This window comes from Larimichthys crocea, chromosome X, assembly GCF_000972845.2.
Source record: "Larimichthys crocea isolate SSNF chromosome X, L_crocea_2.0, whole genome shotgun sequence".
In the NCBI taxonomy this organism is placed as follows: Eukaryota; Metazoa; Chordata; class Actinopteri; family Sciaenidae; genus Larimichthys; species Larimichthys crocea.
The window spans coordinates 39349478-39471373 of record NC_040020.1 but is presented as its reverse complement, the minus strand read 5'-3'; the positions used below and the strand labels follow the sequence as shown (position 1 = coordinate 39471373).

General features: G+C 39.9%; 9 protein-coding genes across 14 annotated transcripts in view; 2 read left to right on the top strand and 7 right to left on the bottom strand.

Annotated features, from left to right (window-relative positions):
• Positions 1–1161: 1161 nt before the first annotated feature.
• rgl3a (ral guanine nucleotide dissociation stimulator-like 3a) lies at positions 1162–22180 on the bottom strand. Of its 2 annotated transcripts, XM_019270556.2 has the most exons (19): positions 21970–22180; positions 21472–21531; positions 20658–20911; positions 15290–15579; positions 13418–13462; positions 12374–12543; positions 11726–11886; positions 11318–11629; positions 11121–11224; positions 10867–10951; positions 9126–9176; positions 7484–7570; positions 7341–7373; positions 7084–7205; positions 6802–6897; positions 6163–6298; positions 4448–4717; positions 2194–2308; positions 1162–1625 (listed from the first exon to the last, which is right to left on the bottom strand). In XM_019270556.2, the coding sequence occupies exons 3-19, from the start codon at positions 20841–20843 to the stop codon at positions 1471–1473; spliced, it is 2418 nt and encodes an 805-aa protein (XP_019126101.2). In that variant the 5' UTR covers positions 20844–20911; positions 21472–21531; positions 21970–22180; the 3' UTR covers positions 1162–1470. The 2 variants fall into 2 exon arrangements, with proteins under 2 accessions (XP_019126101.2, XP_010732947.3); XM_010734645.3 differs by lacking the exons at positions 20658–20911; positions 21472–21531; positions 21970–22180 and adding an exon at positions 16585–16817.
• Positions 22181–23519: 1339 nt separating this feature from the next.
• odad3 (outer dynein arm docking complex subunit 3) lies at positions 23520–30714 on the bottom strand. The gene is made up of 13 exons (XM_010734616.3): positions 30299–30714; positions 29958–30079; positions 29753–29830; positions 29300–29491; positions 29057–29158; positions 28640–28765; positions 27751–27873; positions 27498–27647; positions 27241–27401; positions 26980–27136; positions 26645–26794; positions 24522–24609; positions 23520–24436 (listed from the first exon to the last, which is right to left on the bottom strand). Exons 1-13 carry the CDS (start codon positions 30375–30377, stop codon positions 24312–24314), a joined length of 1653 nt encoding a protein of 550 aa, XP_010732918.2. The 5' UTR covers positions 30378–30714; the 3' UTR covers positions 23520–24311.
• On the bottom strand, positions 27718–49629 carry slc44a2 (solute carrier family 44 member 2 (CTL2 blood group)). Of its 4 annotated transcripts, XM_027283189.1 has the most exons (23): positions 49382–49615; positions 43353–43401; positions 43158–43231; positions 42576–42660; positions 42370–42454; positions 42141–42263; positions 41993–42053; positions 41737–41866; positions 40602–40685; positions 40191–40303; positions 39974–40105; positions 39793–39892; positions 38985–39077; positions 37831–37918; positions 37468–37730; positions 37177–37271; positions 36114–36217; positions 35956–36029; positions 35745–35815; positions 35559–35647; positions 35389–35473; positions 32639–32785; positions 27718–27741 (listed from the first exon to the last, which is right to left on the bottom strand). In XM_027283189.1, exons 1-22 carry the CDS (start codon positions 49416–49418, stop codon positions 32676–32678), a joined length of 2145 nt encoding a protein of 714 aa, XP_027138990.1. In that variant the 5' UTR covers positions 49419–49615; the 3' UTR covers positions 27718–27741; positions 32639–32675. The 4 variants fall into 4 exon arrangements, with proteins under 4 accessions (XP_027138990.1, XP_019133728.2, XP_019133726.2 ...); XM_019278183.2 differs by lacking the exon at positions 27718–27741 and having other exon boundaries at positions 31961–32785; positions 49382–49614; XM_019278181.2 differs by lacking the exons at positions 27718–27741; positions 32639–32785 and adding an exon at positions 33654–35135 and having other exon boundaries at positions 49382–49629.
• A 1623-nt stretch (positions 49630–51252) lies between these two features.
• LOC104921957 (glutaryl-CoA dehydrogenase, mitochondrial-like) lies at positions 51253–55459 on the top strand. Its single transcript, XM_027282339.1, is given in 13 exon segments — positions 51253–51376; positions 51844–51952; positions 52075–52107; positions 52256–52384; positions 52607–52669; positions 52861–52893; positions 52989–53118; positions 53551–53749; positions 53855–53958; positions 54131–54218; positions 54221–54258; positions 54339–54461; positions 54717–55459. Coding segments are annotated over 12 exon segments (1053 nt in total). The 5' UTR covers positions 51253–51376; positions 51844–51849; the 3' UTR covers positions 54727–55459.
• An 8045-nt stretch (positions 55460–63504) lies between these two features.
• On the bottom strand, positions 63505–65296 carry acp5a (acid phosphatase 5a, tartrate resistant). The gene is made up of 6 exons (XM_010734620.3): positions 65236–65296; positions 64995–65085; positions 64690–64889; positions 64459–64583; positions 64014–64359; positions 63505–63929 (listed from the first exon to the last, which is right to left on the bottom strand). Exons 1-6 carry the CDS (start codon positions 65236–65238, stop codon positions 63690–63692), a joined length of 1005 nt encoding a protein of 334 aa, XP_010732922.1. The 5' UTR covers positions 65239–65296; the 3' UTR covers positions 63505–63689.
• A 1805-nt stretch (positions 65297–67101) lies between these two features.
• On the bottom strand, positions 67102–78173 carry ilf3a (interleukin enhancer binding factor 3a). The gene is made up of 20 exons (XM_010734623.3): positions 78045–78173; positions 77493–77638; positions 77201–77312; positions 76679–76872; positions 76197–76371; positions 75912–76077; positions 73163–73254; positions 72594–72689; positions 72397–72508; positions 72209–72306; positions 72021–72129; positions 71793–71933; positions 70321–70511; positions 69905–70024; positions 69611–69742; positions 69125–69286; positions 68834–68960; positions 68700–68738; positions 67804–68133; positions 67102–67680 (listed from the first exon to the last, which is right to left on the bottom strand). Exons 2-20 carry the CDS (start codon positions 77603–77605, stop codon positions 67571–67573), a joined length of 2619 nt encoding a protein of 872 aa, XP_010732925.3. The 5' UTR covers positions 77606–77638; positions 78045–78173; the 3' UTR covers positions 67102–67570.
• Positions 78174–80445: 2272 nt separating this feature from the next.
• Positions 80446–84699, bottom strand: ptger1a (prostaglandin E receptor 1a (subtype EP1)). The gene is made up of 3 exons (XM_010734649.3): positions 84344–84699; positions 82366–83276; positions 80446–81484 (listed from the first exon to the last, which is right to left on the bottom strand). Exons 2-3 carry the CDS (start codon positions 83233–83235, stop codon positions 81215–81217), a joined length of 1140 nt encoding a protein of 379 aa, XP_010732951.3. The 5' UTR covers positions 83236–83276; positions 84344–84699; the 3' UTR covers positions 80446–81214.
• A 27874-nt stretch (positions 84700–112573) lies between these two features.
• Positions 112574–118635, bottom strand: wiza (WIZ zinc finger a). Of its 2 annotated transcripts, none has more exons than XM_027283626.1 (9): positions 118532–118635; positions 117927–118006; positions 116667–117143; positions 115681–116508; positions 115212–115574; positions 114860–115074; positions 114612–114768; positions 114370–114517; positions 112574–113433 (listed from the first exon to the last, which is right to left on the bottom strand). In XM_027283626.1, the coding sequence occupies exons 2-9, from the start codon at positions 117937–117939 to the stop codon at positions 113277–113279; spliced, it is 2358 nt and encodes a 785-aa protein (XP_027139427.1). In that variant the 5' UTR covers positions 117940–118006; positions 118532–118635; the 3' UTR covers positions 112574–113276. The 2 variants fall into 2 exon arrangements, with proteins under 2 accessions (XP_027139427.1, XP_027139428.1); XM_027283627.1 differs by having other exon boundaries at positions 116667–117140.
• A 2045-nt stretch (positions 118636–120680) lies between these two features.
• The window catches only part of prdx2 (peroxiredoxin 2), a 4223-nt gene continuing 3007 nt past the window's right edge, over positions 120681–121896 (top strand). Inside the window, exons 1-2 of the mRNA XM_010734625.3 lie at positions 120681–120814; positions 121710–121830. Of these exons, the coding sequence (XP_010732927.1) occupies positions 121728–121830 (103 nt within the window). The 5' untranslated portion in view covers positions 120681–120814; positions 121710–121727. The remainder of the gene's footprint in view (positions 120815–121709; positions 121831–121896) is intronic.

Sequence of the window (121896 nt, the reverse complement as noted above, 5' to 3'; positions counted from 1 at the left end):
ACACGTCAAATCAAATTCACATACTGGGACATTTCATTTTCACATACACGAAGCGTTCTTCAGATTTATCTCATTCACTGCATCAAGCAGGTGGAGCGAGCTACATAGGGACTCACTGTAGAAGACCTGTTGTTCTTTAATTGGCCTGGATTACAGACTACACAGTCTTTCTCATCATGGAGGAAAGAAACAGAGATACCTCTATATCAGCTATCCAACTCCTCTGATATTAATGCCACAGCTCAGGCAAGTCTAACATTTGTAACATACGCACATTATGCTCACATACAACATCTCCTTCATTTAACAGCAGCAGGCAGTAAAAAGTTAAAATGATTTCAGTTGAGCTTATTAAATACCTTAAAAGTTATTTAAGTATTTATGTCTGAAAATAGTGTAGCATCACAGGCTTAAGAGAGAACTAAAACAAAACACAAGCGAACACACACATATACATATATATAAATATATAAAACATATTCATCATACCACTTTTGCACCGAAAGCTGAATACTGAACTGCATTTAATAATTTAAGTTGATAAAATGACTTTAGGTTACATAAAAACATGTAAATCCTCATCTAGAAGACAACTGAATACTTATTAGCAACTCTCAGACGCGTCACAGGCCTGGATCCACACAGTGTTTCAAGCACCACTTGATATAATGGGGAGTCTCACTGTTCCTCAATGTGCTCGGCAGGACTGTGACTTCACACTCAACCCAGATCTGTTGAGGAATGCTTACTCATCAACTTACAGTTAGCATCCCAACATAGTCACTTAGCTTTGTGTAGGTTAGTGTCAGTTATTCAACCAAGCAGGCTGAAGGAAACGTCCCACGTCTGCTGGTCCAGTCCCAAACAGACAAACAAACCGCAGATGAGTCTGCAGCCACATTTTCTCCTGTAAAACGATACGACGTGAAAACTCATAACCAGCTGCTCCTCGTGTTTCTATTGTAAGTGCTGTTGAGTTAATGGTGTGCAATCATCCACAATGAGATGTGCATTTGTTCATAATGATACAAGTGTTTATATCTGGGGAAAAAAGGTCCTGGGGATATTGTGGTTCATTTATCCAGAAGAAGTCGATGTTTACAATGACGGAGAACAACATGAGAAGACAAAAAAATACTTATTTCTTTACCAAAGGCTTGATTTGTTTCTCTGTTTCTTCTTGGAGTCCCTCTTCTGTGCACTTGGACATTTCTCTCTTTTTCTGTCACTAAACAATCCAGTATAATACACATTTCAGTGTTGCTCTCTTGATGAGAGCTCTCCTTAAGGTTATTTTTATTTCTCAAGGTCTAAGCTCTCTGGTTTCTCGGGAGACCCTACATCTCATACCTTCTACACAGTGTGAGTCGACACAAACGTCCACAGATGTGTTGTTGGCCTGTTGTTGCAGACGAGCAGCTCCTCCATCTTCTAGATGTACTCCTAACATCCAGCCAGGACAGACGCTTTTCACTTGGCGTGGCGGCTCTTGGACTGAGCTCCAGGACTAGAAGAGGAGCCGAGATGTCTCCCGTGGGTCTTCCAGCGCTGACGCAGCACAAAGTCGTAGTTGGCGGAGGTGCTCATGGCATAAAATACGTTGGCTTTGTCGGGGATCTGGAGCTCTGAGGCAGAAAGAGGAATGAAGTGATGAAGTGTTGCAATTTATTTTCCGCTTGCCTATTTCATCCGCCTCCATTTCAGTCAGTGATTACAGATATTTCTCAGAATGATGTGAAGGGTAATTTTCAGAAATGTCAGCATTTCATACCTACTTAGAAAGAATGATAGCATAATTGAAGGCAATGAAAATATAATAAGAGCAAGGGTTGTTTTCTCGCTGTGTGAGTTATATGTCTTTTGGCTGACTTACATTATAGCTTAGTAATGACAGTGTCAGGGAAGGAACTGATTTTTGCTCCCTCAATAACTGTTTATCTGGCATTTACTGTTGACATGTTGCAGATGCTAAAATATTTCCAAATATTAAATTAAATATTAATGTATATTCAGTCATTTTACATTAAAATGTTCAAGGCTTTTAGTGTAAAAGAAAACCTTTACACGCTTGTAAAGTCTGGTGCTGTTTGACTGGCAGTCAGATCATAATCAGCATTGAGTATATTCATCCTGTCCTGGGCAGGTTACACCTGCACTCAGAAAACACTAGACTGCTAGAGGAGAGGCCTTTACCTTTCCCATTGTTGAGCATCTGGCAGAGGCTGAATTCATGGCAGCTGACATCGTCCATGTTGTGTTTTCCAAGAGCCCTCTGAATCACCTTAGGCGTGTGGTCCTGACTGGTGAGCTGGAGATGAAACAGACATCCATAAAATAAAAGTAGAGTCAATGCTGTAACTTCCATTCTGCCTACCTAGACATGAAACTATGACCTTAATTTGTAAGCCTGTAATTTTATATGGAACATATATTTGTAGCTATTTCTGTGTTCAATAGAGATGTCAGTGACTACAGTGAGATCTGCCATGACTGAAGGCAGACGTTAGCCAATTAAAGCAACACAAGTAACCTTTCTTCCATAAAATATAGATATGGTGCAACGTTATCACAGTTCGATTATTGTTCAGTGATTTGGTCCAACACAACAGGGAATTATCATTTGGCTTAAAAAAGTAGTGTGCATCATTCTTTAATCTGCTTTATTAAAAATATCATAAAAACTAAAACCCCAGAGATAGTTCATGAAAACCTATAATGTTTTCAGACAGGCATAATTATTTACATGTTTTAACAAGAACTTAGGAAAGTTTTAAAATGATTTGTTTTATCAATTATGCACATATTATATCATAATTATGTACAAAACAATTATCACATAGATGTGGCGGCTTGGTGTTGGCTGTTGTCTTGTCTTATGGTAGTGTTATGTATTGAGACATATTGTATGAATGTGTATTGATGTATTTTTTATTATTTAAGATCCCCAGGAAAAACAGCTACTGTTCTAACTGTCATACAGAAGTTAACGGGGAGCTAAATAAATAACAAACTGCTGCTAGCTATAACTGCTGTTAGCTAATGTTAGCTCAGTTGGTTAGCTTGTGTGCTTTTGAGATCCGAGCACCAGATATGCGTTAGTGTTTGTACCATAGGTGTTTTGGACCACCGGGAAGAGGAGGTTTTCAGGCCAGGGTAAATTCAGACTGGGAGTGATGTGGATTGGAACTAATTCATAATAATTTTTAAATTTTAAACCAAACATTTCATAAACATAAGAAATAAATACCACAATATGTAAAGTTAATGGCTTTCAGAACTACCACACACATAACCATTGGTGCTGTTCTCTGATGCAGACATTTAAGTCGTAAAAGGGATTGCCAGTTTGCTTTTGTAATTTCAGTGCATGTTTTAAAGGGAAGATAGAGAAATCTTTAGCCAGAAACTCACTCACGGAAATAGGATATTGAAGGTAAAAAAATGTAGAAAGATATCTACAAGGGAAGGAAATCATACAAACCATTTACATATTTACAAGCTATGGGAACATCTTAGAGATTTAGAAAGAAAGAGTGAGAGATAAGCGTCTCTGCTCAAACCCGACTGCCCTGCACGCCACGTGTATTCAGTGTTAATCTACAATATAACCTTTTCCCGCTAAATGTGTTGCACCTTTCTTTTAAAAAAGAAAACACAGATGCCAGGAGGGTTTGAAATGTCACCAAATCTAGCAAGAAAGTCAAAGTTGGCAACACTGCATCCAAGTAGGTTAACATTATGCCTATTCAAACCAACTATCTATCAAACAACAATGAAACGTTTTGTTCCTTCATCAAATCTTAGTACAAGATAAATTGTCTGCAATGATGGTCACTCTACTTTGTTAATGCTTTAAGCCAACAGATGACTCCATCGTTCCTTAGATCCTTTTCCATTTATTCTCTTCGCCTCAGGGGCTTCTGAGCCCGGTTACACTGCCTGCTTTCCCAGCTCCAGTTCTGGCACAAAACCATCTCCTAACTCAATCAGTGATACCCCATACCCTCAAGCCTGAAAACTGCCTCCTTCCGGTGGTACAAAATGTCTGTGGTACAAACACTAACACTCCCCCAGTGCTCTGAGCTCACAACCTTAGTTAACATTACCTAACAGCTGCTACCGAGTCAGGAAACAGCTGCTACCGAGTACAAGAAAACACACAAGTTTTATTTCAAGTTATATTGTGCAAGAACAGAGTGACCCTTCACCACCTTCAACCAATTACTACTTAGTGTAGCATCAAAATGATTTAAAAAATGTGTTATTTTGTGCTAGTTGCACAATGCTGTTCTCCTCTTCTTCGATGTATTCAATGTGCTCATATCAATAAGGTTATTCTGAACTTTCTATTTTACCTATTGATTGGTGTCAGTTTCTAGACTCCAAAGTATGTTGCAGACATACACAGAAATAATCATGCTGTCGTTTCTATCACTATTGCACTCACCAGTATGCTTTTGTAGATGTTTCCGTTGCTGACCGACTCCACACTGACCCGGATGATACATGAGTCAGCAACCTGTTTGTTGTAGACAGGCTGCGGGGTCTGAGGAGAGCAGCTGGACGATGAGGACTCAGAGTTAAGAACCAGAGAAGAAGAGCTGAGGTCTGGATGTGATGAACTACAGGAGGAGCTGGAAAGACTGCGAAAGGAGGTGGAGGACATGGAGCTGGAGGAGAAATCCTCTGCGACGTTGTGAAGAGAACCTGAGAGAGACTGAGGGAGGGGAGGAGAGGAGAGGGAAAGATGGGTGAATGAATGAATAATCTGATTTAACTCACCATTGTGAGGTAATCTGAGTGTCCAAGACACATAGTCACAGATCTGATGATAGGTCGATCATCAAATCATACATTGCACCCTAAATTAATAATCATTTATATATAGTATCTATAGACATATACTGTGAGTCATATATGTAGAGACATATATTGTTTAGCCGTAATATGATAAAGTCTTTGATCAGGCCACCATTTGTTCCTGCTTGAAAACAGTTGAGTCCATCACTGCCCAAATAACAGTATACCTGCAGCATTTGTTGTCCTAGTGCAGCCCAGTGCATGCTGGTTGTTGTAGGCTTTCTACCTTTGGAGCAAAAGTGAATACCACAGTCCCTTTTCTCTGATTTCTCTGGTCACGGGGCACCAATTTCGAAAAATGTTTGTATCTTTTTACTAGATAGGCTGTGTTATGAAATATCTCTTTGTAGGGTGCAACAAAGCCATCATGAACAATTACTTTAGAGCACCTTAGAAAGTCACAGGCACAGAATTCAATGCATGGCACACAAAAAGGAAAAAGGAACATTTATTCTATTGACTGCATTGTTTGTCCTCGATATCAAACAGCCTCTGTACACATCGCTGGTTTCATGAATCCTTCCATCAACCGTCAGCATTTCCCCACAGTGCTTCAAAGCACTCAAAGCAAATCAATGTCATCACACTTGCATCATTCTTGGCGAGGTGGACGGCATGTAGCACTATCCTGGTGTCAGTCTCTTATGGATCCTTCATCAAATTAGCTGGATGGTTTTGGTTTCTTCTGCATGCGCAAGATTATCATCTTTTCCTCTGCTTGTCTATGTGTATTTGAGCTGGTTATATAATTTCAAACAAAAGCAGAAAGCCTGGTCTTGGTGCCGCTGCTTGTCAAGTACCTAATGTAATTTGGTACTTTTGTGTGCCCTTAAATAGCAGCTTTGTCTTTGTCTCTCTTGTAGCATTGATGGAATCTGGGTGGTCATTGATTTTTCCTATCCTGATAGCAGTGCAAAGACACCAGGATAGTGTTACACGCTGTCCACGTCGCCAAGACATACACAAACCATTATCATCAAGTGTGATGACACTGATGTCCTTTTGATGCTCTTGTATTATGCACGGTGCAAAAGCTGGCTGAGTTTTGGCTGCTGCCATTCAAGCAAACTACCTCATTTTTAGAAATCCAAAGACGATTGGTAGGAAGCTCTCTGAATATCTGATGATTGACAGACTATGAAAGCAGTGATGTACGAAAAGCCAGAAGAAGTGCAAGATATAACAGATGTCAACTTTTATCTAGAGTTCTTTTACTATTGGTTGTTGTATGTTTTTAAGCTTTGTCCCTATTGACCGCCGTGCACTCTGATCATAAACACACAAAACTGTCTGAACTCCTACCTTGAGTTTGAGTCTAATGGGGGAGGGCTGAGGTGCGGACAGGTCCTCCATGTCTGAACTGCTGGAGCCGGATGATGATACACTGATCTGGTCAGCATGTGTTTTCCTCAGGGAGCTGTCACTGGCTGATCGCAACCTGCACACACAAACACAGTTTACTTGCCCAACCTTTCACGATATAGCAAATTAAATCAGAAAAGCTGAGACACTTGTGGAGTGTGTGTGATGATGTTAGTCCGCACTGTAGCCATTTCATTGTAGTGAGACTATTTATTTAAACTTGATCTCACTGCTGAGGTCGACCTATTGTGATCCCTAGCCTCATGAAACTGTACAACCACAAACTACAGACAGTGTAATGGCTTTCCTGGGTATTCTGACAATAAGGGAGTTTCTAATCAGTTTCCAGGAGTTTTTAAGTGTCATACATACATAAATAAATGTCTACATTTTGCACTAAAGCTGTGAAACAAATGACATCAAACCAAAAACTGCTGCAACGACAATCATTTGACAACTGACGCTCACAATGTGCTATGCCCTTATACGCTCTAAACTTTCAATATTTGTATAGGTACCTTATCGAAACACAATGTTTATTACAGATTTATGACTAGAAAAACGACATGCTTGACTTACGAGGGAAGTTTCTTAGTGATCAGGCGACTGCTCCATGAGTTGGGAGAAGTGGGACAGGGATCAACTGGAGGCTCCAGCTCACGAGACAGCTCATAGCTTCAAAGAGCAAAATAAAAAATAAAAAGATGGAAGAAATTGGGTTACAGTTTCTGTTATATCAGAACACAAATATTTATATAAGCATAAAAAATAATAAGAAATAGAAATTAAAAGTATATAATGTGCATTATACTACAATATAACATAATAACAATAATAGGACAAACAATGTTTGTGTCTCACCTCTCCTGGTCTGTAAGCAGTGTATGTGCCTGCAGCCAGGCCGTGATTTGAGGGTTAACTGGAAGGTTGTAGTGTGAACAGGAAGCCTGAAGCTGCCGAATCTGAGCGAGAATCTCAAACTCCTACAAGAGCAACAAAGAGAGCGAGAATAAAACAGAGCACAGATTGACTGAATAGAACAGAAAAATCTAAGACTATTGAAATTGAGATGCATTATTCATGATCCATGTGAGACACCACTAGGTGGCATCACCTACCCGTCTGCGTTTCTCAAAGTTAATGAGTCCTCCCTGAGAAAAATGATAGAACAACCAGTGTTATAAGCATGACCTCATAAATCTGCCATAAAAAAGACCAAAGAGAAACAATGGGTGGGTTTGTAGGTGTGATGTGTACTCACCTCCACAGTGTCAGTCAGTGCTGTATCCAGCATGGTCAGGACAGTCAGATACGTGCCGAGGTACGGCACCACACCGCTGCTTAAGTTCTGAGGACACAAATCAAACAACATGTTTACATTTGGCTACACAAAAAGAGAGAATCAACTTCTTAGTCATTTTTGCAAATATTTAATTTCTTCCACTTCACCCCTCCCTATAATAAACATATTTTTGTTTTGTGTCAGTCTTGTTGGTGGCTGTCAATCACTAAAAAAAACTTGTCTCACAAGTCTACAAAACTACCTCTAACCTGTAATACTATAACTCCGGCTGGAATGGCACTGACTGCTGTGATAACTGTCTTGTATGTAAGATGTGTCAGACCTTCAGTCTTTGGATCTGTTATTTTAATCTCTTTTACTCCACCCCTCCCTATAATAAACATGTATTTTTTAGGGTGACAGGAGATAGTGGATCAACCTTATATACCACACAGAAGACGGATACATCATGTGAAAGCTGGGAACCTAAAAATACATTTGAGATACTCAGCTGAGCACTGTGTCAAGTTTTTCTAGTCATAAATCTGTAATAAACATTGTTTGGTTTAGGCTTGTTTAAATATTGAATGTTTACAGTGCATAAGGGCTCAGTACATTATGATGGTCATTCCCATGCTCTATTATGTTACATAAGTTGGCTGCAGCAGTTTTGGGGTTGATTTGTTGAACAGATTTTGTGCAAGATTGAACAATTTTAACTACTCAATGAAAACAATCAAGCTGTGATCTGATATAATTTTTTTTTTTTAAAGTGACATTTCAAGATTTTGTTAGCCTGGTAAGGCATGCATTGGATCATAATAGGTCTTTGATACAGTGAGGTCAGATATTTTGAGGTGAGAGGGCAAAGGACCTCTTTCAAAAAGGCCACGCCAGTTTTTACGTCCCTAAAATTTAACCTAAATTTGGTGCATTATTTTACCCCCTTCCCAACAAGCCAGTAGCTTCACTCCAGCTTTAAACTGAACAGCCTCTTCTAGATTGTAGAAAATGATACTAGAGTGGAAAACATTAATTTAACATATTTGCATAGAGTTGGTGAACATTGGAAAATTAGCCAATGCCAGCTTCATTATCTTGGATTAAGAAACTTGAATAAAAGAGGAATAAAAGAGGGCAGAGTATTGAGTCTACTAAATATAACGTCAGTGAAACTGAAATAACATACTGTAACTGAAGCAGAAATATACAGACAACTGAAAACACAATCCCACCATTTAAACAGATTGAATATGGGGGTATAAAACATTTTACAAACAGTCGCACCCAGGCTAAGTAAACTGTTGAACTGTGGGAAACGTTACACATACGTCAGCTTTCATAGCCCTCCCTACGTAAGGGGGAAAACTAACAGTCATATGATTTGTAAGTGTGCAAACTTTTTCCATCAAATGGACAGATTTAAAAAGAAAAGGGAAGTGTTATTTTAGTAAATTAACTTTTAGGGAAGTACAATTGATGCAGGCAGACATAAAGAGACCTCTGCTTTCATTTTTACTGGCTGGTATAAGCTGACACGTTCAATTTATTTTGGTAGTCAAATCTGAAAATAAGGAACCAATAGGTTATTTCCAAACAAAACGTTGACTTCTTTTCTTACCGTCTGTCTGGATGCTGAGCAGAGCCGTGGTGATTTGGAGCCATCTGAGTCCTGCAAAAAAAAAATAAAAAAAATCTAAATGACATACATTTAGGGCATTAACTTGTGTGCTGGCATGTTATATAACTGTTCTTTACAGGGTTGAACAACTGCTGACAGGGTGCTGCTGGGTGTAGGAGGGTGTCTACAGTGTTTAAAGACAATCACAGCCTCATAGTTACCGGCTATTGTGCAGTTTGCCCTCAGGTGTGTACTGGGTCAGTATTAGACAATGTGTACTCAGTAAAATTAATAACTGCTTATTATCACTGTTGCCAAAACCACATTCAATTGTAGTTTTATTTGTGCTGGCTGCTGACAATAGACTTTTTTTTAAAGTATAGAAGCTGTGCTACTCATAACATCACTATCACTAACTAAACATTCCTATCAATTTTTTTTTCACTGGGAACAAAAGGACACAGAGTGGCAGGTGAAGTGGTGACCGAGCATTCATTCAGTCTTCAGATTTATTTCATTAGATGTTGATGATGTATGTATAACACTTTGCATGCTACACTAAAGTTGCAACTAAGGATTATTTTTATTAATGCTTATTCTGTAGATTATTTTTGCAATGAATTGTTCTATGACAAATTGTCAGAAAATAGTGTAAAATGTCTTCAGATATCTTGTTATTTTACCATGATGTAAAATGAGAGAGTTCAGTCCAATAATTAAGTCTTCTATGTTATGCAAATCTGCACACCATTCACTTTAAATGTTGATGGGTTTGTGCATAATTGTGCCTCAACTTAAACAACTTAAATGAATATTTATTATCAAAATAGTTGCCAATACATGTTCAACCAATTGTTTCAGCTAAGGGGAAGTATAGTACTGTTCTAACCAGGCACATACTTCCTGTAAACAGAAAAAAAAACCTGTATGCTAGAAACTACACAAACATCAAGAAGTCAAACAAGCCGCTGGGCTGCATACCAGGAAATAACCTGTTATTTTCTCACTGTGGTGCATTCAGAGATTCCTTTTGACGCAGCTATGATGATCACTCAAAGCGAGTCTGACATTATTTAAGCCGCCATATTGTCTGTGAAACACAATCTACACACAATCCGGACACCAGAGTTCAATTTGCTCGTCTACCTGTGCAGACACCTTGAATTGGTTTGTGGTTTGCCAAACCATAAAGGGGGACTTGTAAAACATTTTTTCATTTGGTCAAGTAATGAGTGAGAGCACTGCATCCGGAAAACAAGGTACAATGTAATTCTTATGGCCAACTGTCACTGTCAAAATGTTTGCTTTTGCCACTGACCAACTAGGATTATTATCAAAATGAAAATACTGAAGTTACTCTTTAACATGTCAAAATGTCAAGGCAGGATGGCATCCCACACACACACAAAAAAAAGTATGGCCACTCTGATTGATGGGTGACATGACAGCTGTTAGGTACAGGTACAGGATTATATAAGAATTACATTAAAAAGGGGGTCATTGCTAATCCAGCAATGTATATACATACATACAGTGCAGACAGTGCTGAGAGTATTTAGCAACAGCCCACGTGATCCCATCAGGCCCTGTGTGTGCAGTTTTATGTTCCATAATGCAAATATTCTCTTTTTTAGTCTTCGTAACGTCTCTTTCTTTCATCTATTTCGCTAGATCTTTCCCTTGTTAATTAGGCATGTCTATGTCTGCAAGTGAGTTTATGTCAAAAACTACATGTAGTTACCTCCACCAGGATCTCTCTGCTGGTTAGCACACAGTTCTCATCAGGGAAAGTCTCGCACAAGTGGTCAAAAGTGGCCATGCTTTCCCTGAAAACAAACAAATTCAATCTGTTCAAATTCAATCAAGACTTTTTGAGTCAATATTCACCACTTCTTCAGTTTTTCTTTATTCACTCTCAGCTAAAGTAAAAGTAACTCAGTGGTCCATAAGTTATGAATAAAACCTCATTCTAGTGTCCTGTAATTGTTTGCTGACCTGCTGACAGCAGCCCAGGTCTTCTTGAGGCGATAGACAGCGTTGGACTGCAGAGCTGAAAGGATGGCCCTCAAAGAGGAGAAATTCTTCAGCAGTCTGCACTCCTGCGGAGAGAAAATACAGAAAGATTGCAGTTTTGTTATGCCATTTTGACAAAAATGTTTATTTGTGTCACCTTAATGTTTTTGCACCCTGACCTGAGCAATAGCTATCCACCTCTCGATGATGCGTGCTCTGTGGGCGGGGCTGGTGTAAGCACAGCGGGGTGAGCTTGGGGCAGTGGAGGGGTACAGGAAGGTAGAGGAGGAGCTGGGTGATGAAATGGGAGAGGAGGTGGAAGGGCTGGGAGAGGATGGGCAGAGCAGTGAGGTGATGACACGGTTTGTCACAGCGTTGAACTGGGAGATGGTGGCTCTAATGGTGGGCGCCAGGTTTCGATTTTCCTTCTTGTCACGCTGGGACCAGACGCAGCCCAGGCAGTGGAAGGGTACCACTCTGACAAACAGTTCCTGAGGGAGACACGATGACAGGGAGAGACAATATGAATATGAGAGACACACTGTGAAACAGAAAGGGGCTTTGAGATATTTGTTAATGAAACCTACAGCGTCCAGTCGGGTCAGCTGCTCTGCCACTTCTCTCACAGAGAAGTCCATAAAGTTGCTTTTGTTCTCCTGCTTAGGGTACGTCACTCCTCCATCCTCCTGATCTGTGTGTTCCTGCTGCAACGACTCACTGCTGTGCTCTGACGCAGACTGACTGCAATCTGTCAAACACCGCAAATCATAAACGACAATGAAACAGGCTGCAAAAAGAATTGTATATCATTCACAGTACACCTCAACAACATCATGGTACAACAATTTCTCGCAAATGGAATGATCACTTTTTGTGCTAAATATTACTTTATCCAAACTATTTCACCATGCTTTTGTTGCAATCCCTATATTTTTTTTAAAAAAATTCTAGTTCATTCAAATTTTACAATTTCATAAACAATCAACTAAATTCTTTACCAGTATTGTTTTATCTCTGGCCGAAATATGGATTTTTTTTGCAATGAATAAAAATTATAGACCTGAAAAATGACAAAAAACTCTAGATAATCTGGAGCTGATCTACTATGAATAAAAAGAAGATCATTTACTTAATACATCCTATATCTACAGTACAGATACTGCCACGACAGCACAATGGTCTGCACTTTATGCATTATGGTGGCCGGACATTATCACACTCCCAATCCTCTGTACCTTGTTCCTGGAGCTTCTTGAGGAGGGCCTCAGCAGTATGAGCCAAGCGTCTGAAGCAGAGGCGATGCCGCAAATGGACACACAACAGCCGTAGGACCTGGTACTGAGGTGGATCACTGAAGTCTTCGCTGTATTCCTCGAGCCAGAGACGGATCACCGGGGGTAAGGTACTGTGGAGGGAATTAAATAAGTATTAATTATTGTGTAACAGAAGAACTAAATTCCTCTAGTTTTTGTGCAGGTTTATTATTTAATTTTAGCGTGCGATTGAGCTACTGACTTTGTCCAATCATCACAAAACTTGGTTTTGACATAATTTTAAAGGCAGATAATAACGATAGTTTAGAGCAGGAAAAAGCCCGTAGTTAATTAATCGCACAATTTTATAGAATAACCTGATTGTGTAACAGGTAAACTATAAAATCATGGACTCTTGTTGCCAGTAGTTGTCAGGCTAATCAATCATGATTCTCAGGACGCTCTGATCCATCCATTGAAAACAATGCCATTGACTGGGTACAGCAGTGCGAATTTTACTGTTAGTGTCACAACCTAATCTTTAAAAATTACTATATTATCATTTTGAAAGGTCAACCTAATCTTTAAAAATTACTATATTATCATTTTGAAAGGTAAATTTTTATCAACATGAACAATATGGAGACCAGTTCTTACTGATAATACGTGAGGATAACAATTCTACGTTTTCAATATGTGAACAGTATACCAAATGACTATTTCAATTCCAGTAATAATAATAGTAATACTAGATTATCCCTTAAGAGAGGTTTAAGGTTCTTTAAAACTGTTTCAGATTGGATTTCACGCCTAAACTAAACCGGAATCAGAAACGTTCAACTTCTAATGGTCTGTGTTGGCTTGAATCCCAGCCACTTGCGGCTTTATTATTTGATCGAGATAAAGGGAGGCCTGGACAACAATGGCATACTTTGTGTGAGACAAATAAAAAAAGATTTATAATTACTTTGTGGGGCAAAGTAACATGTAGTCAATGTAAAGCTTTGAATAAGTGACCACACTCACCTGCGTGGGCAGACAGTGTTATCCAGGTTAGCCATTGAGTCATCTCTGTGGAAAAATAAACACAATTACCTATCAGCTGAGAACAAAATTTCAATGATAAGCACCACACGAAAGGACAACACGGTTACCTAGTGGTGACAGAAAACATCCTGTAAATAACATAGGTCCAAGGTTTGATTGTCTATAACTGTTCATCCTACGGAAATGTCCTGCAACACTCTGAATCCCTGCAGAGACACTGTTTAGGTTTAAGGTTTAAGGCAATGTGAAAAGACTCAGAAATTTTAAATTAGAAGTAAAGTCGTTATTAAAAGTTAAACATAATATTTAGGGAGCAAATCAAGTAATGTCCCTGTGACCCTGATTGGTTGTGTGAGCAGTTACAGAAAATGGATGGATGGATTATACAACATCTATCAAGTTACACTACAGGTGGTTTACGAGTTAATGACAGCAACAAAAAGATACATCCTGTACAAAATCCTGTCAGGCTAAGCAGGGAAATGCACTTCCCAAGCTGTCCCGAGGCTGACCTTACATAAAGCTCACAGGAAACCTGTTGCCACCAGCATCGCAGATATGAGGGCGACTGTTTGACAAATAATATATTAAGTGAACAGTGCAGCGCTAATGGACAGTTTTACACAGCCAACTGCAGTACACTGAGCAAAGGTGAGCTGTAAGGATCTGAGAGATACAAAAGACCAGGCAGGAGCCGTGGACTTGATTATTTCAGCTGGTAAATTATGTTTATTAAACCAGATTAAGAAACTTGTTTTGGAAATCTCTCCTAAAAAACAAAAGATGCTTTCTGTGTCATCCCTGAAATATTAGCTGCAGAAGTACATTCCTCGTCACTTAGTCAAATTAAATCTGAACCTTCAGGTAAAGAAGCACCTCTGCTGGGTGTGGAGGGTGTAGTCATGACCACTCAGGAATGGAACAAATGTCTTGACTGCTTTGTTCGTTTCATGACAGTAATACCTGTCATAGAAACTTCCCCGGCGCCAAAAGAGATCTGCTTCTTGAATAGCTGAGGCGACGTAAACAAGGTGTTAAATAGCTGTCTTCTTTAGAAACCCGATGTGTGTATCAGGCGTGTTGTAAAGCCTGGTTGCACGTATGTTTCACTTAGATTTGTATACAGTGACGATGAACCGTTTAAAAATAGCTGCTTAAACAAAACAATCTCAATAAGTTAAGAAGAAATTATTGAAGGTAGAGTAGCTACGCAAGTTTAACTCAATAAGAAATCAAGAAATATATATATTATTTTTTACATTTATCCCATTAATTATGACACAAAGACATGATTTATCCTTTTGGAATATATTTTCCTGCCAAAAGTTAAATGAGAAGATTTATACCACTCACATATTTCTCCATTTAATATGAAGCTACAGCCAGCAGCTGGTTATTTTAGCTTAGTATAAAGACAAAGCCTGGTTCGGTCCAAAAGGTAACAAATTACAGCAAAAAAGACATGAACTAGATAATGTTTATCTCGCAGCCTGGCATAAAACCACATCTTCTAATTTTACACTTTTTGTAGGAAGTGAGTAAAAAAGATAATAGTGAGCTTTAGAAGTGCTGGTAGAGTCATTTTACTACCTTTGGACAGAGCCAGCCTAGATTTTTTCGGCCGTTATGCCAACCTAAATTAACCATTCAGACTATTTGAGGTGGGAACTGTTAACAATCTCCCAGGCTGTGCTTTTAAGTGTGTCCCTCAGGATGAATCTGAAGTGCTAAATTGAGTGGATCCATCTATGCATTGAACAGCAGCCCGTAGTCTGTAAGTCCGGATCTTGCTACTGTTCAATGCATAGATGGATTCACTATAACAGAGCCTCTGCATGGACAATTTCTCACCTTTGAAACAGCAGCTCAATGAGAGTGTTGGTTGAGGTGAAGGCCCTGTAGGTTGAGAGGAAGACACGGATGAAGTCTGGTTCCTGGTGCTCAGGGTCCAGCAGGTGGGTGACCAGGCGCTCCAGGGTCCCGGCCTTCAGTCTACGCACCTTCACCGTGTGGTACTGGGCAAAGCTGAAGGCAGTAGAGAGCTCTGGCGTGTCTGAGGCCGGCAAGACGGGCTCCCTGCGCAGAGTGATGCCAAACACAGCCCCGTCCTCCTCCTCCTCCCCCCACTCCTGCACCGGGTCCTGCAAAGAAGAACACAAGGTCATCAAGATCCAACAGATATTAAGTTGAATACAGGAGACAGCCTGCTCCTTTCTCCATGATGTGGTAGGTAATATGGATTTCAATGGACTTGAACAGAAACACATACAGTAATTTACTGAACTTTGAAAGAAACACTGCACAGCCAGAAACACTGAAAGTTTTTCTTAATCTCTAACTGTGATTGGAGCTTTTTTGACACTCCATGACAAATGCAATAGACCTTCATACTGAGTCATTTCATTAAAAAGGTGAAAACTCCACGTCAATTGATCTCATTCTTCAGATTCTACTTGTGACCCAGCCTTGAACTCTGACGCAGACAGACAGCTGGTGATGACTGGACTGATGATGAAGTAAAGAAGCATTCATTGTAAGATTTGTTATGTGCACAAACACAGGGACGACAATGTATTGAACCATGACGCATTTTGACAGTGTTTTTTTAAAAGCCTTGGTTACAGCACATGTCACATGTGCCACTAGCACTGTCAAAAAGTGAATAAATATAATGTACTGGACTCTATAATAATATATGCACAGAGAAAGTACACCAGAACCAAGACTGAGAAATACAACACTATTCACTGCTCTGAAATAAGACTATATGACTGGACTGGTAGAAAACATTGTGCCAGTTTTTCCCATACAGGTTTAAAGTTATCAGAAAGTTATTTTTCACATGTGTAACTCTGCAAGCAGCAGTGCCATGCCTGAAAACACCTGATATCACATGACAGAAACTCAGACAAAAAGCAGTGTGCTAGCTGCCAGACACAATGGGACACTGGTGGATCCACTCACACCCTGCTGCACTCAATGAAACCATTATTATCAATTTGTTGGTGCTGGTCCTGGTGACCGGAGACAAGGACAGAATGAGCTTCACATGCAGAGGACTACAAATGTTGACGAGCAAAACAAAATAAAAACAACATGACATTGCACAGGCACAAACAAGACAGACCTCTTTACATTTGACCTACCATGGATAAATGCCATTTCCCCATGTTTGTCATCCCCTACGAGAGAATAAGTATCTCCTGTGTAAACTCCTGATGCGGCGCAGACAGATATCACGGATTCAGCTCGGTCCTCCGACAGTTCTCTTCAGGCTGAATGACATGTGACACTTTCATTTTGAAGATTGATTAACGCAATAAAGCACGATACGACTAAAAAGGTGGATTGCGTCCAGACGTGAGTCAGTCAGTGGATTGACTAGTTTGAGAGCCGCAGCTGGAGGAGAGCGGCATGTCACTGGGCGGAGCTAACGAGGCAGGTGTGGGAGGGGCTAATGCTACTGACCAATAAGTATACGGGGATTAAAAGCATCATATATAATTGTGCAGATTTTATATATAAGGGTACGACTGAAAAAGATGCTTTTGATACTGATGACACAAGTAGTGTCCTCCTAAAAGATTTTTATACAGTTATTAGTATGATTCTTCTTTGAATTCAGCATCTTGTGAATGCGTGTTTAGCAAGTTGTAATTTTTTTTCTGGGACTTTTTAATCCAAGTTTGTCCCTTTTCTCCTCATTTGGAGGATTTATTTATATGATAACTGGTCACAACAACCAGTAAATATGCAATGCTTTCAGATCTTGACAAACAAAACAAGCTCATATTCATTTTTGAACCACATGGTACGAATGTTTCCATTCAGGAAGAATTCAGAAATTATTATTTGGTGAATTAACACAAAGCTTCTTAGCATCAGTCTTTCACATTGTCGGTGCGTGACTATATATAATACTATATGCCATTTCTTGTGCAAAAATTCAAATAGCTCAGCTCTGTTAGAACACACTATAAGTATATGCAACTATCATCACATCCAGAGGTTTTCAATGGGGTTCAGGTCTGGTAGCCATAAAGCATTGTCCTGCTGGTCTTTAGAGTTTGGGAACATTGTCAGCTTTCTTCTAGGTTAACTTGTATTACGCATGATTTTTGCATTGTTCAAAGACAAATCTTCACAGATTTCAGTCTTACTGATGCAGCACCAGATGATCACTGTTCCAAATTCACTGTGGCTTGTAGTCCTCTCCAGGTTTCTGACTAATCATTAGTTGACGAGGTGTTGGGCAAAAACTCAGAAGATCACCATATTGCAATCCTCTACAGTTGTGGTTCTTTCTCCATGATGAAGGGCTTTTTTCTAGCTTCGCACAACTTCAGCCCTGCAGCCCATTTTGAACCATCCTCTGTCCTTTCCTCCCAGCTGTCCATCATTATTGTAAGTTACTTGACATTGGAATGAGTTGGGGTCATCCCGGTTAGTCATTTTCTCCCTCTGCTGGTCTGTGCACGCTGTACATATTGTATTTTTAACACTTACAAGATAGCTCAACCAGGTAGTCCAATTTCCTCACTTACTTTAATCGAAGCAATCGATATGAAACTTTTTTGTCCAATCTCAGTCGCAAGCAGCAGCTCTGTTCCTATACTTCTTCCCCCTTTAGTCACTACAGCGATTCACTATCCTCTCAAGACACAAGCAATAGTACTATACAGTACAAGCTGAAGCTTGTAGTAATTTCAGTAGATATCACACACATCATAGCATCTGATGATGTTTGTTCATTTTGTGAATGTTTAAACATTCACAAAATGAACACACATTAAACAAAAGAGCTGTGGGCTCTGGTATCAGGATTAACAAATGATGTGATGGTTCATACTCTACTTCAATTAGAGTCTGACTGTATATGTGCTGGATATGAATATAGCCACACTTGTCATGAAGCAGACAAAAAGTGGAGACCTTAAAAACTCTCAAAACGTGGAAAGAGATTATAAGAGAATTATGAGGGCTAAAGTGATAGTGAATTATGTATATTTACCAAAAAGGAGAATACAAGACACCACTTCAAGTGTGGTCAGCTTTAGGCTACCATGACTGTCATAGGCTTTATCAGTATAAACGTATTGTACCTGAACTTTTTTTCTTCACAGCAATGAATCGCAAAGACAATACTGTCACATCATGTGGCCAAAGTCTAAACATTAAAAAGATCAACTTTGAATTATTTCAATTTCCTCAGGCTCTCTATCTGGATTACGAACAGGCTCACCAGCTATAAACTTGCTCCACGTTCTGATCAGGATCTGTTTGTTTTCAGTTGAACAACGTTGTGATCACTTCACAGGAAGATATGAAATGTGACACGCAAAAGGAAATGGTTTGTCTATTAAAAATGAGAAGTTGATTTCAGACCAGCATCAACACGCTGGGATCAGTGCATTTCAGTACTCATGCTTCTAAAGAATGCAGTCGGGACAGTTTTTCCACACGGACCTATTGCTTATGTTCCTGCTTATGATGTTAGGGGTGTGACATACATAATGAAACAGGTTTTTCTGCTCCTAAAACCAATCTTTAACTTTGTGTATTCAGGGAAGCACATAATCAAGAAAAAGCGTAGAAAGTGTTTGGTACTGAAAACGTGAAATTTCAGAGACAAAATGACTAGCAGGAACACACTGTGATTACAAGCTGAGCAGATGGGACATCGTGAAATCAGGCTGTCCACTCTGCTCTTTTAGCTCACAGCAAAGAATGAGCTTTTTGTCTCTCTAATGAGTTTCTGTCTCTCTGAACTGAGAATCCACCATCATTCTCCCATGTTTGCCCATGCCACCCACTCTCTTTCTACAGCAGCTGAACAAAAGAGCAGAGAAACAGCACCAAGAGAGACCTCAATTAGTACTCATTAGACTCTGTCAGTGGTGACAGGCAAGCAGCAAGAAGAAGCATGCATGCAGAATGATGCAGAAGCATGCTGGTTTTAATACTGTCTTTTAAGCTGAAAATCCACACCCACAGCAACATCATATTCTTTCTGGAAAGTCAGCTGTAGTTCCTTCTCTCTATCGATAAACATCTGAATGCTGATGACGTTCTGAGTGAAAAAATGTTGAGCTCAAACGGAACAGCAGCAAAAATTCCCAGGGAGAAACCAGACTGAATATATGACTGTGATTTCCTCCACAGATGTGTGTGATTGCACCAGTAGTCCAATTACCACCAAGTAATGTCTTCCATATCCAAGAACACTAAATACAATGACCTAAATCTCAGATGTCAAACGTTTAAAATACCATTACAATACCAAAAATGTTGATTGAAGAACAGTATCACCTGACCATAAATTAATCAAGCATTATTTTGATAACTGATTAATCATTTGAGTCAGTTCTGAAGCAAAAATACCAAATATTGTAGATTTTATATTGCTGTAGAGCCGAAACGATTAGATAATCAATCATCAAAACATCAATAAGGCGACTGCCAGAAGTTTTGTTGATAGATTTATTAATAATAAATAAAAAAAATAAGAATATAATCATTTTTAAGCAAAAATGACTGATCAATGACTGAACATGTTTTGGTTGTCTCAGTATTCCATAGTCTTTTATGATAGCAATTTAGCTATCATATTATATAATATTATTTGAGTTTTCAACTTTAATGAGAGCTCTGGGAGCTTGAGATGGATATTTTTTGTTTTTTTATGATTTCCTGACAGTTTGTAGAGCAAACATTTAACTGAGAAAATTATTGATAATAAAAAGGATCATTAGTTTCAAATAGTTGCCCTAATTTTGATGGTTCTAGTGTTCTTTGTTTTATATCACTGTAAATTCAATTCAATTTTAAACTGCTGGTCAGACAAAACAAAAAATCTAAAAGGTGTGTTGGGCTCTGAGAACAGTTAATCTAAAAAATGACAGATTAATCAACAAGGAAATGATATCTACATCAGCTCTAGGGTTGGGTGACATTGGTGTAAGTGTAACATTGGTCTCAACAGTCAAATAGTCTCAGATATTTTGCTCTAGGTGGGATACGTCAGAAATATTAATTATGAACCCTCCTACATTTATTCTGTTTGTCTTTTCTTGTCCTGGCTTTAAGAAAATATTCATCAGCTCCTGAACTTTTTTTTGTAAAAAACAGCTAAATGGATATGAGGTAAGGCTTTTAAATGAAGTCAGGTTGAATCCCTTATTAATAGTCATAGAAATCTTATATTTTTGCTCTAACTCACCTCATACTCCTCCGTGTCCAATAACTGGAAGCTTGTCAGCCACACGCCGGGCTCTGTGTCCATGTGGATGTCCCCGCAGTGATTCGGCCTGAGCCACAGCAGCTTCTTCATCCTGCCAACTCTGTTGCGGAGGCCGCGAGGCTCCCCTCCATCACCGCCTCCACGCAGAGGAATAATGATCCTCATCTCTGGTTCTGTGTCACGCTACGGGCCCACACAAACTCGTCAGATCTCCCCCACACCTGCTGCCTCATCTGTGTCAAGGAGGACAGCATGGAAACGTTAGGCATAGTCTATTGCTGGAGCATTTTCTTGTTATTTCATGTCTGAATTTGAGCACAAAAATCCTGATTGCATTTACCATGCTGGGACAGAAATTAATTAATGTTTCAGCCTAACTCAATTCAGGAGCAGCACAGCATGACAACATAAATTACCTTAGTTCAATAAATTCCCTTGATAACAAAGGGGGCATGTAAAGCCCCTAACCTGACAAATACAAAGTCATTTTGTCTTGAGGAATCTTCTTTTGAATCAACACAACTGTGTGGCTGGTAACAATCTTTGTTAAAAGAAAATAAAAAAAGGACTATCACTGTCACTATAGTATGTACAGTCTCAGATAGGTTCAAAATGAGCATGTCATAAGAACCATCAATGAAAATGTTACAGTACAAAATTGTTGACGAACACCAGCAGCTAGTGAGAAAAATGTTTCTTCCACAGCACCCCCCCCCAAAAATGGATATCTTAGCATATAAATGATAATCTGAATACAAACATTAAAAAAGAGGAAAGAAAATTGTTACTTAACCGTAATTTTGCTGCTCTTGAAGCTCCATCTCGTGGATCCCGATGAAGACCATGTTCAGAGCTGTATTTGTCCAAGGCAGAATATTGTCTATAATATTATCTCTATCTATGTGGAGACAGTGTGAATCTTGGATAGAGGAGACTCTGGCATTTATCTCTGAGGAAGGGTTGTGCGTTTGTGGGTGGATGATGCTCTGTGCGCATATTTATGTGACTGTGTGTTAGTGGGGGTGTGTGAGTGGTAAGTGTTGGTAAGGCCTCCTCCCTCCCTTGGCTGTATACTCAGATGTATAATTGTCCCATTTTGACTGGATCCCATCATTCCAGTTCGCTGGACTCCTCATTAGAATAAAGCAAAAAGTCTCTGGCCCCATTTTGAACCACAGATACACACATGGATAGTTTGATTGTACACAATAAAATCAGCTCATCTAAACTCGACTGGCTGATGACAGAAAAAGTTTGCTGATAAGGTGTGAAGGGCTGAAATGTCTCTTACCTGCGTGCACTGATGAGACAGGGGGGTTAACTTATAAAAACATGACAACGTGACAAGATTGAATCATGTTGGATGGACGCCCGGTGGTGACAGGAGACATTGAGGAAGCTCACGCACGCTTCTGGCAGCGATTCAAAATCTGTACCGGGACACGCATGCCACCTCCTCCTCCTCTCACTCATTAGTCGATCAGGTGAAAAGAAAAGCGCCAATCAGATGAGAGACACGGGTGTTTCGATCGTCGATATATCTGGCGTACTGATCTGTGTCCAACATGATGATCATGTGCTATTCAATCTATTTAGTTCATGTAGTGTTTGTAGGATGAGATTAAATCTGGATGTAAATTATGATTTATGGTAACTAGTTACTCCTAGAAATCTGAAATGTAGCAAACTGGACAGGAATACTATGGAAATAAAAGAAATTACAGTGACATGCTACAGCCACAGATTTATATAAATAAACAAATAAAACACTTTATATAAATAAAACATTTTATATTTTTCACCCTTGTTTTATGTTGGATTGAATCGGGTTGTTTTGTTTAGATTTTTCTTTTTATTATTCAGTTTTATGGAGGCTTGCTGTAAATTAATTCTTCATTATAAGGCCTAAGGTAGGAGGCATATCTGGTTCCCATTACCCAAAATAATTGTAATTTTGATTACATAGACTTAAGAATTATTCTTATTAAGTATTGAAGGCATCAACTCTTTAAACTTGCTACCAAGGTGAGTTTAAATGTCTGACAAAGGTCAAAATCACTAATCCCTAACATGGAGGTTTGGACCATCCATCCATCCATTTTCTGTAACCGCTTATCCTCATCAGGGTCATGAGGTGCTGGAGCCACATAGAAACAAACAACCATTCACACTCATATTTTAGGGCCCTCCATGGAGTCCAAAATAAAATATATATTTCTTTAATTGCTGCATTTCTCCATGTGAAGTACAAAGTCTTTGGGACCTCAAAATCATTCAAAACAATGTGAGTAGAGAAAGTGTCTTTGGTGGCTCATAACTCATATGTGTGATGTGGGATCACAAGTTACTTAAATTAAAAGAGCTCACAAGACAAAATAGTTATATTTATCTAAATAGCCTACAGTTTCAGTGACAGGTCACGTGTACATGCATACATACATGCTCTTACATATTCAGCTCACCTAAAAACGGGTCAGTAGTGTTTGCACATTGTCACTTAACCTCTGCTGCTTGACTTCAGGGAGTAAAGGTCTTTATGAAGTATCATTATCCACAGAAGAGATGCAGATATTGCAATAAATACTGGCCCACAGACAAGTGAGACAACTAATAATCGTGGATTTTATTTTTATACAGTCAAGTATTCGTTATTCCTTACTGGGCTCAATGTCATGCCCACACCATTCAGAACGCAACTGAATGATGCTCATTAGAGGGGATTTAGAAGTGGGTATAGTCAGTGCTGACTGACAACAACATGGACACAAAAGTCCCCAAAAATAAAAAATAATTAGGAAATCAATGCAACACGAATCTTGTTCACAGCAGCTCTTATCTTAACCCTGAAGCTTAGTGAACACACACACTTTCACTCCTAAGTCACTCAATTACAGCAGAATGGGTAATATTTATGAGGTGCTAAGCAGATAGTTACAAAAAACACTCTTGAGGTTACACACTACCATGTAGTGTGTACAAAACAGAGCAAGATGATCCACTTAACAACCTAAGCAGCTGGCAACATCAGCCACAAAACACTTGTGCCAAGAGACAGAAGAAATGTGTGTTATTTTTGAGACACAGAGCTTATACTGGAACAACGCGTCTGTAGCGCTGATGAGATTCACATATTTAATAAAGGCTGGATTCGTCAGAGGTTTCATTGAACTGCAGACTGCAATGAATCATGTCTGTAAGATAAAACCCTTCACATTCACAACAGGTTTCGATCAGCAGGACAATGATGGGCTGTTTCGGCCTGGTGCAGCCATGTACGGTCAAAAAATAGAAGATTAAAAAGTGAAAGCTGATAGCTTTTATTGAGTTCCCATGAGGCAGACGGTAGAATTCTGAACTGTGAAAGAGGCGGAGACACGAGTGTTGGTACAACAGTGACACCTGATTGAGAACATTCCTGTTGTCAAAACAAACCCACTGATTCAACATGTAACCAGCAACGACACAAATATATCTGTTCATGAATATCATCTAAGAATTGCATGTCTAATATTGCAAAGGAGAAACAATAAATGGTTTAAGTAGAAAGTAGTAAATATACTTGGTTGATACTTTTAGGTTTAGGTACAGATCATTTATTTTTTCTTGAGTCTTGACACACACTGTGGTGTTAAATCACATCTTGCCCTTCTTCTTCTTCCACGTTTTCTTCTTGGAATTGGCGTCGATGATCAGCTGAGACTGACGCTTCAGCACGTCCCGTGAGATGACGCTAGCCTCGTCCTCTTCACTTTCATCCTCTGAGACACAAAGAATGACCAAGAACAGATTCAGACAGAGTGCTTGTATTCGTGTGGGTGTGTGTTTGTGTGTCTCCTAACTCACCTTCATTGAAGAGGTCCAGTCTTTCGTCCTCAGGCAGCTTGACACGGGTGTTGTAAGCCGGTAGTTTCCCCTCGATCCGGACATAGAACTGCGAGAGCAACAAGAGGCATGTTGAAAATCAGCTATGACTCCCAACATTTATTTAGAATTTTCACTATTAAATATCTTTTATATTTAATATAAATCCTTAAAAAAAATCCCCATTGACTTTACGTCAGTCCCATTTCATGAGAAAACCAAATGGCCACTTTAGAAAAAAGTTTTATGTGGAAAACAGGTATTGAAATGTATCATATGTATCTATAGAATCTATAATACAAACCACTAATCATGGTTTTATCAATCGTATGTGATTAAATGTTCATTTACATTGGTCTGAATGCTGCTCCATCTCCTCCAAACTTCATGTGCTTCTTTATGGTCAAGGTGCAAATTGTTTGACTAGGACTGCCAAGCAGTTCCAGTCAAGCAAACAAGTCTGGACTGATTTTGAAATTATCACCTCAAATTTACGTCAATCACAAAGATTATGCCTTCTAAAAATGGATCTGAGAGTAAAATAGTCAATGTCATTAGTAAATTGCCGACAGACTGTTGCGTGTTTCCTACGGTACACTCTGATATCCAATCTTCTCAAACAGAGAAGGCGCTGCAGAGCGTTAATAATCATGAACAAACACTTTAGGTGGCCCTAATGCCTACCTTACCATTCAGATAAGCACAGCAGCATGCATGCATACACGCTCAGCCATGCTGTGTTCATGCGTTACACTGCACAACAGAGGCCTGTACAAGCCAAAAACTGCCAGTACAGAGGTGAATGTCAAATTTCATATTCCCAAATCTTTCCTGTGATCAGCTACAGAGATTTTATTGGCAGACTAGGCCGATCACATGAGCTCGTTAGAGACATCTATTAAGCCGTGACATTAGCACATACACACACACCTGTACTTCAAACCACTGCTCTGCTGGTATTATTGTTGTTTGTTTCCTTATATTAGCTGCCAGATCCTTTCCCTGAAGCTCTGTGTACATGTTCAGCTAGGGCTGCATGCTTATGGCAAATATAAAAAACTGTACCAAAATCTTTTACCCAAAATCAAAAGAGTGTCGCTATGACGGATGTGAGTTGATGCATCATGAGTATGATTTGTGCTTGTTCAACATCACCTGCCCTAAATCCCAAATACCTCCAAACAGTAGATGATGATCTGTTTTGAGGGACTAGCTCTTGGTACATTAGTCTTCAACTGCGGATTGTAGCTACAACATCCATGAAATTTCAGGCTGCTGGTGCAACGCCATAACACGCCCCAGAAATGAAATGAAATCGATCACCCCTGGTGGCTGGCTGTTAGTTTAGGAAGCACTTGATTTTAGTTTTCTATGAGTGGAGCACATTTTAAACATGACAGTCAATCATGCTCATTTAATTACAGGAAGCCAAAACTGTGATCACAAATCATTTTTGATTAATTGTACAGCTCTATGTTTAGTCATGCTGTGTGCATTTGTCATACTGTAGAGACTTTGCCAAAACTTTAGTTATTATTGAGTTCAAGTTCAAGCTGACACACTCACTTCCCTTCTCTAGAGGGGACTCCAGGACCATCATGTCTTCTATTCAGCATATATGTTACCATCTGACAGATGCTATAGGGTGCCATCCCTCTGAACCAACAGATGATTTGTGCCAACCAGTATTGTACTGCTGGACAAACTGTAAAACAAAAATAACTGAACCTCTGTGTTGGAGGATGCTGCACCTCATAATAGATGGAGCACTTTGATGACGTGTGGTGGATAGGCTGATTAGTTGATGGCGGGATGGAGAGGGACAGAGATGTTATTGGTGGACTATGCCAGTCACATCACTGTCACCTGGCATCTCATCAGAGACACTTTATTACTAGTAATGCTGCACTTGTGCCAACATTCTCTGGTAGGACTCCTAATTATCTGCCACTTTACCGCACCCATTACTAAAACTACACAAACCTGACGTGCCAGTTCGTGTGGACTACCTCTGAAAATCCCAGTAATTAATATCTTATGCGAAACCACAACTTGTATTTCAAACCACTGTGATGCTGGATGAGTTTTGTGGACTTTCGACTCACCTCCTCCTCCTCCATCATCTTCATGATAGCAGCCAGATCCTTTCCCTGAAGCTCCTCATGCAGCAACTGCAACTTCAGCTCACACTGAGTCATCAGCTCCAGCACAAACTCATCTGAGTCTGGAGACACCTCAGCCGTTATGTCGTCATCCTGGTGTGAGAAGAACAGAAGAATGGTGACGAGACATGAGAATCAATGACACCATGAATGTAGAAAGAAAAGGAATTTAAACCAAACACAGATGTGTTCATAGGGGGAAAGAAAATTGACACTTATTAGGAATAAGAGAAACATCTGCAATAATTTACAGGCAGTATGTCTGTGGGTGTATTTACCAGTGTGATGTGTTGAAGTTTGTCTGCAAGGTGCTCCACTCCAGCTCGGATAGTACCGAGAGTTTTAACAAGCCAATCAAGCCGCTCTTCGCCTGCATCACACCTCTGCTGCTGAGCCTGCAGCTGCTGCTCACACTCCTCCAGCATCTGTTGGTCACTAATAAAACCACAGAGAAAGAGTAGAGGCTTGTAAATAAACATTATTCTGCAGCTACATACACGATGCATTTGTTCCACTATCATTGTCTATCAGTGTCTCACCTGGAGAGTTTAGCCTCTCCAGAATATTTCATATCCAGGAACTGTTGGTTCAGGAGCTCCTTCTGCTCCTTCAGCTGCTGCAGCTCCTTCTCATTCTCATCTCTCAGCTTCTCCAGATGTTGGTGCGTGTCCTTCTGTGAGATAAAGCGCTCCGCTATCTCCTACACACAGCAGAAAAAAAATCAAATGTGTGAATGTGTTAACACTGAGAGTAACCACATAAGTATATCCATGTACAGTTGTATGTGCATCTCTACCTGAATGTCTGTCACTCTGGTGGCCTCCTTGATGCGTCTGAAGGCCTCCTCAAAAGTGGAGATGGCCTTCTCCTCTTCACCTGCCACCCTGGGGCTGCTCCGCTGAGGCTCACTGCTCAGCTCATCTGGCTGCATAGTTGTTCTCTGAGCCTAAAGGTAGCAGAGAGATTATAACTGTTGCCCATACAGTTGAAATAAAATAATATATATAATATTATACACACACACACACACACACACACACGTATCTCACCCTTTTATCAAGTTTCTCAGCCTGGGCCTTTCGCTCCTCAACCTTTCTCCTGTAGCTGGCTATAATGCGCTCTCTCTCCTTGCGCTCCTTGTGGAGTAGTTCCTCCTGGTGCTGTAGCTCAGCCTGGCACACAAACAAAGATGGAGACAGGGTGATGGGAAAAGGGAGAGAACAGGCCTCTTGGCCTCCTGTAGTAGGCCTCGTCTCTTTTACTCTACTTTTGACAAGATTACACCATTAGAACCTAGCTTGTTTTACTTATACTTATATATATTAAAAACCTTTTATTACTATTTACTTACACCATTATGGCATAGATGTCTTTTAATGTATTTAAAAAAAAACTACTTTAGAAACTCTTTAACATGATAAATCAACTTTTCACTAAAACCATGCTCATTACTTTATTAACAATATTGTGTGTTCATTTCCACATACTTCTCCCTTTGATTACTTCAAACCATATATTTTAAGAAAAGAATCAAACTTTGAAGCACCCATCGCTGGGGCTTCTGCTTAAAAGGCAGAACATTTTATAGGCTACTACATGAACCATAGTGATCTTCAACTGTGCATTTATTTTGAAGAATGAAAAAGACAGACAAGAAAGAGTAATACTGTTTTGGGGAAAAATCTCTGTTTGTGCAATGTATAGTGATGAGACTGGCTTATGTGTCTGTACTTACAAGTTGTCTGAGTAAATCAAAACGAAAAGAACATGGGTGAATAAACGCTTAAAAAGATGTTGTAGCTGTTTTAGTTGTGACTCATATAATTTGTAACCTCACTGATGACAGCAGTGAGTAAGTAGTAAGCAGTAGTAAGTCATCCTTAACTACAATCATGTACAGTATGTTGTAAATTGATGGGAGGAAAGGTTGTAGTTCACCTTGGCAGTTTCTTTAGAAAGCTGGGCGTCATTGTTCATGACTTGCATGTTGTGCAGCTCCTCTCTGTGCTTCAGGATTTCTGCTTCCAGACTGTCCAACTGGCCTTGGAAAGTCAGACTCTCCTCCTGAAGTGGTGACAGTGGTAAAGTGAGGGATAAAAAGAGAAAGAACAGGAAATATGGATGAAAAGAGTGATTGCTGCAGTGAGTGTTTTAGAAAGATCATAACAGGACTGTTGCAACGGTATGATCTGGACAACTGCGTGAATTATTACTGGTTACTATATTTGTACTACTTCACTGCACCTAAAAAAAGGCTACATACATTGCAATGTCTACAATGTGCTGCTCAGCACGATGAATGCCAACAATACTCCTGCAGTATGGCCAGCAAGTCAAGATGAGTGTTGGACTAACCTGCAGCTGACTTTTGAGTTTCTGATAGTTAGTCATGATGTTCTCAGCCTCCTTGCACTTAAATTGGGTCTTCTCCAGACTGTTCTCCAGTGCCCGCAGTTTCTGAAGACACACACACACAACATTGTTTGCAGAGGTTGTATGTGTGTGAAATACTGCGACGTATTTAATAAAGAGTAAACACTAGGAAAAAAGACACATTCATGTTTTGCACATCTCTGCATGACCTTGAGAGGTAACTACCATGGCAACTTCCTCCTTTTTCCGAGCGCGAGCATCAGCAGACTGCGCTCCACCGCTGGCTTCTGGTTTCATTCTCCGGTATTCTATCTTCAGCTCATCCAGGCGGCGCTCATGGGACTGGGTGGAGTGTTTGAGGGCATTGAGACGCTTTTTCTTGGACAGGACCCTCTGCTCTAGCGTTGTCAGGGCTGCCTGAGAAAAGGGTTAACGACAGGGGGAGTGTGTGTGAGCAGAAAGAGAGGCACACATGCACACAGAGAGAAGAAAACAAAGGGAGCTGGATAAAGCGTAATCTAAATCTATCACGTGTCATGTAAATGGTTTGACACTAGACTGAGAAGTTTGTCCATTTCAAATCTCCAAACCAGCATTAGCTAAGGTGGGAAAAGTGATGAAAATAGTCCAACAATACAGTTTCTCGAATGATCAAACCAACGCTGCTATGAACCTCACCTTCCCTGACATGTTGCGGTAGGCATCTTTCTCCATGCCTCTGTTATGAAAGGCCATCTTGATGACATTTTCATCACCCTGGGAGGACAAGACACCAAAGAGAACAAAGAAAGATATAATTTACTGTTCCTTAGACTGAAGATACGTGAGGACAAGAAAGAAGCAACACAGCTGGGATGGTTGCTTCTGCTTTATAAGGACTTACAGCATTAACTTCTGCCAGTTTCCTGTAGAGTCTCTTGTTCTCCTGCCTCAGCTGGCGGATGGACTCTGTGTTCTTCTTAATGGTGGATTGGGAACTCTCATAGTATGCAGTTCTGTCGCCCTCTGGTGGACACATTTAGTCACCACACCAATAACAACAGAGAGAGTGCATAACTATTTACTATTTAGTCAAACTGTTTCTGTCGGGTTTACTCGGGGTTTGAAGCGGTTAGTCACACGATAAACTAAACATGACAGCTAGCTGGCTAATTGTAGCAAAACACGATAGCATTAACTGTTAGCATGGACTGCACTGCTCAGACTACTTTTAAACAAACTTACCCAGGAGTTGGATTTTACGCTGCATTTCCGTTATTTGGTCATGCAGCGGGGGTTTAATAGAGCCGGCACTGAACGCCATTTCGTTTCGTGTTAATGTTGTACGCAGTTATCAAAGAAGAATATGTCCACCGTCAGTGTTAGCCCCGGTTAGCTCCTAAACGAGCTCCTGTGTTGCTTAGCAGCGTTGCCCAGCAACGTGTACACTACACGCTGAGTCTCACGGCGTCTGAACTTTAACAGCGACTTTGATTATTGTAATTAAATACACTACAGCAGTGACTTAGGGCCATGTGTTTAGTCTTAGTTTGCAAGGTGAGATGATAAACTGCTAGAGGTTAACACAAATCTTTCAGGTGGTGTCAAGTTAAACAAATTTAAAGAATGCTCGCTTTGGTTTAAATGTCTAATCAGTTCCACACAGAGTCCATAGCCTGAGATTAACAGTCACAAGTAGACACCGTTTCATTGGTTACTACATTTCCCATAATGCAACTCAATCTGGTAGCAAATGAACAACCTGCGATTAAACACGTCAACAGAGTTAGTAAATACGGAAGCGTATTGCTGCCATGCCAGACAAAAAATAAATATGATGGTATAACATTTTAACGTGATACGTTGGAAAGCCAGCTAGTTCAAATACACGTGACTTTCAACCCACGATCTCAGACATTGATTTCATGTAATCCTGAACTACTTGGCCAGTTCAGTTTAACCGTTTGTCTGTGCCTGGTGGTTTCCTAAAACACTTTATGATCCTCTTATTTCTTTCTCCTTGTCCTTTAGGTCCATATATAGTAGACGGGTGAAAACGTCATAGTAATAAAACCATTTTATGTTTTATTATTTCATGTTACATATTACTCTTGTAAAACAAGTAATAAATAGGCTTCCATTGTAGACAAATAGGAAGCACACAACCTGAAATATACCATTTGTAAACTATGTGTGATTACTAGGTCTATATATTTCCAGATTATGAGTGTCAAAATGGTAACACTTTACAATAAGTGAGTAATTACCAGGGAACAAATGAAGAACTTACTGCTAGTGAACCATAAGTTTTTGTAATTATTAATCTAATTTTATGAGAGCTTTACGCTCTATGGGCCAGAAAAAGAGTTGGTAATCATAAGATGACAATGAAGTTATGAGTTACTCCTCACTGTTATGTACCACTTGACTTGGGGTGCACAAAAACAGTAACTAATATTTAAGTAATTTGTAATGAAGGAGTTGTTACTAGTTTTGTGCTGTTCAACAGTTGGTTCAGAGTTAATCAGAAAGTGGTCAGTATGATTGATTCACAAATAGTGATCATTCTGCTAACTTTGTTTCATTATCTACTCAAATTTGATTAGGAGTTGCTCATTAACTAATGGATCACTAACAGTTAATTCCTCATTATGTACTCAGCTGTTCCTTAGTAACTATTCAAACTTTGTGTCCCTTATTCTAAAGCGTTTAGAAATTATAGTATGATTCTTTAAGATTTTTACGAGTATATCTAAAATGTTTAGTTATTTTATATGTCCAATTGTACTTTTATGCATACTGTAATGGACAAGATGATAAATAACAATGATAAAAGCAATAATTCATGCTGTTAAACTGAAACCAAAGATGCACTGGCCTTTTTTGTTTTTCATTTGAACACTGATATGGCATAAAAAAAAACCTTTATTAGTTTACAACAAAATTAAACATGTGAAACTTTTACAGATTAAAAATCTGCACATTAATCATGAATATGTTTTACGAGTATGAACAAAAAAGAAAACAACTTATCAAAAAATAAAGACTGCAAATCCAAGTTAAACCACTTGGGTCATTTGTAATCTCTTAAGGCTTTGAGTATAATACTAAGCTTTTAATCGCCTGCGGTTTAGCAACTTTGCTTTGGTGGTCTAATAACAGTGCAATATGCTTAGTTAAACCGATAAAGCACAGCTTTACTCATGTATCAACAGGCAACATCTGCCATAAAGTGGAGATCCTATAGAAAGATTATGGACCCTTCAAAGCCTCCACATAAACCGTACGACAGACCACACACAAACAAGTGACAAACAATACCAAAAGAAAACAAATGTTTTTAAGGCAACTGTTGCTTAAATTAATTATCATCTGTAACTTGAGCTCTCTTATTCCCTCTGTAATAAAACCGTGCTAGTTGAAAAAGTACAGGGAGACAATGTGCTTAAGGCTCTACAACAAAATAAAAAAAGGATCAATAATATCATACGGACAACATAAATGAATCATAAACATACTGTAAACACGATGTAGCATTGGAAATGACACTGTAATTCTTGCTTTTGCTTTTTCACACACATGCTTACACACACACACACAGACACACACACACAGCTGTGACTTAATCTACAGATTTGGGTTCTTCATTGGACTTCTTCAGGAGGGACAGCAGGTCCTGTGACATGAAATATGGCCTCTCTGTTGATCCATCGTTGCGCTCCAAATCCTCCACTGTGACACAGACAAAACAGTATGCTGTTCAACAGTATGCTAACATTGATCGATAATTGAACTGTTATAGTATTCATGCACTGACTAGAATTATCTATAATCTGTTTTGCCTTTCACGGGGTTAAAATTAAAGGAGCACTCTGACAATATAATATTGCACTTCCAGCAAGTTAGGAGAGACAGTTAATCAATAATAATAGTAACAAGGCTGAAAAGCAGTGTTTTGCTGCCTTCTCTGGTTGAAATGTGTAACTCTGTTGGGTGTGGTCAGAAGTATGCTTTGTTCTACTGGCAACCCCAGCCAACAGTGATGTCATGGGGTCCTGGAGTACACTTGAACATCACTCCAGCCAGTTGAGAAGATAAACTTGTAGATGTTAGTAAAATCAATCAGTCTTAAGTTACTCTTAAACAAATTAAAATAATGCTCTAAATCTATATTGTAATATTATCTTTCTCACTTTGGTTTAAATGTCAAATCAGGTTCACGCAAAGTGATTAAGGACAGACATTGTTTTATTTTAATGGGTCATGTGCCAAAAATGTTGGGACCCGCACCTTTAAATCAATACAGCAGAGGTGGAGATATCCTGATTTTGGTCGCTAACATGGGCCAAGTTACAAAAACCCAAGATACTACCTTTCCCATAATGCAACCCAATCTGGCAGCAAATAAACAACCTGGGGTTGAACATGTGATTTCAACAGAGTTACTAAAAGTTACTACCCAGGATACTACTTTTAACATGTAAAACTGTTGGAGTGCCCCTTTAAGATTTTGTTGGACATAAAAAAAAAACTCACCTGCATCCAAACGCCAAACCACCTTGAAACTCACGCTTGTACACCCATAACAGAACTACTATGATTAAATACAATCACCTTTAATCGAGATTTACATCCAGTAAATGTGGAATGTCATCAGTAATTTTAGTGGAAAATCAACTTACATCTTACACAAGGTGACAAACAGGAAAAAAGGGTTACAAAAGCATCCAGAGACTTAGACGTTAGTTGCGAGCATTCAGAAGGCCTTGTTAACACCATGCAGCGCTTAGACAGAGAGAGAGAGACAGAGAGAGGATAGGGACAGAGCGAGGCAAGTGGGATCAGTAAACAAGTGCCGGGGTCTGCAGAGAGGTCACGATGGCTGCATCATGGCAACACAATCACAGCGCTTGCGCCAGTCCAAAATACCAAGGCAAGTAGGTGGCAATACAATACATGGGATCCCATCTTAGCAGGGATCTCTACAAGACCGAAGCCAAAACATACATAATAGACATACACTACTGTATATATACAAGTTCCATAGGAAAAAAAAGATCCAATATTCATACAGTATATCAAATATGTTGTAACATTTTGGCGTCAGCTGGTATTATTGTAAACAGTGAGAGATTCACCATCAATTGAGATGTGTTTGTCCTGACTGTAAACACGGTACTTAGTGGTTCTGTAGTGCATAACAGGATTAAGACGATAACTATTAGTGACAGTAATCAGGCACAGGTTCAGTACTCACAATGTTCTACAGATCTTCACAATATAAAAACCAACACTGTTCTAAAACCAACACAAGGGAGCTTCTTATTTTTTTTCAAGCTACAGAGATGCACTGGGCTTTTGACCTGCTTCAACCTTCACATCGACCGCAACCTCCTCCAGCTGGACGTCACACCACACGCATAGCAAGGCGATCTGAAATTTTAGCTGGTTGTAATGCCGCACATTTAACAAGTCCATTTCACAAAGTTGTAATACGGTTCTTTCATTCTTTGAGGTTTACCAAGCCTTGTTTTTTTTTTTTTTTTTGCTTGCCCTTACATTACTGTTAACATCTACTCCTGCGGCGCAGAGGGAGGATTTTCTTCCTGAGTTTCTTCTTTTTCTTCTTTCTTTTCACCAGTCCCCTCTTTCTCAGCATCCACAGCTGGAGGAGGTGCCTCCTCTGCCTTTTCCTCCTGTTTTAACTCCTGTTTCTCTACAGCTTCTTTCACCTCTTCTTTTTCCTCTTCTTTCTTTTCAGTCTCCTCTGCCCCGCTGACTTTCTCTTCTTCATTTTTCTCCTCCTGTGGCTCTTCAGCATCCGTCTTGGACTGCAAAGGCTGAGCCTCCTCGTTCTCCTGCTTGAGCACCGTCTGCTCTTTCAGTTGGATCTCTCCGTCTTGTTGCTGCTGAAGAGGGGTCTCCTCCTCCAGTTTCACCTCGTCCACCTGCTTGGCAGAGTCCGTCTGCTCAACGCCATCATCATCCTCCACCCTTTTTGCTTTGGAGAGGATCTCGTGCAGCTCGGGGGACATGAAGTAAGGCCTTTCTGATGAGCCGTCATTTCTTTCCAAGTCCTCACCTTTTGCACGTGTGGTTAATGCGCATTTTGTGATTTTGATAGGGTTAATGGAAAATTAAGGGAAAATGAAAAAATGAAAACATGAAACAAAGGGAATGTGTGGAAATAAAGTAACATAAAGGGAGAAATGAGAAAAGAGAGAAGAGTTACAAACATGTCAGGAAGAGGAAATCAGCATCTCAGTTTTGGGCAGTTTAAACAGGAAGAAGATAGGAAATCTGCAGGAGATGTGGCTAAATGCACTGTTACTCACAGAAGCAGAGGAACAGTGTGTCCACACACATGGCGTACACGCTGAAGAAGCCATGGGCGATGAGGTAGGATCCAACTACCAGCGTCTGGGTGAAGAAAATCACGCACATCAAGACCTTTTCTGTGGCACAGAACTAAGGAAAAAATCATACAAACATAACTGTCTCTCACCAGTATTGGCACCCAGTAGTAGTTCAGAGATGGCGCAGCCTCCTCGACTGCTTTGATTCTTCCAGAGAAGAAGAAGAAAGAGAAGATCCCTGTACAGAAAAAAAGGTGAGTTAGGTTTAAATTACAAAGCCAAACAGAGCTCTCCGGTTTAAAGACACTTGGGTCTAAAAATAAAAGCTTTCCTACCAACAATTCCAACGATGAGGAGCTTCCCAAGAAACAGCAGGAAGTCAGTCACTTTATCTAAGACAGCCACCCTGTATTGAAATGGACACAGTATATGAAATGAGTCAATGAAATGAAACTAGGCTAATAATAGTCTAAAATGTGAATAAATGTTCAATTAAAACTTGTCTATTCTATATCTATATATAGTATTAATGTGATGGAATCCCACCTGACAATGTTCCTCATGAGAAGGAAAAAAGCATCTCGGGCTGAGGGACAGAAACTTTTTCCATAGATGGCAATCTATAGAAAAACAATAAACAAACCTTTAAAACCTGACCAGACTCAACATCTCTCATGCGGCTGTGTCCAGTAAGAAGAACTTACCATGATGTAGGCGTTTCTGTTCAGGAACTTAATGCATTTCTCCAGACACCAGAAGCAGCACTTCATGCAGCTTAGCATGAATTTAGCACATTTGTTCTGAGCAGCTGAAGGATGAGAGCGAAAATGTTACAATTACAAGACTGGATGTGTTTACAACCATAGAATAATCTGATTATTGCCTGTTTGATACCCTTTATGTGTCCCTGTTGCAATAAATACACCAGAAAAGATTTGATTTTTTTTGCACCTGCAAGGCGCTGCACACACATAGAGCCATAACAGAAATGTGATCATAGCAGTGTGAAAGGTTAGCGGTATGAAAGGTGCAAACTAGGCAAAGTAGATGCAATCAATACATCATCCAAAATGTCCAAAACGTCATTTTTTTCAGGAGGATGAAAAAACTGTTTCTCTCTCAAACTAACAAAATACCAAACAAAATAAATCTAAAACACTGCAGTGAGAACCGTTTATATGGTTCTAATGGTGGTTCTGAGCCTCGTCTCTCCTGTTTCACAATGGCCATATCTGTGCTATTTTACTGTTCTAGATTGTAATCAGCATGATCCAGGTTAATGGTCATCACTGATGTGCATGCATCATCAGTTTAGAGAGATCACAGAGCTTGTCGTCTCTCCTTGAATCAAAACTCAAAATGTTATTTACCCAAAGCTGTCTTCCTTTTAACTATCCTACATACATAATGTTAACAAGAGGTGTTTTCATTGGTCAATGCGATTGTAAATACTGACCATAGATGAAAGAGAATATGCACATTCGTATGTAAAAAAATGTCAAAAATATAAAGAGTGGAGATATGTGGTTTTCATCAGACAGCAACGACATGTTGATTCCAACTATAGCAATAATACTGCACAAGATTTACCAGTGTAACACACATATCGGTGTATTCCAGGCATCTAGTATTAAGACTAACCAGTTTAACAACAATATCCTAAATCCATATAAACACAGTCACTGAGAAATATATGATAACAATGAAGATGTACAGTCAACTAATTTAGTTAGTCTGTCTTCTTGTTTTGACGTTGAATGTTCTGACCTTTCAGCTTGTGATCCAGGTACTCCAGAATGACCCTGATGACCTGGACCAAAGACAGGATCAGGGAGCCAAAAGCCAGGGAGCCTGTGTGGTAACTGGACAGGAGGAGGAAACACAAGCCAGCTGTGAGCATTAACACTCTTTTCTCTGTCACACAAGTAGGGTAACCCACCTACTGACTTTAACATATGCCTCACTTACACTTGTTCTGTGTAAGTCAAAAATACATAAATATACATAATATACACAAGTGGACAGACAGCACACACAAATACAAATTCAGCTTCTAACCGGAGGGCCCGTCCCAGCGAGGCGAAGATGGGGTAGGCGGGAATATCTTCAGGCTTCTTGAAGGCCCAGTAATACGAGGCGAAGGCCCCCGACAGAGTGACCTGGCCCAGGGCCGTTACAAAGTTTGCACACCAGAAGAAGAGGAAGACATTGTAGAACTGGAACAAGATAAGGTATTTATGGTAGAGTGTCTCCCCACCATAGAAGGCAAACAGGCACTCAGCTTCAGGACACTGAGCTGACACATTGGAGGTGTTGAATGTCTGAAGAAGGAGAGAAGAGCAGAATATTTGGCGTGTTGACTGAAGCCCGCACACATCTTCACTCATTATTTCAATGTGGCAGTGACATTTATAAGCGTACCTTGGGGTCGCAGGTCTCTAGTGCGTACTCACACGGTTGCGTGTTGTTGAACACCTTGTACACCTGCTCATTAGATGTGGACAAGAAACTGGTCGCAACAGTCAAGGAGACTAAGGGAGGATAGCTCTGAAGAGGTTACAGACAAGAGTCTGTGACTATTTATAGAGTACATTTATGGAAAAATGTCATAAACAAGAAACGAAGTAGGAAAGAATAATGAATAAATAGCACAGAAGGGTAAATCATTAAAAAGGTTGCAAAGGTTACGGCCTTGAGAAGAGGTAATTGAGATGGATTAAATGTTTAGCTGATGGATTAATTGATTAATTAAAAGTACAATATGTAAGATAACTACACCGAATTCCGAAGCTCCGGGTTGCCAGGTATGAAACGTACTACAGCCTTGGAAGCAAATAAAGTGAATCAACAGAGTGGACGTTAGATTCTGCCCGACCTAAGAAGCTCTATTAGCAGACACGTCGTAAAACACTGTAAATATTGGAGATGCTTTGATAGATAAAGACATTTAGAGCCCAAAGTGTCTGTTTTTTTTCAGTAGGTTTCCAACTAATTTCATCAAAAAAATATATATCCACCATCATCGTCCCTCTCTTTTTAATCTCAATGACGCTGTAAGATTCTGTCTTGAGAGATATCCTGACCCACAGTACATCGTGGAAAGTGTTCACCGTGCTGTCAGTATGGAGGACTGGGCAGGTAAATTATAAATAAAATAATTTCCCTTGTAAAGTTTCCAAAGACACTACCTACAACACCGCTGTAGGAAGTTATAGAGTCACGTGACAATCAGGCTGCTCTCCAGTGTTTTGAATTTGAGCTGTCCAATCTTACATATTGTCCCTTTAATCTAAATGATCATTCAGATTGATCAAGGTCTTTCATTTCATTCATTTAGGTAATTGTTTAGATTTGAATCCTTTTGTCATGTTTTTCAACGTTTTCTTTTCTCTTCATGCTATTGTATTATATATTATTATTATACCATAAAGGAACAGAAAACTATGCTGTTTAGAGTTGAAAGTTTTTGCAATTAAAAGATTTTAGGATGTAGCAAGTAGGAAAGGAAGTATGATATAATGACAGATTTATGTTTTGACGTTTGTTTATCACCATCTGGACAAATGAAAGGATACACAGCAGTGATGGCCCAGTAAGCAATCACCACAGCCAAGAGCGCAAAGGTCAGGAGTGGGTAAAACAGCGATGACATGACGTGACCAACAGCTCTGAAAATTAAAAAACAAAAAACAAAATATTGTGTTAACAAGTTAAGATATAATACTCAATAAGAGAAGAAGGGGAGTTTTCAGCTTAGTGATGATTAAAGGGAAGGGAAGGGCTCTTTTCACTCTTACAAAAACAACAAAAAACTAATGCAATCAAATTAAAACAGCATTAACTGATTTTTTAACCTTTTTACTGCAGCAAAACAAGCTGTAAATACATTGACTGTTGCCTATTTACACATACTTGTTTCTGGCCACATTATTAATGCAAGTCTAATATTCAGCTTCATTTTAGCTCTATTTTTGCTCTCAGGTCAACTCCTGAGTGAAATATCTGGTTCTTTAGCTGCTAAATGCTCCAATATGTTCACCAGGTAGTCGTTAACTGTGTCTATTTGCTGTTTGGTGCTAAACAGGTAGACTACAGTGGATTTATCAAAGCTTTGTGCTGAAAACTGCTGCAGCAAGAAATGAGGCCGGTGAGAGCTTTAAGACTGAACTAAAACCAAAATATTGAGCTTAAAGAACCTAAAATGCTTCTTAGAGCTGAAGGTAACTACAGGTTTGGGTGATAACTTTCTGTGGGTTTGTCACTATGAGTGATCCTGTTTACATTACACACAGTCATTTAATATTTTTTAATTATAAAGGTCTGGACAGAATAGAAAGAAGCTACACAATGCCCAACTGAGATTCACAACCAGTTTAGACTGACCTGCTGGCCTCTTTGATGAGGGCGATGGCGATCATGATTCTCTTCCTGAGGAAGATGAGTAACAGGATGATAATGACCTCCACAATAGCCAGGATGATCACTGCAAAACAGTGAAGGCATTAGATCAACAGGACTCATAAACACTTCATACAGAGATGTATTGCAGAATGAAAGTGCATACTGAAAGCCAGCCAGGTCTGCCTGATCTGCAGGTAGACAGAGAAGTCCGTCTGCAGGCCCAAGTCACGGATGGTAACGTCAGCGCCCGGCTCTCCCTTCAGGCTCTTAAACTCCATGAAACAGTGGAAAATCCCTAAAAAAAATAGTTCAGTTATTTATAAGTGTTTCATTGAAATAAAAGCAGATAACTTTATCACATACAGCTGATGAAGACTTACCATAGCCAATGACCAGAATAACCAAAACAATCATGACCCAGACCATGATGCCAGCCAAGTATCTCAGCAAGACGATGAAAATCAAGCTGACCACCATGGCGATCACCAGACCACTGGAGAGGGTGGACACATCAAAGGTTGTAACATACTGACAGGCAACAACAGAGTCTTTCAGCACTTTTTCATGTTGACAGTTGCGGTGATTCATTTTTTTCTGGTTTCAAAATGATCAATTAGCTGAAGTCTTGAACACAAATGCTTTTTATATAACCAGTGGAAACTGAATCTGTTTAGTGGCTATAAAAACAGTTAATGTATAAATAAGTATAAAAAATAAATTGGTGGTTTATTTTGCTTTCATGTGATGTTCTATACAACACATTTCTGTTACTTATACCACTAGGAACTTACAGCAATATCCAGTACCAAGACTGAGTATAGTCCTCAAAGATTCTCATAGCCACCTGGCGAGCTTCAACGACCATATTTGATTTCCTGTAACGAAAGGAAGTGATTTAAAAACAAACCAACGAAGCATGTATACATCTGGCAAGTATAGCTGCCAAGGTAGAAGTCAAAATGGAGCCAAAGACTGACAAAAAAGAGATTTTTTAGAACATTTGTATGAAATAAAAAGTACCTGGTAATGAGAAATTACACTTGTGACCTGATTTTTAATTTGAAACTAAAAATCACATACTTGCATTTCTAAAGTGACTCGCCACAAAGGTATTCATTGATTAGACTAGTCATGTCACATTGAAAATTAAAAAGACAGATAATTAGACTTGGTTCTATGGCTTCACACTCTCCAGCACTGGGATGTTGTCTGCTGCTGCAACAATACAACATCCTGTAATACAGCTTGTAATACTCATCATCCTGATAGATAACATGCAGGCAGCATCGCAACCTCCCCCAGTGGGAATAACGCTGATGGAAAACACTGACATGAAGACCCGCAGGGGTGCATACAGATAGTGCAGAACCAAAGCAGGCGTGAAGTGTAACAAACACACATCAGCATGCTGCGTAAATATGAGCATAAAGACCTCTAAATAGGACATCGAATCACTGTCGTGAGATATAATGGGGACGTGACATGCTAGCTGTCAGCTGACAAAACACACAAGAGGGGTGTCAAAAGTGTTCAACGGGTTCATTTAGCCACCTAACAGCGTTCTCTATGGGTTAAAAGTAAAGATTATTATCATTTTTACTGATTAATCTATAAATATGTTTGATCATTCAATTTATCTTTTAAAATGTCAAAAAACGAAGGAAAACTTTTGGTTCAGAGAGATTGGTAACCAATCTACAACCCAAAGGGCTAAATTTATAATGATAAACTGTCAAACTGGCACTTTTTTTTTTGTCTATCAGCTAATCGCTAATCATTAAATTAATATATCTATAAATACATTTTAAGACCATTTCTTGATCATTTCAGAGCATGTTTACAACAACACAATCAGACTGATTAACATTCTTATAACGTTGGCATATTTTGTGTGTACACATGATACGCTGTCATACAATGACTCACTTGGATGCCTCCAGTACATCTGTGGCATTGACAGTGGTACCTTCTCCGGTATCAATAGTGGTCTCATTGCCCACCACTACCACCCCATTTTTCTTTCTCGTTCCTAAGGCAGGAAGGCAGCGACGCGTGACTGCAGAGGGAGAAGATAATTCATGTAGTTGTTTGTTTCATTTCACACAGAAACAGCAGACCTTCAGACACAGCTGCATGTATTGAGAGCGAGTAAACTTAGAAGAAGAAGAAGTTTCTCACTTACAAGCTTTACTGGGCATCAGCATGGCCGGACACAAGCCATCCCTCAGGATCTCAGGAGCACTCTGAATTGTGTGAAATAGCAAAAACATGTTTGTCATATTGTAATGCACATTTTACAGCATTACTTTAATAATTATATAGATGTGTACCATTTTGTCGAAGTCCACTCCTTCCTTACAGAATTGTTTGTAGTATACGCGGTCTTCTGCTTTGAGGCTTAACTTTGCTTTCACCAGTGTCATATGCCTTTCCGGACATTTTTCCACACATACCTGGACACAAACAACAACATATAATCATGACAATAAAGTTGATTGGTAAAAAGGACAAAAATGTTGCAATGAACATGAAATAAGATAAGTAGATATTGTTTCTGACCTGTGTGGTGGGACACTGGAACTCCAGCAGCACCAGAGGACTGGCACATTTCAGGATGTTGAAGTAGAAAAGAAAAGGCTTCTTCCTGTTACGTGAAGACATTCAATAATAAATGTCATATTACAGTTACTCCTATCATTATGTGAAATACATAAGGTAGTCTGCATGTCAAAGAGTTTTAATGTTCATATTGTCAGGTGACTCACTCCAGAGGTGTTCCTGCTTGCCCACAGAACTGCCCCCTGCTGTCCGTGGGGTAGATCACTTTCCTGGGGTCGCCCTGAGACCAGGCTACATGGAGCAGACATCAAATCATTCAGAACAAAAGTGGATGTATTTACAATTTCAGTTGTATGAATTATTTCTCAATATGTGTCATATAAATGAAACTCCAGACTTGGTTTGAACTGTAGTAAAGACATGGAAAGAATGTTTGCATTTTTGGAAAGCAGAAGACAAAGCATCATCATGTTTTTGATATGCAAACAATTTCTAACTTTGAGAACACAATACAGTGAGGGACAGATCAGTGTGACCTTCAAGCAAAAATAAACTACGTCCCACAACTCTTCTCAAATATCTTTCATCTTGCCTGCCTGTATTGTCTCGGGTTCTTTTGGTGTCTGTATATACAGAATAGTCCATTAATCAGAGATCAACATAGACATGTAGTATACAATGCAACATTATAATCATGTTTTTCAAACTTTTACAAAATGTATTTCTAGTAAATAAATCTAGTTAATATGAGTAAAAAGTAAACCATGTTGGAGTAATGGCCATCTTACCAAGGATACCCACAGCAAAGTACCCCAACAAGGCTAAGATGAAGAGAATGCAGCAGAGGACATCTGTGCAACCCCTGTGGAGAGGAGAGGAGAGGAGAGGAGAGGAGAGGCAGAATATTGTTATCGGTGTATGGCACAACAGAAAGAAACAAATTATTGATGATATTGATTTAATGATTCAAACAGACATCTCACCTGTTGTGAATCGGCCCTTTGAAGTTTGGGTCAAACTTCCTGGACTCCCCTGGAGATAAAAAGAGATGACAAGCTTTTCAATAAAGTCTCTTACTATAATAAGATATTAATTATGTATAAATATATCAAATGTAAGACTTCAACCGTCAATGTGATGAGAATAGGACATACACATAAACCAGTAACAGTTTTAGTTCAAACCACTAACCACTGAAAATCTCACTACACATTAACCCCTGCAAAGTTATTTTTAGCAATTAAATAAATGTAGGTCGACAATCAGATCTGCCAGGTAAATTTCTGAGATTATAGTATTTGAAATTGTGTGTGAAAGTGGCTATACAGGTACCAGTATACTGAATGCACCACTAAAGTTTGCTAATTGCTAAAATTTAATTAGGCGTTTCATCTAATTGCTTCTTCAAGACTGATGCTGACCTATAAATAGGTTTCAGCACATTGTTCAGTGTTTCACATTGTTCTTATCTTATCAATGAGAAACTGCATTTTATATAATTTACAAATTATTCACACTGGTTATTTAAAGTAGGGTGTATGAGCATGTGTCATGACCTGGCTCTGAGAGTCATGGCAAAAAGGGAGTCCATACCATGTACATTCTTTATTAAATCAAATTAAACCAAATTAGACCAAATTAAACAATCATAAAAGATTTGAAGTTATGGCGTGTGCAAGTGTTGATAGTGTGAAACAAAAGCAAAGGACAACCAAAAGCATCAAGCTAAACTAAACCAAACCAAACCAACCCTGACTGGGGACAGGGGAGCCCAGTACGGGGCAGAGCCGGAGAGAGATCAGAGAAGAGAGTGAGCTCCTGGCTGCAGTGGCATAAATACTCTAATCCAAAGTAACACAATGGAAAACACCTGCAGACAGAGAAACCACACCCAGAGAAGAGGAGGAGGAAGAAATAGAGCACACCCATGAGATGAGGAGGAAGGGACACACTCAGAGGATGCCACACAGGGCATCACAGCATGTTTAATGTATGTAAAGAGCACTAAGCATGCAGAAGAGTAAATATTCAAGTGTAAGTCGACGTATTGACAAAGATAGTCGGTCTTCAGAACAAAAGGATTCTTCTGCCTGGCCGTCGTGCCTAGCAACCCACAAAACGGCTCCCCGGCGATGGTGAGCTCCCTATGGACATCGCCAGCCGCCATGGAAACACCTCAGACACAGAAGAGTTGAAACATCCACCAAGCTCACTCTGCCTACAGTGAGATCATCATGAGCTCATACTGCAATTCAGCATGATCAAACCGCAACGAGTATGAATATGCTGGTTAGTCATTTTAACATGTCAAAATTGACACCTCGAAATGACTAAAACAGGAAATCATCTTTGTGAAGCATTCGGTAAACATAATCTCCTTAACCAACATCCCTTTAACAAGACAGCTTGCCAGTACACATCCTGTCACATGTGTCTGCTGCTGCTACCAAGCTCACAATTCGCATGATGAAGTGGTAACCGCTCTTAAGCTCTCTGTGTGGGGGACAGAGGTGAAACCAGCTACTTGCTTATCTAATTCTTACATGTCTGCTACACCACACACTGCTCATACACTCACACACACAGGATACACACTGCCCACACATTGTAGATGTGCAGTTGGCATTGCCACAAAGCTGTCACTGAACTCTTTGTTTTAAAGTACTGTATGCCTGCTGTTAAAGCAGTCCATCAACCATCACGATAAGTGAATAATACATGAGTATAGTACTGGAATAATGATAGGATAAGACATTCAGCAACAAATAAAGCTTCAGTAAATAAAATAAATCCAGCAGTAGCAAGAAGTTACAATACCTTGTCTTTTGTAGTTTGACATTCTGACAATATTTCTCTCGTCATGGACGGATTTATAGATTTCTTTCAGTCTTTCAGTGTGTAGCGGTGTCTATGTCTATGTCTTCTTCCTGTCTGCGTCCTCCGACCTCTCACTGTTCACTTCCTTCTTTCAGTGTATCCACAGCTCTGCCTCCTACCCCGTTTCTCTATTTGCTCTCTCTCTCTTGGCTCAGAAATTTGTCAGGGGAATTGCAGCAGAAAACGGTATTGATGGGGGAATTGAGAGAGGAGCAGCAACGGCAACAAAGGCGCCAATGAAGCTGCTGAAAGAAATCTAACTACAGGGAGTGTTCTCAAATCATAACAGTTATTTGGGGCTTTAACTCAATCCGCTGAATCAACGTGCGTTCACTGTTTCTTTGTCACAGCTGTTTTACAGTGTGCAACTGTACGCAAAGCAGCTCTCTCCTCACAGTGGTCACATGAGAAAAAAAATCACACTTGAAATGAGCTTTGAAAAAAAAAACACAGTACTAACACTTCTACTAAATAGTTTTCTCTGTGACTTCTCTCCCCTCTCTCTCCTCTCAATGTTTTCTAAGCTTCCTGTTTTCTACTTCAAGCTGCCAGCCAGCTTGTTACAGCACATCAACCACACAACCCTTTTAAATGTCACTAACTTCCTAAACAATGCACAAAGATGTCTTAGAACGGTTTCATTAAGACAATGATTTGGTTATGTTACACTGTGTCTGTCTTACACATACAAGGCGGACTGGACTGTACATCAGAGATAAGACCGTCCTACATGTTCTCTGGTGACACGCGCCTAGGATCTGGTCTTCCCACTTTGCCTGTCATGTGACAGACTGACAGCATGGTGCCATACCATGAAATACAATACAAACTATTATACACATGCCTGTTACATTCACAGTGCCATATCCTTTCTTTCATTAGAGTCCAACAGTGGATTTTTGAGGCTGATATCAATAAGAAATAGATTTTGAGAAATGTGTTTACTCATTACATTACATTGCATTTAGCAGACGCTTTTATCCAAAGCGACTTACAGAGGAGGACATAAGCTGAGAAAGGTGTAAAGGAGCACAGAGTAGTTGTTAGTTTTGTTAGTTTCGTTACTCGCTTTCTCACTGAGAGTTAGTTGAGAAGATGATACCACTCTCATATCAGAGAGAAATATAAAACTACAGACAGGAAACAGTAGTTTGGCATAAACATAAACAACGTCTAGCACAACCCTACAAATGAGATATAAAGTGTTAATAGTGAGCTTCAGAGGTGTTGGTAGATGGTTTTAGCAGGCTACATGTCTAGTCAAGTTCAAGTCCTATAGTGTTATAGTGTAAGCTAATTATCTAGCAAGTTCATACTAATCATACAAATGTGAGAGCGGACTCAAACTTGTCATTTAATTTTTGGCATGTGTGAATATCTCGAAATGTCCCACTAAAAAAATATATCTAAAAGGGATACATCCTATATTCATGTTTCAGCATGTAGACATAACTAAAATAAATATTTTTTGATGAAGGTCTCTTTAATTTGTGTTAATTAAAGAAAAGACAAAGAAGATGTCTACTGAGTGGGACATTTTAGGGTTGTCTTCAGCTGTTCAGTTCAGTTTTCTCGGATATACAAACTGTAAATACACACCGTAAAATTACAATAATATCTCAACAATTAAAATACACAGTATTCCATGGCTGAACACTGAAAGTGATTTTTCTATCAGTCTGTCAATTGTAGGACCATCTGTGAATGTGAGAGACACAGCCCCATTAGTGCGACCTGCTTTGTGCCATAAAACAATCACTGGCTGTGCTGTGCATTCCAGCAGATTTGTTGTGTAAAAGCTGCCAAACGTCTTGTAAATAGTCTTGTTTGTTCATCTAATTGACAAAACGAATGTCGTAGTAGTTTAGTGAACATAGCAACTTTAAGAACAGTTTTTTTTTTCATTTGGCTACTGCAGGTTCCTCAGTTAGCTCATTACGTACTCTAGGGGCCATGATGGTGAAAACCCAACGGACCTACCAGACTCAGTCTCTGTCTGTGTTCAGGTCCACGAGGAGTTAAAAACGTCTATCAAACCTTACTGATGAACAGCGTTTGGTAAAATCATGAAATAATTGAATGAACAATTGACTGGAAACTAATGTGGATGCTAGAAATGAGACAGTCTCTGCTTCTGCTGATAATATACGTTTTTCTAGACATGACTGTATCTCTGTGTGTGTGTGTGTGTGTGTGTGTGTGTGTGTGTGTGTGTGTTAAAGTAAGTGATGATGTCATGACTGATGCGATTCACTAATGGGCCCAGAGGGGTTATCAGATGAACCTCTTCCTGGCTACCTTAATGGGTTAGTGGGCACTGTGGTTCTGCGTGCACGGGCATGCGTGTGTGTGTGTACGTACAGACATTATGATACCATACATTTGGTCTTTTTTGCTTTTTTTCAGACATTTTCTTTCTATTTAGGGCATGTAGATTAGGATGATTCATATATGGGACTTGATGGAGTCCCAGAAACTTCTGTCTCTAACAGCTAATGCTTAAAAAAAACCTACCCTTTGATAGCTACTAACAAGGTTGCTGGCCTACATGCTCCTAAAAGCAAAGGAGGAAACACATCTTTTTGGACTGAATATTGACCGGCTCTGATTGCTGTCTCTCTGTACTCCTCACAGACTCTCCTTGGATCAAACAGTCCAAATGACAAGCACTCAATGTGAAACATTTACAGCAGTACACCTGTGTCTGCTCATGCATATGTGTGTACATGCAGTGTGTGTGTGGTAATGCTTCTGAGTGTGTGGTGCGTCATCTTGATATTCACTAGAAATCTCTTGACTGTATCTGCTGAGTGGGTAGAGCAGACATGGCTGAACGCAGTCTGCAGGCTGAAGCCTGCCTGCTTGCACAACGGAGGGAAAATGTAGTGATAGTAACAGTGGTAGCAATGAATACATGATAAGGGACTGCTCACAGGTCAAACTCTGCCTATAAAAACTGCTGTATAAGAATAGTGGTGAGCTGGAATGTGTTTCTGCGCGTATGCATTTTATAAACCTTTATCTCCGGGCTGTGGTTTTTGACCTTTTAGCCTTCATGGGGGGATGGGAGCTGAGCAAAAAGACCTGTTTACATGGTAACAGGAAAGCAATGAGGAAATGCTCCACAGTGGAAGTGCTGTGGACTGACTGTAGAGGATGGGCACTTGTGGGTGTGGGCTGTTGGAAGCATCTCACATTGTGAAAGAAGGAACAATGCAACTGTAACATGCGCATTAGCGTTATGGAATACCAGTGTGGTTTACTTTTGGGCGGCCTGTGGTCAGGTCTCCCATGCAACGACACTGGGACGGGGTATTAAAGCAAGAATAACACCGGTTACGAAAACTTCATGACTCAACACATCATACAAATAACAACCCAGCCCAGACACAAGAAGACCACACCAAGCTGCTCTGGGCCACTAAGTTGGTGTTAAGGCCAGAATATGTGTGCGACACACACATCAGCGATGAGTCATGTGTTTGGCTGGTACAGAAGAAGTGTTTTCCTTGATCTGTGAACAAAAGTCATTCAAATACGTGAAATGTATGTGTATGTGTGCATCTGTGGATAAACATGGATAAAATATATCTACAAAACAGCAAATGGTACCAAGTATACTAACCAATCCTCTGCTGTGGCCTGTTTTTATGTGCTCGTGTAGTACAGAATAACCTGAATATGAATCCAACTTAAAACAGTTTGAATGGATGAACCTACGTGTCTATATCAGCATGGTTTATACCACCATATACTAATAATAAATAACTAGGCTGAGGTTAGGTTTCATCTGATGCAACATTTGGTTTGTGCCTTTAAAAAAAAGGACAAGCTGAAGCCACAAATACAACCACCTATTTAAAACACGCTGCTCTAATTCACTGTGTATTGTCAAATGAAAAATAAAAGACTCAATTCACATAATCTGAGATAAAAGACGCAAACTCTGAGAAATAACCCGACTATGGAGGATGAGGCTGACTCCAGATCTGCATAAGACCCATGAGGTCCACACCCTTCTTCCATCCCTTGCAGTCATTGTTTCCATATCTTCGGTCCGTTCAGAGAAAGAGAGAGAGAGGGAGAAAAAAAAGCAAAGATCGAGGAGAAAACAGACACATAAAACTGATCTTACCGTATTTAGGGTCCGGGTTTTTTTCCTCCAGCTCCATTCTCACACACTGCTCGGCTCCTGGCTGCTGATCAGATCTTAGACAGGACAGTTACCATGGAAATGTCGGGGGAAAAACCATCAATAACAGACTGCTACAGCTCCAGATCCAGAGAGAGAGAGAGAGAGAGAGAGAGAGAGAGAGAGAGAGACCATCCCAAACCAAACTGAAGCACGGTGGCTTCCAGCCTGACGGAGGGGTGAGGCAGCCAATGAGAGAGCAGAGCCTCCCAACTGATAGCTGCTACAACCAATCAGAGTGCGCCCGAGCGGGACAAAACCCGCCAACCGCCCGCTACTTCTATGGAATGTGTGTTTGTGTTTGAAACCGACATAATGCGATTATGAACATTAACATGACAAATTCACTTTTCATTAAGGAGATTAAATCAGCCAATGTCATGTTGTTTTATTCGTACTGTAACGTGTGAGAGAGAAAGTACACCCAATGATTAAAAGATTAAACGATTAGAATAAAGTATTTAGAACCACGTGTTTTGCTTTTATATTTTATTTTTTGTTCTCTGTTGCATATATATGACAACTTGAAACTTGAACATGAAACAGTCAGACCTGTTAATGTTAATGCATGAGTAGGCCTAATAACCATCCAATTATGTATAAAACATTCTGCATCAGGACTACCTTTTTCTGATACTTTGCTGATTATACCTCTATAAATTGATGAAGGAACTGAAGGAATTTTGTTTAAAGTAGTATAGTTATAAAGTGATATGTTGTTACCACTGCAGCACAGTCTCCACTATTCTGAGGAAAACTATTTCTTTTACTATATAATCCATGATATGAGACATGAGACTAAAGTTTATGAGCAATTAGGATCAAAGGAGCAGGATAAGCTGAGAAATCTGTTACTGAATAGAGAATCTTCTGGAAGTGATAAGTTTAAGGTTTCGGTTTACTGGCCACAGCAGATGATTGATTATTTTTGGTGCTTCTCCATGAAACAACAGCAATGACAACAACTCAGTGATGAGCAAAAACAAAACAGGACGTCCTCTGAAAGACAAACATTTAGGAGACAGATCCACCCTTGGCCACAGAAGTGTCATGCGTCGGTGTGCCGGTAAATCAATTAATAATTCAAAGGTATGAAATGTTATCAGGTTTCTTATAAAAATGAAAATAAATCACACAGCTTCTTAAATGACACAATCAATCAGTCAAATAAACATGTTACCAAGCTTCCTGGTAACATTTTCCCTGGTAAAGTCATTTAATGTTATTAATACATTTTTATTGGTTCATTTCTTTTTATTCGGTATAATAAGTCTTTTCTCTTTAAAGGCTAATGGCTGTATACTAAACAATTGTGCACCTTTGTCTTTGATTAATATTAAAGATATGGAGGTACTTATTGTTGTCAGCTGGCTCCACAGTCAGCTGAAGTGTCCTTTAAAAAAGTTGGACTCACACATTCTGTACATGGGACCTTATTTTACCAGCCAATGAGCTGGAAGTGTGTAGGCCGACCCCCTCAGCCCACTCCGGTCCCACAGCAGCCCTCAAACGCCATTTTGAGTGTTGAAAATACTCACACGCCTACTAGAAGTTTAAACAGTAAACTAAATCAAATCAAATCAAATCAAATTTTAAAGTCAGAGTCACAAAGTACATTTGCCTCAGAGGGCTTAACTATGCACGAAACAGGAAGCAGCATCAAATACATCTAAACTCACGCACTCACACATCAGTGCGTTTCATACGTTCATGTTTCTGCCCAAAGGTGGTTGCGTAACCTCCATGCGTTGCGGTTGCACAACCAAGTCTGGCACTGCTGCAGCGTGTTTTGCCTCACCTGTCATGGAGGAAAAGAGCTCCCATGTTTAAAGTTACGTATTCATGTGACGTTGCACCGGGAGAAATGTTACTTAACCAACTTTTATCTCTCACAGCAGCGCTGAAAAGTCACCGGATCTCTGATAAACGTACAGAGAGGTACTGTACGATGGGGTGTTTAGACCAAAGGTTTCTAAAAAAAAAAAGTGACTTAAAGCTGACACGAATAAGTACTAATAAGGAGAAACGATGTTACTTTGTTCTGATAAATGTCAACAGGCTTCGTTTCTTTAATTTTCCTGCAACTAGAAGAGCTGAGAAAATATTTTAAATCGTATTGTACCTCAGTGCCTAATCAACAAGTCCCTGTTTTGTTTTCCTGCATGTAATAATAATACACGTATTAGAAAAGATGTTTATGAGCCTGATAAAAAGCTCTCTACATAAGTAATTCAAAAAAATATAATGTGTGTTTTATTTTGATAAACTTGCCTCATTTCCATCGGTCTGGCAACTCAACCCACAACACTGTTGCAAAATCTCAGAGTGAGGTTTGTGCTTTTTCTCTATTTAGTAAATATTACAACTTTAATAAAGTATTTCATCTCCCTTTTCTCTATGTTTAGTAAACTATGGCTCTCAGAGGTGCTGTCACTCATCTGCTCTTAAACAGTCAAAAATGTGTTGCCATCACTGCGTCCAGAGCTCAGGGCACAGCTGCTGTATCGTCCAAAGGTACATTTGAAATTGTTTATTCGTTCTTTAATACAATAAAGAAATGTAAGATCATAAAAGTCTGCAAGTCTCTTTATGTTGAAAACACTGTCTTCTCAACACTTCAACCTTTCTTCCTTCAGATGCTGAAGAAATCAAACAGCCGGCAAAGTCCTGTAAGTGAAGTTTGAATGAGTTGAACCTGCTCTGTCCAGATTCCTTCACATGTTGTGTTACCACATGTAACAGTGACATAACCTGCGTGTGTGTGTGTGTGTGTGTGTGGGTGTGTGTATGTACGTACGTACATGTTTTGACCCTCAGCCAAGGTACTATTTGACTGGCGGGACACTCTGGATCTGGAGGGTCAGCTGACAGAAGAGGAGATCATGATCCGTGACTACTGCCAGGAGAAACTCATGCCCCGCATCCTCATGGCCAACAGACATGAACGTAAGCACAGAGAGATGAATTATGTGCGGGTATAATATACAGATTCATTTATGTCATGATCAAGTAACCACAGGAGAATTTGTCCCTTAGGTATTTATTATCATGTAATTCAGTTTCAGGTTTTGTTTTTGAATGATCTGTTTGGTTTTATGTGCAAAAAATAAAAAAATGCAGATTGATTGATTGTCAGTTTGTATTTTCCCAACATGCACTGGGCTACAGATTTCCACCGTGAGACTGTCTCAGAGATGGGAGAGTTGGGCGTCTTAGGTCCAACTATTAAAGGTAAACCAGAACAAAGCTACTATCATGTCACACAGAATAAATTAGTGATTGAAGACTTTGTTTCAAAAGCAATAGATTTGTTCTGTAGCATCTTGAAGATCTTTATGCACTTTTTGTTCTTTCCTCTACTTGCCTCTACTTCTACGACGTACTTGTAGGATTAAACACTGTTTTATTTCCTTACGGGACAGAGGCCCAGAAGGAGAAGTACTTACCCCGACTTGGTGAGAGTGACACTTTTCTGCGTTTGCACACAACATTTTAAAAATGTCAAAGGATGGTCTCAAGATTGTCCCTCATGTTTTCATTTGTCCTGCAGCTCATGGAGAAATCCTGGGCTGCTTTGGCTTGACAGAGCCCAATCATGGCAGCAATCCTGGCAGTATGGAGACCAAGGCCAAATACAACCCATCCAGTAGTACCTTTACCATCAGCAGAGCCAAGACCTGGTAGGTAGACGGGCTCATACATGTGCAGATGTGAGTTTTTTCTCGAAGATCTCTGTTGACTTCAAATGGGATACTGATGCCAGACCTGGACAATTATCTGTGCTTTAGGTGATACCATATGAGGTAGTCTGATTGCCTGACTACCTTGGTCTTGGACTTGTTTGGACTACTCCTGGGAACTTAAATGAATCTGTCTGTCACATGGATGTCTTATATTTTCAGACTAATGATGTGAAAAGAGGTGTTTCTTCAGTGTTGCCAGTACTTGAGTCGAAAAAACTTGCTCCTTTGTTTGGGGGTAGCTTAGTAATAGAGTGGTCTTTAGTTAAAACAGAAAACTTTAAATTATGCTCAAGCCCTTTGTAAAATATTTAAATTGTGTAACCATGCAATCAGTGTGTGAAATCCTTTCCACTCTCCTTCCTCTGATAGGATCACAAACTCCCCCGTAGCAGACATCGCGGTAGTGTGGGCCAAGTGTGAGGATGGCAGGGTGCGGGGTTTCATCTTGGAGCGTAGAATGAAAGGTTTTTACACCCCCAAGATCGAGGGCAAGTTCTCTGGCATGATCGTAATGGATGAGGTGGAAGTTCCTCAGGAGAACCTACTGCCCAACGTGTCTGGTCTAGCTGTAAGTGGCTGCTTTTTTTTTTTTTACTCTAATTTTACTTTAAAATAACAACCTTTAAAGTCACTGCCTGCTGATACCGCACATTTGTTTTGTTGGTGACCTCAGGGTCCTTTTGGCTGTCTGAACAATGCCCGGTATGGCATTGCATGGGGAGCTCTGGGAGCTGCTGAGTTCTGCTTCCACGCTGCCTGACAGTACACTCTGGACAGGTACATGATATTCTATCTACAGTATGAAAGTCAAGGTCACAGGAGCTTACAGACGTAAGAGAACATTACCATTACTGTACTGTACGTATGTATCCGGATTGTCTCATGTTGTGCTAGCCTCAGCGTTTTTAAGACAAAGATTGATTTTCACGTCTTTTTATCCTCCAATCAGAATACAGTTTGGGGTGCCACTGGCCAGAAACCAGCTGATGCAGAAGAAAATGGCCGACATGCTGACTGAGATCACCCTTGGGCTGCAGTCTCATGTCTGGCACTGGGACGACTTATTGATGAGAAGAAGTGAGTCGTCTCTTTCTTCTTGCCTTATGACCATTTTATTAAACAACAAAACAGGTTTCCTTTAATCTGTGTATTGTTAGAGCAGCACCAGAGATGATCTCCCTGCTGAAGAGGAATAGCTGTGGTAAATCTTCGGATATTGCCAGACAAGCCAGAGACATGCTGGGAGGAAATGGCATCGCAGATGAGTACCACATTATAAAGTAAAAGGATTTCAGAGTTTACCTGCAGTTGTGTGCAATGACCACTAGGTGTCAGCATTGCAAAGAAATAAAGCTCTCAGTCAACTCTTTGATCTGTTTTTTGCACAGCAGATGGTTAAAGTAAATATAAATGTGCCAAATTGCTGCAGAAAATCACACCACCTCAATTTCAGTGGAATACTGTGATGTTTACTGGTAACTCAGGTATCTCTTCATATGAAAACAGCTTTGACGTTTTTTCTTTGTTCTCTATAGAAACTCATGACATTCATGCCTTAATCCTGGGCAGAGCCTTCACTGGACTGCAGTCGTTCACCGTAGAAAAGTAAAGTTCTCCACCATATTTAGGAAGTTGACTTAATTTGGATTTTGACTGTACTACGTGTTCACGGCCACATTGTGCAACCTTGTATGTGTAAAAACACGATTTGAACTCGCATCGTAAGCTTTGCCTGATGGGATCAATCACAAATACCTCATTACTGATACTACTGAAAGGAACTGAGTATTACTGCCTCTCTAAGGTCAACTTAAAGCAATGGGTCCAGCTGTCATGATATTTATACATTCAGGTACTGATCAAGCAGGTGCATGTGAACTCTTTAAGAGTTGGTTTATTTTTTGATAATGTAAATAAATGTCTGTGACTCTGTGTGCCCAAATTAAATTATCGTTTTCATCTTCTGAATAAATGTGTTTCTCTTTTGCTGAAATACCAAGTATACAGACATAATGGGCCAGGTTGGGTATTGTTTTAAAAAATTACAATACCAGTATCATTAAAGTGAGGCTGATACCAATGGAGTACTTTATTTGATACCTGCCATACTTTTGAATGTTTTAGTGACATCTCAGCATGATGAACTGCCAAAGTCCTCCATACACAACACTCGACTTCACCACAGTAGCTGCTAGTGGACACACAAGACATTAAATTTGAAGAACGCTTACGCTTAGATCTGGCTACAAAAAGTATCAAATGGATGCATTGCTTCACTGGAGAAGTTTAGATACCGTTTGGTTGCTTACTTATTTTGGTCTATACCTTAAAGGTATCGAGTACCTAACAATGGGACTTAACATTCAACAGCCAAATAATTAGATTTATTTTGTTTTTGTTCTTGTTAGCTGCAGTTTTATTGACTGAATCAACAAATACAACAAACATTTTGAACATAAAATAAAACATACATTCAGCAACCATGAGCTGTAACCTGAACTACTCTTAAAAACAAACAGACATGGTTGTTGGAAAAAGAGGAAAGCAAAAGGAGTTTTATTAAAGTGAACTATTCTGAATACTCAATATAATATTAAACAGCATTAACAACATTAACTGATTCAGAAAAACACATGAACTCAAAATAATACAAACAATAAGAACAATAACTACTCCATTATTGTTCTGGCATCTGGCTCCTAGCCAGGCTCTCTCTGAGGCCTGCCAGCGCCTGGTTGGCCTCCATGAGCTCCATGTTGAGCTTTGTGCAGCTCTCCAGAATCTCTGACAACTCCTGCAGCTTCACCTGCATCTCACTACTGTTCTCCTCATACACCGTGTACATGTGGCACTCCATCTGCTTGCATATTTCTGTCACCTAGGGAATAAAATGTGTGATAGACACTGAACAAAAGAGGACCTGTATCCACAATTCAAAAAATACGAGCAGACGCATAAAAAAAGTTGTGTACCTTCTCCATAAACTTCTCTTGAAAGCTGTCCATCACCTTCTGGTTACTGGTGCGGCTGCTGTTAATCTTTTCTAACATGTCCTGCACTCGTCTGCTAATGTCTTCAATGTTTAAACTGCAAGTGATATCAACATGGATGCAGGTTGAATGTGACTAAATGTCTTATTCATTCATGGACAACAGAGTAGTTTTCATTCTGGGGGAGGTGGACTGTACTGATCCAGGACATGGTTTGGACTGTATGGGTTATTCTTTACCTGGTATGCTGCTCTTGAATCTCAGCCATGTTAACGCTTGAGGACTTCCCCCCTGATGAATCATGGTCTGCGTTTCCTGTCTGTAATGTCAGGGAAAAAGAAAACATTTTTAATTTCGTGAGGACAAAATGTTAAGAGTTATCAAGTTATTATCTGAGACAACATGGTAACAGGATATGTTTTCCATTCATATATGATTAAAACAAAACATACAGCACACAATATGCTGTCACAGCGTGTATTCAGCAGACATTATTTTGTTTACACAGTGTTGTTCTTGATTTTTTGTCCTCCCATAAGTTAATATCATGCTGTGACAATCATTCCTGGGTATTTACTTACCATCTGTGAATCTTCATGTCCGCTCTTGGGAGTGGATTGGGAGGTGGATGGCAAGGCCAGGTCATCAAAGAAAAAATCCATTTTGCTCCGTTAAACTCTGCAGGGCTTAATCTGAAAAACAAAAATAATAATAATAAGAAGAAAAGAACCTGCTAAAAACACAAAATGATGTTAAAAACTGTCTCTGGAGGAGATGGCTCAATTCTCTCTTATAGCCAAACCGAACATGACTGTAAAATGTAGCTTTACCTTTAGCTCACAAACACAAACAACAGAATTAATATAGTCATGCATATATGAGTTTACAGTATGTAGCAAGTAAAAGCTTATAATTTACATAAATATGTATTTAGCATGTTAGCTGTGTGCATATGAGTGTACATTAGCTGTAAAATTAAAATTATAAACAGCATGTAATATAGTTTATACTTTATCCAGTTTATATGTAGTTTATTGTGAAATTAAATGTTTTCAACCATTCAGCAGCGCTGATACAGGTATAAAGCAAGTTAGCGACAGCACACTGTAGAAATACTAAAATGTAAAGTCCTGTTAAAATAAATAAATAAAATAAATTTAAAAAAACATTAGTTGTGTTGTGAACAGACACCTTTAGCATTAGCTGACCCCACTTGGCTGTAAAATGTAACATTACCTTTAGCTACCAGCAAACCAATAATTAATTAATTAACACAATTAAACAGATAAAGTATACAGTATGTAGCAGATACATGTTTAATATTTACATATATATAACGAGTATCTGTGGGTGTACATTCTAGCTAGCGTTACGTAGCTAAATGCTAGCTATCTGGCTTGTTGTATTTTACTTTCAGGTTATTAAACGAGACAAAATCCACAACCTGTTTATTTTGCTTTGCGTTTTAATGTTATTTTTGTTAAAAACCATATATTTAGCTTATATGTATTTTATTGTGCAATTAATTGTTCTCACCTTGTTAGCAGTACTGGAAGATGCTTAAAGGAAGTTAGCAACACCACACTGTAGAAATGTGTTAAGTTAAATCACTCAAAATAAAATAAAAATTAAAGATATAAGATATAATAATAATAATAATATATTCATTATGCAGCCCTGTAATAACCCTGTGCTATTTTAGAGTGTGTTTTTATTGTTATTGAATTAGTTTGTGTAGATGCAAAATATCAAGAAATGGAAATAAATAAGAAAAACATCATGTATCAGCTTTTTCTTGACAAACAAATAACAGATTATGATCCGGATGAAATTCGGAAGTGGGACAGGATTTGATTTAAGACCTTTCCAGTCAGGAAGTCTTAAGGATATATGGATGGTATTAAAATAACTTCTTAGCAAAGATCCTTATGTGTATATGTGTGTGAGAGAGAGAGTGGTGGGTGGGCATAATCTCTGTGGGAATTACAGGGAAAGAAAGCACTCACTCAGATTGTTTGTTGTAGATTAAGAGGGATGGGATGATTGATCGCTGCTGTGATTGGAAGTGTAATCCCACCCTTCCTCTCTCTGTGTCACCGCCCACAGTCTGGATTATTCCAGCACAGAGGACACAGCATGCATGCAGAGAGGCACAGAGGCTGTGTGAAATGTCCTGACGTCTGCTGGAGGATGAACCAGTATCAATAACATGATACTAAGGAAAGTAATTAAGGAAGATGTTGGTGAACCGGCACTACAAAGACCCAAAATGTGTTTAATCTGGAAAATGCAATAACTTGGTCTTGACAGGTGGGTGAGTTTATGCACTGGACTATTTTTATGTAGGTTAGATGTTAGAAATGTAGCTCTTAATACCATAAAAAATAAATAAAAATGTCATTTTTAAATGAATATTTAAACAAATTTGCAATTTATTCTGCCTCTGCCTTTTAGGGAGTGACATCTCAACAAGTGGATGAATTCAATTTTGCTTTAAATGTGATGGAATAACTACTTCTCACTGGCGGACGTGGAGACTCTGGGACAATATGAGCAGCTTTAACTACACAGACGAAGGCAGACTGTCTTTCCAGTTCTTGGTCCATAATATGGAGCCGCTTTACAAGGAGTACAAGCCTCCTCCCAGGGACCTAATCCAGCTCCCAAAGTCTGTCATCTACCTCCTGATGGCAGCTTTGGTCGTTGTTGCTGTGGCTTATGCTATCGTGGGTCACCTCATCAAAGACCTCATGCTGGATATAACAGGTATTAAAGTCTGTTGGAGGTAGCCGCCTCGTCTTAATTAAGCATTAGTCATGTATCAGAACGCATCTGTCTTTAACAACATATTATATGTTTGTTTGGGCAAGCTGTAACTAGAGAAGGCAAAAAAATAAACAGGATGAACTGCATCTGCAACTGCATGATGCACTGTATCATACAAAGCAAGGCTTTCACTTCTACTGTATGCACATGATAAATAAAACACCTTTTTATTCAAACAACATGTTTGATTGTGCACTCAACCAGGCAAAAGTCTGTTTGATTATGATTTTATGAAGTATAATTTATGGGGCATTTGTTAGTTTTGCTCTAGAGAATATGTATTGAGTTTTGTATCTATATATGTAAATTTTGGGGCTCATACCCTTAATAAGATAAGCTTAATATACATTATTATGTCTGTACATCAAATATCTCCTTGTAAACTTTTATAAAAGCTTACTCAAGCCCAACAAGTCATTTCCATTGAAGACAAAGCGCATTAGGCAAACTTGTTTTTAAAGATATTGGGGATAAATTGCATTGTCATCCTCCTCTTTTATCTGTCTGCAGACTGTTTGCTGGGCCCAGTCGATGAGAACCAGAATAAAAATGGAGAGCTGGAAGGAGTCACCCCTCTGCACTTGCCACCCAACCTCAGCCACTCCCACCCGAATGCCTTCCACGTGTGGGACCAAGACGACGTCATCATCCCCATGACTCCTCCACATGAGAGCCCGCTGACCAGCCCTCTGATGACCGTCATGCCATACATACCTTCATTCTTTCCCACCTCCCTCAACGTCAACAGCCCATCCTACAGTCATCCAGTCCCAAAGGAGAGTGAGGCATGAGACAGTTTTCATCTGCCTTCCTCTCAATGCTCCCTTGCTTTGTTTTTCTTCTTTAGCTCTTTGTTTTCAACCCAGAGGCACTACCTTTTAAAGGTGTTGGAAAAAGTTGAACAATGACTGTGAAGAATGGTTTAATCTGCAGAGAATTGCAAACTTTGTATTAAGACTTTTGATATAAGACACAAGCAGTACACAAGTCTACTCTGGACGTGTGGATTTACTTGACGAAGACAGAAACAAAGGGCAAATTTTCTCAGGATCAGAGCCTGGGACTCGGCAGGACGGCCTTCACTTGTTATCTTCCCCTGTGGATTTGTGCCAAGTTAGCATCATGACTATTTATCTTCTCCTGCCACACACAGTTATCAGTCCACGCTGTTACATTAGGTTTTTCTTTCTAGTATCTTTACCTGCTTTGACTTCAGCTTGAGTTATAAGGAGCTTGTAACCATACTCAACATATATGTATGTAGCCTAGGTTTGGCCATGAGCAGGAGTGTGTCTTCAACTGCAGTGAGTGAGTCTTAAAGCTTCACTGTTTCTATATTATATGGTATAAATGATGCAGAGAGCAGTGTGCACGTTACAGGAGAGCCAAGCGTTTGTGTTAAGTTCTTGGGTCAAATAAAGATTTACTTACATTTGTGTCTTTATCTCATTCTGATGCTAAATATATGTGCCGTCCTCAGGAGGATCGGCCTAACTTGCTAACTAATAGGGTGAAGTTAATTCAATTAGTGGAGGTGACCGCTTTCAGGTGACTGTGTGGGGCCTTTTAAGAACTGGAGATTAATATGAGGTTACAAAGTTAATAAAAGTGTTCATCTCTAAATTTCAGTAGACATTATGATAACTACAATAAATCCACTACCTTCCTGTGTCTCTCTGGACAAATATCAAAGCATTAACATTTAGATTTTTTTTTACATCAGATCATTTGGGGGAACTCTCATTGAGTTCACATTGTTCTTCCCATCTGTCAAACCCAGAGTGCCTGAATGTGCCAGTGAGGTATGGAGATTAAGAAGAGAAGATTAGATGAGCAGCTTAGCCTTTAATACAGCATCCTTTTATTACTTTTGAGCCGTGGAATTAGATAATCACAATCCGAGTGGACCAACTTGAGAAACTTGATGTGTTATTCTGGCTGGATGACCGGATTCACTGGACCCACACTGTGGTTTGCAGAGCTGGCCAACAATAGAGTTTCAAGAGGGAGTGTTGAGTGAAGGGTAGAGAGGAGGCGTGCAGTCAGTGAAGAATGGGGAAGAGAGAATAAAGCAGCGTGACCGACTTGTGAGTGAGATGTTTGTTTGCTTGCATGACAGCACTGCCTGCCCAGGAAGAGGAAGTATTTCAAATAAATCAACACCTGCAGATTCATTTTAGTGAATCATCCAGTTACAATTTAAAAAATGTCTTTCAGTCCTGACTTCAGCAAAGAAAGAAGGCTTGCTAATCCTATTTCCTCAGGCCTCCTGCTCTCTGATATATTAGCGCTCTAAACTCCTCCGCTCTGTGGCACAGGAGCTCTCTCAGGCGGTCTGCTGAGGTTAAGGCTTAAGGTGGAGCCAATTAAGACTCAAAGGTCAGACTGGAGGGGAAGTGATACAGCAGAAGGTTGGTTCCAGACCCCCTGGTGTATGACAATATCACATCTGACAAAGCTTTTATTTAATTTTGAGGGTAGCTTCAGACCCTGGGTACTTGTGTTGTAGGATGATTTCACACAGTGCTAGTTGACCCCAGGTCTAAAAGTTCTTTTTTTTCTTGGTTATTAAAAAGCAGGTTATATTACGTTCAGTTACCTTCCAAGAATGATACCATGCAGTGTTTTAATTCGTGCTCCCCAGTGTCAGTAGACATTTAGGATTAGGTGTTGTTTGGATTTTGGAGTGGAACATGTGAGTGCAGGATTACTGCACTGCAGTTGTGGACATTTGATGTCAGGTGGGAAAACATGAACTAACATTGAGGATTTGACTGCAGAACTAAATACCTTGGGATACCCAGTGACCTGTGCAGGTAAAAAAGTCAGCACACACATGTATATACTTACTATAGAAAGTGTCCAATCATCAATCTGTCTGACCTGGTGAGGCTTTCTTTTGTTCTGCAGTGAGTTTACGTCAGTCAGGGTTAATTGATCCTTACCTGTCCTTTATCCTTAGGTGACAGCTTATCCTCGGCTCATGTCTTACTGGGTCTAACTCACTTCTGTCAATCCAGCTTCGCCTGACGATACATAAACCAGTGGCTGTAACTCATCCTAATTGGATCAGGACAACACACACTAAAAGTCATAACCTTATTGTAGTGAGACAGTGGTCAGGATAAAAACACTAGGAGAAAATATCTATGGCATTTTATTACATAAATACAATAAAACATTATAGCATGCCCTGACCTGTTTGGGAGGTTATGAACCTATTAACCAAACATAATGGTAATTTGCATAAATTATACATTTCTTTTGATTTCTTTTATGCATTCAGACATAAACAATTCAATGTGAGCAGGACTATGGAGGTCAAATAGAGATCTGTTTGTTCTGGATCTCTTAGTTCCCATTTGTATTGTCATTGGTTAGCGAGTTTATCCTGGTTGCAGCCACTGCCAATCTGCCATCAATGCTGCAGCCTAATCCTGTGTTGGCAGGTCAGGTGGTTCTCTGCGATGGACAAAAAAGCAGTAACTGCAGAAGTCTCTCCTGTCCTTCAGCAGCAGCCAACCACGTCAGTCAGTTAATCTGAACTGGGCCTCAAATAGGACGCATTAAGCTACTGTATGTGCCATACACATTAAAAGGTTAAGTAGTAGATAGTGATCCAAATTTGTTACGGTGGCTGTATTTGAGACATTTGCTAAATTGAATATTGATAAATTATAGCAGTCAAAATGTGTACAGTGCAGTGAATTCTAAATCACGGTTCTCACTATGCTTCTCTCCGCTTTCATCATGGTTTTTCCTCATTTCTAAAAATTAAGCAAAGCCACAAAATAGGCTGAACTAAAGCAACAAACAGCGGTCACTGGGCTCAGCATTTCATACATTTAACTAATCCTAGGCAAATAGTAAGACAGACTTGAACTGTAACTCAAACATTTCATCATCATGCATGATTTAAACTTTTGTCTACTCACCTAGTGGGTAATTGCCTTCTGACAGATGCCACTGTACAAAACAAACATTTGCAGGCATGCTTGGGGGAAGGATATACAGGCTTTAAGAATTTTAATGGTTTAGATGTGCATAAGTTTATGGTATATGCTTATTTATAAAACTGTCACCTGACTGACCAAGAACAGAACAAAAAGGAGCTACTGTGTCTGTCCAGTCATATTTACAACACTGATAAGAGGCCGAGACTTGTCATGTGACCATGTAGGGTTGTTTATGTAAAAGTGTTTAGAGGATCAAGGAAGAGGCAGGACTGCCAAGATGGCAATGGCATTACATTTCAGCTTCAAAGACCTAGCCTTACTTATACCATCTATGTTTGTGCCACACACCCCTGACAATGTGTACATTGATCAGAACTGTTTTTGCATTATGTCCCGAATTCATCCCAGTCTCATGCCGAACTTCCTAATTTCAGCTTCCTCAGTCAACCATGTAGAGCTATTGTTAAGCTGCATTTTCTGAGATGTGAAGTCATTTTCTAATAGTCTGGTACAAACTTCAGTGCCACAAGTGTGTAATCAAGGTGACAAGACACATTTACAAACAATTTATTTTTAATCATACAATGATTTTACATGTAAAACTAGATTCTTTTTAAAAAGATACAATGCTTGAAATATTAATGCCAAAGTTTAAAAACACAGGATTAAACAGCCTTTACTTTGCTCTCAAACTACAGTGCAAAATATGAACGCAAACTGTTCTCCTGTGCTCAGCCTACTCAAAGTTCCTTTGGGAGAGGACAGTGCGATAGAGAGAAGTGCCTTTAGCCTGGTAGAAGGTCACGATCATCTTGTTCTTTGTGACTTCCGCATGGACGAAGCCTCCCAGCGTTGAAGCTTGGCCGGTGAAGAACTTCACAGAACCTTTGGGAACATGGTTCCAGTGACGGACATCAGGATCCAGAAAGTTTCCGGCACCGCTCACCACGTAACCCACGCCAGACTCTTCAATGTACTGTAGAAGGACCGAGATGAGGGTGAAGGTAAAGTAACGTACAGATTTATACACAAAGTTATTTGTATTTTTAAATTAACCAACCTGCAAATTGTGGTCATGGCCGCAGAGGTAAGCAGTGGCCTTGTATTTATTAAGCAGGGGATGAAGCCTTTGCAGAAGGCACTCTGTGGGGCCGTGTTCGGACACGGACCACACAGGGTAGTGGCCGGCCACCAGCAGGAAGTCTGCCGTGGACCGAGCCAGTCTCTCCTGCAGCCAGGCCAGCTGACGGTTTGCATCCACCGCACGCAGGGGGCCTCTGGGCTTCTCATCCATGTAGTCATCAGAGTTGCCACAAAGCATTATGGTGTCGAGCATGATGATGGTCAACGTCTTCCCAGTGTTGGGGATGTGGAAGTTCAGCTCGTAATAGTAAGAGGGGAACTTCCTAGAAACGAGACAAGAAAAGTTGTGACCAATATTTTCATTATGCATGCATGAAAGTTTAGAAACTGTTTTAGGAGAGTAGATTTAAGTTTTGCCTTACCATCTGTTAGATTTTTGGCTGTACTCGATCTGAGCTTTGACATTCCCCGCATGGTCATGATTGCCAGCAAGCACGTACCAGGGGACTCTGAGAGACTTTGCAGTGTACACAGACTCAAAAGTATCCTGATAGAAGATAAACCAGGGTGTTTTTAAACCTCCATAGTGCTGCTTCAACATCAGGTTTGTTTCAAATTGTCACTTCAGATCACATCAAGTTTACTCAACTGACCTGAAACCGAGGAGAATCCACACTGTCCACACCTTTGTAGTAGAAGTTATCACCAAGGGCCAGAACAAAGTCAGCTCCCATCTGGTCTGCTACTTTGCTCATTTCTCGAGCTGTAGCCTTCTGCACAGCGGTGATATAGGGGGGATAAGGCACTCCACCCCAGTCTCCTATAGCCAGAAACTTAATGGAGGTTCTGTTCTCTGTAAGGTGACAAAATCCTAAGAGTTGAGAAACTGAGAGGCAAGATTTCAAAAACAGACAAAGTCGTACACAAGATACGAATCCCCATTTGAAGTCATACTTACTGCTAACTTCCTCCAGGTCTTGAAAGGCAGTCGGATAGCAGTAGGCCACAGAGATGGCAGCAATTACGATGGATACTAGTGCAAGTGCCATCTTCAAAGAGAGGAATAAACAGTTAGATCTTTAGCAGAACTAAACACAGCAACGTTTAACCCTGACTGATAATGAAAGTGGACACACTTCTCAGCAAAGGAAGCGGAACATGAAACAAACTTAACAAAACAAGCCACAGCTCTCACTCACCATGCAAGCCTACGCTTCCTCTCCCGCCTACCTCACAAAACCACAACACAGTCTCTTGCTTTATGCCTAAAGATGACTTGTGATTGGCTGTCGCCTGACACAGACATGTCCCAGCTGGTGCTAATAGAAGCTAATCAAAGCAGCCATGTCTATGAGAAGGGTCAGAGGTCACAATTTCATGTCTGTCAAAGCATGGCCTTTTATCGCTACTTACTCTATTTATGAAGCACATAGATCAAAAGATCTACAAGCAGACACACCACAAATATAAAGCAAGATCTGAAGCGTCAGTATTCTCCCATCAGAAAGAAAACAATGTTGGCTGACCAGAAAAACAACTTGTGCAGGTGACAGCCTGCAGAGATAATAATAGCAGAACTCAAAGATAAAAAAAACACTCACAGCTGATAACTGGTGTGGTGTGCTCAGGATGACCTGACAGGACGCTCTCTGTCCTCGCAGCGCTCATCCTGCCCGCCTTTTATCAGCATTCCCAGAGGAGAGGCTGCAGGAGGACCAGCCACAGGACACGCCGCAGGGGCATGATTGTTGCTCACACCCTGACTCAGTCTTAGGACTAGGACCACATGTGATCGGAAATGGTTATTATAGCTGGTGTCCAGACTACACTTTTTCCACTTCCATGTTAATCACCGTTTCCCTTCTTTATTTTATTCATCTCCGTGCGTCTATCTTTTTAGATGCCTTTAGGAATAAGTTTATTTCAGTGGCCTAATGCTTAACACGATGTGCAATAAATGTCTCACAAAAGTCAGTCTTGTATTTTGTTTTCTGACTTTTGTGTTCTGCAATCCTCACTTTCTGTTTTCACATCTGTGATTTAACTGAAAACAGGACTCACTTCCCTCTTCTCACTTTGATGCAAACACAAACATGCTGAGCGCCAGCTATCGCCAAAAGACAAATACATGCAGGTGAAAGCATGTTGCAGTCACATGCAGTCCTGATTAAAGGGTCACTGCACCTATTTTGTCTTCAATTAAAAGTTCAATTAACATGTCTTGAGATCTACAGTAAATTTGAAATTCGAAAAGAATACCCTAATGACATGATCAGAATTATCTATGTAGCAAACCAGGTGTGTGGATGTTGAGAGATGGTTTTGTTCAGGCAAAGCTGCTAGCGAATGGCATCATGAGAAATGCAGGATCCAGTGTTTCTGGCACTTGATTGATACTGGGGAGTCAGGGTATCTCGGCCTTTGTTGCTTCGACCTTTAGCTCCCCCCCTTTTTCTTTTGCTTTGTTTCTTTTTAATATTGCATAACTTTTATGGAGGTGCAAAATTCAATCTGCGGTGTGCCCCCTTATGAAAGTAAATACCAATATTCATTCAGGTTTGCAGGCCAGAGTGTGGGTGCAATCATTTTTGCATATAATACATATTCTGACCCCAGAAATCAAGTGATGAAAACATTATGCATTTACATAAAACAACTGAAGTATTTTACCATTTTTATTATTCTAATTCTAATTAATTTCTTCTTGTGGAGTCCAGGATCTTTGCAACTACTGACCCTTTTCACAGGGGTCAATAAAGCTTCATCTCATCTTTGCTCTCAGCCACATAGCTGTACATACAGATGCTACACAGTGATACTGCATGCATGCTACGTACAGATACTGTGAGGCACCTGCATGCACTGCAAAAGCCATGCACATGAGGGAGCTCTTAAGTGTCACCAAACATTCCCAGTAACACTGATGTGAGGAATATCTTTGGTATTTTTAAGGGAAGTTCAAGCTGACCTGGTTTTTACAGCTTTAAAGACATAATTCATGATGACTCTAAAATCTCAGTCTTTGAAACTTTGTACTTTCAAACTGGTGAACAGAAACATTGGTCTAAAATAATAGTCATTTATTTTACAAGAAAGATTAGAGCATTTTATGTGACACAGAAATGAATAAATCTTCATAACTACAAGCAGCTTTAAGTCCAAACCATGACATACTGATACAGGACCAGTACATTCGATTAAAAAAACGCAACAACCACAGAAAGAAGACAAAATGATAAACCATGTATGTTTTTTTGTTTTTTTACAGTCATGTCAACATGGACATGATAAGTTATGCTGCAGTAAAAAGAAAACACGTAGACTTCAATCAAAAGATATGCCTGCATCTGTCACCTACAAGATCTAGGAAGTGAGGTGAAAACAAAAAGACAGCAAGTTTCAAGTTTCAGAGATGACACAAGCACTTTTTTTTCCTTTTCAGAAGTGGTTTCCCAGGATCATCATTGAGGGTGGACAGAGTCAGAGTCATAACATGGCATAGTGATGTGAGGAAGGCTGTACACGACGTGGCGATTAATAATTCATGTCACTGTATCCAGAGTATGAGCCCTGGTTTTGTCCTCCGAAGCCCTGGTACATGCCATACGTCTGCTGATTCCCCCAGGATGACTGGTTTCCCCAGCCTGTGGACGGAGATCAAACCAGGTGTTAGATCCTTTAATGTGATGCATCTTAAAACAGGATATTAAAACAGGCATAAATGCAACATTTTCAATTTGACTGCTACATCTTACAATCTCACTCACCATAACTATTATAAACTTGTCCACCCGTTACCGAACTAGGGTAAGCCGTGCTGTACATTGAGTAGTCTCCTCCCTGGCTCTCATTCTGACTTTGGGTCAGCATCTTCTTCTTCTCATCTCCATACCCGTAGCTGTACGGGCTCTCCTGGTCGGCAGGAGGAGGCATCGACTGATAGCTTTCTGTTTTTGTGGTTGTGGAGTCGGAGCTGGGGACGGGAGGGGAGGAGTAGGTGTTGCTCTCCGGGTAAAAGGTGCCATATCCGATGTTGCTGCCTGATACGGTGGAGGCAACGCCTTTAGCGCTGGCTGCATTATTACCATAGAGTTTATCTAGAAGACAGTTGAAATGAGCAGCATCACTGATATGTGAAATCACTTAAACAAAAAACAAAACAAAAAACTGTAACAACCAAAACGAGAAAAACAAAAACATGCTTGGTACAATCTAATGAACATAAGTCAATCAAGACAAACCTGAGGGGTGAGACAGGCAACAAAACAATCTTGGATTTTACTACACGATGAATACTGATCTGGTCAGTTACAGCACTCTGTGGTCTCTTATTTCTGTATAGCAGAAGGCTGCTATGAATAATAGACTGCTGCTCTGATCATAATCTCCACTGATTTTGGGAGGATGCAAGAAAATCATTTGAAAATTCATATTTTGTTTCAAATTATTGATTTATTTAGAAAGGAGGTGTGTAATAAGTGGGACATGGGATATAGTTGGGTTAGGAATACAATGTGTATTTTATAAGTAAAGCTTATTACTTTGGAAATTCATTTTTATTTTCCTTTTACAGAAAAACAGAAAAATTATCCCCTTTTTGTGTTATTCAGCTGTAAAACCACAACAAAACACCACAACAAGTCTGCACAGAGTGAATACTTACGGTAGCCTGTGCCAGTGCTGCTCTCATAACTGTAGTTGGCTTTTAAAAAGAAAAACAAGAAATGACTTTTTAGTTGATTTCCTCAAGGTTGCATCAAGTTCAAGTCGACATCTAAAGAGTATAAAATGCCTTACTCTTGTTGTAGCTGGGTCCTGAAGGAAACGGTTTGCCCCGCCCCCTGCCTCGACCTCTGTTGGGACCCCAGCCACGAGATCCGGAGTCTGAAGGAATGCCACGGATAGTGCCGAACCCTGGGATGTGCTGTTGGATGGGAAATTTAAAAGCTGTACCAACATGTATCTCAATTATACAGTGTACATTGTAATAGAAATAAGTACTCTGACTGTTTTGGGGCTTCAAAGTCAACAGTATTAAACTAGATGAATCATAAATCATCATATCTGATTATCGAGTACATAAATTACCATGTCGGTGTATGTGACCTTCTTCTTTGAAGGATTTCTGTTAGCGTTTGACACTCCGTTGTCATCTGGGAAGAGCTTTTCCAGAGCAGCGAGGGCAGCGAAGGCCTTTGCTTCCTTTTTATTGGAGCCTCTCCCTTTAAACTTCTGCCCATCAACCTCCACCTGAGAGACAGATAAGAAGATGAAACATTAATGTTTTAAAACCTTTTTTATCACCTCTTCTATCACTGTGTTTATTCGTATTTGATTCAACACCTTAGAGACAGGAAAGTAAGAAGCTTTAATACTAATGTGAAAATCTGTAGAGGACTCTACAATGATCTATTTCACTGGGATAAACATGTCAATGTCCATCAAGGCTGTAAAAAAACCCTGCAAAAACCACCATCAAAGTTAGTATTTTCATTTTTAGTAAACAATGAAGAACCTGGCAGAAACGTCCAGATTATATTTTAGTGTTATCTGCCTATGATATTGCTGACTCACCTCCATGACAAAGCACTTTTCATGTGATCCCCCCGTCTCTGCAGACAGCTCGTACTTCAGGCTGCGGCGCTTCTCGTTCAGCTCCATCACTGGGTTCTTGCCATGTTTCGTCAAGATAGGACCCTGACCACTCTGTTCATAGCAAGTGGACAAACAACGGCTATTAAATACACGTGACGATATACATTTTACTCCAGAATATCTCACCTATCACAAATGTTGAGACGGCTTTACTGTGTGCAAGTTTTTAAAAATAAACTTCTAAAGACACAATCTCCAGGTGGAGGTACATACGTCTTCTGATGTAGTCGAGGCCGTGGAGGAAGCTTTCACTGACTCCAGGGATCCTTCAGTGTCACCACCGGACTCTGTTTTAGATTCTGATCCTGTTGGAAGGCCGAGATCCTGCAGGACCTGTGAATGACAGAAACTTATTCACATGCCCAGTGTGGACTGTCATGGTTAAGAAAAACTGTCAACAAATGTTAAAAGTTTGAAACAAGATCACTCTCATGTGTAGTCAGGATAGTGAACAAATATCTAATTATAAAAAGGAAATAACTAGATGTCTTAAATCTGGGGTTTGTTTTTTTGTATGTGACATATTTTGAAGCCAATCAGTAACCTGCAACAGGATTTCAGACCAACACTGAAGTCAAACATGTTCATCATGAAGGCAACTTGTATAGATAGATATATAAAGGTCTTGCCTTGGTGGCTACATTAAGCTTGGCGGCTCGTTTGGAGGGCCCCGTTGCCTCGTAGGTCTTTCCGTTTAAGTCCACAGCCATTGTGAAAACCGGTTCGTGGACTGGACCAGTCTGAGATGTAAGTCGGTACTCCAGGCCAGGTCTGTACTGGTTCAGACGCATCACTGCATTCATACTAAAATCATCTGTGACTACAAGAGGAGAAGGAACAGTGTATAAGCTGCATTTATTCAATAGCAGTATCTGTGTGACCCACCTCAGTACATAAACATGATTCTCTTCCCTCTCTCGGACGGCAAAGTTGACAGTACGTCCTCAATTCTTGGCTGATAAGATGGACTCGCTGTATTCTTTATTGTTGTAGACATTACTGAAAACGGCTAACGTGGTTCCTTAAGTTCCTTGTATTACCAAAGTATTTAATTTTTGTTAGGCATATTTTACACGCAGTGTCCGTCTTGTCCAGTTCATGCTTTCCAAAAAGTTCATAAAATCCAAAATGTGCACCCTAAAAAGATGTCCACTTTCAAGATCTCTTCCTCCGTCCCCAATGTAATGTTAACCTGACGTCTGCCCACAATTCAATGCAAGAGAGCAACATTGCAATGTAACTTTACAACTTTATTGTCCAACCAAGGCTTGAAAAATGTATGCTGGTAGGCTCTAATTTTGTGTGATTATGTTCTGTCACTGCATCGATGCGGAGTCTTCCACGTCCACATCACGATGCATGCTTTCCACACTAATATTTGTCAGTGTTTCTTTCCCTTGAATAATTTTTACTTCTTGTGCACATTTACAGAACAGTTTGGAATTAATACACCAGGTTTCTATTAGCAGAGTCAAAAATATTCCTGATTTGGTTCAATGAAAAACAACACATAAGGCCAGTGTCACAAAGGCACAATGATGTCATTAGCCTCTAATATTTTTTGGATTCTTACAGTAAAGAAGCATTTCCACTGTTGACACATACGTTACAACTTTTCACATACATTAAAACTGTTCTTTGTCCATCTACCTTTAATACTTGGAGACTACAACAATTTGGGGGTGTTTTTTCAACAAAAGCATAATTAACAAAGACATTGTGTTGCCAATTTATTAGGTACAAGTTGTTAGATTGCATTAAATCTAGCTAAGTGCACATGATAAACTGGCACCTCAGTGTATTTAAATAGTGCAAAAATGTCACAATTAAATTGGATCAAAATATAAAGTACTACTAGTCAAATTAAATTAGTGTTAACTGTCTTTTAAATAATCCAAGTTGAACTGAATATACAACTGTATATATTGTGTTTATGTATTTAGCAGCTCTACAGTGTCAGGTTCATGTTCATGTCATGGTATTGAAGGGAAGGATTTCATTTTCATAAAACATTTTACAGTCGTCTGTCAGGTCACATATCCACAGTTAAAGTGGTTCATGAAAGAGTAAAAAGGCTCAGCCGATGATGTTCATTACTAACATGATTTCCTCTGAAAGCGCTTCTGGAACTTGAGAGACTTCCTCTGTTTGCTGTTGAGTTGAGGCTCATCGTCTCCTTCCTCCATCTCTGTGTACGGTCTCTTAGCTGGCAGGTTGAAGTGTCCAGCAGGTGGTATCTGAGCTGCATGACACAACAGAAACAAGCCTGAGAACAGACTGTTTCATGGACGTGATCAGAAAAGGAGAGAAGACACAGATCATTATGTACCTGTGCCATCTTTGCAGCTGGCTCCCAGTGATTTCCGTGGTTTTACCGGTTTGAAGTCCATCCCCAACACCTTGTGCATCTGTCCAAATGCACACAGCCTCAAGGCAAACTAAGAAAACAAAAATGTTAGGCATTTCTAGGATTCAAAAATATAAGGTTGCTTGCATGTATTAGCAGCCTCATCTTACCTGAGCACTCTGTGTGATGTCTTCACGTTGCTGCAGAGTCAGGGTACCAGTGGCATCAACCGCTTCCTTCTCACACGGATCTTTAATTCCAGGGCCGTCTTTGCACAAACACGGTTAAATTAGCATATTATTGTTAATGCCAGTGTGTAGACATTCATGTTGATTTGACAATTCAATAAAAAGTTCACCTTCCAAGAGCATTCCAGATGCAACACACTCCAACACCCTGCGCAATGACTCGCCTGCTCCCATTGGCCTCTCGGAAGTACCAATAGCTTTCTCTACCAGCAGCTCGAGAGGCTGTGAGGTGATGAAAGCAGAGTATTGACATAAAGTCGTGTAGCTGCTGCGTACAAGACTACATCTTAGCGAGCGGTTTCCTCACCCATCCTGAGAGCGGCGTCCAAGTAGGAATACGGTTACACAAGTCTCTCATGATCCGGATCACGACGACAGCAGAGCTCAGGTCGTTGACTTTGGCCTGGAGACACAAACAAAAAGCCTGTTCAGTGAGAGGAGCTGCTGCCTCTGACGTGGCCTCAACGGCGTGCTGTCTGAGGCTCCACAAAACGACCTCGAAATCAAAGCACAGAAAGGTCAGAACAACTGAGCTGAGACTAAAACATGTTATTACACATTTCTGTCCACATGCTGTTCGTTGTGGGTAACAGTAGTGGAGTTGATCTTGAGCTCAGTCTGACAGAGGGCATGATAAATCAGATTATATGCTGGTGTCGATACCAATGATTTCTCCAAATGCATCATTGGTATGGATCAGCAGATCACTCTTAGTGAGTCAATAAATAAAACCCTTAAACTTCCGTCATTTCAAAGATTAAAGACTACAACGACAACAACTGAGAGCACAGTTAAAATGTCTCTAAATGGAGAGAAAATAATAAGAGACCATTCAAAGAAACAACCTTACGTACAAATAAGGACGTGAATGCAAACCTGGAACCACTTGGCGTGGCGGAGAGACGCCAAGGCAGATAGGCATTTCTGCCTGTCCAGAACGTCCGGCGGATCGTTGACTGTTCGCGTTTCTATTGACGAGGTGGGGTAAGAAGAAAAGGTACAGTTTGACCAAGGGGGTCGGCTCTGTCTTGCAGCTCAGGGAGTAGCAGCTTTCCCCAAACCAGCAGCAGCAGGGAAAGGGGGTCCCAAGTACCTAATGTGTAAATCTTTGGTCCCAACAAGCATAATAATAGGTCACCTGTCACAGATCCCAGCTGACTTTTCCACAGCATGTGAAAGTATAAAGACTGTCATAAAGACACAGTAGCATTTACAACATTGCGTAACATGTTGTCAATGTATGCACTGAGTAAACAGTAAATACCCCCTTCCCACAGCCCCTCGGCTTGGGTTTGCTGCTTTGCCCCCCTCCTGAGACAGTGTGTCCAGTTGGTCAAAGGTCCAGCGTTCCTAAAAATCTTGACAAACTAAAAAGGCAGTCAGTTGTAAATCACAAGCATTTAAGTAATCTTCACGTCTGCCCCCACACTGCAGCAAAACTGATGGAGTCCCTGATCCCAAAGTGGCGTAAACAGGCTTCTTCACGGAAGACTGGAAACACAAAGGGCCATACCAGCTTTGTGCTAGTTTTAGCAAATTTTCTACACTATACATACAATTCAACTCATCTATCTTCAACTAGTTTTAGGTTTCTGCAAGTTGGAACGGATTAAAAACAGATGGCCATTAGTAAAGAATGCCTGCAAAAGATCTGCACCATTATTATAATCACAGTAATATTTAACTAAAATTATCTGGAATATCTTTCATTATTTAAATGTATTCAAGCACAATTTTGTGGTGCTTTCTTGAATATATCAGATATAATCGTGCTTCTAACGCCTACACACTCCATGCCACAAAAATTTAATTATAGTTCAATAAACTTTTGTGGCATGAAGTGAGCGTGCAGGCGTCATTTTTTTTTTTCAATGATGCTTCCTTGAGTATTTCCATTTGACGCTACTTTAACAACTCAGAGGGAAATGTCATACTTTTTACTACGTTTATCTGTTAACTTTAGTCGAGAAATTCCTTTTTTAAGCCTTAAAACCATGTGACCTGTTACAAAACAAGAGTGTCTAGTTGGTGATCTTAGTCATGACTAAGACAAAATTGTACTTTTTTTCTTCTAAACTTATTTTTAATTATTGTTTAAAAAGGCACAAAGAGGACAAAACCCTCCAATATTTCACAAAAAGCAAACATCAGAGAAAAGTCCAAGAACCGAAAAGAAGTTTGTGTTGCTTGAGGTTTTTCTTGTGACCCTTTAAAAAGAGGACAGACCCTTGGGTTGGGGTCCGCTGGACTAAACTAGTTAACTGTATTCAAAGCAGTTAAAAATAGCTCCAAATCGAGCAGCTACAACAGTAAAACTCTGCTTTCATCAGCATTTATGAGTACGAGTACTTGAATACATGTTTAGGAAGAAAGATTTGATGACATTCACTTCTAATAGAGTGACTGTAGTATTGATTCTTTTCGTTAAGTGAAAAATCTGAGTACTAGCTCATTAAACTTCTGTGACATGGAGTGAATGTGTAGGCGTCAATGTTTTTCACTGACTAACAGAGAACACAGTCAGTGGTAGGAGCTCATAGAGCTTCTCTCTGTTAGTTTGTTTACTTTCCATTCTGTTTAATAAAAGGATGGAAAATAAAGCGTCTTGAGCTAAAAATCTTCAGTCAGTTAACAAACTTGTTAGGTCAGTCGTTAACAGGACAATAAAATTCAGAGTTTGTATCATCAACTGTAGACTTTAGAGGTCTACCCTTGCTTTTTGTGGAACACCACTAATGACAAACACTTTACCTGTGAACAGCAAGTACTTGATTTAATGCACCAGAGGAAGCCCTTCAAACACAGACTGTCAGTACTGCAATCGATCGAGTCTGAATGATGGTTGAAGCTAAAATTATGATCACATCATTACGGCGTTTAAACTGTGCAGTGTAGTAAATGAACTAAAACTGCACTGAGATCAGTATGGTTCTCTGTGTCCCTCTGACCTTTAGACGACCTCAGTGAAACTTTACACTCACTGTAAATACAGCTCGTGCTGATGAACACAGAAGCTCCACAAACACTTCTCTAACCAACACATTCACCGACAAACACACAGTGATTTAGCAGTTTCTTCTGTTTTTGCTGTCTATCTGAATTTAAATTATTAAAGAGGAGCCACAGAAATGTCCTCACTGCTGATCAGTTTTGCTGCAGCTGGTGCCAAATGTACATGTTCAGCATCAAGTACATGCAAATGCGCGCTTTAAATTGCTATTCTTGAAAAGCCTTCACTTTAAACATGAAAACAATTCAATAAGAATAAACAAAGTGGTTTTTTTTGTTTTGTTTTTTTGTATGACTGACATTGTTATCAACAACATGTGCAGAATGTATCAGCGACTACAGAGGAAGTGTAGGGCTGGCAAGCGCCAGTTTGTCACAAGATGACGACAGGACTCTCGAGCGAGTGAAGAGCCAACATTCATTGGTTGTTCACTGGCACCAGTCGGACACAGTCACTGTACGAGCTCCACTGAGGTTGAATGAGTTGAAGATGGCGTGTGGCGTTTCAATTCAGAATTATAGATCAGTGGAGGAGTACAGTGTCTGTGCACTGAGAACACACAGATCAGGCCCGAGGCAGCTGATGTCTATTTGGAGGCCGGACCAACATACGCACCTTCTTCTTCGTCTTCCTCTTCTTCAGTTTTACTCTCTTGATTCGTCCTGACAAGCGGTGATGTCAGGTGGATAGTGAGAGTCAGGACCAACTCCTTGCTGCTTGTCACAACAATGGCTGCATCCCCTGGGCACTGGGTTACTGTGTAAGTCTCAGCTGAACTTTCCTATTTAAAAAGGAAGCAAAGAGTCTTAAAGTCTGAGAAACTAAAATAACCAGGAGAATTATAAAAACAAAACAAAACAAAAAAAAACCAAAAACAAAACTGTAGGTACTCTGTCCTACCTCCAGCTGGGCAGACAGCTTTTCAGCCACTTGTTGAAGCAGGGTGATGGTGGGCTTGTTGGCGCAGAGCAGCACAAGCTCCAGGTCCTTGTCTCCTTTCAGCAGCAGTCCTTTGGCCACCAAGCCGACCCTCATCACCCCACGCAGGACACGATCTTGGGAATCGCTACTTGCACTGTGAGGAAAAAAAAAAAAAGAGTTAAAAGATTTTTAAAGCCACCTGACATACATCCTTTTAGCATTAAAGACTGCCACAGACTACAGTTGCAATGGTACAAGATTTTATTATTATGATAACTGTCTCATTACAGTTACACAATTATTATTATCAGTTACAATGACCCTTAAACAAACACGTTTGCGTGAAATTGAACAAATTCTGTCCTACATTTGATCTTATTAAGTCTAATAGTGTAGTATTCCATAGATACCACGGTGAAATGCTGCAACTCTACCAGGAACCACTTGGTTGTCTCGCTTACCTCCCTGCCTCTTCACTTCCTTTGTCGTCCTTCGGAGTATCCATCTGGTCAGACACGGTTTTGAGGGCACACTCCACGTGGGTGACAATTGTCTGCACTGCCTCGAGCTCCTCTGGTGAGGGATAGACCTCAGAGTGTTTGGCCATCACGTGGCGATCGTACGGCCCCGTATGCACCTGGGGGGCTGCAGCATCCTTAATTGGGGAATCACAACAACACGGTGTTATTTTTAATTATTATTTATTTCTTATCCAGTGTGCTACTTCAATGTATTCCAGTCATATAGCAATGTCACATAAAATGTAACTTAAAAGTAGAACTGGGAAGTATAATATTAGTAGTAATAGTTAGGAAGTGCGTGATTTAAAAAAAAAAAAAAAAAAGAAATGGAAAAAGAAATATTCCCATGCACCAGAAGAGGAAGAGCAATCTTATAAAAGAAACTAAACAGCGGTGGAAACATTAGACGCTCAGCCTTTGTGCGGAGAAGCGGATTGAATGACTCAGATTCGAAACAAGAACCTCATGATGCCGTTTATCCTCGATCTCCTCGATGGCAGCGATGTAGTCATGGTATTGTCTCAGCTCCTCCTCATAGCACAGGCAGTCATACCAGTAACGCAGCTCCTCGTACCTGAGAGGAGGAAACAACAACAACAACAACAACATGAGGACAGACAGCTCAGACAAAACAATGCCTTTTCATTGACAGTCTGTAGGGTTTGTTATTGTGTTTGTTTTTTTCAGTATTTTTGCACTATTGATGTTGTATTATTGTTTTATTCTCACATGCTGTGTGTGTGTGTGTGTGTACCTGTCAAAATCATGCGGGAGGAGGCGGTGGCCCTGCTGGATGAGGCTGTCCCAGTACAGCAGCTCCTCGTACGCCTGGTGCTCGGTCCACATTGGCGCTGCAGCGGCCGCCATGCTGTCACGACTCCCAGAGCGAAGCTGTCTCCTCTTTGAGGAGGAGGAGGAGAGGAAAACAACATTATGTGGTCAGCTTGCACCTGACAGACAGACAGACAGACAGCCGGATGAGTGAGAGCAGTGACACGCAAATGTCATGCATGCATGTTGTGCTGGCAACAGTTTGCCAGCGTTACGCAGGGATAGTTGCTCAGCAGGTTGACGAGGACGCAAATCTTTTGTAGTTTATTTCAGCGCACCCCGACTGAACACGGCGGACACGCAGCTCCCATCATGTGTCGGACGGAGGTACTGCGATACACTGACAGCTAGTCAGCTAATGTTTATAGCATTGCCGCCCACTCCGTGATAGCGAGCCGCGCTAGCTGACGCCGAGCAGCTCGCCTGCCGCGTCTTGTTGGAGGTGTTCACCTGTGTGCGTGCAGGTAGCGCTTACCTTTGTGTGTCGGTGAGTGAATGAACAGGTGCAGACCGTTTCGCGTTAGCGCTGAGACCTTTTTGTTGCCGTCAACCAGCGAAGGGTCGCTCAAGATGACTTCTTCGTTGGTTTTAATTGGCGTGCCACCAACCGCGAACCGACGTCACGGCGTATGCCGCCACCTGCCGGGCCGGAGTGTAACGTCACAGAGAAAGTTAGATTAGGTTATACTTTATTTATCCCACAACGGGGAAACTCTCTTGTTACAGCAGCAGAAAGGGTGTAATATACACCGTAGAAGTACAATAGAGAATAAACATAAAAATAGAAAAGGCAAAAGAACAACAAGTATCCTGTAGCATATACAGTGAATAAGAAAACCAATAAACAAACAACAGACAAGTGTACAGATGTGCAAGGATGAGTGCTGAAGGTGAAAGTGGCAAGATATGAATAATATTGCAAAGGCAGTGTCATGATATAATAATATTACAAATGGCAGGTGGCGTGATGTTGTAGTCACCCATATATTTTAAAGAGCAAACTCAAGACTTATCTTTTTAATTTGGTTTTTACTTGAAATATATCTATCTCTCATTTTTCTGTTTATATATTTTAATCTGTTAAACCATTTTCACTTTCACTTTTTATTATTTATCCATTTTTAACCTGCCTCTGCTGTTTCTTTTTGGAAGATGATGAATGATCATTATTTTTCCTACTATCTTTTTGTCTTAAACTTAACCTAGATAAATACACAATGGAGCCTTTGCAGTCTGGCTCAGAGGCTATGGATGACTAGCGTGACCAGATCAGTGCTGCAACTCATTTCTCTTTTAAACTTTTTTAAAAGTTGATTCCATTTATGTTTCATTTTTATTTTCATTTTACTCTTTTTGTGTAGTTTTATAACTTTTAGTTTATTGTTGTTGTTTGTAATTGTGGTTTCTTTCAAATGTGATCTGCTTTATTGTAAAGTGCTTTGTAACTGTATTGTAAAAGGATCCAAAATAATAACATTTAATATCATTATTCTTATTATAAAATGACATCTTCTTCCCTACATTTACCTCTGTTACTTCTCACTCTGACAGACTTTTGCATTTTGTAATAATTTCTACCCTTTGCGTCATTATTCCAGATTTCCTTCCAAGATTATTCACATTCTGACCCCCCAAAACAGTTTTCTAACACATCAAGGGCATTTTTGTTTAATGCACTTTTAGCAACTTTATTTGTCTATTATTTATATAAAGGTGAACATCTATTCCTCATTGCTGTAGATTCAATAGATCACATAAACCTCAATTAAAAAATCATAACAAACTGTTTGTCTTGATTTTATACTTTGTTTTGCATCTGAACATATCACTAATTTAACTGGATAACCTCCTCAATCTTTCAATGTAAAAACAGCCACAGTTACTTTTTTAGATTTATATTTCGAGAAGAAAGAAAAAATATAATAATCCTGTGACCTTTCACAACAAATCAGTGTGTACTTTACTCTCCCATTAATCATGTTATAACCCTCGGGTTCATTTTGCAGCCATTTTGGTAACCCTAACCCTAAACTAGTAGCTGTATGTAGAGAAGCCCTAAAACTAGTTTGGATTTGAACCCTGGGCTGCTGTGGCAAGGACTGAGCCTTCATACATGGGGCGGTTGCTCTACCAACTGAGCTAAATGACACCCCTGGTTTTACAGTTTTATACTTCTCATGTTGCAAACACAAGAAAGTGGCCCATCTTGATAACGCTGTCTGTTTCCAGCTAGTTGTAATTTGGCAGAAAGAATTTCAGGCCTGTGAAATAAGAAGGAAAAAATGTTGCAGCTGCAGACCACATGAATGTGGTTGGAAAGATATGATGCAGGGGAGGAAACAGATAAAATAGGAAGCTGGTATTTCATTGATGCACAGCTCCTTGTCTAAAGTTTACTCACACCACAGCCAGACTACCTGTCTACTGACACGTTGTCACATAAGAAATCTGCACACTGAATCAAGCCTGAATCAGAAGATTTTCTCAACAATCTTCTTCAGTGTTTTATTATCTGCATGACCTTTGTGGACAATCCTTTTCTGTTTGTCATCGTTGTCATCTCTGGAAAGTAAAATCCAGAATGACTTGCAGGAAATCCCTGCTGCAGAGTAAATTCTTAACAACACACTCATGCACAACCCAAAGTTCAGATTTTTATCATTAATTCTTAGGCAAGCAGACTGTGGTGAGATAGTATTAAAATGCAAACTGTCTGTTGTAAATTGACTCTGAAACTGATCAAATCAATACTACCAATGTTTACAACTCACACTGCAAAGTGCTGTTTAGCCAGCAGAATTATTATATATTCTAATGAGTAATGCAACAGGCCTTTGTGCTAACCAGAGAGAAGAAACAAATGTAAAACTTCAGAATAAGGTCACATTGCATTGTTTTATTTACATTCACTTTAAAGTTCTATACATATCCTCAGTAAATTGAGGGTAAAATTCAAGTATTAACTTACATTATTTCACTTAAAGCCATGTATAAACAAAGCATATTTAAACTTTAAACATTCACAAACTCCACAGTATCTGAATATTAACATTCCTTTATGAAATACATTCAGCAGAATAATTAACATACTAAATACTTCTGGTTTTACTCTGGTGCTCCCTCTGATGGTTATCCTGCTACAGCTCATTTCTTCCACATTTGTCTCACGTTAGCGTCATTGTGCAATTTAGTGTTTTTTTATTTTCAAAGCTGGTGAAAATGAGGCTGAGAAGTAAAACCAGCCCTGCACATCTCAGGACAGAGCATGTTACTGCAGTCATATATCATGGACATGAGTTTCTCGAGTATGATAATAAGGAATGTTCACTTATTCTAAGTAAACAGTAGAACATTTATGATATTTTGTGCAAAATCATAGCATTAGCTAGCTTCCATTTTAAAGGTCAGACAATGAACTCTATGAAAAAGATTTTTTGATTGAATCTGTTAAACATTTCTAAAGAGGACCAGCCGAAAAATGTCAAGTCTACTGTGACCACCACCACAACCACTAAGTGGTTCCTCCCATGTGCTTTCTATGTGGGTCTCTCTTTTAAAACATCTTTGTACACAGAGTCCTTGGTATGTTCATTGACCTGCTGGCAAAGTACATCCACAAAGTCCTGTTTCAGTCTTTCCATCAGCTCAAACTTGGCTGACTTGTTTCTTTTCAGAGCTGTGGAAGGAGGTGGGCTCCCAGCGGGCTAACATATTACCCCTAAGGCCTGCCTGACACTTAGCGATGAGGTAGATCTTGCGGAGGACAGTGCGGCGAAGCAGGATGTAGACCCAGGGGTCGAGGATCTGGTTCCACGTGGCCAGCCTCACACCCATCACCATCAGAGTTTTATAGCTGGACAGGTCCTCTCCAATAGAGCCTGAGTAGGAGCGGATCACAGACATCAGGCCGAAGATCTGCAGGCATGAAACATGAGATTGCAATTATTACATAATGATTGGTACACTAATATTGTTTTTACATTATTATTAGATTAAATATCCATGTTTAAACCATATCAGGAAGGACTAATTGATTGCATGATGCAGGACTGAAACACGTTAGAATAAGCTTTTCAAACTTTCCACATCTGAACTGAAAAAAGGTCCGGAACAGCTCTTTCTGTTATTTAAATGTGTATAAATGAGTGATGAATGGTTGCAATAAAATGTCTCCACTGCCTGGTATTACTTGATTAAAATGTGGTTTTGATACTAAGTAATAACATGAAAGAATTATCAATATTGATACCAGTGCTTCGTATTATTAACAGCTGTATGTGATGGGGAGCAGTGTGCCATGTGATTACTTAATCACAGTTTAAAGGATAACAAACGTCCGTTGTGTGAATTCTCTGGACTAATGAGGTGATCGCTGCATACAAACACCCACACGCAACAGCTGGAGAGGCAGCTGTTGTAACAACAGAGAGGCAAAGAGTGCAACACTAAGAAGAGTGTTCACGTGTCCAGAAGATGATCTAATGTGAGATAGATCAAGTTCTTTGGAACTGATCGTACTGATGCTAGAACTGATACTCAGAAGAAGACTTGGTAGCAGTGCTGCAGTTATTGATCTGTCCACCCCTATTTGAAGGAGCATGCAGCAGAATCTGAAATCAATGTTTGTTAGAAGACCCTCTCTTCCTGTTGATCGAGTTAAACCGCTGAAGATCAGCCGACTCACAATATTGTATTTAACTTATTCTTTCAGAGTTTTCCACAAGTTTCGGCAGTAAAATACTTCAAGTGCCACACAGGTGTTTTCACCCACCCTGGTTGTATTTCCTCATACTCACCAGCAGAGGGCTCCAGCAGATACAGGAGGTGACCATGATGCCGACCAGCTGCACCACCATTTCTATGTCATGGGACCTGGCTGAGTGATGGGAGCCAGGCTTCCTCCTGAGCCGAGCAAGCACCAGCGTCCATCCACTAATGGTGTTACATACCAGCGCTATGGCTAGAGAGGTCAATCCTAGTCCAGAGAACAACACCACAAACGCCACATCCACCTTCTCAGTGTCATTAAGCACTTTAATGAAACACCAGGTCCCTGGGACCTGATAGGTATAAGAGCCCAGCTGAAAGCATGGCAGCAGGGCCACAAACAGAGCTGCCAACCAGATGACAGACAGGCAGATCTTTGTACGAGTTTTGGTGACCAGGGATGAGTGTAGCAACGGCTTGGTGACTCCCAGGCAGCGTTCAGCAGCCATGGCACATCCCATGAAGAGTGGGCACAGACCAAAGAACACCATGCTGCCACCCAGAAACTGGCACATCCTGTCAGAAGAGTTGAAGTCCTCAGGGTGCACACCTCCAGAGAGGTAAAGTCGCAGGACCAGGGCGCCGGGGACTAAGTGGCCAATGAAATCTGTGGCCACCAGTGAAGCAGCAAACAGAAGGAATGTGGCTTTAGTGCGCCGCCGCTGGATGGAGTATGCATTGGCCAGGATGAAGAGGGCCACAATGTTGGAGATGATGCCCAGTGTCATAGACAATATGACAACAATGACCCCACTAGTGCTGGGCTGCACTGAGGTGAGGTTTCCCTGCTGCAACAGGCCTTCAACAGCCACACTGGCCTCCACCTTCCCCGTGCTGTCATTAGTGAAACGAGGGAGAAGGGTGGAGGCTGAAGAGTTGTAGTGGCTCAACGCTAACATAATTGAACCCTGAAGGTCATGGGGTCCATAGTTAAGGGAGGCTGCAAGAGAAAGAAGATACGATTTGTAGAAAGCTATTGAAATACTACACATTTACACATAGAAGTGAAAATTAAAGGAGAACCCTGAATAAATGAGTGAATAAACATTATGAATGTTGACGTTTTCAAGCAGGCCAAATGACATGAATCATACACTATGATCACAGTCCCCAGATCTCAACCAAAATGAACAATTATGGGAGATTTTGGAGCAACATGTTAGACAGCGCTCGTCACCACCAACATGAAAATACCAAATGAGGGAATATCTTCTGAAAGAATGGTGTTTATCGCTCCACACTCCTTTGACAAAGAGCGCTGAAGCTGGCAGAGCAAACCAACAAGATGCTAAGAAATTTTATGCTGTTTTCTAATGTCCGTGTTTCTTTTAGGTCTGAATGGTTCTGACTAGTTTACATGATAAACTCTGATCAGGACTGTTGTCCCAGTAACAAAACAAAATATAAAACAAACCAGTGCTCAGCAATATAGTATATTGTTTTGGCATTTTTCATTATGCAGGATTTTTTTAATATCAGGAATTCCTGTTGTAGCTTTTGTTGTCTAAACTGATCTTACAAGGCATTTACTAAAAGTTCTTCCAGTAAGAGTTCTGAATGATTTATGAAATATATATATTGAATTCTATCTAAATTCTCATTATTATCTATATAATTAAAGTATTTACAATGTTTACAATGTTGTAACTCAGCTAGCAGCTTCTGTATCTTGCAGATCATGTTATATGTAGCTCAGATCAGAATAAGGTCACAATCTATCTATCTATCTATCTATCTATCTATCTATCTATCTATCTATCTATATGTACCCATTACCATACAATGTAGACAAAATACTACTAAATTTGCACAAGGTGTGAATACGTTTACAGAATATTGTGGAACTTTGCTGTAAGTATAAACCTGAAAACTATGATCACAGTAGGTCTAATAAAACAAATCAGTGTCAGCACATTTAATGTTAAATGTTATTATTATTATGTTTGTAGGGTAAGTCTGCTTTATTCTTATTTTTATGATTAGATTTCAAATGAAGAAATGACTCACCACAACATAGCTCAGATGTCTCTCTCAGTCCAGTTGAGCAGCCCAAAGAAAAAAGAAAAATGTTCTCCTTGTCAAACCGATGTCCAGAGAAGCTCCACAGACAGACTCTATGAAACAATCTCAGCAAAGTGCACAAGCAAATGAAAAAATGTCTTTTTCTTCAGATCAGAATTCATGTTTCCCTTTGATAAATTCCAAAGCATCGATGATCTTAGCGAAACGTTTCCCATGTCTGACTCCGTCTAAGTGTTTCATGGTTGTGAAGGATCCCCACTGACTTGCGAATACCGACTCTCGGTTTTATAGCGCGTCCTCAGTCCGTGTGGGCGTCTGTCTGTGCTGCTGTTCGCCCCGACCCAAGTTCACGTTCTCTCCACTCCGTGTTTACGTTAACTGTACAGACACTCATCTCACTTTAATGTTGTTACTCACTTCATGTGTGTCACCTAAACTTGAAATGAATGAATTATCTCAAATAGGCCTAAATTTACATTTCTGCAGATATTACAACTAAAACTGTGTCACCTTTTAAACATGTTTAATGTGTAGGCACTGCTCACAAAGTTAAGACTGGATTTGACTTGTCAAGGTTTTGTTGTGTGCAGCCTGGATCGATGTGAACAGATTGTGTTTCATAGCTTAACATTTTTTCTGCTGTTTAATGCGCAACTCTATGCTGAAAATAACCTCGGAGGTATCAACTAACCAAAAAGATTCAGCAGGACTACATGATGGATCTGCTGTTTATCAGTCTACTCTAAGAGGGGGTTTCATTTCTCTGAATAAATGTCCTCATCACAAAGGAGGCCTAGTATTTAGAGTTTAATATAAATATTAGAAGTGATTATGTGTGGTGAAATATTTATTTTGTATTTCTATTTTGGATCCAAATATCTAGGTGTTTTTGGAAACTCGTAGGAAAAGTACAGAAAACTCATATTCATCCTCATGAGAGATCCAGATGTTCCTCAAGGTCTGTGATGATAGCCCTGAGGGTTTTTCCAGCTGCATTAAGGAAAACATGTCAGTTTTTCTTGTTGATTGGCACAGAGAGGGAAAACCATAGATGTCTGATTGTGGTCCTCTAGCTACATACTGGGGACAGGTGGTCATGTTTGTTTTAATTTTACAAGGACCTGGCTGCCCAGCTGGACACATACTTAAACAGGTTGTGGTTTGGAAACACGGTAAGAGAAACATCTCAAATTGGTTGTTGATTCACAGAGCAGAGGTGGGCACTGACACATAAATTGGTTTGTTGGTTTTAAAGATGGAAACCTGGAGGAAATGTTGTAATGGTTGGTAACAGTGTCTAATATGTCCATGAAGTAACAACTGTATTTTGAGGATACACTGTAGGATGTGACTCAGTGTAACAGGGAAACATGGTTCATTTGTAAGGAGAGAGCTGTCAGTTTAAAGAGAGGTTTAAGGGGTGAAAAATACACATATTGCAGATTTTTAGGTAATATGTGTATTACCTAAAAATTACCTCCCGATTGGGAGGTGGAAGAGACAGGACTCCCCAGGAGCCACCACTATCTGTCTCCACATATAGCTCTTCAGAAACCTCTGGGTGACATAACGTGATATTTATACTGTCTTTGGTATAATGTTTACCTTGCTCACCATTGTTTAACAAGTTAACCTCTGCTGAATAGCACTAAACACAAAGTATAACTGCGGTTCATTGGAAAGTCACAGATCTTGATGATGACATTAGATGAAAAGTTAATTAATTGCCAAAGTTATTAAAATTCTTTTCGTGGAACATGAACCTTTGTTCCAAATTTCACAGCAATCAATTCAATAGTTGTCAAAATATTTCATTTAGAAATGTCAACCTAACCTATCACCAAAGTAATTAGGATTCAGCCTATGGGCACTATAAATGTCTGGATAATTTTTTCCATCTCAACAGTTGTAGAATTTCACTCAAAACCCAAACTTTGCTGCATGTCTTTCTTCCCTCATTTTACTGGCGCCTGTCTAATGAAGGCATAAAATGCCCCAAAATACTGTTAAAAAGTTGGGGGGTCATCAAAATAACCAGTATTCATCCTCTGGGGACTAAGAATGCCTACGTTTCAAGGCAATCCATCCAATAGTTATAGAGATATTATAGTCAGGAGTGGACTTACAAACCAAATGACTGTCCATTGACATTCCCAGAAAAAAATGTTGAAAGGAACCTGTGTCCAAACTAATTTCGCTTGTATTTCCTATAGATATTACAATAAATGGTCGAAAACAGACACAGAACATTCAGTTCTGAGGCGAAGGCTGTTTATTTCAAAGCCCACAGATGGAATTCAGACAGACATGAGCATTTGGGAAGTTGGTGCTGAATTAGTGCTTTCTATTATATTGGCTTCATACATCTTATTAGAACATCAGTATAAGCATGTTTCAGTGTGTGCTGATCTTGGATTTAAGAGCCAACAATTTCTGTCTGATTGTCTTCCATTCCTGGTGCCCATTTATACTCTAAGTGCAACAATCAAGCGTTTGGCTGCCATGTGTGTTTTTCCTCCAGCTCTGAAAGAAGACCCTGTTGCCCCCATTTTCCTCATCAATTACTCTTACAAATGGTGCCATTTGGCCTCTGCAGACCATTGACTCTTCCAATACTAAGTCTGGAGTTTATGGGTATGAGGCTCCTTCTACACCCTTTCCCTTTCTGCTGACCACAAAGAGAAGAGAAAAACCTCTGGCTGCATACCTGGTGATAGACTCTGAACGTGAGGAGCTCTTCAGATTCAAAAAGTTTGGAGTAAGATCTCTATCTTTTCTTGAAGTTTGAAATGTAATGTTGAAGGAAACTCAGTGAGTCTTCTTGGTGCATGTGCACTCAAGTCTTCCATCTTGGCTTCACGACTCAAAATTGTCCCACTAAACTGTACAATGGTTCCTTGCATCGTCCATTTGGCCAAGAACTGCCTGTATGCCAGAGAGATTGAGTATTTCTTACCATTTGAGGAGCTTTGAAGCTGAAAGGAGTTTGATTTTCCAGTAACATTTTTTATTACAGCAATGACATTCAATTCAATGACACAGTTGCAATCTGCTAGTTTCAATAAAATAATGGGGCATCATGTAAATCCTTTCAGAGTACAGTAACCAAGGGGTCATGGGCTTCTGCATTCCTCATTGACATTTTAAGGAGATGCTGGTTATTATGAGTGGAAGGCCACATGCTATCTGCCTGGGCGCCTCAGAAACATCTGGCTAGAAGTGAAACAGTGGAATGTTTGCCTGAGAATATTCAGCCGAGGAGACAAACCGGCTGTCAAAGAATAGAAACAAGTTCAGCTACTTTTCTCTGATGAAACACACACTCCTCGTAGTGCAAATTGTTTAAAAAAATGCTGTCTGTTTGGCTGGAACTCAAAGGTCATTTTCTAATATTTGGTTACTGTTTTGCCTACTGCATGTCTCAAAGTATGCAAAGTTTGCCCTATGCCAAGAGATATAACAAAATTGGAAATTTGAGTATAAATCCACTAATACTCACAGTGGTCAACCATTATAGGCAACACCAAAATAAAGGTTTTTCCTGTTTCTAGCAGTGATAACATTAAAAAGTGCTCATGTTAATCTGTCTTCTATAGTAAGATGAAGTATATCCAGTGACGTGATGCACATTTAACATTTTCTGCCAATCCACTTGATTAACTGACTAATGACTTCAGTTGTATTTGTTTATACTGTTAGGTAGTTTCATTCATAACAAGACATCATACTTTGTACAAGTCACACCTTTCAGATATCAGAATTAGGCAGGCTGTGTCTGACAATCTGTAACTTTCTGAAACCGACCCATGACATTTACATCCACTTCACAAAATAATTGGCCAAGTGTATGCAGAGAGTATGCAGCATGTGGCGTTCATTCTACTCTGACATTGTATGAGACGCGGAAACAAGAAATACTTTATCAATGGCTGCCAGATATCTCTTTCTATTGATCACAGCAATATAATAGCAGGAAAGAGTAAGAATCATTCTTCGGTTATTTACGTCTCTCTGTTTATAGCTGCGATCAGATATTGTTACAGTCATACAATAGGTAAATGGAGAATTCACATGGTTCAGTTTTCACAAACGTTGGACACATTCCTCACAACAAGTCAATGTAATTTTTTTTCTGTTATCAATACTCAGCTGTCAAATGAGACATGTGAGGTCAAATTAATACATTTCTTACTGGATGACGTCTGGATTATAAATCTATCACCATGTTGGGTCTACTGCATGTCCTTGAAGTATTTTAAACTAATGACAGGTTGGTCAAGGAGACTGTTGTGCACAGTAAAATATATGTGTGTGTGCGGTGGTGTTTGTCGTTCTGAAACGCTCTCAGGCCACAATGCAAGCTTCTGAATTCCCTTCTTTATCTTTATTTAGAAAATGGTTTGACCCTCTACCCAGTAAAGTAAAACAGGACCGCAAAAAACAATGACTTAACGAGACATCAGCATTATCTGCAGCATTATCTGCCTCCAGAGCAGAAAACATTGATAAAAGGCTTCCTGTAATGGAGCAGTATGTCACAGTAAGTGACACTGGAAAGCCAACAAAGTGAGCCTGATTCGTAAAAAATGGTATGTGGGACATAGGAAGTTGGAGGGAGCGAAGCACTCCAGTTTGTATAGCAAAACAAAGTGGTGTCATGAAATGTATAGAATAAAAGGGAGAAAAAAACATTACAATGACTTACAGCTTGGCTATCCAAGCAAACACATGCACAAGTACAAGGGTGCATCTCTACTGTTTGGCTTGTGTTAGACATTTATTTTCTCCTTCATTCATGCAAACTATACTACTACACTATAATTAGACAACAGTCAGACACTCATTTAAAGCAAAGATCAAACATCAGCCTGTTAAAAAAAAGGTGTAATATTTTATGCACAGAACAATCTGAGCTTTCTGGATTCTACTTTTGGGAAATGTTCCCCTAAATCACAGGAAGAACACTGTGACTGTTTTCCAAAAGACAGAAAAGACGTTGTAACTTATTTAATTTTGACAGTTAACCTACAATCCAATATCATGACGATATTCAGCCATTTCCAAAGTCTGCAGGTGCCAGGAAAAAAAATCCAGTACTGTTTCTCAACAGAATTCAGAAAAGTAAAATTTTCAAGACTTCTTTCCTTCGTGTTGTCTTTGCAAATAGTAAAACCGTAACATTTCTGTGGCTCATGTCTCATAAAACAGTAAAACCAGTGACAGTTTTCCATATCAGTGTTTAATGGTCTATATCAGATCAAATTCTCCCTGCACTGCCTGGGCCAAAATAAATCCATGTTTCGATAATATCTAAATAAATCTATAAGGGACTCTGGCTGTCTCCAGCGGTGTTGGCTTGAGCTATGGTTTAATTTGGATGGTTATTTGCCTCGACATGGCATTAAAATGCATGAATGGCAATGAAAAACATCAGTTCTAGGCTGAAGGATATTATATTTTTCTGCTGTTTGATAAATGTGGACTAGGACTTTTAAATGAAAGATGAGTAAAGACACATACAGATACATTTGCCAGTTTAGCAGAGAAATAAGCAGAAACTTTGCAGGGAGACTCAACTTATCTGAAAACGATCTGAACAATGACAGCACCCACAATCATACCACAATGGTTGTGCTTTGCTGATGCCGGCAGTAATAAAACTGAAGGGCTCGCCTCTGTGCAGTGATTAACGAGAGGTCCTGTCAGTGTGAATAAAAGAGGGAAAGTGGTAATTAGAGCGCTTCTGCAGCAGAGCAAGATTTAAGAACCACAGCCTGCTCATCAAATCAGCAGGGATGTTATTAATAGTAAATGGTGATACGAGCTCTAAGCCACCTATCAACCCACACAAACAAGCGAGTACTCTTTCACATGTGCAGTCACACATTAAACTTTTACCTAAAACCACCAACTAGTGCTTCAAATGCCCCCAGAAACAATGAGTTAATCTGCTAATGCTGATCCAATTTTATTCTTGTCTTCCATTTAATACTATTTGTAACAGCATTATTTACTCAGTACAAGATAATGCTGCAATTGAATTGAATTCGGATCAAATCAAACTCTTTTTTGGAGCACATAATGCAGTAAATCACTACAGAAATGGGATGTTCTCTGACTTTTTTTTTGTATTTTAAAGCATTAAAGTTAAAGTTTTATATTTTTGGAAATACACTTATTCGCTTTATTGCTGAGTGTTAGATGCGAAAATCTCTCTTGTCTGTACAGTAGATGTGAAGCTACGGCTAGAAAACTCTTAGCTTAGCATAAAGACTGGAAGTGGGGAACACAATTAGGCTTCAGCACCTCCAACAACACATTATGTCTTTGCCTAATATGTACAAAAAGCATAACTTCTAGAAGTTGCCTGGCAACTGCTCAGAGCCAAGAAATAATCTGTAAAATGGTGAATTGTCATTTTTATCCTTTATGTTTTGTTTGGATAAATAAATAAATAATATAATAATATATATCTAAATAACAAACTAAATAAAATAAATAAATTTGTTACCTTCAGACAGAACTAGGCTAGCTTGTTCCTCCAGTTTTCAGTCTGTTTGCTAGGCTAAGCTAAGCTAAACTGACCACGTACTGGCTTTAGCTTCATATTTAACATACAGACATGAGTGGTATCAATATTCTTGTCTAATTCTCAGCAAAAAGTGAAGCTTATCTAAAAAATATCTAAATATGTTAAAATACTACTTTAAATCCCAATTTACTTTTTCTAATTTGCTCAGTGAAGCTTGTTATACCAGTTTGTGTTATTGAAGGCACAAAGGTACAACACAGACTAGCACATGATAACCAAACCACGTGGTGATGAACGTCGTCAGGAAATGACACAAGTACATGAAACAAGTACTAAATGCTGGATTGTATTAAACAGAGCAAACATGTTATCAGATTTTTTGGTCAAAATGAAAAAAATCAAACCCTGGGAAATATGTGAGCAAACTGATAATCATCATTTTCACCCTCATTAAGTTCAGAGAAATACTGTGGCCTTTTCCACCACACATTTTTCTCTTGTAGGCTATTTAGCTGTTGTTCTTTGATACTCTAATGGAAATCCTCTCTGATTATACAGCAAAACAGATAGAGTTTATATTGGTAACCATGTGTGACGGTTCCCTGGGTAATTTGGTTTCTTTCTTATATACACATTTCTATTACCATAAATCTTTGTCACAGGATAGATTGATTTTAATGGAAAGTCCCCATTTAACTTGACAAGTTTGGAAACATGTAGATGGTTATTGATCAGGTAGCAATTAACTTTAGAGATTGAGGGAACAAAGACCACAATTATATGTCAATGTTACTCCTTTAAACTGCTCTGCACACTACGAGATGCACAGTACCAACAATAACATGAGCAGTTATAGCTGTGGGTTGGTTGCAACTTCCTTCCTCCATTTCATTTCCATTTCATCATCAGTCTCACAGACATGATGAAATGTCAGTGGCAGTACACTGCGGCTTGAGGGTTAAAATCAATGGGATGTGGACTTAAGTGTTTTTGTAGTAGCTCTCATCATAGATCAAAATGTGCCTTGCTCACACGGAGTACAGAATTCAAACACTAACCATTAAAAATCTTAAAAATGTTAATGTGGCCTTTTGGGATTTGCCTCATTAGGATAAGGTTTGTGAAAGAAGCTGGACACTGGCCCTGTGTTTGTCTTTAGCCTGAACGGTTAAGCAGGGATGAGTGTACGGGAGTGTGTGACGTATTCAGTGTAGGCCGCGCAGTGCAGCTGTGTGACGCTCCGAGAGAAAGTGTTGGCAGATATGAAATTCTGCAGCCGTTTACGACTCTAAACTTACTCAGCAAAGTTCTCCCCAAGGTACATACTGTGCTGCGATGACACAGGGAACATGCCAGCTCACTTATTGTGGTAATACTACTGATAGTAATCCTGCTGTGTTTAGCTTCAGTCTGACCCTCATTACTCTGCTCACAGAATGATGGAATGGTTTGGCCAAGTTTGTGAACACATACAAGAAATTTGACACAAATAGTGTAGATATACAAGAACAAAAACAACAAAGCTGAAAAACATACACTTAACTATTATGTACATACAAATATATATATATGCATGATGATGATGTTGTTTATATAAATAGAAATGTGTGAGAGAGTTTCAATCATTCACTATGTGTTTACACATGAGATATGGATGTTTCACAGAAGGAGTTAGAGTTGTTTACAAGTTGTCAAATGTGTTGCACAATATTACACCCTAATAAAATGCAGTGTATGGTGGTGGTAATTTTATGGTGTGTTACTGGGCCTTAAGTTTGGTGTGTGGTAATTTGATTAAGCACAAGTTAATTTAAGAACATGCAAGAGGGAAACACAAAACAGAAGTTATGAAGGTCTTACAACTGGAAACATATTTTCACATAATCAAATGACCACAAACCACTTCACACACATCAACCTGGAGGTTTGGGGCCTCTGAGGTTTTAGGCCGAAGGGGAAGGAGTCCATTTTTCCTTTTTGGTAATCCAGCCGGAGTAAAACCTCAGATAATGACACATCCTCACCTCTCACCAGGAGATGTCAACTACACTAGTACACAGGATCAAATTCATAGTGGTGGTACGCTAATCCAAATCATCTGGAATGTGAATGCAGAACATAACACACAAAACAAGACAAGGCAGTGATAATGTTTTCCCAATACTATTCCCAACAGTGTTTCTGATTGATGATTGAATAGTTGGGACGGGGCAGAGATACATGAGCGAAAGGAGTACTACCCTTATTTCAGGGACCTGTTGTGGATTCATGAAAGGATCACTAAGCATTGTTCTGCAAGCATCTCTACAGTCCAGACTCAAACTAACATGATGCCATCTCAGGTTCACTGTCAAGTAATTGTAACGAAAATAAACGTGGTCGGAAGTGTGATTTGAGAAACACAGCTGAACTGCAACACGTCTGTTTCCAGAAACCACAAACCTTTTCCAGATTGCTGTTTAACCTTCGAACATGTTTGTAGGAAGACCACCCTCACTTACTGGACTGGTTAGAGCTCTGTGTTCTTTCTATTATATGTGCAATAGATAAAACATCATCTGAAATTCAGTTTGTATTCTGCTCAAGGTTTCTTGCAACTGTTACCAAGTGCTTGCTCATGGTGGGAACTGTTTTGATTTTTCTTTTTTTGGGGGGGGGCTTTTCAAGCTTTATTTTGATAGAGGCAGCTGAAGAGTGACAGTAAATGTGGGGAGAGAGAGAGAGATGGGGAATGACATACAGGAAAGAGCCACAGGTCGGATTCGAAACCTGGGCTTCCGCAGCAAGGACTGAGCCTTTGCACATGGGGCGGCTGCTCTACCAACTGAGCTAAACAACGTCCCATGCTGGGAATTGTTGAGACTCTGTGAATAATATTATAAAGAGTTCGGTTTAGACCTGCTCTATATGGAAACTGTCATAAAATAACATCTGTTATTATTCAGTGCTATACAAATAAAATTGAACTGATGTTTTAATGTAATTAAACTTGTGTTGTTGTTGTTAATTCTATATATTTTTTATTGCTCTATGTTATATTTGTACATGTTTATGTTTATTTTCATGTCACAATACAATGTAACATCAAGTCATTGTTTTCCAACTTTAAAAAAAAGAAGAAATAAAAGAAAAAAATCTGTCCGTGTTATGGATGTTTTTTATTCTATTTAAGGATCGTAGAGTTATGACTTTCATAGGCCCGCACAGTGAGACACCTTATTTAACCCCTTTTTTCTAAAATCTAGTTAAAATAAATGGATAAAAAAAGAGCTGTATAAAAATGGGTTTTATAAACCAAAAAGAGACACTTTAGTTGATGATAAACAATGTGGTTAGACATTTCTATAAAAGGTTTCACAGCAAGAACATTATGTCATGCAGGGAATTAGGAGTGATGAGACATAACACTAATATTTAACTTGAAATAGATTTAGTCTTAAACATGTTGACTATAAATGCTAATATAATACTATATAGCTCATTGTTTCCACTTAATGTTTCTCACATTTTATAGTTCCTCGTTCTTTATATAACATCAAAAAGCCAAATATCGGACCTAATTATGTTTTCCTGTTGGCATGCTCTCTACATGTGTACACACACACATACAGGATATGAACAAACAAGAAACACTCACACCCATACATCCATTCACACAAACACAGACTCTTTAATTGATCTTTGGCGTGGCTCAAAGAACATTTGTTCCATTCCTTTGTCTGATAATGATACAAATTTGCTGCTGTGTGTGTAATGTTCACTTTTGGCAAACTGCAGCCAGGTCTGTGTAGGTGGCCTGAAGCAGCTTCTGCAAAATTACTACCATGCCTGCTGTCAAGGGCTGGAGCATTATGGAGAAACATGGAGGAAGTTATGATGAGGGTTGCATGCTATGATTCCAGACAAGATTCACTCCTGCATAATGTTTAGGTACTGTGTTTTATTTGGAAAATGACTCTTACTTTCTTGCCAAGAGTGAGGGGAGATGATTCGTACCACTCTCTTATCTGTCCATTCAATATGAAGCTACTGCTGACAGCTGGTTAGCTTAGCTAAGAATGGCACAAAAACTTTAAACAGGGGAAACCTGACTGAAGGTCACTTATTAACATGTTGCATTTTGTAGAGTCGCTGCTGGCTGCTTGGCAACCTCATGATGGTGACAAAACACCAGGAAGTGACTGCACATGCCCAAGGCATCCCATTTTACCACAACATTTTGTACAAATGTGTTTATTAATAAGCTTTATAGGTGCAGGCATCAGAGTGGTATCACTCTTCCTGTCTAACTCGCTGCAACACTCTGGCGTTTTGTATTTCTTACACTGGAAACTCAAGTCAGTAACAAACTAAAAGTAACTGAGTATGTACTTCAATTGAACATTTTAGTGTTCCACAACTACTGGTTAAGATGGATGTGCACTGGCACACACGCTAAACCCGTAAACCACGTTTGGCACAGGCTGTTTGCCACAACCAGATTGATCCAATCACTGCTATATCTATGTAAGAGTAGACCAAGGCACATTTTTGTGGTAAAGTAAGTTGTTTCAGCTAAGCTTAATACTGTGCTGTTAGTCATAAGACAATAGTACTGTAGTAAGCAACACATTAATCAAAATGTCATTGGCCAAATACATTTCCCTATATGTCAAGATAAATGTTGACATGGATGACAGGTGTTTTTTTTTTATATACAAAGCTCCGGGTCCAGACCTTTCAAAATGGTGGTGATCCAGACTTTAAAACATCTGGAATAAATAATACTTACATGTTCCTAAACGATCTGGCCAGGATTTGAGATTTCTCACATTTCACACATACTTTGAGCAGGTGTCAGTGATAAATACATATTATAATGAACTGAAGTTCAAAAACAGTTAGAAAGGTCTTAAATTTCAAGTACCAAAACATGTTTATGCATTTTTTGATCCGCAAACCCTGATGAAGATAAATGATGTGTCAGATGACTGTGTTTGATTGTCACTCCACCAGAGTTAATCCTCCATTTCATCATGCACCACAACATGACCTTTACCTTGAGCTCTGTGTATTGTGTGTCATCAGTCTGAGATGACTGTACCTTCCACCTCTGGCTGTTTCGACTTTCTTTAGTTACAGATTATTTTATAAACGGTCTTTTGGGTTTTCACTGCTCCAGTTCCATTACTCATTCCTTCCTTCCACCCATATCATTGCTGTAATCCAGGTAAGATACAATCGTTATTCCAAAACCATGCCTGCCATTCCACTTACACCTTAGTTCAAGTTATATTCAGGTGTATTCTCCACATTTCTTGGAAAATGGTTTTAAGATCAGTAATGGAAATATCCAATCATACTGGTAAATTACATTGGTATTGTTGAAGTTTATCATTATATTATAATGTCCAACAGATGCAAAACTGGAAAAAATGAAAATTTGCTTTACTGCGAGCTGCAAAAGAGCAAAAACAAAGGAAAATAGCACATCTGTACTCCTGACTATCCAAATCAGCTGTGCAGTGCTGATTGGCGGTTGGACTGTTGTAGTCCAAACCAGATATGGCCAGTGACTTGGCAGACGCCAACTTTCTGCCAGAATGTAATCCTAAATGTCCCTGTTATTATCACTGCTATTGAATTAGCACTTGTAATGTATATGGCTTTGCTGAAATGTGTTCATGCTGAAGGCCACATGGAAGGAAAATATTTGCAAAAACAAACTTGTTATTAAAAAAAAGGATCTCATCTCTTTTCTCCACATGCAGAGTCACAACATCTAACCCTGGGGGAATGTTAATAAGAATTGTGTTCAGACAATATGTTGATTTATCTCAAGTTTCATGACATTATTAAATCCTCCCACCACGATGCTCACATCAAACCTCCAGGAGAAAGTGAGAGAAATTTGACTTTGTTGATGAATAACTTTGTAAATGAGATTAATATTATTCCAACTTTTGTGTGGTCGTGATGAGTCCTTAAGCACTGAGGAGTCTTCCTGGAGTTGCTGAGCACATAATTAGTGACAGCAAACATGTTGCAGGCCTGTTTTTACCATTATTTCTATTACATTAAAAAGTAAAAGCACTGAGGTGAATGTTGGTTCCTGTGTGCCAGCTCATAGTCTGCGATTCTCTGTGATGTTAAAGCCAGTCCGAAGTAGGGCAGGCGTTGACTAATGCTGCTTTCAGCACAGGTGAAACAAACTACTTTGAGTTTGAATTTCTTGGCTTGGAAAGTCATTCACAGTGGATGATTGCATGGATACTTCAGGATAGTACAGTTATACAGCTCAAGGCAGAAATGACTGGAGGTCAGTGCAGTAGAGGACATCAACATCCAACAACAGAATAGTAGCATCTGTCATCCAAACAGCATTCAACAACAACAGAATAGTAGCATCTGTCATCCAAACAGCATTCAACCCTGCCCTTTAAACAGTCAACTTAACAACAAATGACTGTAATGTATTAATGGTTGCTGTCAGGGCAGTCTTGGAATAAATACAAAAGAAACCCAAAATATAATTATCAAGAACTGGAACTGAACAAACTATTTTGACACTGAGCAGATTTTTGAACTCAGCTGTAATATGCATCTGTACGCCATTACGGCGCTTTGAGTTTGTATCCTTTGAACTCAGCTCTGTTTGGCATTCACCTTTAGAAATCCACAGTGTGAAAAAAAGTGAAAACAGGCCCCAGAGGGTTCACCAATCACCCTCCTGTTAATTTGTTTTTAGAGCAGGAAATGACCTGGACAGCTAATGTTGGCTGTTTCTGTATGTTCTTGTGCCTGGCTGGTTTTTAATAAAACATTTGGAATCTAAAAGAAGCTAGTATCGAGGGATGAATGAACCCACTGTTGGACTCTGCAGTTACAACAAACCGGGAAATGAAGTTGTTTTAAGGTCATATTTCATGGACACACATATTTATGTGATGAGTCTTTAAGATGTAAAATCACTGTTGAATTGTGACTTTGTGACTGTGTTGACGTTATAGACTCAACTGTGTGTTGTAGTGCAGTTACCTGAGGAGACGCTGATTAGACTTAGAAATACCTCCACCCCTCTGACTTTCTCTCTCTCTGTCTGCCTCTCACTTCTGCGGCATGGTTTTTGGTTCTTTTCATTTCATTCATGCAACGTCTCGCACACACCACACGTTATGCATGCATGAATTCACCACTGATGGACTGATAAACACACCTCATTGTTTCCTTTGTTTACTTTTTTTAATTTAAGCTGCTTAAATAATAAATTATCTTCATTTGTGTCTTGAACTCGCGTCTCCCTTTGTTTTGTCAAGGCCTCAAAACTGGGTCGTAACAATGTTAACAATCATAACAGATGTGTCCTTCGTCCACATTATACCCCTTCCCCAGATAGCATTTCCGGCTAACTAGCTTACTATTCCCAGGAGTGAGCACATGATTTACTTTTAGTTTGGAGGATTACAGGTAATGTTAAAACATAAATATACATATATTTTCAGGATTCTCATTTTAAAACAAGTGTGTGTTTGAAGTATGTCATGTTGGACCAGTTAACCTGGCCAGTTAACATCAATGACTGTATAAAGAATGGACAGAGGGGGCGGCGTTTAGCTCAGTCAGTAGAGCGGCTGCCCGCCGCGGAGGCCCAGGCTCGAATCCCAACCTGTGTGGCCCTTTCCCGCAAGTCATCTTTCTCCCCACGTTTCCTCTCACTCTTCAGCTGTCTATCAATAAAGCAAAGGCCAAAAAAGAAAAGAATGGACAGAGGCTGAGTGACGCCTCTAGTGACCTTTAGGTTTCCGAAGCACAGTTTTGAAGTCAAAAATATGCACCACTGGCCACCACCATGTTGGATGTACTGCTTCTTCCCCCTCCCGTCGGGAGCTGATTGTGGCTGAATGACGTATGGGTGCTCTAATAAGCCATCTGTTACAGCACCTACCTGTCAATCAAGCAGCCAAGCTGTTAATTACAGTTGTCTTGTGTAAAGACCAAAACCGTTTAATGTACCAGGCCATAAACATGCTTATTTCTGCTGTGAAAGTGGAGCATTTTAACATGGGTGCAGGGGCGGTCGGTAGCGTAGTGGGTTAAGCGGCCGCCCCGTGTGTAGAGGCTACAGTCTACGCTACAGCTGGCTGCTGGCCGGCTGTTTACTGCGTGTCATTCCCCCTCTCTCTGCCCCCTGCTTCCTGTCTATCTTCAGCTGTACTATCATAAAAGGCCAAATAAAAAAAATAATAATAATAACATGGGTGCTTATGGAGATTGACTCACTCAAGCTAGCTAGGTACAGCTCATATTTGCTGTCACCAGCGTCAAAACAGAAGTCGCTTTTCTCACTCTGTTAAAAATTTAAATATTCATTGTTCCAAATTCCAGATGTCAATATTAAAAATAGAAATATATCTGCCACCCTTTCCATTGTAAACTGCATGTATATCTTGCAAAAACAGAGAGATTAACTGGTGAGGCAACAGTGACTAGAAAATGAGGGAAAGCCCCGAGTAAAGTGTGCAGCAGGTGCAACAGGGATGGAATGCACATTTTAGCTGTCTGTGTTCTGTCTTATTGGGAATTGCCAGGCCTTTCATCATAACAAGAACAATAGACCCCTGAGGCAGCCGGACCGCAGTATGTTTCTCAACGAAAACGATGATGACTTTACCTCGGCCCTCCACATGACTCTGAAATTCTTAAACTCATGAATCACAGATCCCCGTGGAGGGAAGGAGAGTAGAAAAGAAGCAGAGAGGTGAAAGTAGTGATAAAAATCCAGAAACTCCATGATGGGTTCATCCAGTGGGTGTGAAGCTGAAAATCAAGCTGTTTCATGGATCTTACTATATTACATTCATTTTTGGCAGTTTGTCCAACATGTTGGCTGTACTTTGTGTTCTGTTTCTAACCAACACACATGAGATCTGTCATATCGCAATTTCAGATGATGTTTTCTCTCTTTTTCTGGAGCTTCTTGCTGGAATTAGTCTGGGTGGGTCCGTTTTTCTAAAACATTGCACGCCCACATTTTTAGTCTTCACAGGTCAGGAGGTGCAGCATGTCCAGAAAGTGGTCATTGTGTGAATTTGTGGGAAATTCCTTGAGCAAATTCAGGATACACCAAAAACATTGTCTATATGCAGACTACAGATAGGGGTGGGTGTATTTTCCAGCAGCTAAAAATGTTCTAATGTGTTGACAGATCTGTGCACTGTGGGTGGAAAGAACACTAGATTACTGTACTGGTGTCATCCACACAAAGGGGGCGGGTGGAGTCCGCTGGCTGACTTCCACGACCATTTATAAACAGCTCATGAGAGATTTGAAGGGTAGCAGCTAAAGATGCATCACACAGAGATACAACCAGAGGAATATGTGTGTGTATGTGTGTGTGTGTGTGTGGCAGCAGTAACACTGACTTAAAATTAGACTGATTAGCCTGATAGCCACCTTATTCGTTTGCTGCAATGAGGTTTCCTCCTCCTTTGATGCAATTAGGAGTCTTGCCTTGAGTCCAATTAAATTGATCCACCTCCTCCCATCCACCAACTGAGGCACGTCGTTATTTATGCTCCACCATCTTGTCTGCCAATATAACTCTGACGTCAGGGGGTAAACAAGATTCATCATGAAAAGGTCATTAGAGTCTGTCTGCAACCTCAGGGGGCTTCAAAAACTATTTATCTTGCATCTGTTGGCATCATGTTATCTGTTCCATGAATCAGCATGCGCGTTGTGTGTTGATTTCTACTTACATGTGGATTGTTTGTTTACTCCTGTAAAGGCCGGTCTGCAAAATGAGGCCAATAATGGGAGAAATGCATGTAATTTAAAGTTTATTCGAACAATTAAATCTCTCATTATCATGTTTAACCTTGTTTGTTTGTTTGTTTTTTTTTACTTTAACTCTGTTTTGTTTTTTCATTCTTTTTAAAGTTCTCCCACTGAGGTCGATCACCACAGACAGCAGAAGTGGAACACGGTGAGACAAATCGAAGAGGAGGGTGAACAAACCGTTATGAAACAACATGAGTCAACAGTCGTTCGGGAGCCAAACTCTGCTTGTTCCTTCAGAGGGATCAAGGCAGATACATTAGCCTGTGCTCACCGCTGAGCGAGGCATCGTTATAAACACCACAAGAATAAAATCATGCAGCGAGCTTTTAGAGATTTGGGTCGCTCCCCAATATTTTTGGTTCCATATTTGGAGCTCGTGCTGTCCTGCCGAGCATCACAGCACCGTGGTGGAGTCATGTGTTTATGTGACACAGTGAAGAGTCACTGGGTGTTATGTACAAACTCCAAATGTGTACTTCCACTGCTCTGTGCAGGGAATGAATGCGACTTACAAATATGTCACACAAGGTTGTTAATATTCAGGAAAGCATGGCTGATGCTTGATTCTGCATAACACAGTCTTACCTTGAGAAAGGTAAAAAGGAAAAAAGTGCTGCATGATTACTGTAACACTGTGCGTTTGTTGTTTTGAGCTTGCTGTATTTGGTATGTAAATAAATTGAAGTTACATTTTTATCATCATATCATCACTTACAAGATATAATAAGGTGTTTATTTAATTTAATTAAATTTTAGGCGGGCCTTTACCTCAAAATACCCCACATCGGTGTATGTTACTTGTTCTCAGTCTGACTCACTATTCATCCACTTCTCGACAGGCTGTATGTCCCTCTGCTGACTCTGAGATGAACCATCTGGACACGTTGATGAGAGAAAGAGCCAAAAACTATGATGCCTAAACAGTCCCAACCCCTATCTGTACTGTACTGTGTGACTTTCCTGGAATTTACTTGCAGTATTTGGTTGAGTCAGTGTTTAGTGTATTGCTTCTGTGGTGAAAAAGAAGCTCATTGCGCATCAGTTACAGGCAGAGACTTCACAGCACATAACACAGACCTGTGGATCTTAATCTACAAAGTATAAATAACAGGACATTATATTGTATGTCAACTGAGATATAAATACTCATGAACAAAGCAGACCAAACATGAAAAACATCTGGAAAAGGAAATCTGCAGCAGCATTTAATTGAATTATCATCTTTGTCATGTCGTCATTATATCTATCTGCTTTTATTAGGACTGCAGGCCAATGTGGGGGCAGCTGTGGGCCAGGAGGTCGGGCTAATCAGAAGATTAGTGGTTCAATCACCGGCTTCTCCAGTCTGCATGTCAAAGTGCCCTCAGGCAAGATACTGATCGGTGTGAATGTGTGTGAATGAATCAGCAGAACAAAGCCATCTTTATTATTGACACCTTCTCCTACTATGAAACTGTTCAAGAGCTTTGTCAACCGTTCATACTTCATCCCATATAAATTCTCCAAACATTTCAGGTTCAGAAACATAACAATAATTCATTTATCACCTTGTTACTTTATGACTTTTCCTAATTTCTTTGGTCTCTCAGTACTTCTGCAGTACAAGGACTAACAGGAGTTTAAATGACCCCAAACATATTTTTTTCGATTATCATACCTGTGAATGAGTCTTTGGCAAACAAAGGAAAACATACAGTATTTGTTCATGCATAGCTATCTTCTGATTTGTGCATATAATGTAACATATGAATCATGAAATATTTACTTATTTTGTTAATGAACAGTACTTAATAGTCATTTGTGTATGTTTCTTTGTAACAAAGTGAAGGATTATCACTTCAGTACTTTCCTACAGATTGCCTTTTAAACGCCTGAAGAAGCTAAAAAAAAAAAAAATCATATAAAATGCATTTTAAGATTGATTTTTGTAATCATGGAGTGGCAGTAGCTCAGTTCACAGGGACTTGGCTAGGAAATTAGAGGATGTCCAAAAGAAGCCAGCTCGCCCAATCCAGCATGGATGAATGGTGCCAGTTCACCTCCTCTGCACTGCTGATGTTCTCCAGGGCAAGGTACTGAACCCCTAACTGCACTTTTTGTAAATATAGACAGCTGCACATGTGCATTTGTTATGATTATATTACTCAATATTAAAACTTATGAGTTGACAACGTTGCTAACACAGCCAAAGATCAAACAAGTGCAATAACACAAGACACAGCAGCCAGCTAACATTACTTACCAGTCCAACAGCAAGAAGCCCAGCTCAGTATTTGTACTGTTTGGCAGCCTCTTGCTCAGACACTCTGTGTTTTTCTCCTCTTAGCTTCCTCCCTCAGCATCCTCTTGGGTCTCTTATTCTACCATGTCTGCAGCTCAGATCTCTCCAATTGTTGTGCAGGAATTATAACTCCCCTGCTGCCCCAATATTATATGACTGGTGACTGACTGATTTGTGGTGACAGCAGCTGTTCTCCTGAAGCCTTTAATTTTACTTTAATTTGTTTTAAATATTGTACTTATACTCATCTGCATGCAATATCTATGCATTTATGCAAGTTAAATTGTGCTCAGCAAGACTCATTCTCCTCTTATAACCTCCCTTTAATGTGGGAAATAACCTGTAATCTATTTTTTTTTTTATAATATAAGTGAAGATTCAGCAACTTTATTGCTTATTTCACACTGCAGATCTGCTCAGAATCTTATTTTGGTGGACTGCTTAGGGGAGAGGGGAAAGAAAGGGAACATTTATGTGGACTACATCATAAGGAACTCAACTATTCATGCTCAGACTCAGTTGGCTCACAATACTGGAGCCTCAGGATGGTGGTCATGCTCAAACGTCCTTGGCTCACAGAACTGGGGACTTCAGGAAAAAGGACAGATGTTGGACCCTTCTTGCAGATGCTGCTGAGCCCGTTTACACTGACCACTCATCCGCTCTTCTCCCCAGAGAGTTGAGGTGGACAATAGAGAGAAAACCAGAAAACATTTCTTATTAAAATATGATCCAGTTTCACCAAAAATCAGTGACATAATTTGTGGTGTGTGACTTAGTAACACAGTAAAGGGTGAAACCAGCTTTTAGTTACATGGTGCAAGAACATGTGTACTGGGTGCAGAATGGGAATGACAGAGGCACCATTCACCCAATATTACTTATGTCATGCCACTTTACGTTTGTAATGTTATTATTTCATGAAACAACTTTTGCAATATTATTTACATCATGCCACTTACCTCTGCCTTATTATTATTTATATCATGCCACGTTCACCTTTAGTACTCATCCTTGCACATCTGTACACTTGTATGTTGTTTATAGGCTGAAGGATACTTTGGTCTGTTGTTGTTCTCCCTCTTATTTTTATCCTCTATTGTACTTCCACAGTGTATATTACACCCTTGCTGCTGAAACAGAAGAATTTACTCGTTGTGGGATGAATAAAGTATAATCTAACCTAATAACAAGTCACTGTAGCAAAAAAAGTTACATAATGGGGCTTTAACTGACAGTAATATAAAGACTCAGATTTCCCTGGAGACTGAAAGTACAACATCCATTTTACATGGCTTACACCTAATAGCACACTTAGCAGAAGCCATACTGTTTTAGAGCACTCTGTTTGGCCATGCACTCCTCTGTATTAAGTGTATGCCTGCTTCCTGCCACAGTATCCTACCAAGTTAAAGGTTCATGTAAGGTTATACCGGTTGGGAGGGGAGGAAAGGCTTTTCATAGAACTGTTGGCAGTGGATTGAAATTCAGGGACTTTGGTGATTAGCTTTAAATTTCAAAGATCTCTCAGCTCATTCATTCTCCCTGGGCGTGTGTGGTTAATGTGGAGAGCTGCTGTTAGAGGAGGGAAACCATGAATAAATCAGGAGTCCATGATTCAGAGCTGGACAGGGGTACTGGAAAATGTCAAGAATTATTTGTGTGTGTCACAGCTGTAGGGACCTGTTGTCAGGGGGCCCAAAGGTTCTGGCAACATGTCTGATTATATGGTCAACTTGACACTTAGAGGAATTATTAACAAGAGTGACAACTGGGGTCTATACTCAATGCACAGGTCAAGTGGAGTCTCTGTATAAACCACAATGGATGGTGCTTTCCTCTTTTTATGGTTTTTCAATACTAAAAAGTGTTTTCTCCATGTATATTCCATATGAGTATGATTGTGAATTAGATTGTATCTGTCCATCTGTGTTAGCGCTGTGGTGGACTGGCAATGTGCCCTGGCACTGTCTGGACCCTTTAATTTAATGCAGCAGACTGTTTTTTGCCTTTGCACAATAAAAATGTCAGCATCAACCATGGCCAGTTCTGGAAGAGAGAAAATATTCTGCAGGTATTTCATTGGCACTACATGCCGCTAAAAAAATAATGTTTGAAAGCAGAACAGCGACCATGGACTATTTAAGCATCTCAGCTAATTTAAGAAATTCTGTTATCCTGCTGCTAATTCAGTATCATCTTAGACACGTGTGAGAAATAACATTGGTTCTTAAATGGAAATGGGCAGAATGATTGATTTTGCTTGTTAGATTTGTGAAATTCCTCTCTGCCATTAACAGTTATTGGATTACAGTCAATACAAATTAACTGCAGTTGTAGAGAAAGAAAAAAAAAACAAAAAGCTTGAGCTGCACTTTTGAGCCAATTCATCTGTGGAAGCAAAACCACTCCCTGAAAGAAATATGCATCTATTAAAATAGCCCAGTGATAAAAATCTCCTACCATGGCAATGCCAAATAGTTAGATAAATTGCATGTGGTGTTATTAGGAGTACTATGTGGCAAGATAAAGAAAATTACAGCACTAGCTTCCATGCTACCTACCCATGTATCACAATTGATGTGCAGTAACTCGCCAGGGAATCCCGGATTTCACATTGGACTTACTGTATTTTTACCCAACTGCAAAAACACGGGTATTTTCCTCAGAATAAAAGTGGTAGGAAAAACATTGGAGAATCATTTCATCATATTCAGCTTGATTTATTGTCTTTTGGCATTCATGTCTGTGATTCACTCTTTACAGGAAATAAAAGGGGCACAACACTTCCAGCGCACTTCCCTGCTGATTAACATTGCATTTATGGACTCTGAGTATTTTGGATTTGAGTTGGTCCCTGGGGGGTTCACGGTTGAGTGATGCGAGTTGGGTTTACTGAAATGTTGCAGGACTGACTTTCAGTAAACTATGAAGGGAAACTCCTCATCCCATATTAATAGAGAGGAGATTTTCCTGGAGCGACAATTGTGCAAGGGAGACAAGTTGCTTAGAATGACAAGCCACAGAGAATTATTTCCAACTCAACGCAGTCCCCCCAGCACTATGGAACACTTTAGCATCTTTCAGCTATTTGGTTTGATTTCCAGCCTGCAACCCTACTGTTCTGGTTCACTCGCAGCGCTGTGTTAAACTGGCACTGTAGTACACCAGACAGACAAGCTAGTCACTATTGGAATATTTAGTAGCTAAAGAGCCAGATATTTGCCTCAGGAGTTGTTGGCCACAAGGCAAAGCTCTTGATTTTCCATCTATGTTCCGACCCTCACCTATGGTCATGAGCTTTTAGTGACTAAAAGAATGAGATTGCGGATACAAGCGGCCAAAATGAGCTTCCTCTTTTGAGTGGCTGGGCTCAGCCTTAGAGACAGAGCAAGGAGCACGGACATCCAGAGGGAGCTCAGAGTAGAGCCGCTGCTCCTTCATGTTGAAAGGAGCTAGCTGAGGTGGTTCAGTGATGTGATTAGGATGCCCTCTGGGTGCCTTCCTTTGGAGGTGTTCCAGGCACATCCAACTAGGAGAACCTGGGTAACCCAGAACCGGAGAGCCTGGGAATCCCCCAGGAGGAGCTGCAATATGTTGCTGTGTAGAGAGACGTGACCTGACCCTAGATAAGGAAGGGTGGGTGGATTTTCTACAAGACAACTGTTTGCTAACGAATTTGCCATTTGCCATTTTAAACACTAACTAAAAAATTACATCCTCATCATTGCACCCTCTCCTTCCCCTTTCTTCTCACAAATAAATCCCCTTCTATTGCCAACCTCTGTCTGAGCCTGCATTTTGGGTCAAACACTTGTACATACACAGACCAGATGTGAGGTTCACTGCGTGTCCACCAAGATAAACACAGGGCTCACCGCTGCTGTTAGTAATCATAATGCAGTGTGACAGCAGTCTGAATCTTCACACTACTTTCCATGGTCAGGTCTTTCTGGGGGTGAAATAATAATCTAAAATACTTAAACAACAACAACAACATTATAACACATCAATCTCAGCAGGGCTTAAATAAATTATCTGTATCTAATCTGTATCTAATCTTGAGCATGAATATTCCATCTGACAATTTGACAAAAACAAAGCATTTATGTAACATGTGTGTTACATAAATAATCAATGCTCTTCACTCAGATTGAAAATATTATTTCCTTTCTTAAATTGAATTGAAAAGATTGATATCTTTATCTATCAGTTATGAAAACAGTAAAAGCTCAACATCTCTGTTATGTTTGCAGATTGTCTTTCCTGAAGGTCAGAAGTGAGTTGCAGCCTATCTATTATACATCTGTTTAATCGGTTGGTGAACTCGTGTCTTGTTCTGCTCTCCAGCCTTGCACAGCTTTTGCTCGTTAACTTCTTGTATAGCTGAGTTGTGATGAGCAAATATGAGTCTGGGCTAGATTTCCAAACAGCATCTTGGCAGTAAGTCACGTATTTGTTCCACTGTAAAACGCTGGTGTGATTACTTGCTTGTGCAGAATAGGTTTCAGATTCTGGTCGAGTGATCCAGGCTCTTGACCTCAACGTAGGAGTTCATCTAAACAGTCTCAAAAACACAGGCATGATGACATCAGCATCAGCACGGCTCCCCTGTGGAGAGGCACTCTGCTCGTCTCCAGTATCAGTGGAGCAGACTCCAAAACTGGCAACCTGAGCAGCCTAGTGCAGTCTGATGACTGAATCATAACCTTAAAATGACAGTGCCTGAAAATGCTGAATTAGGCCATGTGATCCAGGGCCCTGATGGCTTTTTTGCATGCAATGAATGTTTGCATATATCTGTGCTGAAACATGGTGTAAACCTGCAATGTTTATCACCAGCCGTTTAACAAAATGAGCATCGAACTAGAAAACTAAAAACAGCTATAAAACAGAAACAGAACAGTCCAGACGCTCTGCCAGAGTTGCACAGTCTTGGGGAATCGGCCCTCTCTGAGGCATTATTGCAAAGCCACAAGTTGTGTGATAAAACTCCATCTTCTGCCAACCCCCCAGAGCATACTATAAATCATACAGGCGATGCTGGAAGAATTTACTTCCAGACACTGAGTCATAGATAAACTTGAGGAAGGAAAGAAAAGGCCTTATTCTCTCTTGATCCCTTTTCTTCTGCTTCCACCCAAAAAGACAAAACAACAGTCCTAAATTTCTACCTCCACCTCCCTTTCAGTGATTTAATACACTGTTCTTACACCCGATGACATTAAGAGGGAATTTATTTGAATATGTTAGCCTAAAATAGCCCAGACTTATCAGGTGTTTCAATATATAACTATCAGTATATTTACTAGATGATCTGTGAGGGTGCACAGATCATCTGGTAAATTCACGATGTGCCCGCAGACATCTGTTATTAGGTTTTTCAAAGAATACTACAGTGAGCCGTGGTAAACATGCAGGATTAAACTTGTTTTGATGGTGCTGTGATGGAATAATGTGTTCTAGACAGTTGTATACGATTACTCAGTGTGGATATCTAATTGTAGGCATTAAGACATAAATAAAAGATAAGCCTACAATTATTCTTGAGTGTGATTGTGTGCATTGTTGTCTTCACCATATGATATTTTTAGAAGATAAAAGCTGTATTTGAGTATACTTTGACTGGTGTATTATACATTGTTATACTCCTGTATGCTACTATACAAGGTAAAGAGTTATTAGTCCTGTGTTTATGTTACTTCAGAAGCTTGGCAAGATATGCTTTGCTTGGTTTATGATTTATTTTCTTTGACATTTTTTGAAAATCTTTGATTTGTATGTTAGATGTTATGCACCGAGAACTGACCTAACAACTTAAAGTCAGAGTAAGATGTAAGTCAGAGCATCTGTATAGTTTCTGTTTAGTTTGGAGAGGGATTAAAATTAAATCCTTGAAAAGTTTGCTGTGCTGCGTGCTGTCATGGTGCAGCACAAGCCATTGTAAATAATGGATTTCAGAGCACAGTAAGTCATTGTCGCATTGTGTGAAAGGGCCATAGGGGTTAAGTGAATAAATTATACCTCAACCACATTCTGTGCAAATGTGAAAGTTTTTGCCAGCTGAAATCAAAACACACACTTTTGCTAGCTACCCATAAAAGCTAATAGTCAAGTACAGCTGCATATGATAGGTGGGATAAACTTATCACCCAACACTGAGTCACCAAGGTTAAGATGTGTCGCCAAAGTATGAGAAAAGAGAGGAATATTGACATAAAAACACATGGTTAGCATGTAATAAGATAGAAACAAATAACACATGACACAGGATCAGAACCTAGAAAATATTACTGTGCACACTCAATGACATTATGAGGGAATTTATTTGAATATGTTTGCTTAAAATATCCCAGACTTACCAAGAGTTTCTCAGATATTACTATCTAAACTTACATATCTATTATTAGTGGACGAAAGATTACCTACCAGAGGATACTATTGCTTTAATAAACACCACTTATAGGAAAGAAACAGCAGCAATTGTTCAGACCCGGGCAGATTGTTGAATATTCACTCATTTTAGTTCTGTTGTGGTATATAACATCTGCAAATTTGAACACCTGCACCACCTGCACACTATACGTTTTACAGCTGCATTATTTAAATACTGTTTTTTAAATTGTGGCTGTATTTTTTATGCTTCATGTTTAACTTTTGTACCAACTGTTGGATACCGGTGGTCAGCATTTATTTAATTTTTTTGGGGGGGAAAAAAGAGGAACAGAACTCCAAGCCCATAATTTGACATCACCTCATAAAGTTGTTATGCCTAAAATTGTCTGATTTACACATGCAGCAGACACGGAGCAACATTAGCATTCATTTGGAGTCGTGTTTCTGGCCACCTTATAAGTTTAAGTTGAATAATTACGCTTTTTTAAATTCTGTTTTGGTATATAATGTCGGCTTCTACAGCCTGCCAGATATTCATCTTTCTGTGCTAACTTGCTGCCGTTGCAGGTGCTGAGCAGGAAGAGTACAGTCTGTTTAGAAGACCTCTGAAAACAGGGTTGATAAGAGCTGTGAGACGGAAACATTTAGTGACTGCAGGTTGTAAATCCAAATCTGAAACAGTAAATCCTAAACTTTCTTTTTTATTTCCCCCTGTTGGTCTATATTGTTCGTGAAACAGAGGGATTCACACACCTTTTTAAGAGGAGACATCTTGACTTGTCGTTGCAGAGAATGGACAGCTGGAACCAATAACGCTGATGGTTATTAGTGGCACCTGTGTAACACTGTTTCCCCTTCAAACCTGAACCTGGTGAACATTTAGAGATGTAATATGAATTGAATATGAATGAATTTTATGGGGGTTTTTTCTAATGAAAATTTTTTTTGATTGTCCCTTAAAAGGCCATAAACTTCAGTTTTATTAAATCAGAATTCATCAGACTGTTGAGGGTATTTCCAGGTTATAAAATAAACTATTTAGCTCACTCTTAGAACTATTATTTTCACGTTCATGCCTGCAGTCTTGTCCAGAGTAGCCTAATAAGGATCATACTTGACTACAAGAATTGACTGCTTGTACTCGACTGTCCAGTTCCCAGTTATAAAATCCACAGACCACTGTCAGAAAAAACCCAAAGTTATTACACCAGATCTTCCTAATCCCACAGGCCTGGAAGACAGATGTGCTCCTAACTTTGGCTCTCACTTCAGTGATTGCTTTGAAATAGCTACTTTTAGTTCCGCGTGTGCCTTAAACTATCAGGTGTCGACAGCTGTAGGCAACGGCCTGCTCTGATCCTGTCTAGTGGGATAACTCGCTCACTTGGTTAAAGCATACCAGCAGAGCAGACATCAGATTTATTCTTCAGTGGCTGAAGGCACACTGCATGCCTCCCTCTGGTAGTAAATTACAAAGACTGCCGGAATCAATGCTGTGACGTGAATATATAGCAGAGACAGAGGAGTTTTTTTTTTAACCTCACTACATAACAGATGGCTCATCGATATATATACCCAAAGATCTCTCTCTTTGCAATATATAAAAAAACACCTGGAGTGTGAGAAAGACTTCAGCAATCTTATAGATTTAAATCTGATCTCATATGTGGTATTTGTGTACATGCATTGTAATACAGAAGTGTGAATAATAATGTTGTTTTTTTTGCTGGATTTTCCGGCTTTTGAGGATGTAAAAATGATATATCTGAGATGAGAGAATCTGAGCATGCAGAGGAGGCTGTTTATTCTTTATGGGTGTGTGCAGGGTATGCCAATTTAAACCCTTCCCCTCCATCTTGCTGAGCAATTGACACTTGTGGTTGACCCACTGCAGGTACATGCAGAAAGATTGATGACCTCTTGTCAACACAACGGTTGCTATAAACCAGGAACCGGAGGAAATCGAAACAAGAGCAATAACAGTATAGGCATGAGGGATTTGGTTTTGCTGTGAGAACAGACACACACAGACTTTTAAAACCACTACTGACATCACAACATGATTTCTACCAAATGGAAACATGTTCAGGACTAAGGAGCACAGAAACACATGCTCATGTTGGTTTACATTAACAACATGAAGATAGAAGCTGCACACTCATCTCTGATGCTGAACGTGCAGCTTTTCTCCGCACGATTTCCACATTTTACATCTTACATTCCACATGACTACAGTTCTCTGGGAGATTTATCTATCTATCTTATCTATTACTGTGAGCATGACTTGCTTGTTTAAACAAAGAAGAGATAAGGTTACAATCCAAAATGGCAGACGGGGAGCATTAAGCCATGATATTTCATGCATTGTGTAAACAAAAGGCATCAGAAAAGAGGCAATCTGCATGGAAGACCGCAGAGTGGACACAATATAAACTCATTTACAGTTTCAAAACTGTGCCGTTCACATGTTCTTACAAGAAAGGGAATTATATTCTGGCACCGAAAGCTTGAAATGTTAAACGAGCCCGAGACACGACACGACGATGAGGAGGTTTTAGATGAGAAGGATAAAAAAATGTAAAATGGCGAACAGTGTTTATTTATAAGTGGTCAGTTATGCAACGTGAGAGATATACTCAGTCACAGTAAATGTTTTTCTCAACCAAACCTTCAAAACAATTGCTTGTTTTTTTTTTCTCTTGATTTTCACTGAGCTGATGGCTGACACAGCCGGCCAAATGTTACTTAATGTTATTTAACACACAAAAAAAAAAAAGTAAAAATTACCAAGATTTATTTTAAAAATGTGTTTTATATCTAAACAAGCTATTTATTTTCTTGTTATACATTAAATTAATGTACACATCCAGTGGTGAGTGACACAAATATAAGGCTATCAGGACCTCAAGGATGAACAATAAAAAAAAATATGAGTTGCTGTGGTCTGATTTAAGGCGGTGACCATGAACCTCCTGGGTTTGTGTGAGATTGTATGTCATTCCTCATCTCTCTGTTGTATAATAGGCATAAAATGCCACAAAAATTATGATAGTAAAGAAATAAAATGGCATCTTGCAATGTGAAAGGAGAGGAGAAACATGAAAAAGGTGAAGTGCTCGCTTGTTGTAACTGATTTGCATTTAGGTGGCATTTGTAAGATAAAACAACACACATTTGATACAGTTTATGGTTATGTACAAGACAGAATTTTATTTACATAGTGTACATAAGAAATGTAAAAAGAATGTAATGTAAAAAACAGTACATGATTAGCAGTTATACCTGAAGAAAATGGCAAGAACAGAAACACAGTGTCTCTAAGGTCAAGGTGGTTGAGGCTTTGATTTTTAGGACATTACTTTTTTTTTTTTTAACCAAGCTGTCAACAGCTGGATACAGATATCACATGTGTTATTCACAAACATTTCCATTTGAGACGAAAAATAATAAATCTAACCCTTCTAGATGAAAAGTAAAGAACTCACAAAACGACAGAAGGCATATAAAGGAGAGAAATCATATCACAGTGATATGGCGACCATACCGGTCTACCAGTCTCAGTAGGACAAAAAGAAGAAGAGAAAATCCAATTCCCTACACTCCACTCTGCCTCATCAAGGCTGTGAAGAACAATGAACATCTGTACAAACTATGAGCAGGAGGAGGAAAGCACTAATCATTAAAAAAAAGGGTTGAACAGTCTTTTGTGATCCAGTTAGGAGTACTGTGATCTGTTGCGTCTTGTGGATTTTACCTGAGTGGATTACATTCAGCTGCTTTCCTCGTATGGCTCATGGCTGCCCTCTGTAGGACAAAAAAGGGAACATCTAGTTTGCACTTTTCTAAAGACGGCATTTCCTCTCGAGTCTTGTCATGACGACCTTGCTGGACTAGACAGCGACCGGGTGGACGAGTGCTGGAGCTGCCACTGGTGCGGCAGGAGGAGATGCTTTGCCCTTGTAGCCCAGTGACAGGATGTGTTTCTGCAGGTGTGTGATCCACTGCTCTTGAACAGACAGAGGTCCATGAAACACCTCTTCACAGAACCTGAACAGCAGCACAGAGAGAGAAGTGTGATCTCAGATGAGGTGCAACAACTTCTCGACGATGTGATTAAACAAATGAATGCATCTTGTGTACAGATGGACGACACGGACTAAACAGAGACTGAATTGTCCAAATGAACCCACTGAACGGCTGTTTCCTTTTGTTTCCACGAAGAGGTCCAGAGTGTAATATTTAGGGGGGGTCTTTTTACAGAATATGGCAGAAATTAAATATAATATTTATTTTATTAGTGTATAATCACCTGAAAATAAGAACAGTTGTGGTTTCGCTGCCTTGGAATGAACCTTTTATATCTACACCACAGGTCGTCTTCTACCGAGTATGCCGCACTGAACTGCCCAGAGCAGACACACCAAACATTGGATCTCCAAAGGGACTTTTGGACTTTTTTTTTCACATGGCCTACACGCCTTTCAGTCATTGTAAGATTGCTACAATCATTATATCCCACATGACAGTGTCACATATGTAAATACTGTATCTTCTCGTTTCCAGTCTTCATTTAATGTGTCTGAGTGAAATATTCAAACTCTGACTCTAGATGTCTTGAACATAATTTTGTATTTTCTCCCCACAAAATTCACCCTGGATTATTTACTGTCTTTTGAAAGTTTGGGATTTCCATTAGAATGTAAAGTCCAGCGGGTTTGAGCAATATTTGGCTGCACAGCATGACTTTGTAAAGGATGACCCACAGCTTGTCATCTGGTTACAATAAAAGATAAAAATAAAAAAAAGCATTTTACTCAGTAATCTTTTTCAAGAATAATTTTTGATCCATGTGACTTAGTGGTCAAAGATGCTGACAGTGCCTTGGTACATCCTGGCATTTTTTTTTTTTTTTTTTACTCTAAACCAACTTTCAAACATGAATACAATGGGAATATGATTATTATATATAATATATAGACTGACCTGCACTTGAGGGAGTAAACTTTGCCCACCAGTTTGACCAGTGGTGTTAGTGGCGGCTTTGGCAGCATAGCGGGGATGCTGCCTGATCGTGATGGTTGCTGGGAATTTTCTTCATGTGCAGGCACGACATGTTTTGGTGGGTGGACCCCTGAAACCACACAGAAAGTTATTAACATAGAAATGTTTTGTTTTTTTTAAATCAGTTACAGTAAATCTGAATCCAGCTGTGTGTCATGTCTCACCTCTTGGGGAGCGCACATGGGCTGCAGTAGACCGCGCGTGGCCGTGTGACTGTCTGGATGAGCCGGCAGTCACACCAGAGTCCTCTCTGCGCAGCTTGTGGTCGGAGTGCTGCACTGAATCAGAGTCTGTGGACAGAGAGGGCGAAGCAGCACTTCTCTGGGACGGAAAGAAAATAAATATCAGGCGAGTTAAGCATCCAAATCTGAACAGGGAATTCATTTTAATCATATTTTAGACCACAGCCCACCTTCTTGATGTAAAGGTCTCCCATGCGATAGCGCCGGGTTATTGCTGATACCCTGACTGGGTCCTTCCGGATCAACTCACTGAGGAGTTCGATTGGAGAAGTCGCTCCGTCTGCCTTCCACTCAATGATTCCCAGCTGTCGGAGGTGAGCCCGTGCGTGACTGGCCAGGGCCTTGCGGTTTTCGAAATCAAACCCGCAAAGCTCACAGGATGAGTCTGACACAAAGAGGATAAGATATTTTAAAACAGGGATCTACATTACCAGAAGCAGATTAGACATCTATTAAATGTTTGTGATGTTATAACTGCTTAAAAAATGTGTTGTATCTGATCCAAAAGAACGTCTATCTCACCTGTGTGTGTGGCTCCACTCTTTCCAGGTGGGGATTTCTCTTTCATGGAATAATCGAGAGGTGAGGAGCAGGGTTTGACAGCTGCCTCCCCTGACTGCAGGCTGTCCAGGGACCTTCTGGATCCTGAAGGGGTCCACGTGGCTTTGCCCGATGAGCCACTGGCGGCAGATTCTTTGAGGCTTTCTGGACCCTGCAGCATGACCTCTTTGAGGAGGTCAATCGGTGACGTTTTGATGGACCACGTGAGGCCGAGCTGACGCAAATGGGCACGGGCGTGACATGACAGGGCTTTGCGGGTCTCAAACAGCTGGCCGCAGTAATCACAAAGGACTGTTGGTGGGGATTGTGCATCTGTGGAGGGCGCTGAGAAATAGTGGAAGTAGAGTTAAGAGACCAAACTTTGGTTTACATACCAAGATTATTATAATGAACTAAACTGAAACCAGCTAAACTAAACTCTGTGCTTTACCTGCACTGAGAGGCTTTGAAACCACACCTGCAGAGGATGCAGGAGGAGCAGGAGCAGGTGCAGGAGTGGGGGACTTCTGCGTAGGAGAGTTGCTGTCAGTGCTGGATCCCTTCGGTTCAATAGACAGCTCAATCTCCACAGGCTCAGGCTTTGGCTTCCTATGAAGGGGGTCCACTGCTAGCCGAAAACCTTTCTTAGCCTTTGGGGCTCTGTTAAAAGGTGAAGGAGTGGGCTTTGCAGGGCTCGGGGAGAGAGATGTGGAGGGAAGCGAGGTCTTTGATTGGCCCAGAGCTGGAGACGAGGTGGAGGCTGCAGGAGTTGGTTCTGTAGATGAGCTGGTTTTTCTGCTGGTTTTGGGGCGTTGTATAGCTTCTAGCACGCCGCTTCTGACCAGTTCCTGGACGGTTTCAGTTGCAGAGGATTTGCCCATCAGGTCAACCACTCCGAGCTGACGCAGGTGAGAACGTGAGTGGCAGGCCAGGCCTTTACGATTCTCAAACTCTTCCCCGCACAGAATACAGATACAATCCTCTGAGAGTGTAGGCCGTTTGATGGGCGGAGATGAAGGTGGAGAGGACACACTGGAGGGACGTTTGGTGGAGGATCTTAGGGGACTTTGTGAGGCGGGCTCCTGCTGTTGCTTGCTGTTGATGGGCTTGAGGTCCTCCTCCTCCATGATCTGGTAAAGAAGTTCAATAGGGCTGCTCTTGGCATCGCTGTCAGGGATTCCAATATGGCGCAGATGGGCTCGAGCGTGACTCGCCAGGCCTTTGCGTGTCTCGTACCAGCAGCCACAGAGCTGGCACACATGGACCTCATCATGGGTGTCTGAAGAAAGTGAGTAAAAAGGTACCCGGTCACAATCAGACAATGCTGTCATGTTTACTTGACAAAAACAGTTTATTACATCAGTAACTACCTGGTATGAATTGTCATATAATCACATGATGGAGGTATTAAAACATCTGTTCAGAACTCAGCCATACCTAAAGTGATGGGGGCATCAGTTTCAAGCGGCGCCCACAGTGGCTTGGCTGAGGTTTGGTGCTCTAAGGACTCATCCGGCCTAGGACCAGAGGGGGACGAGGGGAGGAGAGAGTTCGCCGACTCTTTTCGTCTGGCTGGAGATCCCTGATGTTCCGTCTTCTGTGGAGTTGTCGTGACTCCACTCCCTGCTTTGAAAGACGCACTCCCGTCTGCTGGTTCTGAAGGTGTACCGGGCTCCTCCGGGGATGTTTTTTTGAGAGAGGTCGCCACAGCACCAGAGGAGCCTGCTTTGAAATCAGGGAGGGAACCATCTCTGTCCCGGATAAGCTGGTAGAGGAGCTCAATGGGAGCTCCACTGCTTTCTGACAACGTCACACCGAGCTGCCGTAGGTGGAGGCGGGCGTGGCTGGAGAGCCCTCGTCGCGTCTCAAAGTATGTTCCACAGACTTCGCACATGACTGGGTGCGGGTTTGCTGCTGGTAAGTTTAGATGAGAGTTTGTCATCATATATTAGATAGGAGAACTTCAGTCAGTGTCTCTAATCAACAAAAAAACGAGCTAGAGGAAACACTACTTATGCTGACTAAGATCTTGCTTCGAGGCATCTTTACTTATATCAAGGTTTAATAATAATATACATGGAAAAGAAGGGATGTGCCAATCCTAACACTCTCTCCCAATCAACTCAGGTTAACTGATCCTAAACCATTTTCATAATAACATTACTTAAAAAAACTGTGTTTAATGTGGATCAACATGTGGCGACATGGAATACAGCTGAATAGGAATTCAAATTAAAGGTCCAGTGTGTAAAATGTAGTGGCATCTAGTGGTGTAGTTGCAACCAACCTCAAAATCCCTTTCCGAGGTTGCAGCAAAAATAAAAATCTAATCTAAAGCCAGTGTTTAGTTTGTCCATTCTGGGCTACTACAGAAACATGGTGGGCTCTTTCTGAGGTAACAACACAACAAGTCTTAGTTTTAGGTGATTGAAGATTCACATATTATATTAAATTTCTTCTATATTCTGTACACGAAGCACCCTAAATCGTACACATTGAACCCTTAAATAAGAAACAAGACAAGCTCCAGGTTATTTTTATTAAAGGTCATCATGATGAGAAATGTTTAAGAACCACGTCACGCTTTGACACTGATGATGAGGCAAGGTCTAGTGATATATGAAATGATACACATTGAGGCTATGTAACATAAGAAATAATGGGATTATTGATAACACATTTATGAGTCCCTGTTACCTGGTGAATCCATGGCTGCTGACAATGTTGTGGTTTTATTCTGAGGGATGATACACACTGATTTCCTGTGGATCCTGATCCTAAGTGGGAAAGAATAATAAATATTTAAAAAATTAATACAATTTAAAAATGAAATATCATTGCTAGTGATACAGTGTTTGAGATTATCTTTCTATAGCTTCCCTGCAAGACGTAAACAATAAAGGAAACTAGACTCTCAGACAGAGTTGAAATATCGTGACATTGTCGTAATATCGCGATATAAAGTAACATGTTCAAGGAACAGAGGAAATGTCATAATTTCAGCACTCACTGTCAGACAAACTTCACTACTTGTTTTGGTTGCACGTTTATCATTTAGAGCGAAACTCAACAGACTATTCATAAAGTCATACGCGGTTCTTGCTCACATTTCGAGCTGACGCTGTGAAATGAAACTTAAACCTCTGGTGCACCCTTTGTTTTGCCAGGGGAGCATGCTAACGTTAGCTACATGCTAGATCAAATTACATATTGTTTTACCAAAATAGCGACAAGCCACACACTCTGCGCCCTGCACTGAAAACCAAACTACAATTATCAAGTATTAATGAGAGTTAATTTACCTAAAAACCCGAACAGACTGCCTCAATACTTCAGGTCCACTGACAAGCTTAGCGGAAGTAAACGGTACATGAAGTCCCGGGGCGGAGTTTTTTCAAAATAAAAGCCCAGCAGCTATAACACCAGAGCTTCAGGTGGCCAAATGCGCCCCCTAGTCACCATCTACGAATAAAGCCAGTGACTACTAGCTATTGTCCAATGAAAAAGTCTCTCATTTAATGCCTTTGGTAAGTAAATATACACAATTTCTTTTTTAGTGTGTCCATAATATGTTATTTTTTATCTAAAGGTCCAGTGTGTACACTTTAGTCACATCTAGTGGTGAGGTTTCAATTTGCAACTGACTGAAAACCGTCACCTCTCCCAATCTCTCAACACACAGGTCTCTGTTTTTTTTTTTTTTTTACCAGTCAAGCCAAACACATTGTTAGTTTCTTTCAAGACAATTGTGCCTATTCAGTAGGAAGGGAGCAGCCACAAGCAAAAACAAAATTCAAAATAGACAACACAGAAATTCCAAAAGAGTAACGACTAGTTAAACCAGATTAGTCATTAAAGGGAAGTAGTAGTAGCAGAAGTAGTGGAAAAACAAAAAAAAAGAGGTTTCAGAATGACGCACATGTAAGGAACCGATATAAAAAGATAAACACGAGTAGTATGAGTAGTATAAATAGATTTGTTTCTATAGAGTAGAGATTACCCTGCAGGCCCTGATGCACCATCACTTCTCTTCATATCTGATTTTTTCTGGTGGTAAGGTGTTTTATTTTTTATTTTTTAAACATTGGACCAATAAACAAACAAATCAAAAAATATATAAAAGAAATTACCATATCAACATTTCATATCTCAAATCTTGTAAATGATTACATCTCTGATACTATCAATCTTTATAAAATCGAATCTAAATCAGTCTGCATGTATTTTGCTCTTAAAAACACTATCAGTCACGTTTTATATGAATTGCTGATGGGACTTGATCTATCCTGATAAACATTTATATTTACAGGGCATCCAGGTGCACAACAATAGCAGAAAACAAATAGGAAAAAGAAGGTCGGTAGTGAACTTAATGATGTTAGTCACTATGAAACATGATTTTATGGTTATAATGAAAGATGACCCTTCTCAAGTGATGCAATGATTACTCATAATGTTTGAAAAATGCAACAGTGCTGCATATTGTTTTTCATCAATTGTGGAAAAACTAATATTGTGGCTGGATATGGACCTCATTTTGAATACTTACCCTGCCTCTTGCGCAATGCCAGCTGGGATAGGATCTAGCCACCTGCAACCCTGATAGGGATAATGGGTTACAGCAAACTGATGGATGATTGTCCTGTTGGGTAGCTTAATCCTGAAAACTTGTCATAAACTAATTTCTAGGTAAAACATTAAAAGAAGTAGTAATTACAGCTGTTAGATAAAAGTAGTGGAGTAGTCTCAAGATTTCCTTCAGGTAGATACAACCAGGGGCATAAGCAGGCTATGCAATTGCTTAGGATCACAACGACAAGGGGGGCCACACGTTAACTTGGACTTATGTTGCTAGTTCCTCACTTCATCTTAATTAAGAAGATGAACTGTCTTTGTAGCCTCCAGTAAACATTCGATCTTTAACATCTAACATCTTTGATGACCGCACCTTTGACATGATAAATAAGAAAAATCTGACAAATCCAAACAAGATAAGTTTAGATAAGAGCTCTTTCTCCCCCTTCTGTTTCTAGGCCGACTTTCTTATATAATAACATCTAGTTTCTTTGTTTTCTGGACAAAATGATCCTGCGTGATCCACAGTCTGTGAACAACTTGTGTTCACTGTTCACATAATGTTTGTAGCTACTTGTCCCTTAAAGAAAGTCAGCTATTTGATGTTTAATTGATTTCTATTTTATGTGTGCATGTATTGGTTCAGTTATTAGCTATGTCTGCAAAGAGGAGTTTTTGGGGGGCCACAAACAAAACCTTGTTTAAGGCTACTAAAAGCAAGGAGCCGGCCCTGGACGCAAAATTACAAGCTCATCTCAACTTTTACTTTGAAGGATATTTTGACCTCCGGAGGTCAATCCATAAACAGAAAATTTCAGTGTAAAACGTCGGAATAACAGTAAGTACAAAATACAAAATACGCGCTCGAATCTCAACTTTTACTTTGAAGGAGGTTATTTTAGCTTCCGGAGGCCGCCGCTCTCTCTCCCTCTCTCCTCCTCTCTCCTCCTGCCAGCAGCAGCAGCAGACCTCCACTCTGCCAACTTCTTCTCGGCTTTACGTGCAGACAGGTGAGTCGGACATTGTGTGTCTGTGTTTGCGTGCTTCTTTTCCGTCAAGCGTCCTCTTCGTGTCTTGCACGGCTCGGCCAACAATGTCAGCTGTTTGTCCAGGAGCGGGGCGACAACAAAGGAAGCGTTTTTCTAACGTTGAGCTAACGTTACGCTAGCCAGGCAGTGCGGGTCAGCTACTCCCCTTCTCCTTAAGTGTTTGGGCCTGTTTCCGGCACTTTCTTTGTCCCCGGTGTGCAGCACAGCCTGGTCTGTAGCCCCCCTCACCGCTTCACTCTTCATGCTTTGGGTCACGTAGCCGAACTTTGACCCAACAATGCTACTCGCTTTTATCTCTGCAACTCATGACCAAGGATTCATGGCTATTGTGTGTTATTTAATTATGACATGACGCGTATTTTTTTTCTTTTCATGCACCAAACTGTAGCTTTTTAAGAGTATAAACACATCATGGAATCATGAATCACTGTTTAGTGTGTAAAGTGAATTAAATGCTGCATTTATGTGTCATTGCAAAGACTAAAACCACAGATTTAAAAAAGCATACTTGTATATGTCCAGTCTATATCTCTTGTATAGGTATGTGCTCATGGTTATATAATCTTCTTAACAGGCTATTGTTCGCTGCAGGCTGAACATGACTTGCATGTGACTCCATGTCCAACTCAACATGCTTTTAAGTAGTGCATGCACCATTTTACAAGTGCTGCCAGACCTGGGTGTCTGGTTAACCCTCCAGCACTTTAAACTGTCATGTTTGTTTTTTGGCTCGTGTTTCCTGAGGTTTTTGGTGCTTATCAGAGGCTCCACCCAGCTGAACTTATCTCTGACAGTGTATGAACATCAGGAATGTTCTAGAGACTGTTATGTGCTATCTTTCCCCCCCCTCTCTTAGTCATTTGCCACCAACACCATGTCCGCTGGCAACGCTAAGATTGGCAAGCCCGCCCCAGAATTCAGCGCCACAGCTGTGGTGGATGGACAGTTCAAGGACATCAAGCTGTCAGACTACAAAGGTAACACGGTGATCTCTCCTTAGGCTTTGTGAGGTATTTGGCACTAACTCTACTCGATCTCTTAAT

What these genes read in the sequence shown, in the direction of transcription:
- rgl3a (XM_019270556.2), bottom strand. Translation starts at nt 20,843, where the DNA reads ATGAGGATCATTATTCCTCTGCGTGGAGGCGGTGATGGAGGGGAGCCT. An exon ending in TGGACACGGAGGAGTATGAG is followed by an intron (nt 15,580 to 20,657) that starts GTGAGTTAGAGC and finishes TCTTCTTTGCAG; the next exon opens with GACCCGGTGCAGGAGTGGGG. An exon ending in GGTGGATAGCTATTGCTCAG is followed by an intron (nt 11,225 to 11,317) that starts GTCAGGGTGCAA and finishes TTCTCTCCGCAG; the next exon opens with GAGTGCAGACTGCTGAAGAA.
- odad3 (XM_010734616.3), bottom strand. Translation starts at nt 30,377, where the DNA reads ATGGCGTTCAGTGCCGGCTCTATTAAACCCCCGCTGCATGACCAAATA. An exon ending in CCAGAGTGACAGACATTCAG is followed by an intron (nt 27,402 to 27,497) that starts GTAGAGATGCAC and finishes TGCTGTGTGTAG; the next exon opens with GAGATAGCGGAGCGCTTTAT. An exon ending in GGAGAGGCTAAACTCTCCAG is followed by an intron (nt 27,137 to 27,240) that starts GTGAGACACTGA and finishes TGGTTTTATTAG; the next exon opens with TGACCAACAGATGCTGGAGG.
- slc44a2 (XM_019278181.2), bottom strand. Translation starts at nt 49,418, where the DNA reads ATGGAGCTGGAGGAAAAAAACCCGGACCCTAAATACG. An exon ending in TCTTGGTACTGGATATTGCT is followed by an intron (nt 40,304 to 40,601) that starts GTAAGTTCCTAG and finishes CACCCTCTCCAG; the next exon opens with TGGTCTGGTGATCGCCATGG. An exon ending in GCAGACCTGGCTGGCTTTCA is followed by an intron (nt 39,893 to 39,973) that starts GTATGCACTTTC and finishes ACTGTTTTGCAG; the next exon opens with TGATCATCCTGGCTATTGTG.
- acp5a (XM_010734620.3), bottom strand. An exon ending in AGACCTGGAGGAAGTTAGCA is followed by an intron (nt 64,890 to 64,994) that starts GTAAGTATGACT and finishes GTCACCTTACAG; the next exon opens with AGAACAGAACCTCCATTAAG. An exon ending in GCCATGACCACAATTTGCAG is followed by an intron (nt 63,930 to 64,013) that starts GTTGGTTAATTT and finishes GTCCTTCTACAG; the next exon opens with TACATTGAAGAGTCTGGCGT.
- ilf3a (XM_010734623.3), bottom strand. Translation starts at nt 77,605, where the DNA reads ATGGCGGCCGCTGCAGCGCCAATGTGGACCGAGCACCAGGCGTACGAG. An exon ending in ATCTGGAATGCTCTTGGAAG is followed by an intron (nt 72,307 to 72,396) that starts GTGAACTTTTTA and finishes GTTTGTGCAAAG; the next exon opens with ACGGCCCTGGAATTAAAGAT. An exon ending in CAGCACTGGCACAGGCTACC is followed by an intron (nt 68,134 to 68,699) that starts GTAAGTATTCAC and finishes ACTGTCTTCTAG; the next exon opens with ATAAACTCTATGGTAATAAT.
- ptger1a (XM_010734649.3), bottom strand. Translation starts at nt 83,235, where the DNA reads ATGTTAGCGTTGAGCCACTACAACTCTTCAGCCTCCACCCTTCTCCCT. An exon ending in TCTGCTGGAGCCCTCTGCTG is followed by an intron (nt 81,485 to 82,365) that starts GTGAGTATGAGG and finishes TCATGCCTGCAG; the next exon opens with ATCTTCGGCCTGATGTCTGT.
- wiza (XM_027283626.1), bottom strand. An exon ending in GAGTGGAGCCACACACACAG is followed by an intron (nt 115,075 to 115,211) that starts GTGAGATAGACG and finishes TCTTTGTGTCAG; the next exon opens with ACTCATCCTGTGAGCTTTGC. An exon ending in GTTTACTCCCTCAAGTGCAG is followed by an intron (nt 113,434 to 114,369) that starts GTCAGTCTATAT and finishes GCTGCTGTTCAG; the next exon opens with GTTCTGTGAAGAGGTGTTTC.